The sequence below is a fragment of the Sciurus carolinensis genome, chromosome 17 (genome assembly GCF_902686445.1).
Source record: "Sciurus carolinensis chromosome 17, mSciCar1.2, whole genome shotgun sequence".
NCBI lineage: Eukaryota > Metazoa > Chordata > Mammalia > Rodentia > Sciuridae > Sciurus > Sciurus carolinensis.
In genome coordinates, this window is record NC_062229.1 from 17,766 (window position 1) to 139,661 (window position 121,896).

Genomic DNA, 121,896 nt, shown 5'->3' on the forward strand with positions numbered 1-121,896 from the left:
TGACCCTTGCTGTGCACACCAGTCCCTGAGGACCCATGGGGGATGCTGACCCCTGCTGTGCACACCAGTCCCTGAGGACCCATGGGGGATGCTGACCCCTGCTGTGCACACCAGTCCCTGAGGACCCATGGGGGATGCTGACCCTGCTGTGCACACCAGTCCCTGAGGACCCATGGGGGATGCTGACCCCTGCTGTGCACACCAGTCCCTGAGGACCCATGGGGGATGCTGACCCTGCTGTGCACACCAGTCCCTGAGGACCCATGGGGGATGCTGACCCCTGCTGTGCACACCAGTCCCTGAGGACTCATGGGGGATGCTGACCCTGCTGTGCACACCAGTCCCTGAGGACCCATGGGGGATGCTGACCCTGCTGTGCACACCAGTCCCTGAGGACTCATGGGGGATGCTGACCCTGCTGTGCACACAGTCCCTGAGGACCCATGGGGGATGCTGACCCCTGCTGTGCACACAGTCCCTGAGGACCCGTGAGGGGGACGCTGACCCTTGCTGTGCACACCAGTCCCTGAGGACCCATGGGGGATGCTGACCCTGCTGTGCACACCAGTCCCTGAGGACCCGTGAGGGGGATGCTGACCTTCCTGTGCACACCAGTCCCTGAGGACCCGTGAGGGGGACGCTGACCCCTGCTGTGCACACCAGTCCCTGAGGACCCATGGGGGATGCTGACCCCTGCTGTGCTCACAGTCCCTGAGGACCCATGGGGGATGCTGACCCTGCTGTGCACACAGTCCCTGAGGACTCATGGGGGATGCTGACCCCTGCTTGCACACCAGTCCCTGAGGACTCATGGGGGATGCTGACCCCTGCTGTGCACACAGTCCCTGAGGACCCATGGGGGACGCTGACCCCTGCTGTGCACACAGTCCCTGAGGACCCGTGAGGGGGATGCTCACCTTCCTGTGCACACCAGTCCCTGAGGACTCATGGGGGATGCTGACCCCTGCTGTGCTCACAGTCCCTGAGGACCCGTGAGGGGGATGCTGACCTTGCTGTGCACACCAGTCCCTGAGGACCCATGGGGGATGCTGACCCTGCTGTGCTCACCAGTCCCTGAGGACCCATGGGGGATGCTGACCCTGCTGTGCACACCAGTCCCTGAGGACCCATGGGGGATGCTGACCCTGCTGTGCACACCAGTCCCTGAGGACCCATGGGGGATGTTGACCCCTGCTGTGCACACCAGTCCCTGAGGACCCGTGAGGGGGACGCTGACCCCTGCTGTGCACACCAGTCCCTGAGGACCCATGGGGGATGCTGACCCCTGCTGTGCTCACAGTCCCTGAGGACCCATGGGGGATGCTGACCCTGCTGTGCACACAGTCCCTGAGGACCCATGGGGGATGCTGACCCTGCTGTGCACACCAGTCCCTGAGGACCCGTGAGGGGGATGCTGACCTTCCTGTGCACACCAGTCCCTGAGGACTCATGGGGGATGCTGACCCCTGCTGTGCTCACAGTCCCTGAGGACCCGTGAGGGGGATGCTGACCTTGCTGTGCACACCAGTCCCTGAGGACCCATGGGGGATGCTGACCCTGCTGTGCTCACCAGTCCCTGAGGACCCATGGGGGATGCTGACCCTGCTGTGCACACCAGTCCCTGAGGACCCATGGGGGATGCTGACCCTGCTGTGCACACCAGTCCCTGAGGACCCATGGGGGATGCTGACCCTGCTGTGCACACAGTCCCTGAGGACCCATGGGGGATGCTGACCCCTGCTGTGCACACAGTCCGTGAGGACCCATGGGGGATGCTGACCCTGCTGTGCACACCAGTCCCTGAGGACTCATGGGGGATGCTGACCCCTGCTGTGCACACCAGTCACTGATGACCCATGGGGGATGCTGACCCCTGCTGTGCACACCAGTCCCTGAGGACCCATGGGGGACGCTGACCCTTGCTGTGCACACAGTCCCTGAGGACCCATGGGGGATGCTGACCCTGCTGTGCTCACCAGTCCCTGAGGACCCATGGGGGACGCTGACCCTTGCTGTGCACACAGTCCCTGAGGACCCATGGGGGATGCTGACCCCTGCTGTGCTCACAGTCCCTGAGGACCCATGGGGTATGCTGACCCTGCTGTGCACACCAGTCCCTGAGGACCCATGGGGGATGCTGACCCCTGCTGTGCACACAGTCCCTGAGGACCCATGGGGGATGCTGACCCTGCTGTGCACACAGTCCCTGAGGACCCATGGGGCATGCTGACCCTGCTGTGCACACCAGTCCCTGAGGACCCATGGGGGATGCTGACCCTGCTGTGCACACAGTCCCTGAGGACCCATGGGGGATGCTGACCCCTGCTGTGCTCACAGTCCCTGAGGACCCATGGGGCATGCTGACCCTGCTGTGCACACCAGTCCCTGAGGACCCATGGGGGATGCTGACCCCTGCTGTCCTCACAGTCCCTGAGGACCCATGGGGGATGCTGACCCCTGCTGTGCACACAGTCCCTGAGGACCCATGGGGGATGCTGACCCCTGCTGTGCTCACAGTCCCTGAGGACCCATGGGGGATGCTGACCCCTGCTGTGCACACAGTCCCTGAGGACCCATGGGGGATGCTGACCCCTGCTGTGCTCACAGTCCCTGAGGACCCATGGGGGATGCTGACCCCTGCTGTGCACACAGTCCCTGAGGACCCGTGAGGGGGATGCTGACCCCTGCTGTGCACACCAGTCACTGAGGACCCATGGGGGATGCTGACCCCTGCTGTGCACACAGTCCCTGAGGACCCGTGAGGGGGATGCTGACCCTGCTGTGCACACCAGTCACTGAGGACCCATGGGGGATGCTGACCCCTGCTGTGCTCACAGTCCCTGAGGACCCATGGGGGATGCTGACCCTGCTGTGCACACCAGTCCCTGAGGACCCATGGGGGATGCTGACCCCTTCTGTCTACACCAGTCCCCGAGGATCCATGGGGGACGCTGACCCCTGCTGTGCACACAGTCCCTGAGGACCCATGGGGGATGCTGACCCCTGCTGTGCACACAGTCCCTGAGGACCCATGGGGGATGCTGACCCCTGCTGTGCTCACAGTCCCTGAGGACCCATGGGGGATGCTGACCCCTGCTGTGCACACAGTCCCTGAGGACCCATGGGGGATGCTGACCCCTGCTGTGCTCACAGTCCCTGAGGACCCATGGGGGATGCTGACCCCTGCTGTGCACACAGTCCCTGAGGACCCATGGGGCATGCTGACCCTGCTGTGCACACCAGTCCCTGAGGACCCATGGGGGATGCTGACCCCTGCTGTGCACACCAGTCCCTGAGGACCCATGGGGGATGCTGACCCCTTCTGTCTACACCAGTCCCCGAGGATCCATGGGGGACGCTGACCCCTGCTGTGCACACAGTCCCTGAGGACCCATGGGGGATGCTGACCCCTGCTGTGCACACAGTCCCTGAGGACCCATGGGGGATGCTGACCCCTGCTGTGCTCACAGTCCCTGAGGACCCATGGGGGATGCTGACCCCTGCTGTGCACACAGTCCCTGAGGACCCATGGGGGATGCTGACCCCTGCTGTGCTCACAGTCCCTGAGGACCCATGGGGGATGCTGACCCTGCTGTGCACACCAGTCCCTGAGGACCCATGGGGGATGCTGACCCCTGCTGTGCACACCAGTCCCTGAGGACCCATGGGGGATGCTGACCCCTGCTGTGCTCACAGTCCCTGAGGACCCATGGGGGATGCTGACCCTGCTGTGCACACCAGTCCCTGAGGACCCATGGGGGATGCTGACCCCTGCTGTGCACACCAGTCACTGAGGACCCATGGGGGATGCTGACCCCTGCTGTGCACACAGTCCCTGAGGACTCGTGAGGGGGATGCTGACCCCTGCTGTGCACACCAGTCACTGAGGACCCATGGGGGATGCTGACCCCTGCTGTGCACACAGTCCCTGAGGACCCGTGAGGGGGATGCTGACCCTGCTGTGCACACCAGTCCCTGAGGACCCATGGGGGATGCTGACCCCTGCTGTGCACACAGTCCCTGAGGACCCATGGGGGATGCTGACCCCTGCTGTGCTCACAGTCCCTGAGGACCCATGGGGGATGCTGACCCCTGCTGTGCACACAGTCCCTGAGGACCCGTGAGGGGGATGCTGACCCCTGCTGTGCACACCAGTCACTGAGGACCCATGGGGGATGCTGACTCCTGCTGTGCACACAGTCCCTGAGGACCCGTGAGGGGGATGCTGACCCTGCTGTGCACACCAGTCACTGAGGACCCATGGGGGATGCTGACCCCTGCTGTGCACACAGTCCCTGAGGACCCGTGAGGGGGATGCTGACCCTGCTGTGCACACCAGTCCCTGAGGACCCATGGGGGATGCTGACCCCTGCTGTGCACACAGTCCCTGAGGACCCATGGGGGATGCTGACCCCTGCTGTGCTCACAGTCCCTGAGGACCCATGGGGGATGCTGACCCCTGCTGTGCACACAGTCCCTGAGGACCCGTGAGGGGGATGCTGACCCTGCTGTGCACACCAGTCCCTGAGGACCCATGGGGGATGCTGACCCCTGCTGTGCACACAGTCCCTGAGGACCCATGGGGGATGCTGACCCTGCTGTGCACACCAGTCCCCGAGGATCCATGGGGGACGCTGACCCCTGCTGTGCTCACAGTCCCTGAGGACCCATGGGGGATGCTGACCCTGCTGTGCACACCAGTCCCTGAGGACCCATGGGGGATGCTGACCCCTGCTGTGCACACCAGTCCCTGAGGACCCATGGGGGATGCTGACCCCTTCTGTCTACACCAGTCCCCGAGGACCCATGGGGGACGCTGACCCCTGCTGTGCACACAGTCCCTGAGGACCCATGGGGGATGCTGACCCCTGCTGTGCACACCAGTCCCTGAGGACCCATGGGGGATGCTGACCCCTGCTGTGCACACAGTCCCTGAGGACCCATGGGGGATGCTGACCCTGCTGTGCACACCAGTCCCTGAGGACCCATGGGGGATGCTGACCCCTGCTGTGCTCACCAGTCCCTGAGGACCCATGGGGGATGCTGACCCCTGCTGTGCTCACCAGTTCCTGAGGACTCATGGGGGATGCTGACCCCTGCTGTGCACACCAGTCCCTGAGGACCCATGGGGGATGCTGACCCCTGCTGTGCACCAGTCCCTGAGGACCCATGGGGGATGCTGACACTGCTGTGCACACAGTCCCTGAGGACCCATGGGGGATGCTGACCCTGCTGTGCACCAGTCCCTGAGGACCCATGGGGGATGCTGACACTGCTGTGCACACAGTCCCTGAGGACACATGGGGGATGCTGACCCCTGCTGTGCTCACAGTCCCTGAGGACCCATGGGGGATGCTGACCCTGCTGTGCACACCAGTCCCTGAGGACCCATGGGGGATGCTGACCCTGCTGTGCACCAGTCCCTGAGGACCCATGGGGGATGCTGACCCTGCTGTGCACCAGTCCCTGAGGACCCATGGGGGATGCTGACCCTGCTGTGCACCAGTCCCTGAGGACCCATGGGGGATGCTGACCCTGCTGTGCTCACAGTCCCTGAGGACCCATGGGGGATGCTGACCCTGCTGTGCACCAGTCCCTGAGGACCCATGGGGGATGCTGACCCTGCTGTGCACCAGTCCCTGAGGACCCATGGGGGATGCTGACCCTGCTGTGCACCAGTCCCTGAGGACCCATGGGGGATGCTGACCCTGCTGTGCTCACAGTCCCTGAGGACCCATGGGGGATGCTGACACTGCTGTGCACACAGTCCCTGAGGACCCATGGGGATGCTGACCCTGCTGTGCACACCAGTCCCTGAGGACCCATGGGGGATGCTGACCCTGCTGTGCACCAGTCCCTGAGGACCCATGGGGGATGCTGACCCTGCTGTGCACCAGTCCCTGAGGACCCATGGGGGATGCTGACCCTGCTGTGCACCAGTCCCTGAGGACCCATGGGGGATGCTGACCCTGCTGTGCTCACAGTCCCTGAGGACCCATGGGGGATGCTGACACTGCTGTGCACACAGTCCCTGAGGACCCATGGGGGATGCTGACCCTGCTGTGCACACCAGTCCCTGAGGACCCATGGGGGATGCTGACCCTGCTGTGCACCAGTCCCTGAGGACCCATGGGGGATGCTGACCCTGCTGTGCACCAGTCCCTGAGGACCCATGGGGGATGCTGACCCTGCTGTGCACCAGTCCCTGAGGACCCATGGGGGATGCTGACCCTGCTGTGCACACAGTCCCTGAGGACCCATGGGGGATGCTGACCCCTGCTGTGCTCACAGTCCCTGAGGACCCATGGGGGATGCTGACCCTGCTGTGCACACCAGTCCCTGAGGACCCATGGGGGATGCTGACCCCTTCTGTGCACACCAGTCCCTGAGGACCCATGGGGGATGCTGACCCTGCTGTGCACACAGTCCCTGAGGACCCATGGGGGATGCTGACCCCTGCTGTGCTCACAGTCCCTGAGGACCCATGGGGGATGCTGACCCCTGCTGTGCACACCAGTCCCTGAGGACTCATGGGGGATGCTGACCCCTGCTGTGCACACCAGTCCCTGAGGACCCATGGGGGATGCTGACCCTGCTGTGCACACCAGTCCCTGAGGACTCATGGGGGATGCTGACCCCTGCTGTGCACACCAGTCCCTGAGGACCCATGGGGGATGCTGACCCTGCTGTGCACACAGTCCCTGAGGACCCATGGGGGATGCTGACCCCTGCTGTGCTCACAGTCCCTGAGGACCCATGGGGGATGCTGACCCCTGCTGTGCACACCAGTCCCTGAGGACTCATGGGGGATGCTGACCCCTGCTGTGCACACCAGTCCCTGAGGACCCATGGGGGATGCTGACCCTGCTGTGCACACCAGTCCCTGAGGACTCATGGGGGATGCTGACCCTGCTGTGCACACAGTCCCTGAGGACCCATGGGGGATGCTGACCCCTGCTGTGCACACCAGTCCCTGAGGACCCATGGGGGATGCTGACCCTGCTGTGCTCACCAGTCCCTGAGGACCCATGGGGGATGCTGACCCCTGCTGTGCTCACAGTCCCTGAGGACCCATGGGGGATGCTGACCCCTGCTGTGCACACAGTCCCTGAGGACCCATGGGGGATGCTGACCCTGCTGTGCACACCAGTCCCTGAGGACCCATGGGGCATGCTGACCTTGCTGTGCACACAGTCCCTGAGGACCCATGGGGGATGCTGACCCTGCTGTGCACACAGTCCCTGAGGACCCATGGGGGATGTTGACCCCTGCTGTGCACACAGTCCCTGAGGACTCATGGGGGATGCTGACCCTGCTGTGCACACAGTCCCTGAGGACCCATGGGGGATGCTGACCCTGCTGTGCTCACCAGTCCCTGAGGACCCATGGGGGATGCTGACCCCTGCTGTGCACACCAGTCCCTGAGGACCCATGGGGGATGCTGACCCCTGCTGTGCTCACAGTCCCTGAGGACCCATGGGGGATGCTGACCCCTGCTGTGCACACAGTCCCTGAGGACCCATGGGGGATGCTGACCCTGCTGTGCACACCAGTCCCTGAGGACCCGTGAGGGGGACGCTGACCCTTGCTGTGCTCCTTTTGAAGTGGACAGATCAGATCTTGGTCATGCCTGCTTCTTTTCTATCAGAAATTGGCTGTCTTGGGAGTGAGTCCTGGTTGGTTGTGGGCAGGGGCAGAAGCATGCTGAACAGGTCCCTGACCTCTATCTGAGAAGTCCAGGGCTCCAGGGCCTCGGAACCTCGGCATCCAGCCCAGGCAGGGCACGCAGGAGGCACTTATTCCTAGCCTGAAGTGGGGCATGCAGCAGGTGCTCAGTAGGTGCATGGCCTGTTCCCCGCAGCGAGAGCAGCAGTGAGGGGACAAGGGGCACAGACTCTCCCCAGACACAGCCCTGGAGGCCAGCCCTGGAGGCCAGTCCCCCGCACAGCCCCCCGCACAGCCCCAGCACAGCCCCCCCCCCGCACAGCCCCCCGCACAGCCCCCGCTCAGCCCCCCGCACAGCCCCCGCACAGCTCCCCGCACAGCCCCCGCTCGCCCCCCGCACAGCTCCCCGCACAGCCCCCGCACAGCCCCCGCACAGCTCCCCGCACAGCCCCCGCTCAGCCCCCGCTCAGCCCCCCGCACAGCCCCCGCTCAGCCCCCCGCACAGCCCCCGCACAGCTCCCCGCACAGCCCCCGCTCGCCCCCCGCACAGCTCCCCGCCTAGCCCCCGCACAGCCCCCGCACAGCTCCCCGCACAGCTCCCCGCACAGCCCCCGCTCAGCCCCCGCACAGCCCCCGCTCAGCCCCCGCTCAGCCCCCCGCACAGCCCCCAGCACAGCCCCCGCACAGCCCCGCACAGCTCCCCGCACAGCCCCCGCACAGCCCCCCGCACAGCCCCCGCACAGCCCCCCGCACAGCCCCCTCACAGCCCCCGCACAGCCCCCCGCACAGCCCCCCGCACAGCCCCCTCACAGCCCCCCGCACAGCCCCCCGCACAGCCTCCGCACAGCCCCCCCCTCACAGCCCCCGCACAGCCCCCGCACAGCCCCCCCCCCCGCACAGCCTCCGCACAGCCCCCAGCACAGCCCGCTCTGCGCCCTCCTGTCCCCACGTGGTCTGTAAGGACAGCTGGGCGGGGCGTCAGGCGGGCGCTGGACGGGCGCCCCACGTGCTTCCGCAGCCCTTGCCCAGGCCCACTGCAGCCGGGCCTCCTTCTGAAGACAGGAGGCAGCCAACCCGCCCACCAGCCCCGGGCGCCCACTCCTGGCTGGCGGAGGGCCCGGGGCTCCACGGCCCTCGGGCACACCTTTCCCAACGCCTGGAAGAGAGCCAGGAGAGGGACGGACAGGGAGCCCTGCACACTGGAGAGCTGGCCGTCCACCTGTAGCTGGAGAGGCACCATCCTTCCTGCGGAGCCATCACAGTCGCAGGGAGCATTTATTGAGCACCTACTGTGTGCAACCCAGTACACACTTTCCTTCCCTGAGGAAGGAGCTGTGGAGGAGGCCAACCCTTGCCCCCGTGCACTGCAGCGCTGTCCATGGATGGGCGAAGGGCCTCCGCGTGCGCCGCAGAGCTCTGTCCAGCCTGGTTCTCACAGGGCTCGCGAGTCCTCCATCAGGCAGGCCAGGCCCAGGAGGACAAGCGCTGCACTGCTGCAGGGCAGGTCTCAAAGTAGCGGGCGAGAAGAGTGGTCAGCAGAGGGCAGCAGGGGCGGGCTGTGGCCTGCTCCCGGGCAGCAGGCCTACTGGCTCTGTCCCCACCCTTCCTCCTCCTCTCCTGGAGCTGGGGAGAACCAGATTCACTCAGGGACAGGGAGGTGGAGGTCAGGTGAGCCCTGGAGTCCACGGGTCCAGAGGGTGTCCCCAGCATCGAGCTGGGGCAGGGGATGATGGCCAGGGCCCTGGGGACAGTGGATCCTGGGGGCGAGCAGGCAGCAAGGAGAGGGTTGGAGCCAGCACCCCTGGGGCCAGGGGGTCCCTTGGGAGTGACAGGGAGGTGGTGGAAGTGGACGGCAGATGCTCCCCGGGGATGGGGGTTGGCACACACCAGCTCTCCGGCCGGCTACCCCAGCGTGCCACTCTGGACTCTGGATGCTGCCCACTCGCCCTGCCCGCCCGCCTTCCGGAGCCTCCAGGGAGGTACACTGGGGCCTGGTTTGCGGACCTGGTGTTCTCCCCTGGGCTCCTCCAGGTGGGACCCCAGGAGGCTTACGGCTGGTGGAGAGGGGGTGCTGCCAGCCACCCTTCTGCTGCGGCCCTTGCCTTCTGTTGTTGTTTGGGTTGTTTCTGTCTGTGTGTGTGTTTGCAGTACTGTGGATCGAACCCAGGGCCTCACGTGTTCCAGGCAAGCGCTCTACCACTGAGCCACAACCCCAGTCCAACACTGCAGCCCTTTTAATTTTGTTTTTGAGACAAGGTCTCCCTAAGTTGCTGAGGCTGGCCTTGAACTTGCCATCCTCCTGCCTCAGCCTCCTGCATTTCTGGGATTACAAGCCTGAGCCACTGCACACCTGGCCTTCCCTCATGTTGTTGCTGTTGTTTTTAACTGCACCTACAGCCTTTAAACCTTCTGTCTCCTCAGTTAGGAGGCAAAAAATAAATTAAAAAACTGCTGTCTCTACAAAAATAGGACTTTTGAGATCCTGGGCTAACAATGCCTCGCACACAGTAGGTACTTGATAAATCACTTTGGCCTGAAAGGACACAGAGGCTCAGGAATACTGAAGAAACTACTCAAAGGTCACTTTGAGTGCCTAGTGCAGGGATCATCAGACTGTCAGCCTCAAGTCAAATCTGCCCATTTTTTTGTAAATAAAGTTTTACTGACACCCAGCCACACCTGTACATTTACCTATCACCTCTGGTTACTTTCAAGTGGTAAAGGCAGAGCAGAGTCCTTGCCTCAGAGGTGTCTGTCCCACAACGTTGAAAATATTTACTATCTGGGTCTTTACAGCAAGCCTGCCAACCCCGAGCGAGTGTATGCGACCATGTTCCGAGCTCTTTGAGTCTATTCTGTTAGTCCTCCCCAAGCTCCAGGAGATGGCAGAGTAAAGTCAGGCAGGTTAGGAAAGATCCAGGGTCACAGCTCAGAGGGAGGAAAGCTGAGCCCCATTTCTTTATTTGTTAATCCATCTGTCTTCAATGCTAAAATGAAAGTGTGCTCATCGTAAAAGTGGGAACACAAAGGTCTGTAAAGGGGAAGACCTCATTAGTGGCCCTTCCCAGGCTGGGCAGCTCATCCGTCCAACCATCTTCCTTCAAACATGCACCCGCTTATCCGGCACCAGCAAGCAGGAAAACAACGGGCCTCTGGAAGCTCTCCAGGCCTGCCGCCCCAGGTCCCCGAGGGTGGGCACGTGGGCGGCCCTGCAGCGTCCTTACAGACCCTGGGAAGACAGGTCTCTCTCTCCCGCTATGGCCAGGAAGCCGGCCCCCTGGCCTCCTGCACCCGCCCCCTCAGTCACTCTGGAAAGCGCACTGAGATTCGTTAGCCCAGGTCCAGCCCTTCGGCCCAGGCTGGGCCTCCAGCCTGCCCGGATTGCTGCTGTCCTTCCTGGCCTGGTTCCCCCGCTCTGGCCTCTGCGCCTGCAGCAGGGTCGCCAGCCTCTCCTCGCAGAGGTTCCCACCGCGGGCCGCTGGGACCTCCGGGGCTCCTTCTCCCGGTGCACAGGTCAGTTTGACCCCGTGCGCCCGGCTCCTCGGGGAAGGCGCTGACTCTGGCTCTGTGACCCGGGCGGCGAGGGCGGGACTGTCTGGGAACCGCCGGCCAGAGCCTCCGACTGCTGGGCCTGCGCGCCGGCCTGCAGGAGGCGCAGCGCGGGCGCGCAGGGGAGCGCGGCGCGCGCACGAGCCCACCCGGCCGCGCCCGGACAATACCCGCCGCGCGCGGCGATGCCCGCGCCGGTGCCGCCCCCGCGCCGCGCAGCCCCGGCCGCCAGGCCCTAGCCGCCCGCCAGCGCCGTCCCTGCCGCGGCACCGCGGACCCGACCTCGCGCGGAGATGGAGTGAGTAGGCGCGCGCCGGCCGCCGCCCGAGGCCCCACGCCCGCCTCCGGTGGGGGCGTCGCGGCCCCCGCGCGGACACGGCGGAGCCGAGGGGCTCCCGGCTCAACCAGCTTCCGAGGGGCCGGCCCTGGGGCCTCCCCCTGCAGACCCCGGCGGCCACGGGCCGGGGTTGGGGGCGCGGGCTGGGGGCTTCCGGGACCTGGGCAGGCCCACGCCCGCCCGCGTCCCTCGGGCGAGCCTCGGCCACCTGTGGGTGGCGGCCTCGGGGAGCGACGACCCCTCCCCAGTGGCACTTGCCGGCCTGGGCCACGCACCCCTCCCCCGCCCCGGCCGGAGCTCGCGGCCGCTGGCGCCCTGGGGCGCACTCGGCCAGCCCTGCTCCGCCCTGGCTCCCAGGGCCTGCGTGCTGTCCGCAGCCCCTGCCCGGGCCCAGCTCTGGCGCCAGGTGCTGTCCGAGTTGCACTGTGGGAGGGGGCCTCGCTGGCCTTTCGTCCTTGGGCGGAGAAGCACTAGGCGTTTCCCAGAGGGAAGCTCGGGTTTGACTCCCGCCCCTCTGGGAGTCTGATACCCTTGCCCCAAGAAGGGGACCCAGCGGTGTGTCTGAAAGGGCCGGGGAGGGGGCTGCGCTGGAATCCTGGAGCTGTGCGCAGGAGGGGCAGCCGAGTGCCTTGGCCGGAGCAGCTGGGCAGATGAGCGACTGTACACAGGTTCCCACGGAGTGTGCCTGACCAGGCAGGGCTCAGGCCCCTCTTCCCGGCTGAGGGTGCCCTCCAGGCCCCTCACTCCCACAGGTGGGCCCGAGGTTGTCGGCAGTGGATTGGGACGAGTCTTCTGTGGTCACCCATCTGACACTTTGGGAAAGGTCCAGCGGTGCCCACTCTGGGACCATCCCACCCAGCACGCTGGCTTGAGGGCTCTCCAGGCCGGAGGTCCCGTCCCTGCCCTTCCCTCTGGCTGTGTTTTCTAAGTGGTAACTTTCCCTGGGGATTACCCGGGACCATGACCCGCCACACCCCGGCCTGGGTGGGAGCACCTCCTCCCTCGCTGCCTGGGAAAGGAGAGACACCCAGTGTCCTCTGCTTTTGAAAACCAGACAAAGGCCTGGCCTGCTCCCCACCCCGCCCTGGGAGCCCAGCCCGGCTCAGGGGAGCCAGGGCCTGGGCTTGCCTGTGCCCTGCCCCTGGCTTGGTTTTCTGCTCCCCTCTCCTGGCCCAGGGGAGTCTCAGAGCCTCCTGACAGCAGGGCCTGGGCAGGGTGTGGCCATGGGAGGGGGCTGCCCAGGGGCAGGAAGCAGGGAGCACACCTACCCAGAGGAGCAGCCTGAGGGAATTTGCTGGTTGGGCCCTACTGTTCCCCTTCCCGCTGCCCTTTTCTTTCCCTTCTGGAGATCCCAAGAATCAGAGAGGGATAGTGGCTGCCCCAGGGTCACACAGTACACCAAGAACCCCCTCCCACACTGGCCCTGTAGCTTCTTGGGCATGGGTCAGCTATGACCCATGGGGCCCTCACTGGGCCATCAGTCGCTGTGTACGGGTGCAACCAGGGCTGGGCATCTGCAGCTGTGGACAGCAGGGGAGAAAGCCTCTTTCCGGTTCCCTGGTGACAGAGGGTAGGAGAGGTTTCATCAGAGACTGGCCCGTCTTGGGCGTCTGGGCCTTCTCCTCTGGGCCAAAGTGGACTGCAGGCACGGAGGGAGGCAGCGCAGCCAGAACGTGACAGCTCACCTCTCCGTCATGATTTCACAGCCCACCACGCTGGGGACAGGCGCTGGGTGCTGTGGCGCCAGCAGTCGTGGGAAGTTTAAAAATTGCATTTGCGGATCGAAGGAAGCCAAAATGTTGACTTAAGTCGTAATTTTCATTAGCAATGTGAGGATGTAACAGCGACCGGGGAGTAGCCAGGGAGCATGCCGGATGCAGGGAGCAGGTTCTTGGCGGGACCTGTGCCCGGGAGGCGTGTGGCCTGCGCTGCCCCTTCCTCCTCCGCCCTCAGCTGGGCCCTCTCCAGAGGGAGAGTGTGCTGGGTGCTCTGCACCGGCAGCTCCCCCTGGGGAGAAGTGGGTGGGTTAAGGCAGGAATTCAGTGCTGACTGGGTGCAGTGACCAGCTTCCACTTCCGCCGCGACTGTCCTGTGCTCGGCTTTTTGGCTCTTACGTTTGGGGCAACGACTTCTGGTTTTCTCCGTCTTGGGAACAAGGTAGCGTTCTACCCCAGAGGGGTAGCCCTCGGCTGCTGCGGATGGAGCCACTGCTGGCTGGGAGGAGGCAGGTGTGGCCTGTTTGCTCAGTTCCTGGACACTTGCATCTCCCTGGCCCAGCCCTGAGTGGCCCTGAGCACCTCACGCTGGTGCTTGGTCCCTACAGCAATCTGAAGTGGGACACAGGCCCAGAAAGGTCAGGAGGTGCCAGGAGGCAGGGCCGGAGCCCTGGGGTGGGGTTTGCATCTGAGCTGTCAGGGTGGGGGCTGGGGTGCTTTTTGGTGCCTTCCTGCATCCCAGGGGCTGTGGCCGGGGTGGGGGATCCAGGGTATCAGATGCAGTGGCACCTGCTTTTAGTTTTCGAGCCAGATGGAAGGGATCCTTGGCAGGGGTCTTGGCCCCGGGCACACATGCAGCCTTCTCCCCATCACTTCTGTGACTGGTTTGGAAGCAGGGGCTCCCCTGAGGGTCTTTGGGCATGTTGCTTCCCTGTGGCTGATTTCCTCCTGCAGAGTGAGGTTGGGTGCTGGCAGGTGGGGACCTGAGTATCTTCCGTACCACCCAGCGCCAGAGTTTCTGCCTCAGCCCATGGCCAGGTCCATCCTTGGCGGGGGTGGGAGGGGATGGGGAAGTCTCGGATCTTAAAGCTGCGAAATGGGCTGATGTTCTTAGAAAACATGACCTTTCCTTATATCCTGCCTCAGTCCAGACCATCATCTGCTCACATGACAGGTGCTGCCTGTTGACCTTCCCATCCACGCAGGGTGAGAAGTGTAGGGGAAGCTGGGTACAGGGGCCACGCTGGTAACCCCAGTGTCTTGGGAGGCTGAGGCAGGAGGATCTCAAGTTCCAGGCCAGCCTGGGAAACTTAGTGAGGCCCTAAGCAACTTAGCAAGACCCTGACTCAAAATTTAAAAATTGAAGAAATAAAAAAAGTGTTGGAGATGTGGCTCAATCCCCAGTACCAGAAAAAAGAAGTGTGGGAAAGGTCTCCCGACTTCTTCCACCAGGGTCCTTTTCTATGAAGGATGGTCAAGGGTTTACCCAGCAGGCAGAAGTGTGCATCTGGTGGCAAGAGTGGCATTTGCCAAGACCCAGAGGTGGGAAGCATCCAAAGATGGGAACATTCTCTGGTTTGCGCCAGGCCCGGACCACCTGCTGGAGAGCTGTGGGCAGTGTCTGAGCAGCAGAGGAGCCAGGGCCATGTAGGCACCAGGGGTGGGACCAGGGAGGAGCAAGTTGGGGCTCAGCTCTGACAAGCCATCTCCACCGGAGCCGGGGGAGGCCCTCATCCAGGCAGGTGAACCCTGCCTGCAGGACTTCTCCTTCCCTCCCACCTCTCCTCTGCACTCTCTCCCGCAGTGCTGGGGACGGACCCAGCCCGTGCCTGCTGCCAGGTGCTCCACCGCTGAGCTGTACCATATCTTGTTTTGGGATGAGGTCTCACTGGGTTGCTCAGGCCGCCCTTGCTTGGGATCCTCCTGCCTCAGCCTCCTGAGTCACCGGGACGACAGGTGTGGCTGCTGCGCCTGGCTTTGTGGTGGTCAGAGCTGCCCCAGGGGTGGGCAGTCTGCTCAGGAGCCTGTCCAGGGTCCTGCTGTCCTGGATGGTGACTCTGTGGAGGTCTCTGTGTCAGGAGCGTCAGCAGGTGGCTGTCTCCTGCCGGAGGTTTCCAGCAGGAATTCAGGGACCGTCAGAGCCGGTCACTGGTCATGGGGACAGAACCTGAACTGGGCCCGGGCTGGGGAGCAGGGTAGCCAGGCCTGGTGGTGGGCGAAGCTTAGCGAGGACCAGAGCGAGGGCAGCCAGGTGGGGGCACTGCAGGGCAGAGGAGTCGGGTGGGACGGGCCAGCCCTGGAACCTCCTGGGTACGGATGGAGTGGCCTGGGCAGGGCCTGAGACCCCGTCACAGATGGAGGAGGGGTGCCCTTCGCCAGCATGTGCTTACTGACCCAGAGGCCCAGGCGGGGCCTCACACTGCCCATGCAGGTGGCAGGCCCACAGCCCAGCCGCGCCTGGCCAGCGGAAAGGTCAGCTTGGATGGGTCAACCCACTGAGCTCCTCAGCCTTGCTGAGGCTCCAGTTCAGGCCTCCTGACTCCTGTCCAGTGTCCAGCTCATGTTCTTAGTTCAGGATGAGCAGCCCTGACCTCACGCTCCAAAATCCGAAGCCTTCTGAGCGCCATCCCTGGGTGGGGACGAGGACAGGACCGTGGGAGGTCCCCTCCCCTCAGAGGCCGGCCTGGCCCTGGCTTCTCCCCAGCTCCACAGAGGAGAAGCGTGGTCACCTTCAGGCATGAGTCCGAGGTGTCCCTGCGGCTCAGGGGACTTCGTGGCGGTCCGGGTCCCTGGCCCAGGAGGCCTTGAGGGTGGGCTGGTGTCCACACTCCACGGCCTCTCCCCGCCCAGAGCACTCGCCCCCCACAAGCAGCCCTGTCCCCACAAGCAGCCCATCCCCCCTCGGGTCCACGTCCGTCTCTGGACTCCTGCCCTGGACCCTCCTGTCCCTGGGTCACACCTGTGCCCTGTGTGTCTGGCTCTCGCTGAGCACCAGGACCTCAGGTCCGTCCACACTGCAGCGGTCACCTCGCTCCTGCTCTGGCTGAGGACGCTCCAGGTAGACTGACCACAGTGTGTACCCTTTTGTCCACCCGTGGACACCTGGTGTTTGTGTGCTCACTGGCCAGCACTCCTGGTGCTGGGTAGGTGAGGACCCGCCTTAGCTCAGTGTAAGCCTGACAGCACCTGGACAGGGGGACAGGGAGACACGATGACGGGTAGATGTGCAGGGCAGGGGCGGAGGCCAGGGGCCTTGGGTTGGGGGCCTCCTCTGAGATTGCTCCCTGTCCAGCTGACAGTAGGCACCTGCTGTGTGCCAGGGACAGCATAGCCCTGTCCTCTTGGGGAGACCGGGAAAAAGCAAGATGACCGAGCTTGTCTTGGTGCTCTTGGTTGGACTGGGGACTTGGAGGTGCTAGAGTAACACTCAGGTGGTCAGAGGAGGTGGCCTCTGAGAAGGAGCCCAGGACAGGTCTGGAGACAGCAGACCTGAGTGTCCAGGAGTGAAGAGAGAGGGCTGGTCTCAGCTGGGTCCACCCCCGACTGCCCCTTCCTGCTGTGAGGTGCAGGGCAGGGTCCACTGCTGCCCCTCCCGTCCCAGGCTAGTGACCTGCCCTGGCGCCCTCTGCCCCTGGGGTTCTCCACTGTCCCCAGGGATGTGGGGCCTGGGAGCCCCCCAGCTGAGCGCTGAGGGGCTGGACACCTGGAGGGCTTCCTGGGAGGAGGTGAAGGAGGGTCCAGGAGGGCTCGTGGACGGGCGAGGGGCAAGACCATGCCGTGAAAGAGCTGGTGCCGTGGGAGGGCACGCTGGACAGGGCTCTGGGCGTCCAGGGGGACCAGACAGGTGAGGTCAGGCCTGCCCTCTCCAGCCCACAGTGGGGAAGGGGCGCCTGGCTCCCTCACCCCCCTCAGGCCCTCATGACTCTCACAGGGCTTGACCAAGGTCACCGTCAGCTGTTTCCTTTCAGTTAGCTCAGGAATGTTCTGGACACTGGGCCCAGCGCCAGCCCTGGGATGGGACCCTCATGTTCCTGCCAGTCCAGCAGTAGCTTCCAGGGCAAGGCCTGTGGGGAGACCCGCTACACCCCCACACCTCCAGACAGGACTGCCCTGCCCTGCCTGCTGGGTGACCTTGGGCCTGTTGCATAACCTCTCTGGTCCTTTAAAAAACAAACGCCCAGCTATGCGAGGCCCCTGCAGGCTGTCATTGGGCTGGGCCGTTAGCTCCTCTCCTGGAGCCTGGATTGTCTCGCCCTCGCGGGTCCTGAGCCGCCCACCACCACGCTGGAGCCCAGATTTTGCTCCAAGCGCCGTTAAAATAAGCGCGGACAGGACGCCTGCCTACGCGGATGGTGGGCGCCCAGGCGCGGCGTCCTCCAGCAGCAGCTCAGAGCTGCTGCCCACTGCCAGCGGAGGCAGGCGAGGCTGAGAGGCCGGGAGAGGTTGCGTGGGGTCACAGGGCCCGCGGGCCGCTGCCACTCGGTTCTGAACACTGCGCCGCCTTCAGCCCCAACAGCTTCCCACCGGCAGGCGCCTTGGTGACCGCCCGCCCCGCCGCTCCGCCCGGGCGGGGTGCCGGCGGCAGGACCATCCGCGCCCCCCGGCCTGGCGCTGTCCCGCGAGTGTTCACAGCATCTCCTTATTTCGCGGCCGTGGCGATGAGCCTTCCCCCGCAGCCTCCGCCGGCTCCATCCTCCCCTGCCCGGTGGGTGCCGGGCGGGAGGGGCCCCACCGCGGCGGCCGCGGGACCACCCCTCTCCCGAGAGCAGCCCCCAGCCCGGGCGGGAGCGGCCGGGGGCGGGAGGTGCTCAGCGCGGGCCCCGCCCCCGCGTGCCGGGCCTCCCTGTTGCCATGGGGACAGCGCGGTTGCCAGGGCGACCGCCTCCCGCGGGCCCGCCATCCATCACCCGCCGCTGCGGCGCCCGGGGGCGGGGCGGGGCGGGGCGGCTCTGGCGCCCCCAGGCTGGGGAGGGAGGGAGAGGGGCGCAGGCTGTCTGGGTGGGACTGGACGGCGGGTGAAATGCGCTTCCTGGGCCTCTCCGGGACACTGTCCTGGCGCCTCTCGCTGCCCGCCTGACCTTCCCCTGCCCTGGCTCAGGGGACAGACCGCCCAAGCAAGGACACTACCCGCCTTGTCTCCAGCCTGGCAGGCTGGCCATACAGCCGTCCCTGTGACGGGTCTCAATGGCCACCTGACTACCGGGGTGGGGACAGGGCACTGGACTGCCAGCCTACCACCCTGTGGGCGCCGGGGTCTTGGAGGCTGTGTGGACCCCCTGCCGCAGCTCTGCCCACTCCCAGAAGCTAGGTCGGAGCTGGGAAGGGCGGCTTCGGTGTGGCTCTCGGGCAGTGGCTGCTGGGCTCCCACTCTCCACCCCTGGCCTTGCCCTGGGGACCTGGTTTCCAGCCATGGGGAAGTTCACCACAGGGGGCCCAGCAAGTAGGAGGCCCTGCACAGACATGAGGCTGCTAGGACCTGTGGAGCCAGGGCGGAGAGGCCACCGGCTGGGCCGTGCGCTTCCATCCTGGTTCCACCCTAGCGTGATGGGGACAGGGAGACTTTAGGCAGGGGAGTCACAGGGTCTAGTCTCATTTGAGAAGCTGACTTGTCTGAGGCAGCAGGAGATGGTAGAGGCCTGGGCTGGCACAGGGAGTTGTAGGGCCAGCAGGAAGGGGCAGACGTCTGTGGGCAGCAGAGTGCAGACACTGAGCCTGCATCACACGGCAGCAGGGCAGGCCCACAGCTCCAGCTGCTCTGGCCTTCAGGAAGGGCCTTAAGCAGAAAGCTGGATCAGACCTTTCCTGAGCCTCACCCAGCCAAACCTAGCATCCTAGCAGAGGGAGATGGGAAGCCACAGAAGGCATGGCCAGCTGCACTGCACCCCTGGGATCACTGGAAGGGGCAGGCGCTTCCTGCCAGGAAGGGAGGGGCTGGGCGGGGTCACCTGTTGGGCTGAGCTGGGGTGAGGCCAGGAAACTGAACCAGGGGGTCCGGCAAGGTGCAGCAGGGCTGTCTGCACCCTGAGCAGCCTCCCAAGCTGGGGCTGAGGTGGAGCCAGTGTGGTGTGGGATTTGGGAACTGCTTCCCTGCCACACTCTTGGATGTGATGGGAAGGTACCTGTCACCCCTGGGCAGATGGGGAAACTGAGGCCCGGGGAGGTGCAGGGGCCTTGGGAGGATCTGGGCGACTCCAGGACTGACAGGTCAAGGGGCGTTGAGGGTGGTGGGAGACCCAGAGGCCGGCCGGCCTGTGCTCTCAGCCCCTGGGAGGAGGAGGGTGGGAGGGGAGGACCTGGGGTCTGGTTCCCTCTGCTCACAGGGGGCCGCCGGGCCCTGCCCTCTGCTGCCCAGGCCAGCAGCTCGTCTTGGGGGCAGACAGTGGGAGCCCCTACCACAGGCCCCAGACCCCCAGCTCCTCTCTGACTTTGCAGCAGCCGGAGGCATGAGGTCATTAGCACACCCAGCGGACAGGTCTAGGGTCCTGCTCCCAGCGTCCACTAAGCTCCTGCTACGGGTGGTTCCTGGCCAGGCAGAGCAGAGGCTGGGCGGAGTCAGGGCGGAGTTCTCCAAGTGTCCGCCAGACAGCAGGAAACCCTGCTCCCAGGTGCATCTGGCAGTGCTCATGTTTATTGAGCACCTACTGCATACCAGCCCTGGAGACTAATGTGAAAACCCTGGTGGGAGGCTCCCAGATGAGAAAGAGAACTGAGTGGAGCCCTGGTCTTGCTGCTGCTTTGCTGTGTGTGCCTGGAAAGCTCGTGCCCTCTCTGAGCCTTTGGGCTCCTGTGGACTCCATTGGAGGCTGGTGTGGGAAGCACTAGAAGACCAGGTTTGGGAGGTGGGGCTGGTGCTTCCTGTGCCCTCCTGGTTTCCCTCTCTGGGTGGGTGAGAGGCTGTGGGGCGTCCACCCTGCTCCCTGCAGTACCCTTCTGGTGAACTCCTGTGCATCCATCCTGGCCCAGCCTCGCTGCCCCCTCCCCAAGCCCGTCTGCAGGCAGAGGCTGCCCCCTCCTGTTCGGCTCCCTGGGACTGTTCCTCCCTTGGCCTGCCCTTGGGGTGCTGCTGGAGGGTTTGCTGAGTGAGTTGAGGAGGTCGCGAGGCGGGTAGAGTGCCTGGAGCGGGCAGGGAGGCCCCTTTACAGAGGGGAAGAGGGTCAGTGGCGAGCGTGGGGTCCACGCACGAGGGCAGAATCCAGAGACTGGCTGGATTTGGGGTCTGGCTGGCCGTGGAGTGGATCAGCTGGCCGTCTCCTCTCCAGGGTCCTCGAGGCAGACCGCTCGTCCCAGCAGGAGCGGATCCAGGCTATCGCAGTGAGTCCTGGCCACCGGGACGGGGGCGGGGGGACGGGGGAAGGGGTCTTGGGTGGGCGGCGGGCCGAGTGCCATCCTCACTTCCGGAGGACCTAGGCCTGGGGGTCTTGCTGGAGCCGTGGGGCCCCGGCGGCCTGGCCCCGCCGACCTGCATCCTCCCTCCCACCAGGAGAAGCGGAAGAGGCAGGCGGAGATCGAGGGCAAGCGCAGGCAGCTGGAGGAGGACCGGAGGCAGCTGCAGCACCTCAAGGTCAGCAGCCCGACCCCGACCCAGTCCCACTCCTGGCCCTCAGCTGCAGCGTGGCCCCGGTCCTGACCCGGACCTGACCCGAATCCCTGCTTTGCAGTCCAAGGCCCTGCGGGAACGCTGGCTGCTGGAGGGCACGCCGTCCTCAGCCTCCCAAGGGGAGGACATGAGGAGGCAGATGCAGGAGGAGGAGCAGAAGGTCCGGCTCCTGGAGGGCTCCATCTCCAGGTGGGTGCCGGGGTCCAGCTTCCAGGCGGGTGCTGGGGCTCCGCCTCTGGATGGGGCGGTCAGGTGGCAGAACATCAGGACTACTGGGCTCTGGAACCTGGGTGGGCCTGGGTGCAGCCGCTGTAAAAGCCACCTTGCCCCCCCAGGAGTGGACAGGGAACAGCCCCGAGGGGCTCTCCTCAAAAAGAAGGGGGATCTGTGGTGCTGGAGCACAGGATGGAGTTGCCTCCGTGGCTTCAGGCAGCTGGGCCTGCAGGAAGTTCAGGGGCGGGGGCAGGATGGGGACAGGGGCCTTCCCTGCGGGGGTGGGAGAAAACGAGCTTCCAGGCAGGCCAGGGTGACTGGGCAGGGCAGAGGGAAATGACCCTCCACCAGGGGAGGGGCCTGAGAGGCAAGAGCCTGCCCAGCCACGCGGCACGGGGCCCCTGCACTGGACCTAGGCTGGCCAGGGTCCTGACCGACTGACTTGAGAGGGGGCGCACGTTCTCTGGTGTGGGTGGTGGAGACAGGGGCGTGGGGTCCCAGCATGGGTGAGCTGAGGATTCCTTCTCCCTGGGGTGGCGTCTCCACCGTGGGCTGGGGGCGCGGGAATCCCTCCTGGCGGGTAGGGCACTGGGCAGGTGGGGCTGAGGCAGCCTGGCCTGGGAGGGGAGACCACTGTGAGGGGGGTGTCGGCAGCAGGGGCACAGCGGAGGAAGGCACTGGAAGCTGTTTTCATCTCGGCCCCGCCGGGCGGCCCTGGGGGAGCAGGTTTCCTGGGGTGGTGTCCAGCGGGTGGCTGGCCTGAGTGGAGCCCAGCCAAGCTGGGTTATTTGTACCTTTATCTCCTGACACTTTTTTTCCATTGTCCCTGGAGAGAGAATGTTTCCTGTTGAAATAAATGAATTTGAGTGGAAAAGGGGGGAGTTTGAACCACCTGTGAAGGGATTTGGCAGAGCCCGCCCTGGTGGGAATCCCGATCTGCTCCTTGTGGCTGCGTGACTCTGCTGTGCCTCGGTTTCCCCTGCTGTAAAGTGGGGGGGACTGGGGAGATGCTCAGTTGGTAGAGTGCTTGCCTTGCATGCACAAGGGCCTGGGTTCAATCCCAGCACCACCCCCCAAAAAAAGAAAAGAAAGAGAGAGAGAGAGAGAGAGAGAGAGAGAGGAGAGAACCTTACAGGGCCGTTAGGAAAAGTCAAGTCAGTGAGTCACCTCTCACCTGCCCGCCTCAGGCTGGAGAAGGAAATCGACGTGCTGGAGAACGGGGAATCGGCCCCCGCCACTTCAGGGGAGAACAAGGCGGCTCCCGGTCCAGCCCGGGCCCTGGCCCCAAGCCCAGCCAAGGAGGAGCCCCAACCAGAGGTGGTGTGTGACTCACAGCAGGTGAGATGTGGGGTGGGCGGGTCCCTGGCCCTGACCCCGTTCTTTAGCAGGGTGCCCAGGGGCCCGGGCACAGAGAGCAGGTGCTGGGTTTGAGGCCTGGGACACGTGGCTTGGCCTCTCCAAGCCTCAGTTTCCCCATCCATGAGGTGCAGGAGCAACTAGAGCCCTAGCTAGGGATGTCATGAGGGTTCAGTGAGTGGGAGCATTAAGCCCTTCACACCAGGCCCACAGGGAGGGAGGTTTTCATGAGTGCCACCTACTTATTGCCATTGCTGATGCTGTTCTTGTGCACCTGCTGTGCACCTGGCCCTGTGCTGAGCACTTTACGTGTTTGTTTGACCCCCACTTCTAGGTGGGAGCAGTATTCTGATTTGATGCCAGATAAACCCCAGGCCAGGGAGGTCGAGCACCTGGCCCCAGGCCAGACAACCGGGCATGTTCCCTGGTGGGCTTGGCCCTTGCTTCTGGGGTCTGCCCTGCAGCAGACATGTTAAGACCAGTCTCTAGACTCAGGGTTGGCACGTGTGAGGCGTCTAACGCCTCTACCCAGTGGGCTCAGCAGACCCGAGGGCTTGCCTCCTTGCCTGCACCGTGGCCTTGCTGGAGTCAGCTTGGTCCCTGCCCAGGGAGCTGCAGCTGGAAAGACAGCCCCACTGTGTCCTTTCGAGACTGCTCCTCTGGGGCTGCCGGTCTGGAACCCTCTCTGCTGATTGTGCCTGGTTTGGGAGGCCAGGAAGATGGAGACTGTGGGACCTCAAGGAAGCATCTGATTCACAAGAGGCTGGGCAGGCTTCTTGGAGGGTGTGGGTCTTGAAGGTTGAGTAGGAGTTCTCCAGGCAGTCTGCAGATGAGCCGGTGGGGGTCACTGGAGGGGAACGAACACTCTGAGCTGCCTGTACTGCCCACGGGCATCCTGGGGAGAGGCAGACCCTGACCAGGACAGCAACCTCAGGGGCAGTGAGCATGCAAAGAGCTGCTCACTGTGGGGGACTTGGTTGGAGGGCCAGGGACTCAGCGAGGAGCCACCATGGGAAAAGCTAAACAGAGCCTTCAAGGTGGACGGGACATCATACACAAAGGCAGGACACCGAGACAGAAGGCGTTAAGGGGCAGTAAGAAGACTGCCGGCTGGGCAGGGCAGACCACCAGAGAACTGGTCTTGGGAGTGGACAGCGCCTAGGAGTGTTGGGGTCACCAGAGACCGCCCCACATTCCAGCGGGAACACCAGGGGAGAGGGGACAGGAAGCAGGTGCACCGCGTCGTCGGCCGCCCGCGCCCTCCCGGGCGCCGGACTCGCAGCCGGCAGGGCGGCGGCTGACCCTCTGCCTCTCTCTTGCAGACCCCGCCGGGCACGCCCACAGGTAGGCGCGGACGCGGCGTGGGGCCGCGCGCCCCCTGGCGGCCGAGCGGGGAGCCGGGTGGGGCGCGCCGTCCTCTGCCGAGCGGCTTGGCCTGTCCGTCATCCCTGCGCTCAGTTTCACAACGCCGGCGAGAGGCCCGCAGCACCCGCTGCGCGCGCAGAGACCGGCCGCCCGCCCGCTCGCTCAGGTCCCTGCGGGTGGGTCGGCCTCCGTTTTTGCGTCTGTACAGTGGGGCGAGAAATCCAGATGGCGGCGTTAGCGATCAAGGGCCGGAGGGACTGACCGGGGCAGCGGCAGACAGGCCCTGCTCGCTGATGCGGTGCAGGAAAGGACAGAAGACCCAGCATCCCAGCCCCAGGCTGGCAGCTGGACAAGGGGCGTTTGCAACGTCACTCCCGTCGTGGCGTTGAATGCAGTGTAGATTGAGCAGGGTGCTCCCCAGCCCAAGGAGGCGACGGTGAATCTGCTCGATACGAGCCACGTTTTCGAACGTGTCTTAAGTGGGCCTGTCTCCCTGCAAAGCACGAGAGCCGCCAGTGGAACACAGCGGCCGACAGATCTTAGGTCTGATTCATGGTGTGTTGATTATTCACAAGACGAGGGACCTTGTGTCACCGTGTCCCTGCAGAATTAAAAGTTAATCATTTAAAGTGCATCTGTGCAGCCTCTCGTGGACGTTGTGAAAGTCTTTTGAGCTGAAATGAGAACCCAACTTGACCTTTCCTTTTGGGGGAGGGGCTCCATGTGTGTTGGGGGCCTGGTGCATGTAAGGGGCCCAGGCATTGGGGGTCTGGGTGCATGTAAGGGGCCCAGGCATTGGGGGTCTGGGTGCACTGGGTGCCTGGATGCATGTAAGGGGCCCAGGCATTGGGGGTCTGGGTGCACTGGGGTCTGGGTGCACGTATGCGTGGGGGGTCGGGTCTGGGTGCACGTATGCGTGGGGGGTCGGCTCTGGGTGCACGTATGCGTGGGGGGTCGGCTCTGGGTGCACGTATGCGTGGGGGGTCGGCTCTGGGTGCACGTATGCGTGGGGGGTCGGCTCTGGGTGCACGTATGCGTGGGGGGTCGGCTCTGGGTGCACGTATGCGTGGGGGGTCGGGCTCTGGGTGCACGTATGCGTGGGGGGTCGGCTCTGGGTGCACGTATGCGTGGGGGGTCGGGTCTGGGTGCACGTATGCGTGGGGGGTCGGGCTCTGGGTGCACGTATGCGTGGGGGGTCGGGCTCTGGGTGCACGTATGCGTGGGGGGTCGGGCTCTGGGTGCACGTATGCGTGGGGGGTCGGGTCTGGGTGCACGTATGCGTGGGGGGTCGGGTCTGGGTGCACGTGTGTGTGGGTACCTGGACCTGTGATGAGGTGGCGTAACCTCTCTCCTGCCCTCTCTCCACCCCTGCCTGCCCAGCAGAGAAGCAAGTCTCCAACACTCCTGTGCGGACGGTCAGAGGCTCGCCCATGATGAAGGCAGGTGGGTGGCCCCCAGGCTCCAGCCCTGTGTCCAGCCACTGCCCGGGCCACAGCTCAGTCCTGAGGGCCTGGTGGGGTGGGGGGACCCAGGCCTGCCGTGGCAGGGTCGGTCGGGCGATGCTCATGGGGGTGGTGGCTGGGCCGAGGCCGGGCTGTGGACTGGGGGCAGGCCTCTGCGTCCCTCTGCTTTAGCACTTGGTCACACGCTGGCCAGGCTTCCCCAGGAAGGCGGGCCCTGCGCATGGCGACTTTAACCCAGTGCCCCACGCTTCCATACTCTAACCTCCACGCTGGCCCCTGGGTGGGGGTGGCCACAGGCCTGCACCTGCCCCGTTGCTGAAGACGCTGGCTGCACATCCCACCTGCTCCTGGGGCCGCAGCAGGACCGCTAGGGCAAGGCAGCTGGGTGGGGCTCGTGTGCAGCAGCCAAGCGCCCAGGTCAGCTGAGTCCTGTCCTGTCAGCACCGGCAGCCGTTCCCTGTCTGTCCTCCCGCCGGAGCGGGCTATTCTGCCCCTGCACCCAGGGCCCGGCACCACACAGGGCCGGGCGGGGACGAGTTCTGAGGAACCATGGAGGTGTTGTTATTTGAGTTGGAGAGGGAAGGGAAGACGGAGTAGGGGAGTAGGGTGTGACCATGTTCTGAGGGAGGGAGGGTCTCAGGGACGCCCAGGGTCCCCTGCATGGTGGCAGAAGCCCAGGGGAGCGATTCCTAGCGTGAGGGGTACCTTTAGGGCCTGTGCCAGTTAGGGCCCTGACTGGCATCCGGGTCTGGTACCCCCTACTTTTTCCTTGGCCAGAGACTATATGCAGTGTGTAACCTGCTCAACTGTGTGGGAGGCCTTAGAAGTTGATGTCCAGAGACAGGAATATGAGGCCACTCAGGGACAAGAGATTAAATAGCAGTCATTCACTGGACATTATTGAGCACCTGCCCTGTGCCAGGCGTGAGGGACACAGACTGGGGAGCCTGTATTCTGGTGGGCGCAACTCACTCTACAAATTAAGAATACAAAGCAAAGAATGTGGAATCCCAGGGTTCTGGGCACAGGGAGGACTTGAGCTGGATCCTGAGCTGGGGCGCCGTGGAGGGCTGAGGACCTCTGGTGCCTGTGCGGAGAACAGACGGGCAGAGCTGGGAGTCCAGGGGTGGATGGTGGGGACTAACGGTGAGGAAGGAGGCTGGGAGGGAGGCTGCAGTGGGGTGCGAGGGAGAGGCTGGGGAGGACAGAGCTGCCCTGACTGGGATGGGAAGGCCCAGGGGCAGGGGCAGGGCGGGTCTCAGGGACCTGGCTCTGGGGGGCGAGGGAGTAGAGTTGAGGGCAGTGTCCTGCTGCAGATCAGTGGTGGGCCTGGACAAGGTCCCAGAGCAGAGTGGAGCCCCGGGCCGAGCTGGGCCTGAGCACCAGAGACCGGGCAGGAGGAGACCCAGATGACCACCTGGGTTGAGGGGCTTCCCAGGTACCCAGGAGCGAGCCACGCTGATGGGATGGACCGCAGGCTCGAAGGGTCCTGGACCTTGGCTCTGCTGTCCCTTCGGGTGGGGTCTGCAGGAGCTGCTCCATGGCCCAGCCCTGGACCCCTTTCTTCCTTCCCCGGGCCGGCTTGGGCTGCGGTTGGGGCCCGGAGCCGAGGGCCATCCTTCAGCAGGTGCAGAGAATCCCTGGGGTGAGTCTCACAGAGCAGCAGTGAGCCGGTCCTGGAGCTGTGGCCCCAGGGGTTCTGGGGCCCTGCAGCCTGGGACTCCATGGGCTGCAAGGTGCTCAGAGGGTCAGGGTGGACAGAGGTCAGGCTGGGCTGGGCGCTGGGTGGACTGGGCCTCTCCCACCCACTCTGCTTCAGGTGATAGGATGGAACCTGGATGTGGAGATGAGCCTGGTAGCCAAGCAGGGCTTGGTGTGCAGAGAGGGAGGGACAAGGGCCCTGGGGCAGAAGGCAGATGGGCCTCGAATGCCCGCAGAGGAGCTGGGCACTGGACCCTGGGAGGCAGGATGGGCCTCCGATGCCCACAGAGGAGCTGGGCCCTGGGCCCTAGGAGGCAGGATGGGCCTTGAATGCCCGCAGAGGAGCTGGGCACTGGACACTGGGCCCTGGGAGGCAGGATGGGCCTTGAATGCCTGCAGAGGAGCTGGGCACTGGACACTGGACACTGGGAGGCAGGATGGGCCTTGAATGCCCGCAGAGGAGCTGGGCACTGGACCCTGGGAGGCAGAATGGGCCTTGAATGCCTGCAGAGGAGCTGGGCACTGGACACTGGGAGGCAGGATGGGCCTTGAATGCCTGCAGAGGAGCTGGGCACTGGACCCTGGGAGGCAGGATGGGCCTTGAATGCCTGCAGAGGAGCTGGGCACTGGACACTGGGCCCTGGGAGGCAGGATGGGCCTTGAATGCCTGCAGAGGAGCTGGGCACTGGACACTGGACACTGGGAGGCAGGATGGGCCTTGAATGCCCGCAGAGGAACTGGGCACTGGACACTGGGCCCTGGGAAGCAGGATGGGCCTTGAATGCCTGCAGAGGAGCTGGGCACTGGACACTGGACACTGGGAGGCAGGATGGGCCTTGAATGCCCGCAGAGGAGCTGGGCACTGGACACTGGGCCCTGGGAGGCAGGATGGGTCTTGAATGCCTGCAGAGGAGCTGGGCACTGGACTCTGGGAGGCAGGATGGGCCTCCGATGCCCACAGAGGAGCTTGGCCCTGGGCCCTGGGAGCAGGATGGGCCTTGAATGCCTGCAGAGGAGCTGGGCACTGGACACTGGGAGGCAGGATGGGCCTTGAATGCCTGCAGAGGAGGTGGGCACTGGACCCTGGGAGTCAGGATGGGCCTTGAATGCCTACAGAGGAGCTGGGCACTGGACCCTGGGAGGCAGGATGGGCCTTGAATGCCTACAGAGGAGCTGGGCACTGGACCCTGGGAGGCAGGATGGGCCTTGAATGCCCACAGAGGAGCTTGGCCCTGGGCCCTGGGAGCAGGATGGGCCTTGAATGCCTGCAGAGGAACTGGGCACTGGACCCTGGGAGGCAGGATGGGCCTTGAATGCCTGCAGAGGAGCTGGGCACTGGACCCTGGGAGGCAGGATGGGCCTTGAATGCCCGCAGAGGAGCTGGGCACTGGACCCTGGGAGGCAGGATGGGCCTTGAATGCCCGCAGAGGAGCTGGGCACTGGACCCTGGGAGGCAGGATGGGCCTTGAATGCCTGCAGAGGAGCTGGGCACTGGACACTGGGCCCTGGGAGGCAGGATGGGCCTTGAATGCCTGCAGAGGAGCTGGGCACTGGACCCTGGGAGGCAGGATGGGCCTCCGATGCCCACAGAGGAGCTTGGCCCTGGGCCCTGGGAGCAGGATGGGCCTTGAATGCCTGCAGAGGAGCTGGGCACTGGACCCTGGGAGGCAGGATGGGCCTTGAATGCCTGCAGAGGAGCTGGGCACTGGACCCTGGGAGGCAGGATGGGCCTTGAATGCCTGCAGAGGAGCTGGGCACTGGACACTGGGCCCTGGGAGGCAGGATGGGCCTTGAATGCCTGCAGAGGAACTGGGCACTGGACCCTGGGAGGCAGGATGGGCCTTGAATGCCTGCAGAGGAACTGGGCACTGGACCCTGGGAGGCAGGATGGGCCTTGAATGCCTGCAGAGGAGCTGGGCACTGGACCCTGGGAGGCAGGATGGGCCTTGAATGCCTGCAGAGGAGCTGGGCACTGGACACTGGGCCCTGGGAGGCAGGATGGGCCTTGAATGCCTGCAGAGGAACTGGGCACTGGACCCTGGGAGGCAGGATGGGCCTTGAATGCCTGCAGAGGAACTGGGCACTGGACCCTGGGAGGCAGGATGGGCCTTGAATGCCTGCAGAGGAGCTGGGCACTGGACACTGGGCCCTGGGAGGCAGGATGGGCCTTGAATGCCTGCAGAGGAGCTGGGCACTGGACACTGGACACTGGGAGGCAGGATGGGCCTTGAATGCCCGCAGAGGAACTGGGCACTGGACACTGGGCCCTGGGAAGCAGGATGGGCCTTGAATGCCTGCAGAGGAGCTGGGCACTGGACACTGGACACTGGGAGGCAGGATGGGCCTTGAATGCCCGCAGAGGAGCTGGGCACTGGACACTGGGCCCTGGGAGGCAGGATGGGTCTTGAATGCCTGCAGAGGAGCTGGGCACTGGACTCTGGGAGGCAGGATGGGCCTCCGATGCCCACAGAGGAGCTTGGCCCTGGGCCCTGGGAGCAGGATGGGCCTTGAATGCCTGCAGAGGAGCTGGGCACTGGACACTGGGAGGCAGGATGGGCCTTGAATGCCTGCAGAGGAGGTGGGCACTGGACCCTGGGAGTCAGGATGGGCCTTGAATGCCTACAGAGGAGCTGGGCACTGGACCCTGGGAGGCAGGATGGGCCTTGAATGCCTACAGAGGAGCTGGGCACTGGACCCTGGGAGGCAGGATGGGCCTTGAATGCCCACAGAGGAGCTTGGCCCTGGGCCCTGGGAGCAGGATGGGCCTTGAATGCCTGCAGAGGAACTGGGCACTGGACCCTGGGAGGCAGGATGGGCCTTGAATGCCTGCAGAGGAGCTGGGCACTGGACCCTGGGAGGCAGGATGGGCCTTGAATGCCCGCAGAGGAGCTGGGCACTGGACCCTGGGAGGCAGGATGGGCCTTGAATGCCCGCAGAGGAGCTGGGCACTGGACCCTGGGAGGCAGGATGGGCCTTGAATGCCTGCAGAGGAGCTGGGCACTGGACACTGGGCCCTGGGAGGCAGGATGGGCCTTGAATGCCTGCAGAGGAGCTGGGCACTGGACCCTGGGAGGCAGGATGGGCCTCCGATGCCCACAGAGGAGCTTGGCCCTGGGCCCTGGGAGCAGGATGGGCCTTGAATGCCTGCAGAGGAGCTGGGCACTGGACCCTGGGAGGCAGGATGGGCCTTGAATGCCTGCAGAGGAGCTGGGCACTGGACCCTGGGAGGCAGGATGGGCCCTTGAATGCCTGCAGAGGAGCTGGGCACTGGACACTGGGCCCTGGGAGGCAGGATGGGCCTGAATGCCTGCAGAGGAACTGGGCACTGGACCATGGGAGGCAGGATGGGCCTTGAATGCCTGCAGAGGAACTGGGCACTGGACCCTGGGAGGCAGGATGGGCCTTGAATGCCTGCAGAGGAGCTGGGCACTGGACCCTGGGAGGCAGGATGGGCCTTGAATGCCTGCAGAGGAGCTGGGCACTGGACACTGGGCCCTGGGAGGCAGGATGGGCCTTGAATGCCTGCAGAGGAACTGGGCACTGGACCCTGGGAGGCAGGATGGGCCTTGAATGCCTGCAGAGGAACTGGGCACTGGACCCTGGGAGGCAGGATGGGCCTTGAATGCCTGCAGAGGAGCTGGGCACTGGACACTGGGCCCTGGGAGGCAGGATGGGCCTTGAATGCCTGCAGAGGAGCTGGGCCCTGGGCAGGGGAGCCATGTCCACACTGCGTGTCTCTGCTTGCTCTGCGCTGCCCCCTCCTGGCTTGGCTGCCGCCGCAGGGCACACGGGGGTGGACGGCGCGTAACCGGTGCTCTCCTGGCAGCCACGTACTCAGTTGAGATCACAGTGGAGAAGGACAAGGTGACAGGGCAGACCAGGGTGCTGTCCAGCACCACACTGCTCCCCCGGGAGCCACCTCCTCGGGGCATCAAGGTCTACGAGGACGAGACGAAAGGTAGGCCCCCGCCCGCTGCCCTGGCAGAGCCTGGTGCAGGGTGCAGACCCCGCAGGGTTGGATGCAGAGCAGAGCAGGGCTCCCCCAGCCACGCGCCGGCTCAGCGGTCCTCGACCTGACCACGGCCCAGCTGGTCACTCACTCAGAACTGCCATGGCTGGACCTGTTGCAGACACAGGGCTGGAGTAGGAGTCCTCATGGGATTCAGCTTCCACACTCACTGGGCGGTGGGCCCAGCCCCTCTGAGGTCATTCACGGCTTGTGTTTTTACCTTATTTTATTTTATTTTTTAAATATTTTTTACCTGTCAGTGGACTTTATTTTATATTTGTATGTGGTGTGGAGATTCGAACCCAGGGCCTCACACAGGTGAGGCAAGCGCTCACCACTGAGAAGCGCTCACCACTGAGCCACAACCCCGCCCCTATTTTCTTCTTTTTTTTTTTTTGGGTGCTGGGCTATTTTATTCTTTAAAGAACTCTTTTTGGTACTGGGGATTGAACCCAGGGGTACTCTATCACACATCTACGGGCAGGGTCTCCCAAAGTTGTTGAGGCTGGTCTCAAACTTAGAATCCTCCTGCCTCAGTCTCCAGAACCTCTGGGATTAAGGTGTGCACCACTGTGCCCGGCTTCACTTGTTTATAATTGACTAGTTAATGTGTTTATTTTGCAGTTCTGGGGGTTGAACCCAGGGCTGCTCTACCACAGATCTACACTCCCAGCCCTTTCTATTTTTATTTTGAGGCAGGGCCTCACCACATTGACCAGGCCAGCTTTGAATTTGTGATCCTCCTCCCTTGGCCTCCGGAGTAGCTGGGATGACAGGCGTGTGCCGCCTGCCTGGTTATCATTTAAGCGATTATATTGTGATGAAAGCTACTGGAAGAGCCAGGGATGTACAGGGGCCTCGGGAGTCTCCAGCTGGGGTGGGGCGGGGGCTTCTCAGAGGAGGTGGGGAGGAAGCCGACCACGGCAGGGCCCAGCGTGGTCAACGCCTGAGGTGGGGTGCGGTTGCTGGGACAGAGGGACTAGGCAGAGCGCCAGGTGCCACGGGGCGGGTCTGAGCGGGGCCTTGCAGGCTGAAATCTGATTTCGTTTTCAAGACGCCTTATGGGGGTGCTGCCCAGTGGTTAGCGCTTGCCTCACATGCAGGAGGGCCTGGTTCCATTCCCGGCACCACAAAAAACAAAGTACGTGCACAAATAAAGGGTGCTTCCAGGGGCCGGAGGGTCTAGCGTCAGGGACGCCGCCAGGAGGTGGGGTCCCAGGAGGGTTGGCAGCCTGGAAAGCCTGCCTCTGGACGTGATCCCAGGTCACGGAGTCCTGTCTTAAAGTGCGACTCACCAGGTGCGCTACAGTCACAGCACGCAGAGCTTTGTCACCCGTGGGGAGGCCCGTCCCACGAGCAGCCGCGTCCCTCCCACACCCACAAGTCCGCCTCCGCCTCTGGACCCCTGTCCTGGACCCTCCTGTCCCTGGTCACACACTGTGTCCTGTGTGTCTGACTCTCAGCATGAGGTCCCCAGGCCTGTCCACGCTGCAGCTGTCACCTCGCTCCTGCCCTGGCCGAGGGCGCTGCGGGTGGGTGGGCCACACCACGTGTCCTCCGTCCACCTGCAAGCCTGGACGCCTTGCCTACTGGCTTTGAGTGCTCAGGAGTCTCCGTGCAGGTGTGGCAGCAGGTGTCCATTTCTCAGCTCTGGTGTGCTGACCAGGTGGGGCCCCTGCTGCCTCGGGCTGCTGGCCCCACGGCCTCAGCACCGCGGTGCCCCCCACAGTGGCGCGGAGGCTCCCGTCACTGCCTCACTGGGCTCTGTTCTGGGGCAAGTGCTCCTGGTCTGCCAGACCTGCCCCGCCCCTGCCCGCTGGGAGGCGAGCTGTCCACCCTATGGACGTGATGGGGGGATGCCCAGTGGCCCCCAGGACTCACGTTCCTGTCCTGGGCCCCGCCCTCTGGGACCCCTGCCCCGTGCGCGAGACGAGTGGAGGGCTCTCCTGGCATCCAGGCGCAGGACCCCCGCCCGGGTCGGGACCAGTGCCGCCCTGGGCAGCCGGCTGCTGGGAGGGGTGGCTCAAGCCCTGGGGGCTGGAGCTGGTGCACGGGGAGCACAGCCAGCTCAGCCGGCCAGCGGCAGGGCCCAGCACACACGGCCTTCAGGGCATCCTAGGGAGGCCCGAGCGCACCCAGAGTGCGAGAAGCCAGCGCCCCTGTGGGCCTCACCTCCCGCCCCGCGATGGCAGACCCCTGCGCGGAGGACCTAGTTTCGAGAAGCAGCTGGGTCCAGCCCTGGCCAGCTGGGCCGCTTGGTCCAGATACTCCCCTCTTGTGAATCCTCTTTTTTGCTCCATTTACCATGGAAAGAAACACCCAGACCTACTGTGGTAGACCTGTTGCTGTGACGATGTGCCTGAGGACAGCGGCCTAGAGGAGAAGGGGTTCGTTGTGGCTTGTGGTGCCCCGGTCAGCAGCTCCACGGCTCTGGGCCTGAGTGAGGCGGGGCATGGTGCCGGAAGGCCACAGCAAGGGAAAGAACAGGAAGCAGAGACGGGGAGAGGACCGGGACGGACCCAGGACGTCCTCCCCCGCTTCCCGCCGCCTCCGCGGTGCCTCCGGCTGAGGACCGTCCAGGGACCACCCCGTGAGGAGGTCCAGCCCTCAGGCTCCACCCACTTCCCAGAGGCCCCACCTCCGCACGCTGCTCACTGGGGACCAAGCCCCTCAGCACAGGAGCCTTTGGGGACAGTCTAGATGAAACCGTGTCCCCTGCTTTGCCAGGTAGCTGCACAGGAGTGGGCTGGTCCAAGACTACGGAACAGCCTCAAAATGCAAGATGATGAAGCCCAGTGCGCCCGAGTTTCCCCTGCCGGCCACTCTGGCCACGCCCACTGACCTGAGGGGCCGTAGGTGTCCGTCAGGGGCTCTGCCTCTGTCAGGGGCCTGCTCACACCTCTGTCTCTCCCTGTGCAGTTGTCCACGCCCTGGACGGCACAGCCGAGGACGGCATCCACCCACTGAGCTCCTCCGAGGTGGACGAGCTCATCCACAAAGCAGACGAGGCTGCTCTGAGCGAGGTGGGGTCCACCACGGGGGCAGCGGAGACCCGGGGGCCCGTGGAGGCCGCCCAGACCACACCCTCCCGGCGGGAGATCCCAGGCGTGCAGGCGCAGCCGGGAGAAGCCACGGCGGGCCCGCCGGGCATCCAGCCCGGCCAGGAGCCCCCGGTCACCATGATCTTCATGGGCTACCAGGACGTGGAGGATGAGGCTGAGACCAAGAAGGTGCTGGGGCTGCAGGACGCCATCACGGCCGAGCTGGTGGTCATCGAGGACGCCGCAGAGGCCAAGGAGCCTGCGCCCCCCAACGGCAGCGCCAAGGAGCCGCCCGGCCCGGCGGTCTCCAGGGAGGAGGACCAGGTGGGGCCCCAGGCGGCCACCAGCGACCCCCAGGACCTGGAGGTGAAGAAGCAGCGCTGCAAGTGCTGCTCCATCATGTGAGCCAGCCCGGCCCCCAGACCCCGGCCCCCACTCCACACCAGATCCCGCCAGCCCGGCCCCTCCCGGCGCCTGCCCACCCGCACCCAGACCTCTCGGCCCTGGACACGCGAGTTGCTTCACGTCCCTTGAGTTTCCTTTCACTGGAAAGAGGGACGGGGCCCCACCTGGCAGCACACCCCGCACCAGCTGGACCCCGAGCCGGGCTCTGGTGGGAGAGAGACGGGCTGGCCTGCTTTTCCCGAGCAAGGACCCCCATGCCGCAGCCGCTGCAGGGGTGCGGCTCCCACCCACCAGGCCGTGGCTGGTGCGCCCGCGGCCTCGGCCAGCCTGCCCGTGCCTTCCTGCCACTCCACGTCTCTGAGGGGCCTGGGGTCCGCGAGTGGGGCTCTGGCTTCCCTGCCAAAGGCGCTGGCCTCCGACCGTGGGCAGTTGGGGTGAGTCCACGCTTCTTCAGGGGCTTGAGGTCTTAGAATGGAGCATGGGCTCCTCTGGACGCCCCCAGCCTGGCCGGCACCCCACCAGGCCCAGCCAGTGGGCAGCGGCACCTGGGGAGGCGGTGGGGGACGTGGCCCCCTCGGGTCTGTGACCTCTGGGCTGTCTTCTCAGCAGGGCAGGCGGGGCCAGAGCTGCCCCTTCCCCCACTGGGACCTCCTTCCTCCTGGTGCTAATTCGGGGACCCCCGGGGCCACGCTGGGCCTCCTGTCCGGCCTGCTTGGACCAGGGTCCTGGGTTCCCGCGACCGTACCCCAGAGGTCCGCCCACCTGCCAGCTCTGCTGGGCTTGGGGCGTTTCTGGGCAGGGAGGTCCCCTGGCTGGAGAGGAGACCCGCCCCGTGCCGCCAGCCCAACGGGAGCCCAATGCACCTCGGCACTCTCACGGACGCCCGCTCCTCGCCTGCTGGCTTTGACGGCCAGGCCCACCTGGCCCCTCCTGGGGCCTCCAGCCCAGGGCCCAGAACTCCAGCCTCCTCCTGGTCCAGCAGCCGGCTGCCTCAGGGCGGCGGCAGGGGCCATGCTGGCTGGGAGCCTGGGCCCTGGCTTCAGTTAGCCCCTCCAGCGGCGGGAGGGGTCCTCTCAGGGGGCCAGGCCAGTGGCCACGGGACCCCCTCCTGCTCCCTCAGTCTGCTCAAGTGCCCTTGCTGCCCCTCTGCTTTGATGTGTGATGAGGCCCTGATGTTCGTGACTTTCCCAGAGAAGCAAATAAACAGCGTGACCAGCCCAGTTCCTGCAGTTCTTGGGTTTCTCTGGGCGGTGAGGGTGTGGCCAGCCAGGGGTGGGGCCTGGCCAGCGGGGGTGCAGAAGGAGCCGGGCAGGGCCCGGGCGAGCCCATTCCACTCGCTGGCACTGGCACGCGTGACCCCCAGGCTCACCCTGGCCGCTTGGGTGGGAGGTGGTGGATCCCAGCGTCCTGTACACCGGTCAGCAGCACCTGGGCAGGTGAGACCTGGAGATAAAGGGGCGGCTGCTGGGCGGCTGGAATCACTTGTTTCCTGTGGGGCCCTTGAGACCCACATACACCCTGCCCTGTCCCCTGGCTGGCCTTGCCGCCCTCAGAGATGGGGATCCCCAGATGTCCCGACCCCTGGGGCACGGCAGCTGGCACGGGGCACGGCAGCTGGCACAGGGCACTTAGAGGAGGCCTTCGTGCCCAGACCCTGGTTCTGTCCCACCGTGATTGTGGAGAAGGTTCTGCTCCTCTGGGCTCTGGAACCTGGGGGTGAGGCCAGCCCTGGTCTGGAAGCAGGACAGTGGGTCTGCAGTCCAGTGTGGCCAGCACCCTGGGTGTCCAGTCTTGGCCCTTCAGGCCTGTTTCCCCGTATGGTATGCAGAGGAGCACCACGGGGGTGCCCATGGACGGGCTGGGCACTCTGGGCCTCCACGTCCTCACCTGCCCGACGGGGAGGAAGGGCCCGCAGGCACCGGGAGGCCAGGCCAAGCCTGCGCCCTGGTGGGACCTCCAGCAGCTGTCCGTGCTGGGCTGGGCCCTTCATCCACCTCTGTCTAAGTCCCCAAGGCCAGCTGGGGCCCAGGAACGGAAGGAAAGAGGAGATTCAAAGGGGCCCGGCTGCTCAGAGTGGAGCCAGCCTGGGGCCTGATGCCCAGCGCCCTCCACTGTGTCCCCAGCGGGGAGGCAGCGCTGGCCGGGGGCCAGCCCATCCCCCATGGACACGGGGCCCTGTGGGTCCTCTGGCTTCCACCCAGCATCCAGCCTCACTGTGCCCTGCTGGCAAGAGGGGTGTTCCAGGGCCTCAAGCCTCCGTCCCGTGCTTTGCATGGACAGGACCTGGGGGCTCTCCCAGGAGTCCTGCCTGCCCCACTTCCTGGAGGACAGCAGAGCCAAGGTCCCATCAGGGGTGTGGCCCCAAGAGCCGGGCCAGGGAGTCCCTGACTCTCCACCCCACAGGGGTCGGTGCTGGGCAGAGTGGAGTGGGCGGGGACCTGGGCAGGGGCAGCTCTGTGGCTGGAGGCCCCGGGCCAAAGGGGCCATTTCAGCGGGCACTGGGCCCGCCCTTGGCCGGCCAGGTGTCGTCTTTCCCCTCCTCCTCTGGACTTTGTTTCCCGCTCCCAGGCGGGGCTGGGGGGGTGCACCTGCTTCCCTGGGTGGGGCCTCTGTCCCTGGCAACCTGGCGGAGGGCGGAGTCCGGAGCTGGAGGCCTCCCAGCCGCTGCCGGTGGACGGCCACAGCTGAGGCTGGGAGGCAGCCGGGCTGACAGGTAAGGCTGGGGCCCTGGGTGGGTGGGATGGGGGTCCTGCCCGGGTGCGGTCTGGGTGAGGAGGGTTCTGGTTTGGGGCCCCCTCTGCAGTCAGCTCACCTGTGGGCACGCTGGCCCAGCCGGGGTGTCCGGCCAGCTGGGCCTCCTCTCATGCATGGACTCACTCTGAGGCCTGAGCTTTGTTCCCCGGCCCCACATGGGGCTTCTGGGATTCTAAAATCCCGGAGTCCTAAACCTTGACCAAGGGAGGAACCTGGTCAACGACACCCCGTGGCCAGAAGCCGGCGAGCCCCACTGGTCCTGGGCATTCTGAGGCTCCAGCATCCAGGCCCTGCTGGGGACGTGGGGCGGGGTGGGCGGAGCCCAGGTGGGAGCAGCCTGGGCCTGGGGTCCTGGGCTATGCCCTTGGGCAGGGCCTGGCCTGGGTGTGCGGTCAGGGCTCAGCCCAGGTTGAGGGACAGGGTGGGGCTTGACTGGAATTCCACAGGCTGGGGAGGGCCTGGCCAGGAGCCCGGGGACAGTCGTCCTAAGGGAGGAGACAGGAATTCCGAGGCCCTCCCTTCTGATGACCTGCGGCCCCCGGAAGCCGGTCGGCGGGCAGCCGTGGTGGAGGGCAGGTGCAGCACCAGGGATCATAAACCCCGGCAGCTGGCCTCAGAGCTGCGGGCGGGGCTGAGCAGTGGCCAGGCCCCCGCAGGAGGCGAGGAGGGGGCCCCGGGGTCGGTAGCCCTTGTCCTGTCTTTGAGGCGTGGCTGTGGGGCAGCAGCTTCCCTCTCTGGGTTTCTGTCCCCCCCACAGAAAAATAGGGACAAACATGTCCCCCGACAAGGGCTCTGTGGGGAACCAAAGAGATGTTGGCGCAGGGGCCTGGCTCTGAGGGGGAAGGGGAGCGGGGGCTGAGCGGCGGCCAGCGCCCAGGCCTGGAGGGCCAGCTCTCCTCAGGCCCCTTTGGCCCCTCCCCAGGCCCGGGGCTCCGGGCTCTGCAGGGGGACCAGGGCTTAATCAGCAAGGGCTCCTGGGCACTGAGCAGTTGACCAGCCTGCACAGTGGCCTTCAGGGTGGTCCAGGTGGGGACACTGAGGGCAGGGGACACAGCAGCCTGCCTGGGCCATGGCTGGGTGGGCCCAGCAACCTTGAACACAGACCCTGGACCCCACCTGCTGGCCTCAGTGAGTCAGGAGGTCAGCACCCCACCCTGCCCCACCCAAGGGGAGGCCACACTCAGGGTGGGTGGTGGCTTCCTGTCCCTGGAGCTGATGTCCCGGGGGGTTATAAATCCTGCCAGGTGAACGTCTGTCCACTCGCTGGCGTACACTCCCGGGTGGGGACAGGAGCTGTGTCCCCGGGCCCAGCTCTGGGCCAGCGTGGGCTGGGGGCCTGGAGGGGCAGTCAGCTCCACTCTGAAGGGCGCCGGACCACCTGAGCCCCGAGTCCTTGCTGAGCACCTGCTGTGTGGACCCGGCGCCGCGGAGGGGAGGACAAGCCCTCGGCCAGGCGGCGGCCTCGCTGGGGCACAGGCGCCACCCCAGGCCAGTCCGAGGCTCCCTCTGGCAGCGCTGGTGTCCCAGGTGCTACACTGGGGAGGGACGGCCTCCCCTGGGGACACTCTGGCCTCCAGCAGCAAGACAGCAGCAGCTTGGAGGCCCGGGGTGTGGCCCCTGGGGCAGGACACAGGCCGCAGCGTGTCCCTGGGGAGCCTCCTCTGCTCACACGAGGACAGCCCAGCACTCCACCGCCTGCTCCCAGGGCCGCTCAGCGAGGGACACGCAGGGACCCTGAGGAGGTGTCCGGGGGCCACTGCAGAGGAAGCTGCAGAGAACAGGAGCCAAGGTCCAGGGGCGCAGGCTCAGGGGAGAGGGGCGTGCCCGCTGAGGCAGATGGTGGCCCTGAGTGCCGGGGACATGCAAGTGAGGGCAGAGCTGTGACCTCGAGGACACTGGGTCAGGGGGTCACCCGGAGGCTGTGTGGCCCCACCCGGACAGGCCGGGACTGCAGGCCACCCTGGCGTCCTAGCACCAAGGCAGGGCTGTCTGCCCTGGGTGTCCCGCCGCGGAGCAGGGAGAGGCGGCCGGGGGGCCGGACCCCAGCTGCTGCCTCTCGGGGCCTGGGTGGCGAGGTCCACGTCAGCTGGGCAGCGAGGCAGGTTCTCACCAGGAAAGGAAGGCCGTGGGGCTCAGGGTGGGCCCCGGGCCAGCCCAGCCCAGGCGAGATCGCAGGGTCTCGGGGAAAGTGCGGCCTCGGGGACAGACCAACAGGGGACACACTGGACATGGGTGTGTCACACCCATGGCAGCTGTGGGGTCAGTAAGGGGATGGGCAGAGGTTCAGGCATGTTGGACTCGAGCTGAACCTGGGTGCCAATGAGGGGGTCACTCAAAAGAAGTCGGGGAGGCTGGGGAAGCAGGTCCAATCTGCCATGTGAACCTCCAAGTCCTAGGTCTCATGTCATTGTCCTGCTGAGTCACTGGCCACCGCTGGGGCAATCACACGCCAGTAGGTGGGACACTGGGATTGGCAGGACTGACTCAAGGGGGACACTCATGGGGCTCCGTGGGGTATGCGAGTCTCTCCAAAATCAAAGGGGTCACTTGCCTGGGACTGTGCCCTGGGGGTCGATGACCTGGGACTCTGACCTGGGACTCTGACCAGGGGCTCTGACCTGGGGCTCTGACCTGGGGCTCTGACCTGGGACTCTCACCAGGGACTCTGACCTGGGACTCTCACCAGGGGCTCTGACCTGGGGTCTGACCTGGGAATCTCACCAGGGGCTCTGACTGGGGCTCTGACCTGGGACTCTGACCTGGGACTCTGACCTGGGGCTCTGACCTGGGACTCTCACCAGGGGCTCTGACCTGGGACTCTCACCTGGGACTCTGACCTGGGGCTCTGACCTGGGACTCTCACCTGGGGCTCTGACCTGGGACTCTCACCTGGGGCTCTGACCTGGGACTCTCACCTGGGGCTCTGACCTGGGACTCTCACCAGGGGCTCTGACCTGGGACTCTCACCTGGGGCTCTGACCTGGGACTCTGACCTGGGACTCTGACCTGGGACTCTCACCTGGGACTCTGACCTGGGACTCTGACCTGGGACTCTGACCTGGAACTCTCACCTGGGGCTCTGACCAGGGGCTCTGACCTGGGACTCTGACCTGGGACTCTGACCTGGGACTCTGACCTGGGACTCTGACCAGGGGATCTGACCTGGGGCTCTGACCAGGGGCTCTGACCTGGGACTCTGACCTGGGGCTCTGACCTGGGGCTCTGACCTGGAACTCTCACCTGGGGCTCTGACCAGGGGCTCTCACCTGGGGCTCTGACCTGGGACTCTCACCTGGGGCTCTGACCTGGGGCTCTGACCTGGGACTCTCACCTGGGGCTCTGACCTGGGACTCTCACCTGGGGCTCTGACCTGGGACTCTGACCTGGGACTCTCACCTGGGGCTCTGACCTGGGACTCTGACCTGGGACTCTGACCTGGGACTCTGACCTGGGACTCTCACCTGGGACTCTGACCAGGGGCTCTGACCTGGGACTCTCACCAGGGGCTCTGACCAGGGGCTCTGACCTGGGACTCTGACCAGGGGCTCTGACCAGTGACTCTCACCAGGGACTCTGACCTGGGACTCTCACCAGGGGCTCTGAACTGGGACTCTGACCTGGGACTCTCACCTGGGGCTCGGACCTGGGGCTCTGACCTGGGACTCTGACCTGGGGCTCTGACCTGGCACTCTCACCTGGGGCTCTGACCTGGGGCTCTGACCTGGCACTCTCACCTGGGGCTCTGACCTGGCACTCTCACCTGGGGCTCTGACCTGGGACTCTCACCAGAGGCTCTGACCAGTGACTCTCACCAGGGACTCTGACCAGGGGCTCTGACCTGGGGCTCTGACCTGGGACTCTCACCTGGGGCTCTGACCTGGGACTCTGACCTGGGACTCTCACCTGGGGCTCTGACCTGGCACTCTCACCTGGGGCTCTGACCTGGGACTCTCACCAGGGGCTCTGACCAGTGACTCTCACCAGGGACTCTGACCTGGGACTCTCACCAGGGGCTCTGACCTGGGACTCTGACCTGGGGCTCTCACCTGGGGCTCTGACCTGGCACTCTCACCTGGGGCTCTGACCTGGGACTCTCACCAGGGGCTCTGACCAGTGACTCTCACCAGGGACTCTGACCTGGGACTCTGACCAGGGGCTCTGACGTGGGACTCTGACCTGGGACTCTCACCTGGGGCTCTGACCTGGCACTCTCACCTGGGGCTCTGACCTGGGACTCTCACCAGAGGCTCTGACCAGTGACTCTCACCAGGGACTCTGACCTGGGGCTCTCACCAGGGGCTCTGACCAGTGACTCTCACCAGGGACTCTGACCAGTGACTCTCACCAGGGACTCTGACCAGGGGCTCTGACCTGGGACTCTCACCAGGGGCTCTGACCAGTGACTCTCACCAGGGGCTCTGACCTGGGACTCTCACCAGGGGCTCTGACCAGGGGCTCTGACCTGGGACTCTCACCAGAGGCTCTGACCAGGGGCTCTGACCTGGGACTCTCACCTGGGGCTCGGACCTGGGGCTCTGACCTGGCACTCTCACCTGGGGCTCTGACCTGGGTCTCTCACCTGGGACTCTGACCTGGGACTCTGACCTGGGACTCTCACCAGAGGCTCTGACCAGGGGCTCTGACCTGGGACTCTCACCAGGGGCTCTGACCAGTGACTCTCACCAGGGGCTCTGACCAGTGACTCTCACCAGGGACTCTGACCAGGGGCTCTGACCTGGGACTCTCACCAGGGGCTCTGACCAGTGACTCTCACCAGGGGCTCTGACCTGGGACTCTCACCAGTGACTCTCACCAGGGGCTCTGACCTGGGACTCTCACCAGGGGCTCTGACCTGGGACTCTGACCTGGGACTCTCACCAGGGACTCTGACCTGGGGCTCTGACCAGGGACTCTGACCTGGGGCTCTGACCTGGGACTCTGACCTGGGACTCTGACCTGGGGCTCTGACCAGGGGCTCTGACCTGGGACTCTGACCTGGGGCTCTGACCAGGGACTCTGACCTGGGGCTCTGACCAGGGGCTCTGACCTGGGACTCTCACCTGGGGCTCTGACCTGGGACTCTGACCTGGGGCTCTGACCTGGGACTCTGACCTGGGACTCTGACCTGGGACTCTGACCTCGGACTCTGACCTGGGGCTCTGACCTGGGGCTCTGACCAGGGACTCTGACCTGGGGCTCTGACCTGGGACTCTGACCTGGGGCTCTGACCAGGGACTCTGACCTGGGGCTCTGACCAGGGACTCTGACCTGGGGCTCTGACCTGGGACTCTGACCTGGGGCTCTGACCTGGGACTCTGACCTGGGGCTCTGACCTGGGGCTCTGACCTGGGACTCTGACCTGGGGCTCTGACCTGGGACTCTCACCTGGGACTCTCACCTGGGACTCTGACCTGGGCTCTGACCTGGGGCTCTGACCTGGGACTCTGACCTGGGGCTCTGACCAGGGACTCTGACCTGGGACTCTCACCAGGGACTCTGACCTGGGACTCTGACCTGGGGCTCTGACCAGGGACTCTGACCTGGGACTCTGACCTGGGACTCTGACCTGGTGCTCTGACCTGGGGCTCTGACCTGGGACTCTGACCTGGGACTCTGACCTGGGACTCTGACCTGGGGCTCTGACCTGGGACTCTGACCTGGGGCTCTGACCAGGGGCTCTGACCTGGGACTCTGACCTGGGACTCTGACCTGGGACTCTGACCTGGAACTCTGACCTGGGACTCTGACCTGGGACTCTCACCAGGGGCTCTGACCTGGGGCTCTGACCTGGGACTATGACCTGGGGCTCTGACCTGGGACTCTGACCTGGGGCTCTGACCAGGGGCTCTGACCTGGGACTCTGACCTGGGACTCTCACCTGGGGCTCTGACCTGGGACTCTGACCTGGGACTCTGACCTGGGACTCTGACCTGGAACTCTGACCAGGGACTCTGACCTGGGACTCTGACCTGGGACTCTGACCTGGGACTCTGTCCTGGAACTCTGACCAGGGACTCTGACCTGGGGCTCTGACCTGGGACTCTGACCTGGGGCTCTGACCTGGGACTCTGACCTGGGGCTCTGACCTGGGGCTCTGACCTGGGACTCTGACCTGGGGCTCTGACCTGGGACTCTCACCAGGGGCTCTGACCTGGGACTCTGACCTGGGACTCTGACCTGGGACTCTCACCAGGGACTCTGACCTGGGACTCTGACCTGGGACTCTGACCTGGGGCTCTGACCTGGGACTCTGACCTGGGACTCTCACCAGGGGCTCTGACCTGGGACTCTGACCTGGGACTCTGACCAGGGACTCTGACCTGGGACTCTGACCTGGGACTCTGACCTGGGACTCTGACCTGGGACTCTCACCAGGGACTCTGACCTGGGACTCTGACCTGGGACTCTCACCAGGGGCTCTGACCTGGGACTCTGACCTGGGGCTCTGACCTGGGACTCTGACCTGGGACTCTGACCTGGGACTCTGACCTGGGGCTCTGACCTGGGACTCTGACCTGGGACTCTGACCTGGGACTCTCACCAGGGGCTCTGACCTGGGACTCTGACCTGGGGCTCTGACCTGGGACTCTGACCTGGGACTCTGACCTGGGGCTCTGACCTGGGACTCTGACCTGGGACTCTGACCTGAGGCTCTGACCTGGGACTCTGACCTGGGACTCTGACCTGGGACTCTGACCTGGGGCTCTGACCTGGGACTCTGACCTGGGACTCTGACCAGGGGCTCTGACCTGGGACTCTGACCTGGGACTCTGACCTGGGACTCTGACCTGGGACTCTCACCTGGGACTCTCACCAGGGACTCTCACCAGGGGCTCTGACCTGGGACTCTGACCTGGGACTCTCACCAGGGGCTCTGACCTGGGACTCTGACCTGGGGCTCTGACCTGGGACTCTGACCTGGGACTCTGACCTGGGACTCTCACCTGGGACTCTCACCAGGGACTCTCACCAGGGGCTCTGACCTGGGACTCTGACCTGGGACTCTCACCAGGGGCTCTGACCTGGGACTCTGACCAGGGGCTCTGACCTGGGGCTCTGACCTGGGACTCTGACCTGGGACTCTCACCTGGGACTCTCACCAGGGACTCTCACCAGGGGCTCTGACCTGGGACTCTGACCTGGGACTCTGACCTGGGGCTCTGACCTGGGGCTCTGACCTGGGGCTCTGACCTGGGACTCTGACCTGGGGCTCTGACCTGGGACTCTGACCTGGGACTCTGACCTGGGGCTCTGACCTGGGACTCTGACCTGGGGCTCTGACCTGGGGCTCTGACCTGGGACTCTGACCTGGGACTCTGACCTGGGGCTCTGACCTGGGACTCTGACCTGGGGCTCTAACCAGGGACTCTGACCTGGGACTCTCACCAGGGGCTCTGACCTGGGACTCTGACCTGGGACTCTGACCTGGGGCTCTGACCTGGGACTCTGACCTGGGACTCTGACCTGGGACTCTCACCAGGGGCTCTGACCTGGGACTCTGACCTGGGACTCTGACCAGGGGCTCTGACCTGGGACTCTGACCTGGGACTCTGACCAGGGGCTCTGACCTGGGACTCTGACCTGGGACTCTGACCAGGGGCTCTGACCTGGGACTCTGACCTGGGACTCTGACCAGGGGCTCTGACCTGGGACTCTGACCTGGGACTCTGACCAGGGGCTCTGACCTGGGACTCTGACCTGGGACTCTGACCAGGGGCTCTGACCTGGGACTCTGACCTGGGACTCTCACCAGGGGCTCTGACCTGGGACTCTGACCAGGGGCTCTGACCTGGGACTCTCACCTGGGGCTCTGACCTGGGACTCTGACCTGGGGCTCTGACCAGGGGCTCTGACCTGGGACTCTGACCTGGGACTCTGACCTGGGACTCTGACCTGGGACTCTGACCTGGGGCTCTGACCTGGGACTCTGACCAGGGACTCTGACCTGGGACTCTGACCAGGGGCTCTGACCTGGGACTCTGACCTGGGGCTCTGACCTGGGACTCTCACCTGGGACTCTGACCTGGGGCTCTGACCTGGGACTCTCACCTGGGACTCTGACCTGGGACTCTGACCTGGGACTCTGACCAGGGGCTCTGACCTGGGACTCTGACCTGGGACTCTGACCTGGGACTCTGACCTGGGACTCTGACCTGGGGCTCTGACCTGGGACTCTCACCTGGGACTCTGACCTGGGACTCTCACCAGGGGCTCTGACCTGGGGCTCTGACCTGGGACTCTGACCTGGACTCTGACCTGGGGTCTGACCAGGGGCTCTGACCTGGGGTCTGACCAGGGGCTCTGACCTGGGGCTCCTAACATGTGGTCTCTGACTGGTGTCTCTCATTTTCTTCTCCCTCAGTGAGTCCAGTTGTCTTCATTCCGCGGGAAGAAGTTCCAGTGCAGCCGCCCCAGAGAATGGACCGGGTGACCAGACTCCCCATCCTCAGGCATCGGCACTCAGGCCGCATTGCTGGCATGGTCCTGGACGGGGTAGCCCACCACACCATTGAGCTGGTGGGTGTGGGGCCCGAGGACACCGCCTGTAGCCAGGACGGCCCACACACCTGGTCCACTGACCCGGATGCCCTGACGGGCATGGTGGGCACAGGGGCCACCTACAGCAGGTGGGCCTTCCCTGGCCAGCCGTCCCCAAGGCCACTTTGTCTGGAGGATGAGGGGGAGATGGAGGCTCACCACTTGCTCCCCAGTCAGCGGCAGGGCCTGGAGCAGGAGCACTGGGTGGTCCTCCAGGGCCAGACGGTCAGGAAGGGTGGCACAGTGACCACACGCGGGGGCACCTCTGACCACGTGGACCCCAGGCCCCTGGGTCACCCTCTGTCCACACCCCCGGAGGAGAACGGGATCGACAGGGAGCAGATAGACTTCCTGGCCGCCAGACAGCAGTTCATGAGCCTGGAGCAGGCGAGCACCAGGGTGCCCTGGAAGCCCCCGGCCAGGGCCGCCCCCACACGTGTGCCCCGCTGAGGGCCAGCCCGGCCCCCAAGGCCTCCAGCCCTCCTCCCCTGGACAAGGGGCCTGTTGTCCCCAGTGAGCCCCACGTGAAGGAGCCCGTCAGGGAGAGGAGGGTCCATGGTTTGCCTGTGGGGTCCAGCATCCCCGCGGGGAACGATCCCGACCTCCGGTTGAGAGGGGAGTCTCCAGAGGCCCCCAGGGAGACGCCCATCGAGCGGGAGATCCGGCTAGCCCAGGAGCGGGAGGCCGACCTGCGGGAGCAGAGGGGCCTTGGGAGGGCGGCTGGTCTCCAGGAACTGGTGGAGATCCCCACCAGGCCGCTGCTGACCAGGCTGAGCCTGGCCGAGGTCCCGCGGCGGGACAGGGGGCGCCCGTCACTCTACGTGCAGCGGGACCTGGTCCAGGAGACCCAGCGCGAGGAGGACCACCGCAGAGAAGGCCTGCAGCTGGCTCGGGCGTCCACGCCCGACTGGGTCTCTGAGGATCCCCAGCCTGGACTCAGGAGAAGCGTGAGCTCCGACTGCGTCCTCCGCCCCACCCCGGACGCCCGGGCCGCAGACCCGGCTCCAGCTGCGAGGAAGGTGAACCGCATCCCGCCCGACGCCTACCAGCCCTACCTGGGCCCCCAGCACCCCCGGCCGGAGTCCTCAGCCCTCAGAGCGCATGGCAAGCCCACCGAAGAGGAGGTCGAAGCCGCGGCCTCTCCCAGGGCCACGGGGCCTCAGAGGCAGCTCCCAGAACCCTCTGCAAGGCCCTGGAGCACAAAGCAGGAGCCCGCCAAGCCTCCGGGGGGACCCCCGCAGGCCAGTGGGGGCACGGTGTGGCGGGCGCACTTCCGCCTGCGTCCTCCGCGGTTCGGGGTCCCAGATGCACCTCAGCAGGCTGAGCCCCCCAGAGTCTGGGGCTGGGAGGCAGCCGGGACCCCAGTGCTGAGGCTGCAGAAGTCCCATTCGTCGGACCTACTGGAGAGGGAGGTGGAGAGTGTCCTGCGCCGGGAGCGGGAGGTGGCAGAGGAGCGGAGGGACGCTCTCTTCCCGGAGGTCTTCTCCTCGCCGCCGCCGGAGGGCTGGGAGCCGGACCCCAGGAGCTCCTCCGGGCCGTCGGGTGAGTGGGGACCCTGGAATGTGGGTGGCCTGGGAGCAGGACTGGAGGGAGGTGGGGTTGGGGCTGCCCGGGAGAGGCACATCCCTCGCCCCCAGCTGGCAGCCTCAGGGGCAGAGTTTGCAGAAATGTCAAGCTTGCCTTAGGATTTTCACCTTACGGATCTGGATGCTCTGTTATGAGGTGCGTAGGGGTTTGCAGGTGTCCGTTGCCTTGGTTGTTCCTCTTTGTCAATGTGAAATATCCCCCGTCACCTCACGCTCTTCGCCTTGCTCACCTGGCCCAACTGTCTAACTAGCTGCTGCTCTGTCTGTCCACCCGCCTGCTGTTGGCTGTTCCAGCCCCTCAGCCAGAGACCCTGTGTCCCCAGAGCCCAGGCCTGAGGGCGCTCGGCCGCTCAGGCCCCTCCCCCACTCCCAACCCCCAGGCATCATGGGCAGCTGCTCAGAGGCCGCGTCCCCGGTGTTCAGCCCCCTCCACCTGCACTCGGGCCTGGTGTGGAAGGCAGAGGCTCCGGCCAACGGTGCGGCTGGGCAGAGGAAGAAGGAGCTGTGGGTGAGTGGACCTGCGGCCCAGGCAGGCTGAGGTCCTGGGGTCTCAGGGGACTCCAGCCTTACCTGGGCCCCTTCCCTGGGGGAGGCTGCACGGGCAGCCCGAGGAGGCAGTGTGGAGGTGATGGGGGGCGGGGGGCGCAGAGGCCTCTGGGCAGGCCGCCCGGCCGGGAGGGGCAGCTGTGGCTGACTGGCATCCCTCTCCGCAGTACGCAGGCATCAACCCCGCGGACCAGGTCAACTCGGAGGTGAGGGCAGCTGAGTGCAGGCCCCGCCCCCGGGGTCTGGCTCCAGGGTGGGGCCCAGCCGGCTTGGGGGTCTGTCGGGTGAGGCGGAGGCTGCTGGGCTCTGCGGGGACGGCTGGGAGCAGACCGGGGACTTGCAAGTCGCCTGGACTGCGGGGGGCCTCCCCCGTGCTCCAGGCCCCGCCCCGTCTCCTAGCTGGGGTGACAGGTGTGTGCCACCACACCGGCAAGGGTACTTCTTTGAGTAGCGGTAGAGTTCAGCTACCTCCGGCTGCAATCCACACCCTCCCTGAGCTGAGTTCAAAATGCTGGGCCCAGACGTTTTCAGCAGGAGTCGGCAGGTTCCTTGGTCACACTACTAGGAGTAGAGGACCAGAAATAGAGGAGGGGATGATCCTACTCACACCTGCTCTCGGCCTCTCCTGGGACGTGGCAGGGGGTGGTGCCTGTGGGGCCCTAAGGGGACTCTGCCTTTGTTGGTGCAGATCCTGGGAGCCACTCGGGTGACCCGACACAGGAACGCCATGGCAGAACGCTGGGAGGCCGGCATCCATGCCATCGAGGGCGAGGACTGAGCCTGGGCAGAGGAGCCCCTGGCCCTGGCCTTATGAGCTGCCAGGACCAGTGCGGCCCCCCGCAGAAAACAGGCCCGCGTGAACCCGGGTTGGACTAGGAACCTCCCGACGACCCCGCGGTGCCTGGACGCTTGAGGACTGGGCGTCTTCCTGTCCGACTTTGTTTTCCTGGAGAGAATTTCCGCTCTGGAGCCCACAGCTGCCTCAAGCGAGGTCCCCGCCGATTCTTTCTGCCTCCAGCGAAGACTGCCCAACGCTCCGGGGCCAGGCACACCTGCCTGGGGACACCCGCCTCCGCCCGAGAGGGCCGGGTCCTGCCCTGACACACAGGAGACCCTGCAGCCAGAGGGAGGCCAGCCCGGCCTCTGCAGCCTCCCCGCTCCAGGGCAGCAGAGGGCATCCCACCCGGGAGCGGCCTGTGACGTCTCCTGAGAAACACGGCCGGCGGCCCGCCTGGCGCCCCGAGCTGGCCTCCCGTCCGCCGCCTTTCTTGGTGAGGCTGGGTCCTGCCCCTGGACCCTGAGTCCCGCCAGGCCCTCGTGGGGCTGCGTCCCCGGGCAGGGGTGGCGTCCTGCCCAGCCCGCTGAGTATCCCTGTCTCCCAGCAGCACCGGGGAGGCTTAGCAAGCTCCTGAGTCCCTGGCCCACCTGGGGCCGGGGCGACGGCCGGGGTCCTTAACCCAGGCTCACAGCGGGGACGGCGGACCCCACTGGCCAGGGACATGGAGCTGGACCCAGGCCCCGCGGTGCTTCGGGGCTGTGCCCTGGGGACCCTCTGGCGGCCAGGCCGCGGGTCCCCTCTGTGCGACCTGTCCTCAGGGCAGTGCATGTGCAGGTCCCCGACCCGCCGCCCGGACCTGGCGATGGCTACTGTGAGAGCTCTGTATTTAAGGCGGCCCAGGAGATGAGAGAGCCGGCTGGCCAGACCTTCAGCTGCCCCTGCAGGGCCCAGGGGCGGAGGCCTGCGCCCTGGGAGATGCCCCTGAGGGAGGAGGCCGGCTCCCCTCCCAGGGAGCCTCCGTGCTGAGGCTGGCTGCCTCCCTTGCACCTGGACGATTCTGTCTCAGTCCAGGAACCAAGAGCTGGCAGCCCAGGGTGGGCCTCAGGGGCTTCTCTATGGTCTCCCAGCACTGACGGCAAGTCCCTGTCCCTGCCTGAGGACGTGGGTCTCCACCAGCTGCTGGAATCCCCAGGAACTTGCTAAAGGCACAGACACGTCCCGTCTGGAGGGCAGAAGGCCAAAGTCCAACCGCAGCAGGCTGGCCCCTCCGGAGGCCGGAGGCCCGGGGGAGGCTGCGCCCTCCAGGTCCAGAACCAGCAGCGCGTGTCTTCCGGGCTCTCTCTGATTCTGGCCCTCCTGCCTCCTCTCATGAGGACCCTGTGCCCCAGATGACCAGGTGACCCAGCTCAGGGTCCTTCACTGATCCCAACTGCAGAGGAGGTGACATGTCCATAGGCCTCAGAATTTAGTACGTGGACATCTTTGGGGTATTTTCTACCCACCACAGAGGGTCTTGACATCTCCTTTCTCCATTAATCTTCTGCCACCTCTGCTCAAGATCACCTGGGACTGTTGCCCAGGTTGCTCCCTGCACAAGGCCTGAGGCCAAGGCCACAGGACCAGGCTGCACCGAGGCTGGGTTCCTTCAATGCAGCAGCCGGGACCCTCTGTCCCCACCGGGTCACGAAGGAACAGGTTCACGGGTCACCTCACTGGCCTCGCTGTCCTAGCACGGATCCCAGCAACTCCAAGCCCAGCTTTCCGGGCCTCAGTAGCCCTCCCCTGGCCCCGCAGCACCAGGCTGTGAGAGTCCAGCTCCACAGCAGGGTGACCACCCCCAGCCCAGGCTGTGGCTCGGCCCACCCCGAGGCCACGGCACCTCCAGCCCCCGAGCTTGCTGCCGGGAGCCTCCCCGTCACCCTCCCCTCCCCTCAGTCTGGGGCGGGGGCCTCGGGTCCCAGGAATGGCCTGGTGGGCACTTTCCCCAGGACTGCCCACCCTGGGAGGAGGAGGACCCCAGTGTGCCCTCTATGCGCATCTGTCCCCAAGGACAAGGGGACTCAACCACTCAGTGGGAGCCCAGGGGACAGTGGGACAAGGGGTGCGGACCCCTGGCAGGGCCAGGGCCGAATGCTTTCCCATCAAGTGCTGGTCAGCAAGCCTGGGTGGGGCGCGGGGAGATCCCCCTGGGCTTTCGAGCAGCTGTTTCTACTGAGATAAAATCCACGTATCATAAATCGTGCGTGACGTGAAACTGTACCTTTGAAGGTGTGGTACTCTAGCCGGGCGCGGTGGTCATGCCTGTCATCCCAGGAGGCTGGGAGGCTGAGGCAGGAGGATCCCAAGGTCAAGGCCAGCCTCAGCACCTTAGCAAGGCGCTGTGTAACTGTGCGGCTCTGCCTCCAGGATGTGGTTCCGTGGCAAAGCGCCTGGGTTTGATCCCTGGTACCAAAACAAAGAAGGGGTGCTGTACTGGGGGGGCATGGTGGGTCCGGGGCAGCCAGCGACCGTGGACACCGACATGCCAGGCGCTCTCATGGCCCGATGGAGGGCCCCGCCTGTTGATGCCTGTGGGCCTAGGCAAAGACCCCAGTGGCAACCGCGGGGACTCACGCAGAGCTGGGTTTGGTGGTGGCCAAGGTCTCCTGATGGCAAGGAGATACGGCTGCGCCCAGGATGAGCCGCAGCAGGTCCAGGGACTGCGGCAGGCCCGTCCCTTCTCCCAGCCTGTTTCCTCACCTGTGAGTAGAGGGAGCCGCAGGGCCACCCGGATGTCAGGAGGTCACCAGCACCTGGCGCCCTTGCTCGTACTCCGGATTAAGAAATCCTACCAGAAAACCGGGACTTCCATGCTACTTCCTGGTTTGAGGCCGCCAGCAGTCAACGCGGCCGGCACCAGAGGGCGGCAGAGCACCAAGGACGCAGCACTAACACCCGGCCGGAGGCCCGCCCGCGAGGCCGGCCACCTCGGGTTCCTATCGCTCCTGCCGGACCCCCGGAGGGCGGGGCAGAGTCCAGCCCTCCCCCTTGGCTGCTGGGAGCCACGCGAGTCTCCTGGACACAGAGCCCCCTCCCTCCCTCCAGTTTTCATGTACTTTTAGATTTTTGATACATTTTAATGGATTTCCCCCAGAACATCCAAGTAGTAGAACACTGGTGGTCGCCGGGTGTGTGTGGGGTCCTGGGACCGAGCTGAGAGTGTCACTGAGCCACATCCCAGCCCTTCTTGGTCTAAGACCCTTAGTGACAGGGCCTCAGGAAGTTGCCCAGGCTGACCTGGGGCTTGTGATCCTCCTGCCTCAGCCTCCTGAGCCACTGGAACCACAGGCATGTGCCCCTGCATCCAGGTAGCTTTAAAATGTTCTTAAGGGGCTAGGGAGATAGCTCAGTCGGTAGAGTGCTTGCCTTGTAAGCACAAGACCCTGGGTTCAATCCCCAGCACCCAAAAAAAAAAAAAAAAAAAAAAAAGTAAGTAAAATGTTCTTAAAATTTCAAAATTTGGGGGCTGGGCTGGGGCTCAGTGAGCACTTGCCTGGCATGTGTGAGGCCCTGGGTTCGATCCTCAGCACCACAGGTGAATAAATAAATACAACAAAGGCATTGTGTCCACCTACAACTAAAAGCGCATTTTAAAACACTCGAAACCCGTACCCCAGAGTCCGTTGCTGTCTTGTCATGGTCCTAGGTCACTTCACAATATTCTGGAGAATTCTGGAGATGGCACAGTGACATTTGGGGACACTGGTGGCAGGATGTCAACCTGGGGATGTTGCCCTGAGAGATTTGGAGGGAGGCAGAGGGGTGGGCCAGGGGAAGGTCTCCTGCCCTCCTCTGGACCTTCCAGGCGCCCCAGGGCCTGAGCCCAAGCCCATGAGCAGCACAGCGGGCAGCGCATACGTGGTTCCCTTTATGTCTTCATGTCTGTCTCTGGTTTTGTCCTCTGACGGAACCCAGCAGCTGGCCCGGGCAGACGAGCCTCTACCTCTGAGTCACACAGCCCAGCCCGCAGCTCACCTTTGCTGCGTGACTCGCTTGCTCCACCATCGTGGTATAGAGCCCTTGGAAACAACTTCCCCTGCTGACCCCATGACATCTGCCTGGCCAGGCACAGCCATCCTTCCCCAGCCTCCCTCCCAGCCTCCTTCCCCAGCCTCCCTCCCAGCCTCCTTCCCCAGCCTCCCTCCCAGCCTCCTTCCCCAGCATCTGTTCCTACCATCTGCATCTGGATTTCTGTAGCGGCCCCTCCACCCTCTCTGGGCACTGCCAGTTCTCCCTGCAGGCGTTAGAGGGCGCTTTCAGCACCCAGACAGGCAGGTCCCTGCTGTGCACAGACCTCTGTGGCTCCCAGCTCCCTGCTCAAAACCTCCATCCTCCCCATGGCCCCCAGGCCTGCACAACTCCCTCCTCCACCTGCTTTCCACTCCAGGATGGGCCGACCCCTTGAGAGCTACCCAGGCCCCCGCTGGGCTCCCCCTCCTCATTTGGTGGCAGCTCGGCAAGCACAGGTGAATAAATAACCAAGTAACCGTGGGGCTGGGGTTGGCAGAGTGGCAGAAGGTCCCCAAGCACAGGCGAGGCCCTGGGCCGAAGGAAGAGAGGACCGGCCCCACGGACCCCCAAGGCGGGCGTCTGACTCTGATCTCGGAGACCCAGATCCCCGTCCTGCGGCCCTGAGAGCACTCGGAACCCTTGGCTCCAGCTCCCAGCGGCCAGCCCAGCCTGGGGAGCGGAGGAGCTGGCAGTGGCCGCAGGTGTCCACATCCCGGGCCTGGTGTCACCTGGGGAAAGAAGCTGAGCTGGCCTGGGGACTGCCCCACTGGGAGGACGTGCTGACCTTAGTGCCCGGCAGGCAGCAGGGGGGCAGGATGTGGAGTGTCAGCAGAACTGCCTGCCCACCGGCCAGGCCTGCCGGGCGCTCCCCGAGCCCAGCTGTCCGCACACACCTTCCCTGTCTGCATTCCAGCAGCGGAGGCCCGGTGAGGCTCCGCAGTGGACAGTGCCCGGCATGTGCAAGGTCCTGGGTTCTATCCCAGCACGTGAAGCCAAGCGCCGGCCACCGAAGTGCTTCTGGAACATTCCTTGACTTGCTCACCTCCATCTAGTTCCAGAACATTCCATCTCCGAGCAGAGCCCAGTGCCATTCCCGCACTGCGGCCACTTCCCCTCTGGGTCCACTGCTCCGGGTCGCCGCTGCGAGAGGCTGCACACACAAGCTCGCGGCCGCCACAGGCACGCGCGGCACCGTCCAGCCTCCTGGGGCGTCCTCGGCCAGAGCAGCAGCGAGGGGACCCAGCCACAGTGTGTGACCCGGGGACAGCAGCGTCCAGGACAGGGGTGTCCAGAGGCGTGCAGCACGGTGCGGGCTGGGCCCCCACGGGTGCGGATGTTCTGGACCTCGCCAGGGTGGCCGTTCGCCTCTGCTGCTCTGAGAGCTGCTGGGCTGCCCTGGTGTCCCTCCCTGAGTGACCTTGAGGCGTGGGGTCAGCTGGGGACCCGCTGGTGCCCCCTTGATGGGGGAGCATCAGCACCCAGCTCCGGGGCGCTTGCCACACGCCATGTTGCCCGCGCTCTGAAAGCCGCAGGCCCGGGGCCACCTCCGCACTCGGCCTTCAGTCTCACTTCCCCGCGGGCTGGTGCTGGACGATGTCACACTGGCCATCCGGGGCTGGCAGGGCCTGCCTGGAGCCCACCCAGCCCCCAGGCGTCCAGGCAGCCGGGCTGCTCCTCCTGCAGGCCCCACCGTGCCTGCTGTCTGGGGCTCCACTGCCCCAGAGAGAGCGGGGCACGTTCCAGACTGAGTCCTGCCGGACCCCGTGCTGCGCCCTCCTCCCTGTCCGTGGTTTGCCTTCTGAGTCTTTCTGGTGCATTTGGACAGACCAGCTTGCTTCAGATAAAACACTGAACTTTTCATTAGAAATAAATTACATGGGCTGGGGGCGCTGTGCCTCGGTCGCCCAGGATCTGCCAGGGCGCTGTGCCTCGGTCGCCCAGGATCTGCCAGGGCGCTATGCCTCACCTGCCAGCAGGAGCACTGGCTTTCCCACGTGGAGGGCAAAGGAGTGAGCCTGGCTTCACCCACAGAAAGAGAGACTGAGGTTCCCAGAAGCACCCTGACTTGACTTGGTCTTACATCAGAGTTGGAATTCCAGCTCTGAACCCTGGCTCAAGTACAAGCCTGGGAGGGATGTTTCCGGAAGGCACACCCCAGCCCATATTAGGATATTTCTGAACAAATCTGTAGGTTTGGCATGAAACCCTCAATTTGAGGTTGCAAAATTCCATTTCCTGCCAAGCCAAATAGGAAAGGCAGGAGCCCAGGCGGTCATTGCTCATGTTTGGTCCACTCTGGCTGGTGACCTTGGTAGGTCAGTTGTTTGTGTAGCTCTGCAGGTTGGAAGGAGTACCCTGTAGTCATGGGGGCTTCCCCAGGTCAGCACCCCCTGGGTGCTGGACAGGTCACAGTGGACGGCTTGACCTCAGTGTCCACACTGGGCAGCCAGCGCCCAGCCTTCTAAGCATTAAATACGTAGGGTTTCATACAATGACAATGAATTTTAAAAGACAATTACAAATATTCAGGGTCTCAAAATTCTATTCCAGGGCTGAGGCGTGGCTCAGTGGTTAGTGCCTGCCCAGCAAGCCGGAGGCCCTGGGTCCATCCCAGCGCCACAGAAAGAAGACCAGCCAGCCCGCCCACTCAGAGGGTCTGTCCCCCCCTCTGGTTTGCCTTCTGAGGCTCTTTCTGGTGCACTTGGCTTCTCTGGCCCCACAGGGGCGGGAGGGCCGGACGCTCGTGGCGCTGTGGCCCGGTGGCCCTAACCCGGGGGCTGCCCTGGGGCTGCTGATTTGTCCTGTCTTCCTCCTTCTCTGCTGCATTCTTGCACCTTTGTTTATGCAGTTTCATTGACATGCTGCTGGCTCCTGCCTTGGCCTCCGGAGTCACCGGGATGGCGGGCGTGGAGGCTCCTGGCCTCCCGCGGTTCCGCTCACTCCAGGTTCACTCGACTTTTAAGATCTTGTGGTGCCTCACCTGGGCTGCCATCCTGCCTTCCCGGGGTGCCCTCGGGGAGACTGAGGCAGGAGGCTGCCGGAGGGAGAGGGGCCTGAGACACTGGTGTGCTCACCCCTGGGGAGGCCTCTGGGGCTGAGGCACAGCCGCATTTGACAGAGGGGGAGACAGACTTGGTGAGCAGAGGGGCAGCCTTACAGATCCACCCAGCCGTCGAGTTGCTGTGAAACAAAGTCATTTTGTCCCTATTTTCAAAGGGAACTGAAACCGTGTGTGTATCAAGGAAGAATGTCCAGTTACAGGCCGCTGAGAACTCTCCAGACATCCAGAGAGGGCAAGAGGTGGGCCGAGGTCACACAGCAGGCAGGGTCCTCGGCTGACGCGAACCCAGGGTCCAAACCCCAGCTGGGTGAGGGCAAGCAGTGGAACACCCTGCAGCCAGTTCCCTCAGGGGCAGGACAGAAAAGGCCCAGCGAGTCCTGACCCTATTCCTGGACCCTGGGAAGCCAGCGGCAGGGTCTGTAAGCTTCGGGCACCTTCTGTTGCTTCCTCCCACCCCGAAGGGACAGGGAGACAGGCCGCCCTGGCCACCGGCTGCCTTGGGCCGCCGGCCTCGCTGCAGCCCCGGTCCTGGCAGAAGGCCCCTGGAGCTGCCCACCCTCCAGATCCTGCTCCTGACCCCTCGGCCCTGCTGTGCCTCCCTGAGGCTGGGCCCAGGTCCCCGACAGCCCCCCGGGAAAGGCACGCACGCGGGCAGGGGAGGCTTCTGCTGGGACCTCCCCTGGAGTGAGGCCCCTCGCCCCCAGCCACCAGGGGAACCCTGAGGCCAAAGGGCAGTGGCGACCCCTGGGCAGCTCCTGGTCCTGGCCTACGGAACGGCCAGCTGGACCTGTGCCCTGGGCTTGGGCTCTGCTGCACTGAGGCCGGTGGATGGGCGAGGACCTCCTCCCCAGCTCCTGCCCACGGCTGGAGCGTCCTCCATGAGAGGACGGGGCCCGGCTGTGGTTGTCTGTGCGAGGACCTCCTCCCCAGCTCCTGCCCACGGCTGGAGCGTCCTCCATGAGAGGACGGGGCCCGGCTGTGGTTGTCTGTGCGAGGACCTCCTCCCCAGCTCCTGCCCACGGCTGGAGCGTCCTCCATGAGAGGACGGGACCCGGCTGTGGTTGTCTGTGCGAGGACCTCCTCCCCAGCTCCTGCCCACGGCTGGAGCGTCCTCCATGAGAGGACGGGACCCGGCTGTGGTTGTCTGCGCTGAGACTCCATCAGCTGCTGTGAGAAGTTCTGGGAGCCACAGAGAACGGCTGCCTGCGTCTGGCCCTTGGGACCCAAGGCCGGGGTCCAGCCACCATGCAGAGTGTGGGTGGGGGCCAGGTCAGGGTGGACCCCCGGGAGCCCAGGACCCGCTGGGAGGCGAGCAGGGCTCTTGCAGGGCAGGCGGCGGGCGCGGGGCTGGCAGTGGATTCCCGGCAGGCGACTTCCAGGCACCTGGACCCCAACTGCACTTAGGCGGCTGGAAGGGGCTGGAACTGGAGTGTCAGCCGGAGCCCGGGAGCCCAGACCTGGCCGCCTGGCAGCTGGACACTGTCACGCAGCCCCACTGGGGACCACGGGAAGTTCTCCAGGTGCTACCGAGCGGCCCTGGTCAGCAAGTCCCGGCAGGATGAAGGATCCCACAGGGAACAGCAGAGGCGGACACCTCCCCTCCTGCGATGTGGCCAGCAGACGGTGAAGGGCTGGCCCTGTGGGTAAAAGCCACCTGAAGTGGCCATGTGGCCGCACCTCCCCTCCTGGGCTGCTCAGGAGTCCCACCTGTGCTTCCTCAGCAGCAGGGAGCCGGGCAGAGGGTGGAGCCGGTGCCCCCCGGGGTGCAGGGCTGCCGGCCATGGACAGCCACCTAGGGCAGCCACCCGACGCCGCTGCCTGGGGCTCGTCCATGCCGGGAGAGCCCAGCACTGGGCCTCACCAGCACCCCTTTCTTGGAGGCTTTATTTTTTGAGCAGTTTTAAATTTACAGAAAAGTAGGGCGGAGTAGGAGGCGTCCCTGTGCCCGGCCTTCCGGGCTGAGTTCTGTGGACACAGTCTTCCGCCCACTCGTGAGCATACTCCAGGGTCTCTCCCGGCACGCACGCTGCCGGGTCTGGTAACCCGACGACACCTGTCCCCACACAGACCAGGCATTCCAGGGCCCTAGAAGTCCTCCAGGCCCCGCCTGCCCGCCCCCGGCCCCCGCCTGCAGCCCTGCTCCTCCCTCTCGGCAGCCTGCCTGTGAGGTCCTGGGTCTCCGGGCTCCGAGCTCCTTCTTTCCAGCCGAGTGAAGCCTGCCGTCTGGCTGGACCCGGTGGCCTCTCCTGCCAGGAATCTAGACTACCCAGGTCTGGGCTGCCGTGATGAGGCCGGCACTCCTGCCCGGCTCCCACCACCCGACCCCCAGAGACTGATCCCAACCTCAGTCCCCAGCTGCAGGAAGGCCTGGAGGGGTGAGCGAGCACCGGGGCAGGAGCAGGCAGGGACCTCCCGTCCCTCTCTCGCGCCACGGGCGGCCCCGGTGGACGCTCACCAACCTGGGGAGTCTTCGCTTCTCAGGAACAGGAACCTCCAGACTCAGAGTTGGGGCAAAACAACCCAGCAGGTTTTTCCAGGGCAGCCGCTCGCCGTGGGCTTGCCTGGACTTGCTGAAATTTCTCAATTTCCCTGCTGGGCACGAGACGGAAAGGTGCTTCGCCATCAGACATGCGGCTTCAAGGCCATCCCTGACTGCTCCAGGAGGGGCTGGCGGGGCCACGGGAACCCGGGTGGCAGGTGGGGCCTTGGGCTAGAGCCCCGGCTCAGGACTGTCCTCAGGGTGCGGACAGGGCTCCTGGGGGGCCAGGCGAGCTGTGCAGCCTCCTTGCTCCTGGGGTGCACCCCAGATGCCTGAAAACACATCCACAAAAAGCCCACACACAGAGGAGGGGAAGCCCAGGTGGAGAGACACCGGCCAGCCCCTGTAGCGTCCCTTGGCCACCAGCAGGAAGGTGACCGCTGCAGCGTGGAGGGACCTGAGGGCCTTGTGCTCAGTGAGAGCCAGACACACAGGACACAGTGTACGACCCAGGGACGGGGGGTCCAGGACAGGGGAGTCCACAGACAGGGTGTGTACTGGTGGATGCGGGGCCGGGAGGGACAGGGGCCTGCTCAGGGGCAGGGTCTGGCCTTTAGGGTGAGGAGGATGCTCTAGAGTTGGGCAGAGGGGATTTCTGCACACCTCTGGATGTGCCAGCTTCATCTACTAAGATCGAGTAGCTTCACTCAGATGGACCCTGAATTCAGGGGCTTGTTTGTTCACTGTTCGTTTCCATCGCTGTGAGAAATACACGTGAGGAAATCAGCTTAGAAACAAAAAAGAGAAACAGGAAACAAAAACGAAAGCCAACTTAGAGGAAGAAAGGTTTGCTTTGGCTCTTGGTCTCAGAGGTCAGGTCTGGGGCCACTTGACCCACTGATCCCGGAGCAGAGAGCAGAGAGGCCGCAGGGTACAGGGGCCTCAGGTCTGTGCTGGCCATCCTGGGGCAGCCGAGGGGCTGAGGCCCGGCAAGTGTCCCCCCGTGGGTGATGAGCCCAGGGACTGATGCACTGGGGACATGGAACTAGCCACCAGGGGAGGCTGCAGTTTGGTCCTCCGTCCCCAGAGTTCTGAGGACAGTCGCCTGCTCTTCTTCTGTCTTCCGGCAGGGCTGGGGATAGACCTCGGGCTGCGGCATGCTGGGGACATGTCCTCCCACCCCACAACAGCCCAGCCCGCCCCAGGACAAGGACAGGCCGCTGTCCAGTGCTCTGGCTAAGCTCTGGCTCCAGGCTGAGGCCTAACCCTTAACTTCCCATTAACCTTATTTTCCTATGCGAGGGGTCCAAGCCACGCAGGAAGGGCGTCCACCCCTTGCCCCTCAGGGCCACAGCAGGCCCCTCAGTCTCCTAGGGGCAGCCCAGGCCCCCACACGCAGGGGCTCCAGCAGGAGCAGGGCCGACTGGGTGTGGGCATCACAGGGGGCCTGCTTCTACCACAGCCCACCATCCCGGGGTCCACAAGCCAGCTCCTCGGGTGGCTCCCACCACTGGCCACCCGCTGGGATTCTCCAGGGCAGTCTTAGGTCCAAGCACAGGCTCTGGGGACGGGCTGGGCCGACCCCAGTGAGTGCTTTGGGGAGTGACAGATGTGGGCCTCAGTGGAGCCCGCTGCCCCGGGGTCTGCCTCCCTGCCCCTCCTGAGGTCCAGACCTCAGGGTCCATAGAGACCCAACCTGACGTGTGGGCAGCAGTAATCTCATCTTCCCATCCTGGTCTCCCTCTGTCACAAAGTGGGGCAGGACAGGGGCGGGAGCCGGCTGCACAGCTGGGTGTCCTCGAGCCTGGGAGGGCAGGTCTGCCCGGAGCCACAGGGGCCGCGGGGGGAGGCTGGGAGGCCTGGGGACTGGGGGACTGGATGCACAGACCAAAACCAAACAGGGTCACGGAGCTCAGTGGTCAGCATAGCCCAGCACGCGCAAGGCCCACGGCCCAGCCCCAGCACCAAGAAACAGAAGGGCGAGAAGCCACCAAGTGTGTACCTGGAGTGGGCACCACCCAGGGGTGCCACGGGGAGACCGAGGGCACCCAGTGTCCGGTGCCAGGCAGGGCTCAGGCTGGGGAAGCCAAACACCAAGTCCAGACAGGGAGAGGAATTCCTGGCAGAGTCTAGTTTAAACAGACAAACAAACAGTGTGAGAAGGAGCCTGGACGGAGGAATGCACGGTGCTGCTCCGCCCAGGACCGCGGACCCTCAGCCGCGGGACACACAGGCCAGGGACCCGGAGGAGGGACGCTAAGTGCCAGGAGCCCGTGTGGACGGCCGGCCAGGCCCTTCTCCCTCGCCGTCTCTGCTTTATCACCTCATTCCTCAGCTGGGAGGTAAAATATCAAAGACGCACTTCAGAGATCCAGAGGCATTTGGGGTTCTTGACGGGGTCAGCTTCTCCTCCAGGGGACTTGGGGCTATTGGCTTTAAATTCTCCAGGGTCAGGGGAACAGGGAACCCCAGGGAGGGTCTCAGACAGAAGAATTGCAGGGCGATGTGGCCAGGAACTTTGCAGGAGGCTGGAAAAGTACTGGATTTTAGCAACTGAGGCATGTCCCCCGCTGCCTGGGTGCCTGGCCGGAATCCCCCACAATATCTGGAAGTGACAAAGGACATTCCAGAGGCCCTGCTTTGGAGATAAATACGAACTTCTCAGAGTGTTTGTTTTTATTGTTGGGACCTATTTTATCTTGAGAAGAAGAGGAAGTTGCCTGGAAAACAGGGAGGGGCCGTGGTGAGGGAGGCTGGTGAGGCCTGCCGCCGTCGTCCGGGTGATCCCACAGCCTCCCTCCAGGGACGTCCAGGAGTTCAGACCCTGTCAGCTCCACAGAGCGGCCTGGGAGGAAAGGGCTCAGTGTCGCTTGACTTTTATTTAAAAACTTAAAATGAGGGGGTCAGATTCTTTGGCCGGGCCTGTTATCCTAGCTGCGGGGGAGGCTGAGGCAGGAGGATACAAGTTCAAGGCCAGCCTCAGCAACTTATCAAGACCCCAGTCTCAAAATAAACAGGGTTGGGGGTGTAGCTCAGTGGTAGAGCATCTCTGTTTAAATTCGCAGCACAAAAAGAAAAGAAGGAACATGCCTTATTTGGGTGAAAGAGAATAAGCTAAAGCTACAAAATAAAAATTTGAAAACTTACACAATGTATCAATGCCCACAGTATCAACAGTGGTTGCCTTTGGGTCACTGGGGTGTTTGTCTTCTCCTTTGTAGCTCATTCTAATTTTAAATGTTTTTCTAGCAGCTGGGAGACTTGGAATTTGTTTTCAAATGTATCAAGGAGACAAATGGACACAAAGCTGTGCAGACTCTGGCTCACCCTGCAGATCCAGCTGCGAAGGAGGTGGGAGAGGCTGGAAGGAGGATCCTCCTCCGGGAGTGACTGGGGCCACTGTAAGACTGCGTCAGCACAGTTCCCCGCAGCGTGCACGTGTGCACACGCACATGCATGCACATGCTATTTTTGGATATGAACTTATTTTCCATAGGAAGCATTTGGAAGGAGGAGATCTGCCATTGAAGGTGGCTGTTTACAGACGCAGGTCAGCTCTCTTCCACTGGGTCCTGGGGTTGCATACAGGGAGCGCAGGCATGATCTCTAGGATCCATAGGCAACACATTCATGAACGCCTCGGAACAGGCACAGCCCGTCCTCTGGCCTGCTGTGGTGGGTCCCGTCCCGCCTCTGGATCCCCCGTTCTGGACGTCCCTGTCCCCGGTCAGGCACTGTGGCCCATGCATCTGGCTCTCACTGAGTGTGAGGTCCTCAGGTCCAGCCACGCTGCAGCTGTCACTGCACTCCTGCCCTGGCCAAGGACGCTGCAGGTGTGCGTGGCCAGGCTGTGGGTCCGTCCTGCAGTGGTTGGCCCTTCGGGTTGCCTCTGTGTTCTGATGCCTGTGACGAGCGTGGCTGTCGGCTTCTGCGTGCCACTTCTGAGTTGGGTGTGTGTTCTAGACCCGGGCGTCTGCCTGGGATTGGGCTTGCTGGACCTGTGCAGACTGCGTCACACCTTTGTTGGAGCCGCCAGCCAGTGTCCAGCAGCGGTGCCCGTGAGGCTTGCGACCCCTGCATGCTGCTGCCGGCTCTCCCCAGGGACACCTTTGGCTCACAGTCACCCCAGTGCACGTGAGTGTCTCCCTGTGGCTTTGGTGCTGGGGACTGAGCAAGAGGGCTCTTCCCCTGGACTGTAGCTCAGTCCTGTGCACTGTGGCTGGGGGTACCTTCTTGCTGTGTTGTCCAGGGTGGCAGGCTGGCCCCTACATGTGGTCTACAGAAATGGCTGGCTCTGCCACACTCCTTCCCTTCTCTCTCCCTCTGTCCCCACCTCTGGGGTAGCTATGAGCAGAGGCCTCAGCCCTGGCCAGTGCAGGAAGGGCCTCAGGACCCCCTTCAGCTGAGACCTGACAGCCCCCAGGCCTCGTCCTTCGGAAACTGTGCTGCTGGCCTCTGGGCCTGTGGGCAGGAGCTCCCTGCCCCTCCTGCTCTGACACAGCCCCAGGTGGGCAGCCACACTGTGGCCACCTGAGCCGGGGCCTGAGGCCCAGGCCGAGTGTCCATTACCTGCTTTAACTATTGATGATGGCAGCAGTCACCACTGAGAGCCACTGTCTTCGGTTTCCTGTATCACCTGTGACGAAACTGGGAGGTGTCCACTCATCCTGCCCTGGACCCCATGGATCGGCTGGGGCCTCCTGGGGCTGCATACCTTCTACACCAGACTCCTCCAGAATTTGCTTAATCGGGCCCCAAACCAGGGGCACAATTTCAGGGGATGCTGGGGCTTTTAATGGGACTCCCCTGGACACCATGGACGTGGGACGGGGTCATTCTGCAGTGGTGTCTTGGGCTGCAGGGAGCTAGGGCAGCATCCCTGGCCTCTACCCACCTATGCCAGGAGCTCCCCCAGTCCAGACAGCCACCACTGTCTCCAGCATGACCAGGGGCCCAGGCAGCCGCTGCGTGGAGAGGTCTCCAATTTCCCCTGTGGCTCGCTCTCCTACCCAGGGCCTCGTTCCTGTCCATCATAAAGTCAAGGTCTGCAGCTGAGCGGACAGAGTCCAGTCAGGGCCAGGAGGGCTTTCCATGGACGGGCCAGGTGGGTCTCCTTGTGCAGCTGGGGCTGTTGTGGCAGCATCTCCCTCCCCAATAGCCCCGGCAGATGACCCTGGGGACGCACAGCAAGCAGATGGCCACAGATCACTTACACAGGCTCACGTTCCCTGCCCACACGGGGACACCTCCCTTTAATAAATTTTGCAGGGCCGCGGAGGCAAGCTGGCAGGCGGGCTCCCGTCTTCCCGCCCTGCTCCACTGGCCTGGCCTGGGAGCCCCATGCCCTGGGTTCTTGCCCGCCGCACTAGCCAGCTTCCACAGCAACAGCTTCACTGTCCTGGAGGGCAGGGGACAGAGGCAGGCTGTGCCAGCCCAGGCTTCAGGAGGCTCCGTGCCCCTGGAGGGAGCCACGTTCCAGGCTCAACTCCCTGGGGTCTGCCCGCGACCCCTTGCTGGGGCACAGTCTCACGTGGCCACCTAGCACCTGGCCAACCTGCCTACGTTGCAGACGTGAGTCCAAAAGTTGGGTCCCTCTTGCACCTGGCCTGGCTCCCGAAGTGACCAATCCTCTTTCTTGTTCACTCCTTCCTCCTGGGGGACTTGATGGTGTCCCAGCCCTTCCTGAGGTCTGTGTCCTGTGCGGCTGCCTGTGGAGGCCCCCCCTGCGTGTTTTCATCATCTGGCCTCCTGAGAGGCCCAGGCATCCTGCACTGCCCGCAGGCCCAGCACACCCCTTGAAAACCATGGCAGGTGGACACTTGAGACAAAGATTCTTGCATTCCGGGGCCCTCCAGTGTGGGAGGGGACCGAGGCCAGGGCAGCAGCCAGGGCCTGCTGACAGCACAGACCCTGGACGGGCGGGAGGACGGGGCAGGAGGACGGGGCCGCCCAGAGGCGCTGTGCCCTGTCCCCCTCAGGCGCAGGGAGAACCTGACCGTCCCAGCGAGGGGCGTGCCCCGGAGCCCCGAGGGCTGTGCTGACAGGGTCACCAGGGTCCTGGGGGGCCCCGGGCAGGTGAAGGGCACTAAGGGGAGCGGCAATGTGGTCACAAGCGTTGGCAGGACGCAGAGGGACTGGAACCCCTTTTGGGCTGCAGGTCACGTCTGGCATTTCCTCCAAGGGCCACACCTGGAATTAACACAGGGCCCAGCAGGTCCGTCCCCAGGGCTCTTGGTAACATCAGCTCCACCCGGGAGTGAGGCCTCGTTTGGAAACAGTCTTTACAGAGTCCATCAAGGCCAGCGCGGGCCCGGGTCCACTACGACGCGTGTCCTTACTGAAGGAGGGAAGCAGGATGCAGACCAAGCTCCGCAGAGGGGAGAAGCATCCAGACCGCGAAGCTGCCAGGTCCCAGCCGGACCCCTCGGCCCCGAGCGCCGGCCCTTCACAGCCTGGCCTTGGGCCTCTGGCTCCAGAGCCGAGGGAGAATGGGCATCGGGTCTTTAGGCCAATGAGTCCCTTCTTCCTTTTTAGTGCTGGGGATTGACCCCAGGGGTGCGCCATCCCTGAGCCACACCCCAGCAAGGTCTCCCCAAGGCGCTGAGGCTGGCCTCGAATTTGCTGTCTGCCTGCCTCCCAACTCCCAGGTTGCTGGGGTGACAGGCGTGGCCCCCATGCCCGCCGCAGGGAGACGCTGGTGACCGCCGCCCTGGCAGAGCTGCGACCTCAGCCCGGCAGGAGCGAGGTGATGCAGCTGGGGACCCCATGCCAGTGAGAGGCAGACACAAGGCCACAGTGTGACCAGTGTCGGAGACGTCCAGGACGGCAGAGTCCAGAGAGGGACGTGGACCTGTGGGTGCAGGGCTTGAGGCGGGCTGCCCGGGGACAGGCTCCTCCTGGAGGCTCGGACTTTGCTTGAACGGGCCGTGCTGACGGCAGCGAGCGTGGAGAGCCAGCAACCTGTCAGGCTGCAGTCCCTCGCTGACAGCTGCAGTCAGGGCGCCTGGCGTGGGCTCGGCACCGGGCCGGGTGGTTCTGGGGCGTCCCTCTGGCTGCTTGGACTCTGCAGACGCCTGAGCAGATGGTGCCAGGCGCCGCCCCCGCAGTCTCCCCTCCTGCGCCTCCTTCTGGGTGCCTGCACTCCCCAGGTGTGCCCACCGTGCCTCCGCGGGCGGCTCTGCAGATGCACACGCCAGGCTTCTCCTGCTGGGGCCGTGCTCAGGGTCCTCCCTGCCCTGCCCATGCAGCCTCCACGCCCCCGACCAGGTGCTGCCGGCCCAGGACAGGTCCTGGGAGCTCCCCAGATGCAAGGTGCCGGCCGGGACTGTTCGGGTGCATGGGGGGGCTCAAGAAATCACGAGGGTGGGGCTGGGGCTGGGGCTCAGTGGTGGCCGCTGGCCTAGCACATGGGAGGGCCCGGGTCCAACCCTCAGCACCACATAAAAATAAATAGATAAAAGTATCGCGTCCACCTATATGTATATTTTTAAAAAAGAAATCGCAAGGAGCATTTGACAAGTGCATCTAGACCATGGGTACCACAAAGAAGTAAAGTGGAAAAAACACACAAGAGGAGATGTCCTCTCGGAGACTGCCCCACAGAGCAGGGCCGGAGGCCCCCCGGCTGGCGGGAGGCTCAGCCCCCCACTGGCTGAGGGAGGGAGTCTTGAGGGCCTGTGTGGGGCAGCTTTCGTCGCTGTGACGAGACGCTCAGAACTGACTGCGAGGAGAAGGGCTTAATTGCTCCTGGTTACAGAGGTTCCGGCCACGGTCAGTGACACATCACTCCAGGCCTGGGTGAGGCAGGGCGCCATGGCGGAGGGCGAGGCAGAGGGAAGCAGAGCCCAGGAGAGGAGGAAGGAGCTGGGCAGAGGTGCCCTCCAGGCAGCCCTGGGCCGTCCCTCCCTCTGGGTCCCACTCCTGCCATCTCCACCTCCCAGTCAGCCCTAGGCAGCTTGTCCATCGCTGTGACCAAAAGACACAAGGACAATTTAGAAGAGGACAGGGTCATCGGGGCCCGGGTGCGCTGGACGCCATGGGGAGGAAGGTGGAGGACGGCGGCAGCTCAGGACTGGCCATCAGGGGCCGTCCACAGAGCCACCACAGACGCGGTGCCGCCCCGCCAGCCGCAGGGTGCAGAGCCTGGGCCATCGCCACCTCTGCTCGTCCTTCCTTGCTCTGGCCTCGCCTGCAGTGAGCTGTGGGGGACCCCTTGTATCCAAACAGCAACAGCCGGTCAGCAGTCCACCCAGCCACGAGCCCCGGGTCCACACCCTTCCCCAGAGCCCCTCCCCGCACTGCTCCCTGGCCCGAGCCTGGGCACAGGAGCCTTGGGGGCACTCCAGACCGGCGGACAGCACCTTCCCAGGGCCTCCCCAGCAACGCCGTCTGCCCTTTGAATTTCATCTTCAGGTGGAGTCCGGCTAAGCCACCCAGGCTGCCCTTGAACTTGACATCCTGATGCCTCGGCTCCAGGTTGCTGGGAAGACAGATGCGGCCACCGTGCCCGGGGCTAGGTCTTATGCTAACTCCACACAACCCTCCAAGGACAGCCAGACAGCAAAGCCTGTCAGCCTGGGGCTGAGCCCCTGTGCCTCTCCCAGGGACCCCAAGGAGGGCGGGAGTGGCCTACTCAGAGGACGAGAGGGCCTTGGGGCAGGAAGCCCTCTGGGAGGTGCCTGGCTGGCTGGCCTCCCACCGGGTGCAGCCCAGGCTGGGGTGGGGAGGACACTCCCTGCAGGTGGGGGGGGCTTGGCATCTTCAGGGGCACCTGGGCCTGAGAAGGGGAAAGGGTGGTGCGGGAAGACTGCAGAGGTGGCCTTGGCCTGCGTGACAAGGGCCTGGAGCTCTCCAGGAAGTCCATCATCCTCACCTCCTGCACCAAACTGGAGGCCTGAAGGTCAGTTGTTTGCAGACCACCTGGTCGGGACACTGGAGGCCGCCCAGGCCCAGATGTGCTCAGGCCACTGAGCTCCCTTCACCTCAGGCCCCAGCTCGGAGGGTTTAGGCGTGGGCTTGCCCATCCTTACCCTAAGCTCAGTCCAACAGAAATTTCAGAAATGGGTCGAGGAGGCTGGGAGGTCCCCTGGGGCCCCGCCCTGGATCCCTGCCCTTTGGATTTTGTAATCAAGGCAGTAAACACACAACACCAAAAATGGTTTTTGTTTTTGTTTTTTTTGGTGGTACTGTGGGGGAATAAACTCAGGGTGGCTTTACCACGGAACCACATCCCCAGCCCTTTTGATTTTGAGACAGGGTCTCACCAAGTTGCCGAGGCTGGCCTGGAACCTGTGATCCTCCTGCCTCAGCCTCCTGGGTAGCTGGGATGGCAGGCATAGGCCCCACGCTGGGCAACAAGCGAACATTCTCCAAACACGAAGCCACTGCAGAAAGAGAAATGTTGGAAAGCCCATGGGAACGGCCGGTCTTGCCCTGCCCCTCTTTTTGAGGAAGGGGTAAACTGAGGTGTGGTCCTTCCCTCTCCATGCAAGGCCTGCATGGCTCCCCGTGGGGTCGGGTGCACCCTCCCTGTGGCAGAGGACAGTATCATCTTCCGTGGTGACAAGCAGGCGGTGTGCTCTCACAGGCAGGGCGGCCCTGAATCATTCATGAAGGGGCAGCTGGCCAGGCGGGGCCTGCTCACACAGTGCACCAGGTGCAGACAGCAGCCCTCCAATCTGCTGCCACACTCTGTGCAAAGAACGGACCCACTCTTGTCCTGTCCAGGCCCGTCCAGTGGGCTTCAGGCCCTGGGTCAGGCCCCATTGCAATGATGAAGGGCCCGCTGTGGCCCCTTCTCAGTTTGAAGCTTGGGATGATGAACAGTGCTGAGGTGGCCTCCAAACAGCTACCTCCAGCCCCACAGCGTGGATGCACTGGGAAAGGTCTTTGCAGGTCCAACTCAAGGTCTCATGGTGAGGCCACCCGGGATCATCCAGGTGGGCCCTTACTCCAATGCCAGGAGTCCCAAAGAAACACAAGGAGCCAGGCACAATGGCCATGCCTGTCACCTTGGTGAGGCAGGAAGCTGAGGCAGGAGGATCACAGCTTCCAGGACAGCCCAGGCAACTTGGAAAGGCCTTGTCTCAAAATGATACTGAGGATGTAACTCAGAAGGAAAAGAATCTTGGTACTTTGGTCTGAATCCTGCTGCACCCAGCCTGTCGGAGTCCAGGCCCTGCCTGGCCCTCCATGCCCTGTCCCCAGCCAGTGAAGCCTCCTGTGTGGCAGGGCTCCACTCCCTGGCCTTGGTGAGGGCAATTATCAGGAGTTCTGATCAGCTGGGCTAGCGACCCCCTCCCTGCAGAGTTGAGTGGCAGGATCCAGGGCTTGCTGGAAACAAAAGGTGACCCTTGGCTGAGCTGGCTGAGGCTCCCGTCCTGAGCGCTAGGGTCCCTTCCCAGACTTCGCTCCAGCAGAGCAGGGGAGGGAAAGCCCTCGCCTGGCTCGGGGAGGGGCCGCAGGAGGCTGTTTCGCCGCGGGGAGCTTTGTGTGAAGGCCGGAGGCCAGGGCTGGGCGGGCAGGGCGTGAGGGGGGCGCTGGGCCAGTTTCAGTAAGACCCTGCCTGAGGGATGCTTTGCCTGGGAGGCCCGTGTGAAAAGGCCTCCAGAACTTGGAGGGCCGCTGAAGGTGGACGTGGGCTTTCAGTGTGCGCAACACAGCGCCCCGGGAGGGCCAGAAGTGGGTTTCAACGCGCTTCTGACGGTTGAGACCTGGGCTGGGCGCTTGATGGTCTCCACCCACGTTGGCTGCCACCTGGGCTCCCTCCCAGGCCTGTCTGAGAGGGTGGGGCCCTCCCTGGCACCAGCCTCGCCGGGAACAAAGACGAGCAGCTGGCCCTGGTGGCCCCTGCCAGGAGCCGGACGGGCGTCCTGCGGCGCGCAAATCCACGGGCGTGCACTGCGGCTTCTCCTAAATCCACCGGGACGTTCCTGATTAGCGACTCCGGGGTCCGGGCGGCTGCCGGGCGCGGGGGCCTCCGTGGAAATCGGCAGCCGCCCCTAATCCTGGCTGGAATCCTCTGGCAGCGGGCCCGCGGGAGCTGCAGGGCGGCTGGGCCGCGGCCAGGCCCCAGCAGGGCAGCAGCGCCGGGGCAGGCGGGCTCCCGCGGGGCCCGGGCCAGGCTCAGGGCGTTCCGGGGCGGGGGCGCGGAGGGCGGGATTCCGCTCCTCTGCCGACAGTGCGTGCAGGCCTCAGTTTCCCCACCTGTAGGGCGGGCAGCCGCCCACCCTGCGACCCAGGCCTCAGTTTCCCCGCCCCTGCATTAGCCGTCGGACTTAGTTGCTCTGGGGCGGGCCAAGGACGGTCAGCGGTGATCCCAGGGTCACGCTGCGCCCGCAGGTTCCTCGGCCCCTACGCCAGTATCCGAGCAAAAGTTCGGTTTGAATCCGACGTTTTGGCTATGTGCCCACAAGCAAGATGGAGCGCTGCAGGTTTCCTGCCCGACTCCAAGATGGAGACACCCTCCCTTTGCCCTCACGCAGCGGGCGTACAGCCCCTGCCCACTTGCAAGATGGCAGCAGCGCGGGGCAAGCACGCTTCTTGCCGCCTGACACGCCACGTACCCACTCTCAAGATGGCTTCTCCCGCAAAGCCGCTCGCCGGGTGGCAGTTCGCCCATTGGCTCAAAAGTCATCACGTGCTCCCACCCTTCTCGTCCTATCCCTACTCCACAGGTCGTTTCCGCCTTCTTCCGTAAAGGACGGCCATTTCCTCCAATAGCCACCTGTTCCCTCTCTCAGCCCCACCCCCCGAGCGACTTTCTGGCCATTGAGAGGCACTAGCTAAGGCCAGAAGGGCTGTCCCCGCCCCTTGCCGCGGCGGGAGCCAATGAGCAACACGCGCGGGGGACGTGTGCGGGCGTCTCCGCCATCTTGTGAGTCTATAACTCGGAGCCGTTGGGTCGGTTCCTGCTATTCCGGCGCCTCCACTCCGTCCCCTGCGGGTCTGCTCTGTGTGCCATGGACGGGTGAGTCGCGCCGCGCCCCGCGCCCGCCATTCTCTTCGCGCTCCCACCCTTCCTTCGTCCCCACCCGGACTTTCCCCGCTGCCACCCGGGCCGGTGCGCGCGCGGGGCCTCTGGTCCGCGTGGCACGCGCGGGACCTGGGCTGCGGGGAAGGATGGGCTGCGCCCTTGCCCCGCGGCCTGTCTCCGGATCATCCCGGTGCACTTCCGGCTCTTGCGCGCCGGGTTCCGAGCGCACGCTGCCTCGCGCCCCCTCCTCGCCCTCCCATGCGCGCGGCCCGGACGTTCCGCGTCTTTTCCGCCACGGCGTCGCGCGGCCGTACTCGCTTTCCGTTCTCCTTGCACGCATGCGCTGCCTCCGGGCGCGCGGATGTCCCTCCTCACGCCCCGTCTGGCGCCGCGCGCGCGTGCGCCGTGTGCCGAGTGCCGCGGGCCCCGCTGCGCGTGCGCGGTCCTCGGCGGGGGCGCGCGCCTTTCCCGCCGCGCGGGCTCAGCCCGGGGCCGGGCGGGGTCCCGGGACCGGGGGCGCGCGTGGCCAGGGTCTCGCACCCGCGGGCGAGCTGCCGGTGGGCGGCTGCACGGCGTCGGAGCCCGGAGGTGCTTGGCGCCCCCGGCGTGTCTGCGAGGCGGTTCCTCGCTGCGTCGCGCGGAGTGTGTGCAAGCGGGCCTCGGCGTTCCTTCCGGTGGGCAGGCCGGGACCCTCCCGGGGCCGTGGCGGAGGCGAGGGCCCGGCACTCCTGCCTTCCCGAGCGAGGGAGAAAGTCCAGTCACGCGGAGCCGGGGTTGATGAGTAACTGGGATTGTATTCTGGCACGCCTGTTAAATTTGTTAATTTTAACCAACCGTTTGAACTGCCAGCTGCCGCGGCCTCTGCAGGGCTCCCCTGCCCCCACCGGGGCGGAAGCCTGTGGCCTTTCCGAGCGCTTCCATTTTTATAGAAAGCAAACAGCAGTCCTGAACTTTAAAGGCAAACCCCAGCTTTTGAGGGAGTGTCTTTTGTCTCTACCTCTAGGCACCGTCCAGAGGCGGGGCCTGGGGTCCTGCTGGGAGGGAGGGGCGCTGGAGGACAATGGTGGCCCCTTTCAAGTTGAGAGTAAGTGACGGCTCACTTCTCAGCCCCTCGGAGCTTCCTGGCTGGCCCTGCCGGTCTCTGCCCCTGGCTGCACACCTTGCTGACATCTCTCCTCTTCTCTCCACAGCATCGTCCCAGACATAGCAGTTGGCACGAAGGTAGGCACAGTTTACTTTGCTTCTTGGGTGTACTGCCCTGTACTCTGTTGGCTTAGAGTGGAGGACTGTGTTTGTTTTTAAAGCAGCACTCCTGCTTGTTTGCAACTTGGATTGGCTGGTAGGGTGTTTAGGGCAGGAGTTCTTGAGCCCTGTCCGCTTCAGATTGTAGGATTGCCCGCCATGGCATGAGTTCTGAACCAGCAGGTTTGGTGGTCTGTGCAGTGTGGCTCCAAGTTCCGTGCAACACCATGAGGACTCCTTACCTCTTTGCTAGGAATCTCTATCTCCAGACTCAGGAAAGCTCCCTGGGCTGTGGAGGGGAGCTGTTGACCGAGTCCTGAGCACTGGGGAGAGGAGCCAGGTTCAGTGCATGGAGTTTCTGTATTTGACATGAGAGTGTCTCTTGGTGGCATTGTGGTTCAGGAGGACCTGTTGTCAGTTACCAGGTTATTTTTGCTCTTAGACTTTCCTAGCATGTTCTAGGTCAAAAGTAGTGGAGGAGTTCATCCTCATCAGCATCAGACCCTGTGGTTTTGGGTGGTTGGTTTTTTGAAATAGGGTCTCATTTATTTGCCCAAGCTGGCCTCAAACTCACAATCCTCTTGCCTCAGCCTCCCAAGTAGCTAGGATGGCAGGTGTGGACCTTCTTGCCCAAATGATAGATGTTTAGTCAGCCAGCAGTTGCTCAGGTGCAGAGCTGCAGGACGCGGGGAAGGCTGAGCACCATACTACCTGAGAACCAGCCTGTGCCTTGAAGGAAAGGCCTGGCCTTGGTGTGCAGACGCAGGCAGCTGTGGCACCTTCCTGTGTGTGATGAACAGCTGGGGGCTGGGGGACGTCCTGTCCCTGGCTCGTTCCTGGAGAGGCTCCTGTGGCTTGTGCCCACTGGGGCATCCTGAGCAGCTGATAGCTGGTTTGTGGTCAGCCTGGTGACTCCTGGACTGGGTTTCCCTTTCTCACGTGGGTTGTTGTCTACATGCTGGATCTTCCTGCAGATAAACCTGCTCTTTCAGTGCCAGGAGAGGGAGTGGGGTTTTGATGGGAAGCCCTTGCTTGGGTACTGTCTGGCTGGAAGGATCCCTGGCTGCTTTGGGAGCCACTGTCCACCTGAGGCTCTTTGCTCTAGGTTTTTCCTGGGGGCCACGCCTCCTGCTCAAGAGGTCAGACGGCCTCAAAGCCAGCCTGGGCAGGACAGAGGCGGGTCTCTGTGTGTTGCCTCTGCAGCCAGTGGAAAGGCTGGGCTTGGGTGCTGGTGCAGAAGGTCCTACGTGGAGACCCTGAGCCCAGCCTAAGTTCTGGGATGCCTGGGTCACACTTCTGTGGAGTGTGTCGGACTGAGCCTGTGGCCCCGAGTGGGCGTGGAGTTGTCTGCCCCAGACAGTTGTGGGTGCGCCTACCCTGCCTGTGGGAAGGCGGTTAAGCTCAGGCAGGCAGCCAAGAGGCCAGTACTAGGAAGTGCAGCTCCACCCACCACTGCTGTCCAGGTGGAAGAGGGCCCTTTAAGGTTAATACACACTCATGAGCGTGCGGGCCCCCCCCCCCCATGGGCCAAGTCCTTGAGGAGGGTGTGCTGTGGGCAGGAAGTGACTCCTGTGGTCAGTGTCTGTGGGGGTGGGGTGAAGCTTCATGTTTTAGGTGTGCCTGCCCAAGGGAGGTACTCCTGTGTTCTCTAGTCATCTGGTTTCCCCTACTGCCGTCAGTGCCCAGCAGGCACAACAATAGTCCTAAAGCCTCCTGTGATTCCCGGTTTGCTTATTGGCAGGGCCAGGCTGAAGCCCCAGGATGGGCCCAGGTTTGTCTAACATACACTTCATTTATGCAAACCTGACCTTTGCTGCCCTGGATTCTGCAGCATTCCTTGGCCCTAAGGCTTCCTTGGGGATGAACAGGCCTTCTCGGTAGGCATAGGGCCGAGGGTCTGAGTGATTACCTCGGCTGCTACCTTGGTAGTGATGCATGGTGCTGGCAGGGTCCGCGGTGGCTGTTCCTGAGCCTCCTCCCACTGCTGTTTGGGAGCCCCTGAGTGTCTCCCGCCTTGTCTCCGTACCTGATGCTCAGAGTGGACCTGGGGAGGAGGCACTGGGCCAGTGCAGGACCCAGCGCTTGTGTGGACAGCAGTGAGGGTGTCCTTCAGAGTGGCACCTCCATAGGCAGCAGGAGGAGGGGGAATCCTGTGTGGGACAGGAGGTGGGGGTTGCTCCTCCACCCTGAGGGCCCCACAGATGGTCCAGGGCTTAGTGGGTGGCAGCTTTGAAGAGAGAAGAGCAGGGGCAGAGGTTTGCAGGTAGAGTTTGTGCTTCACGGTTCTCGGGCCTGTTTTTGTTTCCCTGGTAACGAGTCTAAGGATTGTCCCCAAATCATCTCCAGTTTCACCTTTTGAATCTGAGCCCCACATCAGAAGGATGTTTGCTTTTCTAACCCAGGATCAGTCTCCTGGTGATTCCTGAGGGTTGATCGGTTACCCCACTCCCTGCCACGGGGTAGCACGGCCTGCCTGGTGCATAAAGGGGCAGTGTCTCTACTGCTGTAAAAGTGTGCCGAGGCTGAGGGTTGGATTTCCTCAGGCAGCTGGGAAATAGGACAGGCTTGGGGGCTGGAGAGCAGTGGGCAGCAAGGCTTTGTTTATGCGGAAGCCACCAGCAGCTCAGCTGGGAGTGAGGTGCGCGCCGCGCTCGTACTGAAGGGCTGCAGCTGTGCTCTCATGGGCAGACACGTGGGGGCTGCGCGGCTAGCCCGCTCCATGTGGCTGCTGGCATGTGCCCAGGCCACCAGTGAGGGTGGCTAGTGGGGCAGCCTAGGCCTGTAGCTGAAACTCTGCAAAGCCCCAGGCTTCCAGAGGTGTACACTAGGGACCTGAGACGGCGTCTGCTCTTGGGTGGGGCTGGGGGTGGTGTGAGTAAGGGTCTCTGGTAGTGAGTGCAGCTCGGTGTTGCTCTTGTCTTCCAGCGGGGATCTGACGAGCTCTTCTCTACGTGTGTCACTAACGGACCCTTTATCATGAGCAGCAACTCTGCCTCTGCAGGTAACCCCATGTTCAGAGCCCCCACCTGCACCCTGCCGGCTGTGTGTGTGGGTCTTGGATAGAGTCGCATGTGGCTGTCCTTGCTGGACTCGAGCTCGCTCCTTCCACAGTTCATACCCCGTGGCCTGTGGCCACACTGCAGGTCCAGGGCTGATTGCGGCCCAGAATTCCTAGGGCCATGCTTAACTGCCAGGCCTGCTTTTGGATGTATGGAGGCAAAGGTGTGTAAAGCTGGATCCTGGCAGTCTTGACCTTGAGCCTCCTGGTTGGTCACTCAGCTTTCCTGGGAGCTGGAGGGCAGGACCCTCCAGGACAGGGCAAGGGAGCTCTGGCCTTGGTCAGAGAGAGAGAAGGCCTCTGGGAGGACAGACCCTGCTGCAACCCGAAGCCCACCCCACCTCTTTCAGCCAACGGAAATGACAGCAAGAAGTTCAAAGGTGACAGCAGGAGTGCGGGTGTCCCCTCCCGTGTGATCCACATCCGCAAGCTGCCCAGTGACGTCACTGAGGGCGAGGTCATCTCCCTGGGGCTGCCCTTTGGGAAGGTCACCAACCTCCTGATGCTGAAGGGCAAGAACCAGGCCTTCATCGAGATGAACACAGAGGAGGCGGCCAACACCATGGTCAACTACTACACCTCGGTGACGCCGGTGCTGCGGGGCCAGCCCATCTACATCCAGTTCTCCAACCACAAGGAGCTCAAGACCGACAGCTCCCCAAACCAGGCGGTGCGTCCTGCGTGCGGGACGGGGGGTGGCGTCCTGGGGGTGCCCACCACGGGGCTCACGGTGCTGCCTCCACAGCGAGCCCAGGCGGCGCTGCAGGCCGTGAACTCGGTCCAGTCAGGGAACCTGGCCTTGGCCGCCTCTGCCGCAGCCGTGGACGCAGGGATGGCGATGGCTGGGCAGAGCCCCGTGCTCAGAATCATCGTGGAGAACCTGTTCTACCCCGTGACGCTGGACGTGCTGCACCAGGTGAGGCTGTGGGCACCCAGGCAGGGGCCGCCTCCGGGGGGGCACAGAGGCTCATGGCGTCCCGCCCTGCAGATCTTCTCCAAGTTCGGCACGGTTCTGAAGATCATCACCTTCACCAAGAACAACCAGTTCCAGGCTCTGCTGCAGTACGCCGACCCCGTGAGCGCCCAGCACGCCAAGCTGGTGAGTGGGGGCCCGGGGAGGCGTGGCCTGGGGCCTGGCCGCAGCTCACCTGCCCCTCCCTGCAGTCGCTGGACGGGCAGAACATCTACAACGCCTGCTGCACGCTGCGCATCGATTTCTCAAAGCTGACCAGCCTGAACGTCAAGTACAACAACGACAAGAGCCGCGACTACACGCGCCCAGACCTGCCTTCCGGGGACAGCCAGCCCTCGCTGGACCAGACCATGGCCGCAGCCTTCGGTGAGACGCCGCCCCAGCCAGCCCAGCGTGCGCAGCGTTGGCTCTGAGCCAGGCCCGGCCCCTAGCTGGGTGGGATGCGTAGTTCAGTCAGGCCCTCAGGCCCAGGGAGTAGCTCCGCCCGCTCGCCAGCCCTGAGAGCAAGGACCTGCCCGCGAGGCCCGGCCCTGCTGGCGGTGCAGGTTGTGGGTGCGGTGATTAGTGTCTCTTTGTTTCTAGGTGCACCTGGTATAATCTCAGCCTCTCCGTATGCAGGAGCTGGGTTCCCTCCCACCTTTGCCATTCCTCAAGCCACAGGTACTCACCTCGGCCCCAGCGACTGCATGCCTCACCCTTTCCACGTAACTCTGCCTCCACGGCAGCCAGCGTGGCCGACTGGTCCCTGGCGAGTGCCGGGGAGAGGGGAAGGGAGCCGCAGGGGCAGCTGCGTCCACAGAGGCGGCTCGATACGGCAGTGGAGAGGCAGGGCAGGGCAGCGGGCCCGCAAGTCGGGTGTTGGCGTTGGCGAAAGCCGCTAACTGCGCAGTCTTGTGGTCTGGTTCCCTTCAAGCACTCGGGCGCGGACGAGGACGCAGTGGAGGGATGTGTCCCTAGTAGTTGAATTTGAGTGGCCTGGTAAGCGAGTGGCCTCCGCTGAGGAGCATGAGCCGGCGGCCGGCACACGTGTGCATCGTTCCGGCCGCTGCGGCCGTGGGCGAGCAGTGCGTGCTGCGTCTGCATGGAGGACGGCGCGACTTGCACGCACGCCGCGTCCTGTCGGGCCCTGCCTGCGAGGCCCGTGTCTGCGTTTTCGGACCCAGGCTTCCGTGCTGTGTGGCGCATGCAGAGGGTCCACCGCCCAGACCTCAGTGCTGCGAGGAGTCGGGTGCACTGGTGGAGCCGCCGGGGCCGTGTGGCTGCACCGGGGTCCAGAGGAGCCCACAGGCGCCCCTCACAGGGCCCGAGCCTGGCGCCGCCTCCCGTGGCTCCTTGTGCATGAGGAGGGGCGTCTGCGCCCCCTTGTGGCAGGCGGAGGCTGCTCACGTCCTGACCGCCTCTTCCCTTCCAGGTCTCTCCGTTCCTAACGTGCATGGAGCCCTGGCCCCGTTGGCCATCCCATCAGCCGCAGCTGCAGCAGCCGCCGCAGGCCGCATCGCCATCCCAGGCCTGGCAGGGGCCGGGAACTCCGTCCTTCTGGTCAGCAACCTCAACCCCGAGGTATGTGGGTCCCTCTGGGGCCGCTTCTCCTAAAGCACAAGCAGGGCGTGCGGGGCACATGGGGGGCCTGGGTCTCCGGCTCTGGAGCCCCCGCAGCAACCTCAGGCTCGCAGCGTGGCCGCCTCACTGTTGGAGTCTGCTCCACCCCGCGACGTCCCCTGCTTACTGCCTTTCCCAGGGTCCTCTGAGTTTCCTGTCTTCTGACGTCTCGTTTGGCATTTTCAATTCCGTGACGTTGAGTTGAAATTCCTCCTGTCACTTAACCAAGGCGAGCTAGGCTGGCTGTGGGCCCAGTGGGCACAGCCTACAGGCCCGGCTGCTGGAGGCTGGGGTGCTGGGGGCTCAGGGTGTTCACCTCGTGAGTGGGCCCTGCTCGTGACTGGCGTCACAGACGGCTCCGTGTCTGTGGTGCTCGTGTGGCTCTCCGGGGCCGGAGGTGGGGCAGGACGGCGTGCCAGCAGCAGTCCTGGGTCCTGAGCCAGGGCACTCGGTGGACCAGCAGCCGCCTCCGCTCGCTGCGCAGCTGTGCTGCTGGTGGCCGCGCCGTCCCCTCCCGGGCCGCGCCCAGGTGCCTCTCCCTGCGTCTCCCCAGGTGGAGCGCTGCGTGTGCGCGTGTGACGGGGACACTCCCTGGTCTTCTTACGTATTTACTGACCTGTTTTTGCTACTTTTTTTCTTTTCTCCCCTTCCCCTTTCCCTATTTTTTTTCTTGCCCTGATCCGGAATTTCTTTGCCAACTGACTGCACGGTTCTTCTGCTTCCTGTTGTTGCTTGAAACAAACAAAACATAAATAAATAAAAACAATCCCCCCCAAACCCTGCTCTCCGGAACAACCCGCCCTTGAATATTAACATCCTGGCAACTCATCACATCAACCTGCTCGCCTGCGGGACTGTCTTCCTCCTGGTGGACGATGGCAACTCGCCCCCCTGACCTCTCCCTCCCCCCTGTCCCTTCGCTGCCTTGCTCTGCTGTCCTCTAAAGAGAGTCACACCCCAAAGCCTCTTTATTCTTTTCGGTATGTTATTCCCACTTTTATTACCTTGTTTTCGTTTAGTTGGTGGTTTTACGCCCTGAGATGTGCCCTGAGTTTGTGTCGGCATTCTGCCTCCCTACGTGGTTTGCTTCCGGTTTGCAACCGTCTCGCGTAGACGCGCATGGTTACCGCCCTGCATGCTTCTCCAAGAGTTAAGCGTGTCAGTAGCATGTGAACGTGGTCGTTCTCGACAGCCGGCCTGTCCCGGACGTTAGGACCTGGCTGGACGTGGGCGCTCCTGTTAGCGGGCCCTGGGCTGCTAGGCACAGGCTCCCCGGCGGGCTGAGAGCCCCTTGAGGGGTGCGCAGGGGCTCGGGCTGGCACTTGGTGGGGCCAGGCGCTCACGGCCTTGTCCCTGGCTCCCAAAGGCGTCTACGGGGACGTGCAGCGGGTGAAGATCTTGTTCAACAAGAAGGAGAATGCGCTGGTGCAGATGGCAGACGGCAGCCAGGCCCAGCTGGGTAAGAGGCGCCCCGGCCCCGGGGCAGGCACAGGGGGTGCCCACCAGGCCCCTGGTCACATGTCCCCCCTCACCCCCAGCCATGAGCCACCTGAACGGGCACAAGCTGCACGGGAAGCCCATCCGCATCACACTGTCCAAGCACCAGAACGTCCAGCTGCCGCGTGAGGGCCAGGAGGACCAGGGTCTCACCAAGGACTACGGCAACTCCCCGCTGCACCGCTTCAAGAAGCCGGGCTCCAAGAACTTCCAGAACATCTTCCCGCCCTCCGCCACCCTGCACCTCTCCAACATCCCGTGAGTTCAGGCGCCCACTGCACGGTGGGCACGGTGGGCCCCGTGGGCCGAGCCTCGGAGCCCCTGAGCACAGCCACCCGCCGGCCATGGCGGCCGTGCTCTGTCCCCTTGCCTGGCTCTGCCTGGCCTTACAGCCCTTCCCCGCAGGCCTTCCATCACGGAGGAAGACCTCAAGGCCCTGTTCTCCAGCAGCGGGGGCGTGGTCAAGGGCTTCAAGTTCTTCCAGTGAGTAGGGCTGCCTCCCACCCGCCCGCCTGCCCACCTGCCCGCCTGCCCACCTACCCGCCTGCCCGCCCGCCCGCCCTGCCTGCCCGTGCCCACCGCCGGCCGCCCCGCTCTGTTGCAGGAAGGACCGCAAGATGGCGCTGATCCAGATGGGCTCCGTGGAGGAGGCGGTGCAGGCGCTCATCGACCTGCACAACCACGACCTGGGCGAGAACCACCACCTGCGGGTCTCCTTCTCCAAGTCCACCATCTAGGGGCAGAGCCCCCAGCCAGGCTCCCGGAGCCGCTTCCGTCATTCCAGAGAAAAGCCACTTTAAGAAGCAGCTGAAGTGACCTTAACAGACCAGAGATTTTATTTTTTTAAAGAGAAATCAGTTTACCTGTTTTTAAAAAAATTAAATCTAGCTCACCTTGCTGACCTTGCGGTGACTGACGGCTCGGGCGCTCGGGGACTGCGGCAGGGGTCCTCCGCCTGCCCGGGGCCAGGCCAGGCCAGAGCCAGCGCCGTGCCTTTGCAGGGCATGTCCGGGGCACCCCAACCACGACTTGGCTTCCTCGTGCCTTAAACCTGCCTGCCTTGCGGCCTTGCACCAACCCAGGGGGCCGGGGGCCGGGGGCCTGTTCCAGGCAGATGCAAAGTGGCCTCCTGCTCCCGAGGATCATGTGCCCAGTGCTGGGCGGGAGTAGAGACCACAAGGTGTCAGCGGGGCTGGCCGGCACCCCACACACCACGTAATCAAGTGACGTGATTCTCCCCATGTCCTCCAGCCAGGCCCAGAGGGTCCCAGCCCGGCCTCCTCCAGCTTAGCCTTTCATTATAATCTTTGTATCGTGTTCTGATGCGGTCGCGACATCTGTGCCTAGCAATATTTCCAGTTGACCAAATATCCTAATCTTTTCTTCATTTATATGCAAAAGAAATAGTTTTAAGTAACTTTTTATAGCAAGAGGATCCAGCGGTATGAGTGAGCTTTCTCGGTGTTACTTTGTATGCTGTACTTTCTATTTTATTCTTTGTAATCAATTCACTCGCAGGCAGGACCGTCTCCACGCGGTGGGGCCTCGCCAGCCCCGCCTGCGCAGTGGCCTTACCCAGCCTCCCGAGATCTGCCTAGGAAGACCAGCTCTAGAACTTTCAGGGGTTTTTTCCTTCAAATTTTGGACCAAAGTCGTGTTTCTGTTCCTGTCTGCTCTGATGCTGGACCCCAGGCGGTGGGAACCCCCAGGTCCTGACCACCCTCCTCCCTGGGGGACACCTGGTCCCATCGCCCCAGCAGCAGGGCCGGTCTCCTCGGACCCCCATTCCGTAGCGGAGTGTGACAAGGGTGTAAATATTTATAATTTTTTATACCTGTTGAGACATGGAGGGGCGCATCGCGGTTTTTTACAGTGACGTGTATATTTTGGTAGCAGCGACTCGGGCTCAGTGTTTGGCGCGCGGGGCCACGAGCATTCCAGTGCCCGCCCAGGGCTTGTACGGAGAACTCCATTAAAGCAGTTTTATAACACCTCTGCTCCCTGTAGCCGTCTTCTTTGCTGTCGCTGTGGAGGGCAGCTGGCCGGTCTGTACTGGATGTGAATAAACTTCTTCTTACCCTGCGCTTCTGATTCCCCTCTTTTTTGGGCCTGTCGTCTTGCTGCTGTTTCCTCTCTGAATCCAGCCACTTGCTTCCCTCCTCCGCCCTGGGTGGCCCTGGCTGGGGGCTGCTGGCCACGTCCCCTGGGCAAGGCCTGAGGCCTTCCTGCCCAGAGTGGCAGGGGCCAGGGTTGGGGCTCACCCTGCCCTTGGGCCCACACAGACCAGAGGACTCTGGACCCTGATGTCAGCAGTCACTTTATTGTTGATCACGAGGTGCCCCAGCCCCCCACCCCTTCCACCCACCCCGGCCCTTGGCGGCCTGGACAGCGGGAGCTTCAGTCCTGGAGCCGGCGGGCCTGCATCCTCCGGAAGTAGTTCTCGGCCTCGGCCTCACCGGCCTCCCGCTCGCCCAGCGCCAGGCCGCCCGCCTGCCGCCGCAGCGTGGATTCTCGGCTGGCCGGCCCCAGCACCCCATCGGCCGCGCCCTGTGGGGGCAGCCCCTCTCCCGTGGCCAGGTTAACGGTGGCCACAGCCCCGAAGCGCGGCTCCTCCTGGTCCACGTCGCTGACGGACGAGCCGGGGGACACGCCCGGTGGCTTGGAGCCACCCCGGAAGCCGCGCGCCAGGTCTCCCAGCTCGTACGCCGCCTCCCCCTCTGACCCCCGGGGACCGCTGCCCGCCACCTTCCACTCCCAGGGCGCGTTACCCGCGGACAGGTGGACCACGGGATGGTGGGGCGCGTGCGCGTCGATGGTGACAATGCTGGCTGAGTCGCGGTCCGAGGGCGAGCGGTACTGCGAGGAGTCGGAGCTGGCGCTGGAGGACGAGGCCGTCTCGGCCGCCTTGGGGCCCGGCCCGCCCGGGGCCTTGGACATGGCTATGACCTGCAGCAGCCGCGGGGGGTTGGCCACGCGGGGCTGCGTGGGGGCCACGGGGGCCCCACCCTTCTCGGCCATCATGAGCCACTTGGCTCGCACGGCGGCACTGCTCTTGGGGGACAGGCCCGCACCCGCCTGCACCCCCTCCTCGGGGATGTGCACCAGCGGCTGGGGTCCCGGCCGAGGCGGAAGCATGACCCGCGGCCCCAGCCCCGGCCGTGCCTGCACCGTGGGGTACAGCGAGGGTGGGATGGGGCCCTCCTCCTCCCCGTCCTCCTCCTCCTCCTCCTCCTCCTCCTCCTCGTCCTCCTCCTCGTCCTCCTCCTCCTCTGCCATGGGCTCCGCGGGTGCTCGCAGGTGGGCAGGGCTGGCCTCGTCGGGCAGCCCCAGGCCGCGGCCCTCCAGGGACTTCTGCTTCCACTCACTGATGAGCTGCTTGGAGCGCGAGGCGTCCAGCGGCACGTGGATGGTCATGTGGCGGCGGGCGGGGTCGTCCAGCGAGGGCGTGCTGACCCGGGGCAGCGTGTTGCTGAAGGTCACCAAGTGCTCCTTGCCCATGGGGCTGCGGGGGGCCAGCAGGTCCACGTCCACGCTGGCCCGCTTCAGACTGCCCAGGGACGTCTTCTCTCGGGCCACAGGCCGGGGCACGCCCTCCAGGCGGCCTGGTGGGCCCAGCTCGTCCGTGCTCACAGACTTGTTCTGCTGGTAGACCGAGTCGTGGCCCCGCTGGGTCAGCGCCCGCAGCGCGTCCTTGGCAGGTGGGGGAGCCATGGGTTTCTCTGCGGGTGGGGCCTGGAAGTTGCCCACCGCGTGGCAGGCCTAGGGGGACACAGGCCAGCGTGAGCCCCTGCCGGCGACAGCCCTGCCGGCAGGGGACCTGCCCTGGAACCTGAGGGGCAGCTGGGATCTCCCTGGTGGGCGCTGAGGTCTGAGTCACGAGGTCACTTCGGAGTCCCCAGGACAGGGCCGGCCTCCCACTGCCCACCACGGCCAGCCTCCCTCCTCGGCGCCTCACCAGGTAGGCCGCGATGCCCGCCCCGATGAGGAAGCCTGCGTAGACGTCCACGGGGTGGCTGCGGTACTGGGTGATCTGGGTGAGCCCGCAGATGCCCGCGGCGATGGCGAAGGCGAACACCAGGATGGGCTTCAGCAGCTTGGTGGCGTCCGAGATGACGGAGTTGAAGTACATCTGGGGGGGGCGCTGGGTCAGGCCAGGCTGGTGCCCGGTGGGCGGGGCGGGGGCGGGCACTCACCGACACGTAGACGGCGGCGAAGGCGGACAGGGTGGCGTGCTGGGACGGGAAGGTCTTCCTGCAAGAGCGGGGCGTGAGCCGGGCCCGGGGCCCAGGGCCTGCGGGCGGGAGGGGGACGGGGCTCACCGTGCAGACAGGATGGCGTGGGCGTCGGGGCCAGCGCAGATGTCCTGCGTGATGTAGGGGTTGGCCTCGCAGGACGTGCCCAGCAGGGTGTAGTTGGGCTTGCAGACGGTCAGGAAGAAGGGCGCGTGGTAGCCGGTGGCCAGCTGGATGACGTCCGTCACCAGAGCCGTGGCACACAGGCCAAACACGTGGACGCCTGCGTGGGAGCGGCATCAGGGCCGGAGGGCAGAGCTGCCCGCCCTGTGCTGGACCTCCGGGCAGCAGGGGGACACCAGCACTCACCCACGAAGCGCACGGTGCGCCGCAGGAAGGAGTTGAAGTTGCAGCCGCCGGCGCTGATGCTGCCCTCGGCCCCGCCGGCGCCCCCGCCGCGGCCCCAGAGCCGGGACTGCAGGCAGTACAGCAGCCCCTCGCCGACCATGATCTGCCGACAGGGAGGGGTCAGGCAGGCCGCCGCCGCCCCTGGGCGGGCGGGCGCACGCGCACTCACCGAGGCAGCAGGGGCCGCGAAGGCCAGGCTGAGCAGCATCAGCAGGGGCACCAGCTCCTCCCTGCTGTCCACGTAGGGCATGGACAGCCTGCGGTCATGGCACTGGAAGCCCACCTGGGCCGGCCTGAAGAGGTCAGTCAGCTCCAGGAAGTACAGGGACACAACGGAGCAGGCCACGATGGGCAGCTGCAGGCAGACGACGCTGGCCGGGTCACCGTCCACCTGCCACTGGTGCTCACTCAGCCGAGTGACCACCCTTGGTCCAGCTGGCACGCCATTCCAGCACCAGAAACCTGCTCCTCCAGTCGTGATCTCCACCTGCCACCCCCCACTCACCCTCCTGCCTGTCCACCTTTGCCCACCATCCACACACCCATGGTCCACCCACCTGTCCACCCACAGACCTCCCAGCACCCATCCACCCGCCGACCGTTTCCTCAGCAAGGAGCCTCAGACTCTCCTCCCACTGGGCTTCCCCTCCCCTGCCCACCCAGGATGTGCCTCCCTTAGACCCACTGCTGACCAGGCACCCTGGACAGCCTCCCTGGACATCCCTGTGCTGCCCCCTTCTGCCAGGCCCCTCCCCCAGGAGCTGCCCACCCCACACAGCCCTGAGAAGGTCCCAGGGGATGCGCGTGGCAGCCCCTGTAGGGGAGGCCACGTGTCTGAGGGGCCAGAGTGAAGCCCCCAGGGAACCGAGGTCCACACCCACCTGCAGCCCCGGCCTGGCCCCAGCCCTGCGGAAGGTTCGAGGCAGGACAGACTCCCAGGCCCAGGTCAGGGCCAGGAGGGCCACGCTGGAACTAAATGTCCTGGGGCACGCGGGGATCCAGGCGCCGGGCCTCTGACCCGGGCATGCAGGTGTGAGGCCCAGGCAGGACAGCCATGGGCAGCCCCTGCCTGGGTGGGTTCCTGGCCCGAGCATGCCTCGGTTTCCCCCACTGTAACTTGGGGATGCTAAAGTAGCCACGTCCTCGGGCTCCGGTGCAAGGGCTGGGTGGGTGCAGATTCACAGTGCGTGGCCCAGGCCCTGCGTGGCCCTGCGTGGCCCTGCGTGGCCCTGCGGTTACTCTTCTCTTACTATTTCCACGTGGTTGGCCGCAGAGGAACTTAGAGCGACACAGGCAGAGTTCGTAGTGGGGCCTGAGCACAGCCTAACAAACATCAAGTCCTTCAGCGAGAAGGTTGTCCTAGGGGCTGGGCTGCAGCTCAAGGATAAGAGTGCCTGCCTGGTCGTGAGAGGCTCTGCTTCAAGCCTCAGGGCTGCAGAAATGAAGTCTGCTTTGAAGTTCTCTGTGGATCCACCCCTGACACTGGGTCTCGGGCAGGTGTGACTTCAGGGCCCTCCTCACCTGCTTGCTAACAGAGGGCAGGCAAGGGGGCACTGGGGAGCCGCAGCAGGATCTGGGGCTGGAGAGAGGCCAATTCTGAAATGGGCTGCTAAGCAGGGGGAGGGGAGAGGGGAAACCAGGGCAGGACGGAGGCAGAACCTCAGCTGGGCCACAGGTGGGTGCAGCGGTGGTGAGGTGCACGTCCAGACTCCGTGGGCCAGGTGGGGTCCCAGGTCACAGCCTGCCACCCAGGAAGGTCCTTAAACCCCCACCCCTCACTCCCTCCAGAGACCCTCAGCTGAACAGCACACTGGCCCCGAGGACGGCTGCCCGAATCAAGGGCGTCCTGCCCGTGTGCTGCTACGACAGACAGGAACAGCGCCCGGCCTCGCCCGTCACCCCAGCGACTCCGAGGCTGAGGCACGGGAGGGCGAGGTCCCAGCCAGCCTGCGCTCAACCCTGTCTCAAGAAAAGCACCGAGGGCCAGGGCGCAGCTGGGTGGTGGGTCCCTGCCTCCTGTCAGGAAGCCCCGGGCTCCATCCCCAGCGCTGCGGAGTAAGAATAAAGGGGGAATAAGAAGTGTGAGGAGAAAGGAGGGTCTCAGAGGGTTTCCCCAGGGTGAGACCGGGAGAGGGGAGGAGCAGAGGGAGCAGGGGCCTGCAGGGCGCCCGGGGCTCCGGGCAAGACCCTCCCTGGGACTGGGTGTTCTGGGAAGGCCATCCAAGGACAGCCGGCACCAGCCTGAGCACCGCTTCCACTTTTAAAGAACTGTGTCCGGCTGGCTCTGCCTTTGTAGATATTAATTCCCACCAGCTCCAATCTAGGGATGGGGGATACCTGCCGGAGACAGGGGCCCCTGCACCTCTGCACCTGCCAAATGATTAGCAGGGGAGGGCTTGACCTTCGACCTCGGGCTCCACAGCCCAGGAGGTGGGGGCTGCACAGCACCCAGCCCCGCCTCCTGTCCTGTGGTCTCCCCCACCAGCCCCTCCAGGCCAGCTACTGACCTGTACCCCTGACTGAGTCCCACCTCCCAGCATGTGCCCCACTGTCCTCTTCGGTGCCTCTGGAACTCCTACTCGACCTGCAGAGCCCAACTCGTCTGACCCACTTCCCAGGCCCCACCCCGGCCCCAGATACCCGCGTTCTGCCCCACCGACGAAGGCCCGAGGCAGCAGGGCCCGCTCCTGCCCCCCCAAATGGGGTGTCTGAAAGTAGGCGGAACGGTGGCCCCACCAGCGCGCCCCCCACGCACCTCCACGAAGTAGAAGCAGGGCAGAAGCGTCATGCTGTCCTTGGGGGTTTTATTCTTCTCCTTGGCGTTGATCATGGTGTCGCGGGCGCTGTAGGCCGTGGTAGGAGAGGAACAAAGCCGCGCTAGAGGGTGGGCGTCAGACTGCGCCCCGGGGTACCCGGGGGCCGGCGGGGAGGGCCGGGCAAGGATGCGCAGGAGCCGGAGGAGAGGGCGACGGGGCCTGCCTAGCAATCAGGCTTCGGGCACCCCGCGGCCGGCGGGTCGGGAAGGGCCGGCGCGGCGCAGCCCGGGCTCGGGGTCGCGGGCGCGGCGGGTGGGGTCGGCCGGCGGCCGCAGCCCCCTCACCTGGCGGCCGGCGCGGAGCCGCGGAGCTGGCGGCGGCAGGGCTGCGGCGTCGCGAGCACAAAGCGCGGCCCCTCCCCGCGGGGCGGGGCGGAGGGGAGGGTCCGCGGAGCCGCGGCGGCCGGGGCGCGGCGCGCGGCGCGGGCTCTTTGTCTGCGCGCGTCGGGGGCGCAGCGCGCGTCCACCGCGGGCCGCCGGCCCCGCCCTCGCCCGGGCCGCCCCCTCCGGGCCTGTGGGTCCCGCCCCGCGGCCGGGGCCGCGCTGGCTCCCCACCTGGCCTCCTGGGAGGCCCCGGGACGCACGGTGGGCGCGCGGTCTGCGTCTGCCTGCGCCTCTCGCGGCCTCTCTGGCGCCCGCCCTGCCCCGTTCGCGGCCCCGGGTGCGGGATACCCGCCCTCGCCGCCGCCGGTTTCCATGGCGAGCTCCGCGGGCGCCCGAGCGACCCGCGACAAAGATGCCTGGCCGGAGCGGCGGGGCTCGCCCTCGTACGCCCGCGGGGGTCTCTCGGCCACCGCGGCCGGGGCGCAGGGCCTGGAGGTGCGGTGCACCTGGGCCTGTGGGGCGAGCACGGCCCACCCCGTGCTCCACTCGGGGAACCTGAGACCCCGGAGCCCAGCTCAGGGCGCAGGGCCGTCCGGCCTCCCGGCAGGGGTCCCTGCGCGCCTGTGTTTCAGCCCCTCTACACCCACCGCACGCCGGGCCTGAACAGCTGCTGGCAGCGGCGACATAACCTGGCAGCCCCGCAGTCGCCTCGCCAGCTTAAGGCCTGCGCCCACCGGCCCTCCGCTGTGCGCCTCCGCCTTCTCCCTCCACCCTGCCCGCCCTCGCCCTTCTCCGGTCTGTCCTGTTAGTCACGATATTTTCCCGAAATTGACTTCTGTCTTCAGTCCCAACTGCATGTTTTCAAAGAGCTTCCTTGTGGCAATGTAGGGAGCAGACAGATGTGGATGGTGGGAACATGGGGTTGGGGGAACCGTCCTGTAAGTGGACGCACAGCGCTGACCCCACGAAATTTCTTTCCCAAGAAGAAATTTGCCTGCTTTGCTCCCTAGCCTCAGTGGGCCGGACGTGTCACTCCTCACCTGTTCACTGCAGGCCCAAGATAATGGCGATGGGAGGAACCCAGGAGACTTGTGCCCAGATCCTAAAACTCTGGGAGATAAGGATAGTTCCTCCTAACGATATTATCTGTAAGAATATACAATTAAGAATCCAATTAGAGCCTATAATCCTGCAGCTCGGGAGACTGAGGCAGGAGGATCTCGAGTTCAAAGCCAGTTCAGCAAAAGCAAGAGGCTAAGCAACTGAGTGAGACCCTTTCTCTAGATAAAATACAAAATAGGGCTGGGGATGTGGCTCAGTAGTCGAGTGCCCCAGAGTTCAATCCCCAGTACCCACTCCCCTGAAAAGAATCCCAGTTCGAAGCTGGGTCTGGTGGCACAGGCCTGTAATCCCAGTGACTTGGGAGGCCGAGGCAGGAGGATTGCAAGTTCAAAGCCAGCTTCGGCAATTTGGCAACAAGACCCTAAGCAACTTAGTGAGACTCTATTAAAATAAAAAAATAAAAAGGGCTGGGACATAGGTCAGTGGTTAAGCACTCCTGGGCTCAATCCCTGGTACAAAGAAAAAAATCCAGTTAGAACCAGTCAGCGTGGGTCAAGGTGGCCTAGAGTTGCCTTGGCCGTGGGATTTGAAAGTCTGCTATCACCTGCTGTTAAAAGTCAAGTCATGGACCTGGGTGGGCCTCCCTGGAACCTCTGGTCTGAGTGGACACTCTCCTTGGGGGCGTCCCATCGTCCCCTTCCTCTCCTTTCAGCAGATGCTTTCCTGGCACTCCGAGCGACGTGCCTGAAATCTTTCTGACTCGATCACAAGAACGGGGGTTTGAAGAGGGGTCTTCCTGATGCCTCAGTTTCTCCGAAGGCCCAGCTCTGTAGCAGTAAGAGTGCATCTGACGGTTGGCATTGGCCTCCGACCTCAGTTTCCTGGCCTGTAAGTGGGCACAGGAGGGCCCCTGCGGTAGCCGGCATGCCAGCCCGCTGCCCACACGGACAACGGCATGGTGATAGATGGAAGCACCTGCGGGCAGACGGGGAGGGGGCACGGCACACCCGTCCACAGGGCTGTCTGCCCTCCCCCCTGGCTAGGGCTGAGCCTCAGTTTCCCCAGCCACCAGCAGGAGAGGAGCCTGGGAGGCTGTTGGGAATCCTGGTGATGAAAGGTGGCCACAAACCGCCCTCGGGGCAGGAGGAAGGGGAAGGTGTGGCAACCCTCTCTGATGCCTGGGGAGGAGCAAGGCGGGAGACCCGTCCTGCGGCCTCCTGGGAGGACCAGGAGTAGGTGGGAGCTTTCCTCCTGTCCACCCCTGTGGTGGAGAGGGAGCAGCCTGCCCCAGGAGACGCGCTGCTGCTGAGGGATCTGTAGTCAGTCTGGGCACTAGGGAGTGAGTCCCTGTCTCTAATGAAACACAAAACAGGGCTGGGGCTGGGGCTCAGTGGTGGAGCGCCCCCGAGTGCAATCCCCAGTGCCAAAACCAAACCCAAACAAAGCAAGTTCAGAGCAGAACAGTGGGTGGATCGCACCAGACAAGCCTGCTTGGTGCTCAGCACAGCTCTTTGGGGCAGGGCCAGCTCATGTCCCCATTGCAGAGAGGGGAGCTACCCAGAGGTCACTCAACTGGGAAGGAATGAATCCTTGGGCCCCAAGTCCACAGGGAGCACTGTGCTCTGGGCAAGCTGATCTGCAGGGAGGAAACGGGGCCCTGGGAGAGATGAGGCCTGAGCTTGCCCAGGAATGTGGTGGACAGCAGGTGGGCCTCAGGGGAGAGGATGGGCAGGTGGGATCCAGGGAGGACACAGGCAGAGCAGAGTCAGGGCTGAGCCTGGGGCTGTGCGGTGGATGCTGCTAGGAGGCTGGGCCTGGAGGCTCAGCAGAGCCCAGATGGAGCTCAGGACCCCAATGCCAGGGCCGGACAGAGGACCCCAAAATCTACCTGATCGCCTCTGGGAGATGAACCGCCCTGGGGAGTCCCCACAGCCCCAGACATGAGCCAGTGTCCCCAAGGACAGGGAGCCACGGCATCCCCTCCTCCCACCTTGCCTCAGCTAGGCACCTTTTAAAAATAAGATGGGATGGTGACAGGCACGCTGCCCAGGAGCCTGCACAGGAGGGTGGCACATGGAGGCCAGCCTCAGCACCTGTGCGTGCCACCCCCCCATCCCCCGGCTCTGCAGGTGCCTTCCAGGAAGCAGCCAGGCCGCTCCCACCGCTGCAGGGTCTCCATTCCTGCCCACGGAGAGGAGGCCAGCCTCTCAGGTCCTGCCCAGCACGGCCTCAGGGTTGTCCCAGGGGTGTGAAGGGCACCTCACTGGGGCTTTGATTTGCGTTTCCATGACGACTAAGGAAGTCACCGTCTTTTTGTATTCTCCTCCCAGAAGTGTCTATTCAACCCTTCGCCCTTGTTTTAATCTGGTTTTTGCTTTTGAAGTACGAGAGTCTTTGCATTTGGGAGACTCACTGCCGATCTGACCTCCCCGTCTGACCTCCCGGTCCCCGTCTCTGGGGCCTGGGCCCTCTGCAGACGGGGGTGTAGGGAGCGCCTCTGGGATCCTCCACTGACCGAGGGCCTCCACAGGTGCTCAGAGAACCAGACACAAAGGGCCGCACGGCGGGCGGCTTCACTGGGAGGAAACGCCACCTGGACAGGGGCGTCCAGAGACCGGGCACCAACCTGTGGACGTGTGGGTGTGGGCTGGGGACAGCACTGCTCATGTGCACGGGGCTCTCGGGATGATGAGAATATCCGGAAAGTGTGATGGCCACATAACTGACTGCAGCAAAGTCCACGGCACCGGACCCGAGGGGGGAGCCGTCTCAACAAGTAAAACGATGTTTAAACAGTAACGTGAAGCCCCCCTCCCCCTAATCCCAGTGACTTAGGCGCAGAGGCAGAGACGCAAGTTCAAGGCCAGGCTAAGTACTTAGTGAGACCCTCTCAAGATAAAGAGGGCTGGGTACCAGTGGTAGAGCACGCCTAGATTCAATCCCCAGTCCTGCAAAAAGAAAAAAAGTCTGAAACACGCACGGTGGCTCACACCTGCAATCCCAGCGGCTCGGGAGGCTGAGGCAGGAGGACTGTGAGTTCCAAGCCAGCCTCAGCAAAAGTGAGGCACTAAGCAACTCAGTGAGTCCCTGTCTCTAACACAAAATAGGCCTGGGGATGTGGCTCAGCGGTGGAGCGCCCCCGAGTGCAATCCCCAGTGCCAAAACAAAACAAAAAACAAAAAAGACCCTCAAAATGAACAATACAGGCACCTGCCACCTGCCAGGCCTGCATTCCAGGCCTGCGATTTTGGGCCCCAGGCCCTGCCAGGAGTTCGGTGGTCTCAGCCAGTGGCGGGGGCTCTGGCCCTGGGGTAACTGGCTGATGTCCCGCCCGGGCCCGGAGCGTCGGAGGCTGGACAGTGGGAACAGCCGGGGCACGTGGGGTCGGGAGCAGTTTGATGGAGACTTGGGCAACTTCCCGTGTTCTGACCGGGGACGCAGTCACCAGGGCTGCCGGGCGAGCCCAGTGCCTGCAGCGCCCCCGGGGCTGCGGTGCCCACCCGCCTGGCTTCCCCAGCTGGGCCGAGGTCCCGCCGAGGAGGGAGGACAGCGAGGTGTGGGGCTCACAGCCACCCAGCGCTGCAGGGACTGTGCCGGGGGTGTTGGGGCCCTGTCCTCTCAGGGCGCAGCAGGATGGGGAGGCTGGGGGTCTCCCCAGGCTGACGGCCGGGGCCCTGAAGGCAGAGGAGCAGGCTTTGGGGAGCAGAGCCGCCCCCCTCCAGCAGGGTGGTGGCGGGAGTCTGGACCCGAGTCCTGTGGCCTCCAGCCAGAGCCAGTGCAGCCCCTTCTGGGACACCCTGTGTGTGCTGGCCAGAGCTAGCTGCCTCTGCAGCTGACCTTTGGGGTCCAGGGAAAGGGGGCTTGCAGGGAGCCCAGAGAGGGGCGCTGGGAGAGGAGAGGGTGCTCGCTGGAGGGGGACAGGGGACTCCAGAGTCACCAACCAGCTTGCGGAGGCTCGCAGGGGAGCAGAGGGGCCTGGGTGAGAGCCAGGTGAGTCTGTGCTTTGGGCTGGGGTCAAGGGGTCAAAGGGTCAGGGTTAGAGGCATGGCTTAGGCTGGGGTTAGGGACAAGTTCAGGGCTAGTTTTCGTCTTGGGTGTTTGGCATTAGACTTAGTTTAGGCTCAGGGTCAAGTCCGGGCTCCTCTTGGGGCACAGAGGGGTCTGTCCCTGAGCTTGACCCCAGCCTGGGTCGTTTTAGAATAGAGGCGGGTGTGGAGGTGCACACCATTGGGAGCTGGAGGCCAGCCTGGGGAAGTCAGCCGGACCTTCTCAAAATAAAAGCCAAGGACTGGGGTCTGGCTCTGTGGGAGAGACCCTGGGTTTACTCCCCAGCACCGCAAAAACAAGCAGATAAGCAAGTAGTGAGATCAACAAGCAAGGCCGCGGTGCACCCGTCTCCCGGAGGCAGCCGGCCTGCGGGCGGGTGCCCGGGCTGTCGGGGAGGAGCGCAGGGGCCTCTTGACCCAGGTTCTTGCCTGTCCTCCCCAGGGCCGCCGAGACAAGCTGACCCTGCCCTCGCCCGTGGCCCGACACTGGCCACGCGGTCTCGGTGAGTTTGCTGGTGCGTTGGGCAGTGGCTCTGTTCTGGTTCTGGCTCTGTGACACGTTAGGGTCCAACTCAGGGCCTTCCCGGGCAGCCCTGTGCCTTCAGGGTCCTGCTGGACCCTCCCAATCACATTTGTGGCGAGAATTACTGTTCCTTTTCTGCAGGGCGGGGGCCAGGGACCTGGAGAGGCAAGCAACTCTGCCAGGGCCCCACAGCAGGTTCGTGCCCAGGACTGGCATCCACGCCTCGCAGAGAAGAGTTCACCTTGGTGTCATTCATGAGAGACAGACCGCAGCCCAGCCCTGGGCCTCCTGTGTCCTGCTGCCCATCCCTCAGCCTACTGACCGTGCCACCTGCAGCCCCGCAGCCCCAGGTCCTGCCCTGCACCCACCCTCGGCCCTTTCTGCCTAGCGCCTGCTGCTTACCAGGCTCACCTGTGACCTCACCAGGAACCTGCGTGTCCCCTCTGGAGAGAGGTGGGCAGGGGATGCAAAGCTGGGGCTGCCCCCGCCCGCCCGGCCCCTCGTCTGGTCTGGCTGGCCCGTTCTTTGTCTTCCATCTTTAACAGCTTTATTGAGATATGCCACACACCACGCAATCTGCCCACTTAGCAGCTCAGCAGAATTGTGTGACACCCCTGTCCGGTTCCAGAACATTCCACCATTCTGCAGGGAAGTCCGTCCCCACAAGCACCCGTCTCCCTAGCCCTGCTCCCACAGGTCTACGTCCCTCTCTGGAGGCCCCTGTCCTGGACCCTCCTGTCCTGGTCACACACTGTGGCCCGTATGTCTGGCTCTCAGGGCCTCAGGTCCATCCACACTGCAGCCGTCCCCTTGCTCCTGCCCTGGCCAAGGACGCTGCAGGTGGACGGTGGGTATGTCCCTTCACCCGTGGGCCAGCGCCTGCCTGCTCACTTCTTTCTTGTACCCTTGTGTTTTGTTTTGTCGGCGCTGGGGACTGAATCAGGGTGCTCTGGCCTGGAACGTAGGCGCTGCAGGGTGGCTGGGTCATCCCCGAGTGGCCAGGGTGACAGACTCCTTGCACTTCTGTGAGCCTGAGATGCTTAAAAGTGAAATATTAAAGCCAGGCACCACGGTGCCTGCCTGTCATTCCAGCAACTCAGGAGGCTGAGGCAGGAGGACGGTCAGTTCAAGGCCAGCCTCGGCAACTTAGCATGGCCCCTTGTAACTTAGCAAGACCCTGCCTCAAAAACAACAAAATAATAGTAATAGTAACGGCTGGGGATGTGGCTCAGTGGTGAGGCACCCCTGGGTTAAAGACCCAGCATCCAAAAGAAAGAAAGAAAAGCTGTGTTGGCAGAGGACAGGCCCCGCACCCTCTGGGGCTGGAGCTCGAGACACCACTGCTCTCCACCTGGGCTTCTCCCTGCAGCAGGGCTCACGATCGGGACTCCGGATTTTCCCTTGTGGGGTGTCCTGGGCACTGCAGAGCACTGGGCAGTGTCCCGGACCCCCATCCACTGTGGTCAGCACTCTCCAGTTGTGACCATCACCAGTGTCCCCATTCGACACCCAGCGTCCCTGGGGGCAGCGCTGCCCCTGGCTGAGAACCCTGTCTTAGGGGAGAACCCCTGGACCAAGGCTGGACAGGAAGACGCTGGGGTCGGGGTAGCCAGGGGGCCCCTTCCTGTCGGGGGACATGCAGCCCCGTCCACGCTGGTGGGGCCGCAGGAACCTTGTGGGTGAGGAGTCTCCTGGAGGTGTGGCAGGATGGGCATCCTCCGAGGCTGTGGCCGCTGCCCGCAGGGTCCCTGGCATGGCCGGGGGCACACCCAGCCTCCCTACCTCCACGGCGACCCAGGCCTGAGCCCAGAGACCTGGGGCTTCCCTGGGGTGTGGCTGTGGGCCCCCAGCCCCTGCGGCCTCCGGGAGAGGAGGAAGCAGGGCCCCACCCGCTGTGGAGCCACCCCAGTGGCCATGGCCGCGGCCATAAGAGCCCCACCATGTCCCTCGCCACTGTCCACCCAGGCCTGCACGCTCTGACGTGCTGCTGGCCTTCTGGGAGGTGAGCAGGCCACATTCCCGTCCATCCCTGTGTCTGCCCGCGGGGCCCAGTGCCCTGCCCTGCCGGCCCTGCCGGGGAGACTGAGGCAGGGCTGCCCGGCTGGATGCCAGGGTGAGGGTGCCCGGGCAGGTTCTCGGTGCCCCCGGCCTGGCTGCTTGTCCGTCTGGGCGGTGGGTTCCCTCCAAGCCCCTTCCCAGGGCAGAGGTGCAGCTCAGGTGAGGCTCTGGGAGCCGGCAGGGCAGGGCTGCGGGGTCGGGTTGGGGGCCAGTGGGCACAGGTTCGGAGACTGAGCCCAGGCCTGGTGAGCCGGTGCCCGGGGCCTGCGGAGCCCGGAGCCCAGCAGCACAGGTCCCGCGTCAGCAGGTCTCCCAGGACGTGCGGCTCCTGCAGGTGGGCAGCTGGTCAGGCAGCATGCGTCCATCGAGACCTGCTGTGTGCTGGCCTGGCTCTGCGGGGCGACGGCGGGCGGGAACATGCCCAGTGCCTGCTCCTGTGCTTGGGGACACGCAGGCCCCTCCCCTGGCTCCACCCAGGGTCGGCGTGCTGCCCCCCTGCGGCCACTCAGCAAGCGCAGCCAGATCAGTCCATGGGAGTCCATCCCTCCTGGAGCCCCGGGACTCAAAACAACAGGTGGGCATACAACTGGTGCTCAAGATGTGCTCTGCACAGAATGGACACCATAGTGACAGACCCTACAGAGGGGCCCAGGCAGGGGAAACAGCCTCGACAGGGAGGCCGGCCAGCCGTGTGGTGAGGACAGGGCCGCCTGCGTCCCCACAGCTGGACGGACCCACCCCTCTGGGCGCCGAGGTGGCCGTGGTGCACCTGCCCGGCAGGACCAGCTGCTGCCCTGGGGCGCCCAGTGCCTGGCCATGGGCACCCTGCGTCCTGCAGGAGCTCACGGTGACCGTGGTCGCCTTCCTGTGCCGCCTCACTGGCATCTGCCTCGGACCTGCGGCCCCGTCCTGCCGCCCGTCCTGAGGCTAGCGGGGCATTGGCCTCCTGCCGCACCCACTCTCGGCCACCCATCGCCTCGGGTCTGGCCGAGGGCTGTTCCTCCCAGGAGGCTGGGGCGGCCCTGGTCTGCGCAGTCCTGCGGGGCGTGGACTCCTTCCCGTGCCCAACTTCTTGGCCGGCGCGTCCCTGTGTGTGGGCTGGCTGCACACGGTGCTGCGCAGCCAGGGGCCTCCCTTGGCTGGCAGCTGGCCCTGAAGAGGCCGAGGCAGGCGCCCCCAAGCCCCCTCCCCAGGACCCTGTCCTGGCAGCCACCCACCTTCCCAGCCCCGGGGCTCTGGGGACCAGGCCACCCTGCTCCCAGCTCCTGCGACAGCAGTCGAACCCCCACCTCCTGCCTGTCCTTTCCCCTGGGGAGTGGGCACCGTCCAGAACCGGTGTCCGAGGCTCTGGGCCACACTTAGGTGGTTGGGGACCGAGTGATCAGAGGTCTCACGCTTGACCCCACCGAGCTGGGCCGGGTGCAGCCCCTCCTGTGTGGCTCCGGGAAGGTCAGTTCTCATCTCTGGGCTGTTTTCCTCATCTGGAAAATGGGGTCACCTCAGACAGCCTGGCCATGGGGCGTGGCCTTGTGTCGGAGCCCGGCTGTCAGTATGCGGGGGGCGGCGCTGCCAGGGGAGCCGGCCTGGGGTGCTGCTGGTCCAGCTGGGCAGGCAGGAAGGCTCCCAGGGAGGGCAGTCTCTGAGCCAGTCAGAGCGAACGGGAGCCGGGCTGGGGCGCGGAGGCCCTGGGGCGTGAGGCACGGGCTCCTGCGCGGCTGGCGTGGAGCAGGCAGGGACAGGGAAGAGTGCCAAGCCTCGCTCAGAGGGCAGGGAGTGAGCGGGAGCCGCCCGCCCGCACCGGGCACCTTCCTCAGGGCGCGCTCTGCCGCCACCTGGCGGGAGCACGCCAGTCCAAGCAGGACGGAGAGCCAGACCCGTCCCTTCCGGGCTCCTTGAAACCTCAAGTGACCGCCCAGCACCAGAACCAAGCCTGGGCAGAGATGTGCTGGCTTCTGGGGTTGCTGGTGCTCTCAGGGGCTGCAGCGGCTCCTGCGGAAGATGCAGAGGGACTTCTTGGTGCCCAGCATCAGGGTCACCCAGGGTAGCCGGAGGGAGCCTGGCAGTAAGCCGCTGGACGGGAAAGCCCAGAAGCAGCTTCTGTGGGCTCCCACGTGAACAGTGACTCAGGAATGTTCTGGAAGGAAGTGCAGCTCAGCCCAGACGGGGAGGGGAGTTGCGGCCGGGGGTCCAGCCCCATCTGCCGGAGGCCTGCCAAGGCCGTAGAGACTGGGGAAGGAGGAGCCCGCGCAGAGGAAACAGGAGGCTTGGGGCCTCGCAGTGAGCGGCCCTGGCCCCCAACCGGGCGGAGGGACAGCGGGGCTCTCGCGGCAAGTGACTCGCTCTCCCCATAGGCCCTGCCTCCTCCCTCCTGGACTTACCTCCAGCCTCCAGGAGCCCCACCTGCGACAGGCGGCGGTCAGCAAGCCCTCATGGCGGGGTCACAGGCGGGCTGTGCCTGTGTGGACGCTCACCAAGCGCGCTCGAGGGCCTGGGTTCCAGGCCAGCGCCGCCCGCCCGTGGGGCGAGGAGAAAGTCTCACAGGCAGCACTGTGTCAGGCAGGAGCTTCCCACACGCCGCCGATTCATTGAAATGTGGCAACAGTTCCACCAGACCACTGTCATGGCTCCCACTTTACAGAGGAGAAAACTGAGTCGCAGGGAGGTCAGCTGGGTGGCCGGATGCTTCCTGAGCCCAGCACTGACGCACGTACGCACCATCGCATATGTGGACACAGTATACAGGAGGTGCTCAATAAGCAGACTGTGCTTGTCTGGTCTCCGTGCCTCGAGGGGCAGTGACACTGGAGGGCTCAGCCACGTTCACGAGGCCCTGAGTTCTATCCCACCAACCCAAACCCTGCAGCCTCCTTCACGGTCCCCAGCCTCCAGCAAGATACAGGGCTCTGCATACAGTAGGTGCTCCCCACACTCTGCAGAGTCATATCAAGGCAGCAGGGTGGGGACGGTCAGAAGGGAGGGGCAGGACAGGCAGTGTGCCTGACCAAGCCAGGGGCACTGACCGAGCGCTGGCTGTGTGCAGGGTCAGGGGAGGGCTGCAGCCCTGGTGAAGGCTCCTCCTGGGAAGTCCTCCCACGCAGGCGGGCACAGGGCAGCGTGGCCCCGTGGGAGGGCCAGACCGGCCAGCGCAGGCCCAGGCCAGCCTCTGCTGTGACCGGGGAGGCCGGGACTGCACCGCTCACCCCTCCCTGGGCCACCAGCAGTGCTGGGCCCCACGGACGCTCCTGCAGAGCCCTGGGCACGGGAGGTGGCCACGCAGCCCTGTCTCCAGGGCCAAGCGAGCAGGCAGGAGGGCCTGGCAGTCTCCACGGCCACTCCCTTGTGGACAAGCGTGTCCCCTGCAGTGTGGAGGGCCTGGCGGTCTCCACGGCCACTCCCTTGTGGACAAGCGTGTCCCCTGCAGTGTTTGGGACACACATGTAAAAAAAAAAGGATCATGTGTGGCCTTCGAAAAGCGCATGTGGTGCTGGGTGCTGGACCCAGGGGCTCCACACTGAGCCGCACCCCGCCGTCCCGTCCACCGCGAGACGGGTCTGGCTGTCACCCAGGCTGGCCTCGGCTTGCTCTCCTGAGCGCCTGCCGCAGCCTCCACGCCCAGCACCCAGCCCCTCCTCAGCCCGCTGCCCAGGACAGGAGGCCGGCAACACAACTGCCTCCCCCTGGGGGGTCCAGGGGGCGCGTGGGCCGGGCCCACCATGACCTGCAGCCGCAGAGCCCCCAGCCTCACCCTCTCCTCAGTCCTGCTGGCCACGCTGCTGGGTGGCGAGTGGCCGTCTGACCCTGGATGTCCTTTCCCACCTCCTCACTGGGCACCAACCTGGGGCGCCCCCATCTGCAGGCGGTGGTAGAAGCTGGGACTGCGATGACAGAAAGGGACAGTTCCCAGTGGAGAGGCCACCACCTGGTGCCCGGACCTGACTGTATCCTGGCCCCACAGCGCCCCTCTGCCTCAGTTTCCTCATTTGCCCTGTGGGTTTCTGCTGGGGTCCAAGGGGGCTGAGTGGCCAGGTGGAAGGGGTTCCACGGCCACTCAGTGCTCCCACCCCATGTGTCCCCAGGCCCTGTGCTGGCCTCGGAGACTGTGGGTGGCCGGCCAGCCCGGCCTCACGCGTGGCCCTTCACGGTGTCTCTGCAGAGGGGAGGCCACCCTGGTGGCCAGCAACTTCCTCATGTCTGCGGTGCACTGCGTGAACGGCCGGTGGGTCTCCAGACCCTCCTTCCCTCCCGGGCCAGGGTTGCCACCCTCGCGGCTGACCTGGGCACACCCACCGTGCTGCTGGCTCTGGGCCTCGGGCCACGGGCAGGGCAGTCCGTCTCGGGAGTGTGGGCAGGCGGCAGAGGGAGCCAGTGCCCAGCTGGCCGAGCTCCGGTTTTCCCTGGGGAGCTTTGGAGGAGGGTCTGTTGTCATTGTGGTGCACAACTTGCTTTACTGAGCGCCTGCTGTTTTCCATGGTGGAGCCACATCCGGGGACAGCCCCAACCATGCCTGGAGCCACGCAGTCACTCCCACTGAAAGCTGGGGAAACTGAGGCGCAGGGCAGGGCACAGCGTGCTGGGCGGCGCCCGGCTCTGTGAGGCCCTGGAGCATGGTGTGGCGGGCGGGCACACGAGGTGGGCCGCTGCCTGGCCCACCTGACAGCCCGTGCCTCCCCTGCGGCAGCTCAACGGGTCTGCTGTCAACGCCAACATGCAGGTGGCTCGGCTGCCAGCCCAGGGTCGCGGTGTGGGCAACGGGACACAATGCCTGGCCATGGGCTGGGGCAGGCTGGGCACAAACGAGCGGGTACCCAGCATCCTGCAGGAACTCAACGTGACCGTGGTGACCTCCCTCTGCCGCCGCTGTGTCAACATGTGCACGCTCGTGCCAGGCCGGCAGTTGGCATCTGCTTTGTATGTACCCCACACTGCCTGTGCTACAGCAGCAGGCCTGTGGCCAGACCCCAGGAAGGACTTCCCAGCCCTGTAGGGCAGTGGGAGGGCAAGAGGCCTCCAAGTCCAGCCTCCTGACTTCAGTCTCCCTCCCCAGGGGGACTCCGGTGGCCCGCTGGTCTGCAACGGGCTCGTGCAAGGCACGACTCCTCCATCCGGGAGGCTGCGGCTCTGGCTTCCACCCGGGTGCCTCTGCCCTGCAGCAGAGATCCCGGACGGGATCCACTCCACCATCCGCAGACCCAGGGACCTCCCTCCCCCAGCCCAGGGACCCCGTGAGCAGGGCCTGCTCAGAGGGCCACCCCCAGCACATGCCCTCGCTGTGTGTGGAATGCGTCTGGCGTCTGCCGGCCGTGCAGGGTGCAGCGTGGGGGTGTGCGCGCTGCCTCCAGGCTGGGCTCCGCTCTCCCCATAGGAGGCCCACCTCTGTGAGGGCAGCAGGCCTCTCTCCAGCTCCCAGGCCGAGTCACGAGGTCTTCCCGTGTCCCCATGGGCGGCCGCTCCGCCTCCTGGCCACCCTGGGTGGAGGCAGAGGCCAGGCCAGAGCCTGGGTTGTGCTGTTCTGACTTGGAGCACGTGTCACGGCCATCTGAGTCCCTGTTTGCCTGTGCCGAGGCTGGTGGTGTCAGGGAGGGGTGGCCAGGCTGACTGGCCACTCCCATGGTGCAGCGGGTGGCACGGGGCTTCCCGGCACCGTGCAGCGCCCACCACTGGGGAGTCTACGAAGCAGCCCTGTGCGTCCAGGGCTGGGCACCATGGCTCCAGTGACAGCTGGCAGCCCAGGAGCAAGGACACCCACCTGGCAGGCAAAGAAAATGCCCAGCAGGTGGGACAGCTTCCTTCCCTCAGCCTAGTCCCAGAGCCCTCTGCTGGGAACTCACCCACCTTTCCTTCTCCTGGGTGCTGGGCATGTGGCCGCGAGCGTCCCCCGGCCACCCCTGCAGGCCCAGGGCCAGCAGGCAGCTGGGCCCACTCCACCCTTCCTCTGGGCTGGCCGTGCCCAGCTGCAGTTCCCGCACACCCAGGCCTTCCGCTCAGGCCCCAGGCACGAAACAGCCCGTGGACCTGGGGGGCAGGCAGGGTCCCCCTGGGGACGTCACAGGCCTCCCCAGCAGCACCCCGGCCTCCACCCAGAGCCAACCACAGCCCTGCCCAGAGGGCTGCCGCTCAGGATCTGCTCGGCAGAATCTGCCCACAGACGTTGTCCGGGAGGGAGCTCAGGATCCAGGCTCGGTCAACCAGAGGCAGCCCTGAGGTTTTGGCTGTCCTGATGACGACTTCATAAGGGTCCGGGGGCACTGCTGGAGCAAGTCTGGGGATCCTGGGTCCCCAACAGGGGAGTCTGGTGAGGAGAGAGGCCATCAAAGAAGAGAGGAAAAGCCAGAGCTGACGTCTGGTGTTGGCCAGGCCCCGGGTCAAGACCCGTCCGGAGGAAGACCCTGGACTCTCCGTCTTGCTTTTCTAGTGGACCTGTGCCCAGCCGACTTGGTTTCTCTGTCACTCATATCCGAAGGCCTTTCCATCTTCCTCCTACGTGCCACCTTGTTGGGGTTTCTGGCCCCAAGGCCACAGGGATGGGAACAGGACAGTTGGGTGACCTTCACCCCCACCACCCGACCTTCTATTCAAGTTGGAGGAGGAAGAAAGGGGAGGCCAGAAATGGTTGTTTACAAACCAAGGCCTCCAGATGCTATTGTGAAATCTAGCACTGGAAGGACACTGGTCAGGGGTCAAGGGAGTCGGGGCTGAGGGTCCATCGCTCCCCTCCTCCTCCTGCCAACTCCAGGGGCTGTCCCAGCAGAGTCAGCAAGGCTATGTGCTCTGGGTGTGCGTCTGGAAGGTGACCCCTCTGGTGAGGGTAAAGGTTGGGAGGGCGAGTTCCCCTTTCCCCAGCTGGGCCTCCGCCCAGCTGGCAGATGGCCGGCTCCCGCCCCTCTGCCCTCATAAAAGGGCCCAGGGGCCCCTGCCTAGGTCAGTGTCCAGGCCACAGCCGTGTCACCATGGCCGGATCTCCACAGTTGGCAGCTCTGGTCTTCCTGGGCGCGGCCATATGTGGTGAGTGGACATGGCAGGCGGCTGGGGGTGGGGGTCAAGCCTGGCCGCCTGTAGGGGGGCCCACCAGGCCTGGGGCAGAATCCTGGAGTGGACTCCCCAAGCACTGGGTGAATCTGAGCCTCCTCCACAGTAGGCCTGAAATTCTGCAGCTAAAACCGGCCCTTGGGGCATTAAGGTTGGTGGGCTCACCGTCCTCAGGTTCAATTCGAAGACTTTAGGCTCAGGGTGCGAGGCCGGAGTTGGCCGCAGACCCCCCTATGGTTCTGTCCCGGGCATTCTCTGCTCCACCAGGACCCGACACGGCAGCGGCGGGATTCGGGTCGGGAAGGCCCGGGGGCGGGAGCGTCGGCGGCTGGGCCTCTCAGGGCGCTGTCCTCCCCGCGGTCCTCACGTCCTCCTCCTGGCCCACAGCCGCTCAGCCCCGCGGTCGGATCCTGGGCGGCCGGGAGGCCGAGGCGCATGCGCGGCCCTACATGGCGTCTGTGCAAGTGAACGGTCAACACCTGTGCGGCGGCGTCCTGATCAGCGCGCAGTGGGTGCTGAGCGCCGCGCACTGCCTGGAGGACGCGTGAGAGGCCACCGCCCGCCCGCCGGCCCCGGGGCGGGTTTGCGGGCGGGTCCCGGGGAGGGCGGGGCCGCGGCCGCCGCACTGAGGACCCCGCCCCGCCCCCAGGGCCGACGGGAAGGTGCAGGTGCTCCTAGGCGCGCACTCCCTGTCCCGGGCCGAACCCTCCCAGCGCCGGTACGACGTGCGCCGAGCAGTGCCGCACCCGGACAGCCGCCCGGACACCATCGACCACGACCTCCTCCTGCTGCAGGTCGGCGGAGGCCAGCCACATTCCCTCTTGCTGCGCCGGGACGACCTCCCGCCCCACTGACCCGCGCCCCCATCCCGACTCTAGTCACCTTCCCTCCGGTCGCGCTAAGGCCTCGCCTCGCCCCGCCCCGGCGCGCGCCCCCATCGCGGCTTAGCGGCAGCCTCTCGCTTCACGCCGCGCGCCACCTGACGCCCACCTCTGCCCCATCCCAGCTGTCCGAGAAGGCGGCGTTGGGCCCGGCCGTACGTCCCCAACCCCTGCAGCGCGAGGACCGCGACGTGGCGCCGGGCACACTCTGCGACGTGGCCGGCTGGGGCGTGGTCAGCCACGCGGGCCGCCGGCCTGACCGCCTGCAGCACGTGCTCTTGCCGGTGTTGGACCGTGCCACCTGCAACCTGCGCACGTACCACGATGGTGCCATCACCCAGCGTATGATGTGCGCGGAGAGCAACCGCCGCGACAGCTGCAGGGTGCGCGCGGAGGGGCGGGACGAGCTCTGCGGGAGGGTCGTTAGGAGAGGTGGGATCCGGGACAAATCGAGGGAGACGAGAGACCCAGGATTGGAGGGCGCACAGGGAGGGAGGGAGGGAGGGAGGAGCGGGCCGAGACAGGGCAGGGGTGCGGCCTGCCAGCGGGGAGAGCGGAGGAAAGGCGAGCTCACAGCACTCACGGCTCCGCCCGCCCCGCAGGGCGACTCCGGTGGCCCGCTGGTGTGCGGGGGAGTGGTTGAAGGTGTGGTCACCTCGGGCGCGCGCGTGTGCGGCAACCGCAAGAAGCCGGGTATCTACACGCGCGTGGCGAGCTACGTGGCCTGGATCGACGGCGTGCTGGCCGAGGACGCGGAGATCTGAGTGGGACCTGCGGCGCAGGGCACGAGGAGCTGGTAATAAAGGCGATCGTTCCTGTGTCCGGCATCTTTATTGAGCACTGACTGAATGCGAGACCCCAAGGGGCATCTCTAAATGCTGAAGGCCCTTGCAGCACGGAAGCTGCCGGGTGTTGATCTGGCACCGGCCACACGGCAGCGCCCTCGCCCCTCTCCATCCAGCTCATATCCCACCCGCCCTCTGCTTTCCAGTGAAACGTGCAGGCCTGCTGTGTGCTGGGCCCTGCTTTGGACTGAGGGCCGTTACCCAGAGACCTAGACAGTCGTGTCCATATGGCCTGCGTCCCAAACGGGAAACGGGCCCACAGTGGCCCCAGGACACTCAAAGTCCAGGACAAGGCCTGGATTTGAAACCAGAGCCAGATGCTGCAGGGCCACAAGAGGAGGAAGTTAGGGTGCCCAGAGCAACCCCACCTGTTCATGGTCTGTGAGCTGGCAGCTCTATGCAGCCCGCACCCCCAGACGACAGGGAGGGGACAGGACAACCCTGGCCCAGGCCCTCTCTACTTGGAGAGGTCAGTGAGGCAGCTGAGCGTAATATACAAACAGAAGATTATATCATCTCCCCTTCGTTCAAGAGGAGATCAAGGGTCTGAGCGGGGCAGTCCCAGGCTGCACTGGGAATGGGGAGAAAGTACTGGAACCCGTGTCTGGGCTTACTGATTCTATGGCATGTTCATCCCGGAATCATATCCATACACAAGTATTGTTGAGCACCTACTGTGTGCCAGGCCCTTGGCTGTGGGCCACAGACACAACTGAGGTCCAGCCCTGCTCCTCCTGAGGAGCCTGGCAAACCTTCCACCATATGGCATGCCATTCACGGCAGGCATGAGGCTGTTCAGCACCGATGACCCAGAGTTAGACCCCCACAGGAGGCTGCCCAGCCTAAGCAGCCTGCAGCCTGCAAGCCCCTCCTGGACACAAGCTACTGGGGTCATGGTCTGAAATTCACATCCCTGGACTCCCACATCATGCCTGGTGCCTGAGCTGATCAGTGGACACTGGGGAGACTGGAGTGGGGTGTGGGGGATCCAACAGAAAGGGGGCTTCCAGTGGGCACACGGCCCTGGCACAGTGCGTAGGGCCTTCAATCCACTGCTCATCCCTCCTGGTGGAGGCTCCTGGGATCAGAACTCACTCTGGAGCCCAGCAACCGAGACCCCTTTGACTGACCGCAGCTGTTCCGAGCAGCCACCGCAGACACCGGGTCTCAGTGGCACCCTGGCCTGTGGCCTGACCAGACCAGAAGGGCAGAGCCAGCTGCCTGCGGCCCTGGAGACCGGCTGTGCCCCAGGGCTGCGTCGCCCCACAGGCCCTTGGCCGCAGCCCTGAACCACAGTCCAGACAGGGCTAGAGTGGGGGCTGGCCTGTCCAGCTCCAGACTTCCCAGCGCCTCAGTCCCACAGCCCTCAGTGAGCCACAGAGGGCTCTGGAGGGCAGGAGAGTGAGCCTGAGACTCAGCTTATGGAACATTCCAGAAAGGGCCCACAGGGGCCCTGCCCCACAGTGCCCAGGAGTCTGGCCTGTCACAGTGACTTATGAAATGGTGTAGTTGTTCATCCAGGGACATCAACTCCCTTGGGCTTAGGGCTCCTGACTGTGGGTCAGAGAGGAGCCAAGAGTGGCCAGTGGCCCACCCCAGCCTCATCTGCAGCATCCAGGCCTCTGCAGGTGTCTTCCCTGTGGCCCAGGCGTCCAGACTCCCCACATAGCAGCCCAGGCTAGGGAGGACGCCTGACAGGAGGGAGGGACCAGACCCCGCCTCTCCTGGAGGCTCTGCGGAAGGGCCATGCAGGCGCAAGGCCTCTCATGGGCTCTGGTCATTGGGCAGAGACCCCTGCCCTGCCGCCTGTCCCAGGCTGCATCTTGACCCAGAGAGGCTGTCTACTTCACTCTGGGTGAAGGCAGGAGTGGGACGGAGCCTGCTGCCCACCTACCCAGCACAGCGCAGGGACAGTGTGCCTGTCCTGCAGCTGTGAGCTGCCTAGCACGCCGGGCCCCTCAGGAGCCCAGCCAGATGATGGGCAGGCCATGATGAAGTGCAGACAGCCATGCTGAGCTGGCCTCTGTGGGGCGGCTGCCCGTCCCACCCTCCCTGGAGCCTTCCAGAAAGAACACCAGCACACCAATTACCACTCAGCAGGCAGGCTGCCTCTGGAAGCCTCTCCCGCCTGAGGCAGCAGGAGCCACTAATGGGCAGAAGGCGGACCCCTGGGGCACAAGGCAGGGCTGCAGAACCAGGGCCTTGGGCTGAGCAGTGCTGTGGGGGAGGGGCCGGGCAGGGGCGGGCGGAGGGGGGCAGAGTGGAGGGCACAGGACCCACAGGCAGAGAGTCTCCAGGCCTTCCCTCTGTGCTCTGCCTCCTCTGCCTAAGTGTGCATACACTTGGTGGCCCATAAGTGCTGGCTAACCTCAGAACAAAGTAACTGAGATGGCCCGGTGTGGCATGGGGGCCCTCAGTGACAACCCAGGCCCAGGCCTGGGGACACAAGGCCCAGCCGAGCCCTGTCCCCAACCCTGCTCCGAAGGGACTCTGAGGAACAGGAAAGAAACCAATGCAACAGTGTGGCCTGCAGTCCACCAGACCCTCTGCAGCAGCCAAGGCCTGAGGCCCAAGAGGCCCGCTGACCAAGGTCCCTGCAGAGCCTCCAACAGCCCCCAAGACAGACAGGGAAGGGCACCTGGCCCTAGGGCCCTGCAGAGTCAGCAGCACCAGGTCCACCCAGGTCTCTTTCCCGCCCAGCTGCAGCACTGTCAGGAGCAGCTGAGGGGCATCCGCCGCCACAGCCCCCCACACAGGCAGGTCTTGATCCAGCGCTGCTCCCACTGCTTGACCGCTGTGGTCTCGTTGGGCGACCTGAGCATCGTGACGCAGCCGCACCTGGGGCCGAGCACAGGGTGGGCTCACGGGGCTCCGCCACGGGCCCTCCCAGGATCCCTCAGCCTGGCTCTGCGCCAGGGGTGACCTCGAGGGTCCCAGAGCCACCCTGGCCTGCGCTCTGGTCATGGGGTGGTATGGCCATGCCGAGGGCTGTGCCTTACCACCCGCAGCCAGGCAGGACCTCAGAGGCCACTGGCCCTCAGTAGCCCAGGAGGGGAAGCCCGGAGCCCACACGCACCTGGTACAGGCCTTGCACTCTTCCGTGGGGTAGGCACCCAAGTGCAGCCGCCGCAGGTGGTCCATCTTGGGTTGGCCTGGTGCCCTGTGGACGGGAGGTGTGGCTTGAGGCTGGGGCGCAGGGCCAGGTCAGAAGGTCCGTCCACAGTGGACAGTGGGGCCTCCTACCCGTTGACATCAACCCTGGGACACAAGCTCCGCCAGGGGCTGAGTGCCCTGAGCACAGGAGACAGGCCAGCCGCCTGTGGCCTCTCCCTGAGTGGGTGGCCTTGCCCCCGGCCAGGCATGCAGATGGGCGGGGCAGAGCCAGTCCCTTGAGAACGAGGACGGGGGGCCACGGCTGCCACCAGAAGCTGCACCCACAGGCCGCAGAGCAGCCACTGCTGGCCCCAGCCTTCCCCTCTCTGTGCCAGGGGTTGAACCGGGCCTGGGGCTTGTGACCCTCCTGCCTCAGTGTCCCCGGGTGACAACACCACGGAAGTCTCTCATCCTTCTTGTGGGGAGACTGAGGCAGGGGCATGGGACGCTGTGTGCTTCCGCCTGCTGGGCCTCGGTGGTGGGCATCCTCCCTGTGACAGGCCTCGGCCCTGGTGCCCCTTGCAGATCCAGGCTGTGAGGACCGCTGTGTGGACACTCAGCACAGACCACCTATGCTGGCAAGGGCGATGGGAGCCGCTGGGACAGGCAGAGCGGAGGGCACCAGGCCTGAGGGGTTGGACGGGTGGCGCCGCTGAGCAGGTGCTGGCAACGCCCACGTGAGGCAGCACGGCCCTGCAGCGCTGCCCGCAGCCTCGTCCAAGCACCCAGGCCAGAGGCGCCAGGACCCTGGATGCCATCGAAGTCGGAACAGTGGCTGCCCGATGGGCAGGGCGGCTGTTCAAGCCACTCCTACTGAACTAAACTCGGTAAAACCGTCCAGAGCAGATTGTGAGGCCGCCGCCCGCTCCGCTCGCCCCCACCTTTCGTGAGACCCAAAGCCAGGCTCCAGGCTCAAGGGGCAGCTCCCGCATGCGGGCACCAGAGCAGGCGCCAGGAGGTCCAGCCAAGCCGGGCAGCTCCCCGTGCTGCGCTCTGGCTTTGCTTTTTCTTTTTTTTTGGTGCTGGGGATGGAACCTGGGGCCGGGGCCATGCGCGTGAGAGGCACGCGCTCTACCAACCGAGCTATAACCCCAGCCCTGGTTTTTTTTTGCCCCAAGCAGAAAAAAAATGGCCAGTTTTATTTCTATCAAAGGGAAAAGTGGATCAATCTCGAAGTGAGATAAATGAATCAACACCACCGTCAATCTGCTTTGCTTCTCGGCCGCGGTGCTAGGGTGCATCTGTCCCTTGCCATGCTTGGCCAGCGGGCAGCAGGAGCCACACTGTCCACCTCCATGCTGCTCACCTCCCAGCACTTAGCGCTTAGGGTGCCCTCACGGCTTCCTCGGTGGTCAAGACTCGAGTGGGCATCAGAGGGTCCTGGTCCCCACCCAGTGACCTCAGAGGCTCAGTTCCCTCACCAGCCCCCTTGGTGCCTGTGTGCAGGGCAGGGCTGGCTCAGCACCTGAACTGGACTCCAAGGGTGGCGCCCCAACGCAGCGCCACATAAGCCAGGAAGGGACATGAGGGTGTGATGGGCTGGACACACTCCTCGGAGGTGGTGGGCAGGCTGGGCACTCACCTGACGAGGCTGTCTAGCTGCAAGGCGGTAGCACTGCCCGGCAGTGTGGGTGCCCTGCCAAAGTGCAGGCGCAGGGGTTGCTTGGGCTGCAGGCGGCTGACCAGGCCATCGCTGACGGGCAGCCAGTCCAGGCTGGGAACCAGCAGCTGGCTGGGCAGTAGGCAGCACTCGTCCACCAGGGCCTCATCCGGCTCACTCGTGGGGCCCTCGTCGCGGCCTGTGGGGAAGTGGGCTCAGCAGCCAGGCGGCACGTGGCAGCCTGCTCAGGCTCCATCCCGGGGACCTGCAGGGTGACCTGGAAAGCGCCTTCCTGTTCCTGGCCCCACTCACCTTGGTGGGCAGGGACGTGCTGAGCACCTCTTAAGAACTACCTGCCAGCGCCAGTGCCCCTCCCAGACACCGGGGGCAGGAGCAAGAAGCAGAGTGGGCACCTAACAGCTGGCACCAAGGACACCCAACCTGCCTGGACCTGGGCTGGGCTGGGCTGGCCACTGTGGGGGCGGGGCGTCTTCCTGCCTACGGGTGCTTATGTTCTGGCACAGTCTCAGCTAGAGCCTGTACTGTGGTGGGAGACGGGGTAGTAGGCGGGGTGCCTCACAACAGATCCAGAGCTTGGTGAGCAGGCGGAAGAGCAGGGACATGCTGTCCTGGGTGTCCGAGGTGGCCGTGTACACAGGCAGGCAGCTGGGCTTCAGCAGGCCCCAGATGCGGATGACGACCATCAGCTCCCGCAGCATGCCCAGCGAGGTGCCGTCCCGCAGGAAGCTGTGGCCCGGCCGCAGTGGGGAGCCCTGCTCAACAGAGGCACTGGGTGACCACCAGACCTGGGCAGCCCCAGGAGGCCACGGGACAGAGGGTCAGTAGTATCGAGGGGTCAGCAGAACCTGAGGACCCTGAGCAGCATGGCTGTCGTGCTGGAGCAGGTGAGGCTGCTCGGTGCCCTGCAGGACCAGGACACCAACCCTGAGCGTGACCAGCCCAGTGCCCACTGTGTTGAGCAGGACCCCAGGAGGCAGACCCCATGGAGGAGCCAGGCCTGGGTTCCCGCGGAGCCTGAAGCCTGCTGAAGGGAAAGGAGGCGCCCCAACCTGCGGGCAGCTACAGCGCCCGAGGGGCGGTGGAGGGCTCCCGCCACCCTCCCCTGAGGTAAGGGCAGAGGCACCAGCAAGCGACCAGGGAGCGGCAAATACATGCGACTAGCTGGGCCTGGACCAACTTCAAAGCCCAGAAGGTCCCAGGAGTTAGTCAAGATCGGGGTGAGGGAAGGTGAGGAGACTGGGGAGGAGCAAGCAAAGAGAACACATCACAGCGGGAGGACAAGTGGGGACAGAGGCGGGGCTCCGAGGAGGGAGGCGGGGCTCGGGGGTGGTGGTGGAGTTTGGAGGAGAGGGGCGGGGCTCGGAGGAGGGGAGGCGGGGCCCAGAGGAGAGGGGCGGGGCTCGGAGGAGGGGAGGCGGGGCCCAGAGGAGAGGGGCGGGGCTCGGTGGGGAGGCGGGGCCCAGAGGAGAGGGGCGGGGCCCGGAGGAGGGGAGGCGGGGCCCAGAGGAGAGGGGCGGGGCCCGGAGGAGGGGAGGCGGGGCCCGGAGGAGAGGGGCGGGGCCCGGAGGAGGGGAGGCGGGGCCCGGAGGAGAGGGGCGGGGCCCGGAGGAGGGGAGGCGGGGCCCGGAGGAGAGGGGCGGGGCCCGGAGGAGGGGAGGCGGGGCCCGGAGGGCAAAGCCCGGGCCTGGGTGGGCACAGGCCTCACATACCTGGTTGGGCAGGCTAGCCAGGAGGTAAAGAACGAAGTCGCCCACCCACTGCAGAAGCTGCTGCAGGGCCTGCAGCGTGTTCATGTCCAGGACAAACTCCTCTGTTTTGAGGTTGATCATGACCTTGTCGATATCTGAAAAAGGGGATGGTCAGGACAGCCAGGTCCTCACGTGTGCATGCTTTGCCTGCTGCCCCACCATTGTACCCCAGGCTCTGCATCCTGCACAGACTGGGCACCCTGCTGTCTGGCCTGGTAGAGCCCATGCCTGCTGCCTGCCCACTTGACTTCTCTTGGCCTCCATGCCTCCACATCCCTTGGGACACTGTGACTACAGACCTGACCCCCATGAGGAACATATGTCCTGGCTCAAAGGTGAAGGCCACCAGTGAGGATGGCGTCCACCTCACCACCAGTGGCCAACCCACACTAGCCAGGCACCTATTTACACCCATAGATGTTTCTCAGGTGGATTCAAGGATGGTCCTACACAAGAATCACACACACACACGACCCCCTTCTGTTAGGAAGGCCTGTGAGCGTGAGCAGATGGGCCCGAAGACTGTGGCTGAACAACTGCCTCTGTAGAGGAGCTGCTGAGCAGTCACCAAAGGCACCTTAAAAGTAGCACTGGCGCTGGGGACGTGGCTCAGTGGTAGAGCACTTGCCGCGCAGGCATAAGGCCCTGGGTCAAACCCCAGCACCACCACCACAACAAAGGTGACCCCGCCAGCCGGGAATGGTGGCCACACCTGCCATCCCAGTGGCTCAGGAGGCTGAGGCAAGAGGATTACAAGCTTAAGGCTCGTCTCGGCAATTTAGCAAGCCCGTGTCTCGAAATATAAAATAAACAGGGCTGGCGATGTGGCTTGGTGGCTCAGCACCCTGGGTTCGATCCCTGCCACCAATTAAGAGGACAAGCCTCCCTTCCACTTCCTGCCTCGTGGGTTTCCTGTGTCATGCGCTGGCACCTGGGAGCTGGTGTGTGCCGGGGGCACTGGAGTGCCACTCACACAGAAAAAGGCCTGAAGGGAGGGGCCGGGGCCAGGAGATGGTGTGTCCGTCCCCTCTGGGGGTCAGTGAGACAGAGGCTACTGGGGCCACCTCATTATGACAGCGGCCACTTTCTCGCTGGATAGTGATGGGGAACTTTCTTCTAGGTAGTTCCAATTTCCTCTGAGGGTCACATGGCCACAAATGGACTGTGTACTCAGCAGTAATTAGAAATGATTGTTTCTGGCAGTCCTGGGCATGGAATCCAGGGTCTCGTGTGTGCCAGGACCTATTGCTGAGCCCCACTGAGCCACAGCCCTAGCCTGAGAAACATGGAGTCTTAAAAGTAAGGGTCAGTTGGGCATGGTGGAGAGGAACTGTCATTCCAGCAACTCAGGAGGCTGAGGCAGGAGGATCTCAAGTTCAAGGCCAGCCCCAGCAACTTCGCAAGACTCTCAAAAAGAAAAATACAACATAAAAAAGTTTGGGAGTGTAGCTCAGTGGTGGAGTCCCCTGGGTTCAATCCCTGGTACCTTGCATGTGCACAGCTCACACGCGCACACACGCACATTGTGATCTGTGAGGCTCGGCTGTTCCTCTGTAAGTACCCATCACTGGGTTTGGTCCAGATTTCCCACCAAGAACCTGGATTACTTTACCGATGGAAAGAAAACAAACCACAGGCCCTGGCCACAGGGCCTCACCCACCAACGTCAGTGATCTTGGCACAGATCTCAGCCAGCCGGTCGCCAGGGCTCTTGTCGGGCGTGTTGAGGAAATGGGGGCGAAGCAGGGACTTGAGCGTGGAGCTGATGGCCATCAGGAAGAGCTTCGTGTGGTAGTCACACACGCGTGTCACCGTGCAGGGGGAGAGTCTGCAGAGTGAGGCCTTCATGGCCAGGATCCGGGTGGAGAGCACCTGGGGACGTGTGTGGGAGGCCAGGTGGGCTGGGGACCTCACCTGGGCCTGGGGTGGACGCTCCCCAGAATAAGCCAGCTGGCAGGACATAGCACCTTGGCTTACACACTTGCTGGGCAAGCTTAGGCAAGCTGCTTACCCTCTCTGGGTCTCATTCTCCTCATGGCCAACATGGACAGTAAGAGAACCTGCCTTGGGCTGAGGAGGCAGCTCAGTTGGTAGAGTGCTTGCCTTGCAAGCACAAAGCCCTGGGTTCAATCCCCAGCACCACAAAAAAAAAAAGAGAAGAACCTGCCTCACAGGGTCGGTGGTGGGGTGGGTGGTGGGGTCGCAGCAGGGTCGGCCTGGGGCAGTTCTGCCCCCCAGGGGGCACTCAGGGATGCCTGGGGACATTTGTGGTCACAATAGGGTGTAGTTCTGGCGATAAATGGGTGAAGCCAGGGCTACTGCTCAACAGGACAGACCCAGTGGCAAGGAAGAAACCCTGTGAGTGGGAAGACAGTTCTTCGACTAGGGTGCGCTTGCAGGACTGGCCAGCACAGGAGAGGGAGAGGTCTATCGCTGGCCAGTCTCCAGTTCCAGCCCCCAGCCCGGTGCTACGGCCCCAGCACTCTCCGCTCTGTTTCGTGGTGCTGGGGATGGAACCCAGGGCCTGGGCATGCGAGGCTGGACTCCAGTCCAGCTCCAGTCCAGCCTCCATGAGAAGCTGACTCTCCCGCCAGGTTCCTGCTAAGAGTGGGAAGCCCCACCTTGTCCTCTGGGAACCGTTAGACTACAAGATGGGCACGGTGCTTTTCTTGGTGCTGGGGATGGAACGCAGGCCTCCCGCACAGCAGAGCTGACAGGTCTCACTGGCCCCCGCGGGGCTGTGGAGAGACCAGGGGCCTCCTGCCCCTCTCGTTGCCACAGCTGAGGCTGCAACGGCAGGCCTTGGGCCTGGTGTGCTCCGGGAGAAGTCCGGAAGACCCGCAGCTGGCAGCAGCGTCAAGAGGAAGGTCAAGAAGGAACAAGTCCTACCTGCAGGGTTTCACTTCACACAGGAAACGGGAAGGGCCAGGGTGTGGCTCAAAGGTAGAGACACGGCCCTGGATCCAACCACTGGACCCACACCAGGGAAAGCCCCCAAATGAAGGCGAGCAAAAGAGCTTTTCCAAAGTGCAAGGCCCCAATATGCCACCAAAGCACCTCACCTACCCCACGTCACCTGCCTTGAACAGCAGGCGTAGCCTCACTGCCCAGGTGAGGCCCATCTCTCCTGCCCAGGTGAGGCCCCCCACCTCACTGCCCAGGTGAGGCCCATCTCTCCTGCCCAGGTGAGGCCCCCCCCACCTCACTGCCCAGGTGAGGCCCATCTCTCCTGCCCAGGTGAGGCCCCCACCTCACTGCCCAGGTGAGGCCCATCTCTCCTGCCCAGGTGAGGCCCCCACCTCACTGCCCAGGTGAGGCCCCCACCTCACTGCCCAGGTGAGCCCCATCTCTCCTGCCCAGGTGAGGCCCCCCCACCTCACTGCCCAGGTGAGCCCCATCTCTCCTGCCCAGGTGGGCTCACCTGCTGCAGCGCTGCGCTCTGGCGCATGTACTCCTCGTGCAGCTTCTCCACCAGGCTCTGCACCATGCTGGGCTGCACGTGCAGCAGGATGTCCCACCAGTCGTAGCCCGTCACCATGCAGTACTCCAGCAGGAAGAGCAGGTGCCGCAGGGCCAGGTTCACCTCCAGCGCGTGGCCCATGGAGGGCGAGATACGCAGCATGCTCAGCTGCCGGGAGGGGACAGGGGCACAGGCAGGTCAGCCCGGCCCCCCCAGGTGGGGGCTGTGGGCGGAGGCGAGTGGCCTGTCCTGGTCACCCCACGGAGCAGCTGTGGACAGAGCCCCTCCAGGCCCGGTGGGCGGGCCTCGAGGGCTCCCAGGAGGCTGCTGAAGCCCCAAGCACAGCCAGACGTCCAGGAGGCTCCAAGGGCTCCTTGGGCATGTGCTCCCTGGGCTGGGGGCACGGACGCAGCCTCAGACCCCAGAGCCCCATAGGGCTCCTGGATGACACCCCTGGACGCAGGCTTTGGGACGGGAGGTCTGGAGGTCTGCTCCCTGGCACCTGCCACACGCCCGCACCAGGCCAGAGGCCTCACGGCTGGCTGCTGACAGCGAGGAGGCGGCGAGGGCACCCAGACCTGCCCTCCCTGAGGGCATCAGGACCCCAGCTCTGCAGGCGGGCTGAGGGCACGCACCTTCCCGTGGTTGTCGATGCCCACGAGGGCCAGGGAGGTCCAGGACAGCTGCATGGCCTTGAAGTGCACGGCAGGGCCTGTGGCGCGCGGGCGCTTCAGGGCTGGCTCGTCCACGGAGCGCGGGGCCGCGGAGCTGTAGAAGACCACCATGGTCTGCAGCGAGAGGCGATGCACGATGTGGACGCTGCCGTCGTGGAAGGCCAAGGCCAGGCCTGGGATGGGAGGTCAGGCGCGCAGGTTGGGAGCCAGGCTCTGGAGAGCCGCCCCCTGAGTGCAGCCTGCCACGGCTGCTCTCGCCCGCCGCACTACCGAGCGCCCCAAGGCGTGCACCAGGTTGCCAGGGGCCAGCACAGGCCGCCAGCACCTTCCAGGGGACGGGACTGGGAGCCCCTGGACCTGCAATCACCAGGCACGGTGGGGCAGGCTGGCTGCCCATCAGTGCCCCGCGCCAGCAGCGGTCTCAGGAAAACCGACTGTTTGCCACAGCCAGTCCTGGCCCTGCCTGTCAGGAGGGCAGGCGGCTCCACACCCTGGGCTCACAGGCAGAGCCGAGCAGGGGGACGCGGTGGGAAACAGACTGCATTTGCACCTCCGTTCCAAATAAAAGGCCTGGAGACGAGGAGAAGTGCTTGGTGGAACCGGGGCCTGAACTGGGGCCTGAACCGGGGCCTGCGTGCCATCCGCTCTTCGTTTTGAGACAGGGCCTGGCGAAACTGCACAGGCTGGCTTCGACCCACCATTCTGCCTGACCTCCCCAGGCGCTGGATCGCACGCCCAGCAACCAGTGCGAATCCTGACGAGTGTTCTCTCCAGTGAACTGGAGGACAGTGGGAGCTAGGGAAGAGGCTGGAGCTGGAGGGCAGGTCTGCGCCTCAGGACCGAGCACACGGCTCGCGGGAGTGAGCTGACCGCCTCCTGTGTGCTGGTGCTGAGGCTGGGGGGACCTGCCCCACATCCCCTGCGGGACCTCTGCAGCACCCTAACTGGCAGCCTTGGCTGCAAGTGCTCGGACCTGCCGACCCACCGTGCCAGGCCAGGAGCCCTCGGCCCCCCACTCAGCGTACCGAGGCCGGGGTAGAACTGTGTGTCGCTGGCCACCTTGAGGTCCGTGTTGGTGAGCGAGATGGGCAGCTTGGGCAGTGCCACGGCCGACAGGCGATCCAGGTCGTTGGTGGCCGACAGGATCCGCCACTTGAGGATCATGGGTTGCTTGTCACCGACTGGAGCGTTTGGGGTGGGAAAGTGGAAGAGGCAAGATGAGACAGGAGGAGGCAGTGTCCAGGGGCTGGCTGTGGGCGCCGTCCCCACTGGGGTCCCGCCCAGAACAGGACTCGGTGCTGGGACTGCACACGCGGAGCGTGCAGCCAGCAGCAGGACCCTGTCCTGTCCCCAGATGGGGGAGACACAGCGGAGAAGCGGAACACCACCCAGAGCCAGGTGCAGGCCGGCCCCAGCTGGGTCTTCTGGACCAGGGCTGCGGGACCAGGCCACACCGTGGAGGCCCACCACCCTCCAGGGGTGGCCCCCAGGGTCAGGAGGCCCTGGGCCTGGGTCTGGGACGTGGCCACGGCTTGGAGAGAACAGGAGCCCTGTGACAGATGGCCGCTGCCACAGACGGGGAGACAGCAGGAGGCTGTGGAGGCTGCCACTGCGCAGGACTCCAGTGCCCTCGGCCCTGAGCTCACCCGGCTGCACAGCTACCCTGACCTCTGGGAGTTCAGGCCAGACTGTTCCCGGGGAGGGGGCCAGGCCCAGAGTGGCTGAGGTGGCCAGAGGTCAGGCAGCTGTCCACCTGTGGACCGTCACCTCACACGCTGGGAGACCTGCCTGCTCCCCCAGCGCCACCTATGCTTGCCAGGCTGGACCACCAGGGAGAGAGGCTGCGAGGGGCCGGGCCGCCTGTCCCCCCAGTCCACTTGCTGGTCTGCCCTGAGCCGGGCTACCCTTGGCCATCGGCTGGACTTCAGCAGGAGCTGAGGGCAGAAGAGGGCCTGAGGGTCCTGCTGGGAATGGTCTCAGAGACACAGGAAGGAGGGACAAGGACAGCAGGCAGGACCCACTGGGGGCAGGCACCTCGGTGTGGGGGCGGCAGGTCTGCCTGGCCTGGCCGACAAGCCCCCAGGGCTGCTCGGAGAACAATGGCTAGAAAGGGCCAGGCCAGCTGAGCTTGGGCAGAAGCCCCAGTGCAGCCTGGCAGCTGTGCCACCACCCAAGCACCCAGGCTGCCTGCGCCCGGGGTGCCCAGCCACAGCGAGCAGTCACGTGACCACCCGGCTGGCCAGCAGGAGCCACAGGGGCCTCCTGACGTGGTTTCATTAGCAGGTTCTGATCAGCAAGCTCAATGACAGACCACTCCAGGGTCCACTTGTGCCAACGGAAAAACACCTTCCTCCAGGTCAGGCCAGCCTGGAACCCGGGGCTGCCGGGGTGGTGTGGACACAGATGGTGCCCAGGCTGAGCTGGGAGGGCTCCAGAGGGCCTAGGCCCGTGGGCCAGGGTGAGTGTCCTGGACAGATGATGAGCCCAGGCCGTGGTCAACCAGCGTCCCTGGAAGACTCCACAATGTGTGGGACAGTCTCCCGTGGCCTGCGGCCTGCATGCTGCAGACAGGCCTGGCGCCTCGCCTGCCCACACACCCCTGCCCAGGACTTTCTCCCTGCTCCTCCGTGGGCGACCGGGTGGGAAACTGCCTCTCTCGGCTTGCGTCCTTCCCCAGAGCGGGGATGAAAGCCCCACCACAGGTGGCGGGGGCTGGAGACTCACCGGCGGGAGCGATCTGCTGGAAGATGTTGTTCACGGGCAGCCCCTCCTTACGCAAGGACCAGCACTCCACGAGGCTGCTTGTCGGGCTGGACGCACACAGGAGCACCTGGGGTGTGGCTGGGTCAGGCACGAGGACGGGACCTTCCCAGGGTCCCTCCCAGCCCCAGCCCCTGCAGTGAGGTCCCCACGGCACAGGACTTCCCTGGGGAGGGCTTGAGGGAACCACACGGGCTTGCAGACATTCAAGGCCCACAACTCATGAGCACACAGGGAATCTAGGTGACCTGGGGGATCCAAGACACGGCGACAGCGTCCCTGGGGCCACGTCACCTCCCATGGCAGAAGGGATGCTGAGGTGGGACCAAGGGAGGACCTGAGCTGGGGACACCCAGGGTCAGCACACGGTCCTCGTGAGAGGAGGCAGGAGGGCCAGAGCAGAGAGCCTGGAAGACATGTGCTACTGACTGGAGCTGGAGGAGCGGGCGCGGACCCTCCCTGGGGCCCGGGAGGCCTGGTCTGCTGCACCCGGTCTGGCTCCCGGCTCCCCCTGGGGCAAGGTTCGTAGTGTCTAATCCTCTGAGCCGAGGACGGCGCCTCACCTGCTCGGACATGTCGCGGGCCAGGAACCTGAGGTGGGTGATGGCAGGGAACCTGTCCTTGCGGCTGAGGTCCGTGGTGCAGCGCATGAAGAGCGAGGGCAGGATCTCCGTGTCGATGCGGCACTTCTCGCTGACCACGCTCACGCACACCTTGTAGAACTGCACTGGAGAGGCGCTGCTGCCGTCCGCCGTGGCCACCACGATGTTGCCGCCCCCGGTGAAGGCGATGTCAGCCAGTGCCACACGGCCACGCAGCCGGCACAGGCTCTCAGTGGACGTCAGCACCTGCCCACTGGGCTTGAGCAGGGACACAGTGACCAGGCCACTGACGGTCACTGCAATCCAGCCCTCCATGGGCTTGCCACCAAACAGCGTGAGCGAGGGCGAGAACTTGACCCGGGAGAATTTCTCACCAAAGCTGGAGGCACCTGACTGTGGGGGAGGGAGCAAGGGGCCCGCTCAGTCTTTGGGGTCCGCCTCTCAGGACCCGACAAGCCCCCTTTGGGGAGCTGCACCCACAGAAACACCAGCACATTGGAAGTGCAGAAGCGACCCTGGGCCTGAGCTCAGATGCTGCTTTGCCACCGGAGTACTGTGTGCTATGGGCCTCTCTGACCCTCAGCCTCCGCTTCTGCTGGTGGAAGCAGTAGCATTCCTGCTTTGGAGAACCACTGTAAGGATTAGACAGAAGTCATGACCTTTCTCAGTAAAAGGCCAGAAATGGTATTTTCAGTCTGGGGCCAGGCAGCCCTGCTGCAGCCCCCTGCCTGTTTCTGCCTGTGTAGGGTACAAGCAGCCACAGTAGCAGACACTGTCAGACAATCAGCAAAGCCTCATTTAGAAAGCCCAGCACAGAGGCACTTCCCACCACCCAGCCTCTCAGGAGGCCAAGGCAGGAGGATCCCAAGTCCAAGGCCAGCCTGGGCAACCACGTAAGACCTTGTCTCAAAACAAAATAAGACTTTTTTGAAAAGGGCTGGTGATGTGACTCAGTGGTAGAGTGCTTGTCTTTGTGTAAGGCCCTGGGTTCAATTTCCAGTACTACAGGAAAAAAACAAAAAAGAGAGAGTTCACAGGTCATCAGGCAGAACCAGTCCCTGTGGTCCACAGCCCTGGGACCTGTAAGGCTTCCCATCCGCATTAGTACAAAGCCTGCCTTCTGGCCCCCGGGGGTGTGCTCCAGGCGCCTGGGGGTGCTGGGTGTAGCGGGGCTCTAGGTCAGGGGCTAATCAGCCCTACGGACACACTAAGGCAGAGCAATTGTGTGAGGAGGGCCCCAGGTAGCAGCGTGGACAGACCTGAGGAACTTGTGCTCAGTGAGAGCCAGACACATAGGTCACGGTGTGTGACCATGGAGGGTCCAGAGCAGGGGTCCAGAGACGAATGTGGGTGCAGGGACTCATGGGTGCAGGGCTGGGGAGGGACAGGGCTGCTCGAGGGGGTGAGGTTCTCTTGTGGGGGTAATAGAATGTTCTGGAATGAGAAGGGAAGCATTTTGTGAAAATACTAAAACCCCTTGAACTTTAATAGGTGAGTTATGTACTGTGAGAATTGTCTCAACCAAACTTCTCCAAACAGGCAAAAGGAGTCTCAGAAGCCCAGCTGAGGCTGCCACGCAGGCAGAGCACAGGCCCTGGCCAGGCCTCCTCACCAGACTCCCAGGCAGGACACCGGCACAGATACAAGGAGTCAGGGAATGACCAGGATGTCCCCCAAACTGGTGGCCCCCACTCCTAACTGGCTGAAGCGCGGAACACAGTTCAGAATATTGCTGATCAAAGGTCAAAGGGTAGGCTGGGTTGTAAGGACATGGTCATCAGGAAAGTGGGCGGCTGAAGACCGAGGCCATCGGCTGACAGGCAGCATGCTAAACAAGCGCTGGTGCGTGGCTGCAGGCTCAGAAAGCACCAGGGGCGGACAGACAGGCTGGGACGTCTGCCTGTCCTGCGCACTCGGCCCGACACGCACCTTCTCCACGTGCAGAGCCAGCTTCACCCCGTTGTGCAGCCAGGACAGCGCCACGATGGGGTCCCCCTCCACCAGGCTGCCCACACAGCTCTCCCAGCTGTTGGCCAGGTGACCCGCCATGCTCCAGCACTTGATCTGCCCGTCCGCGTCGGCCGAAAGGAGTCGGGAGCCTGAGGGACAGAGGTGTCAGGCGGGGGCTCAGGAGGAGCTGCCACCATAGAGGTCGGGCTGGGCAGGCCCAGCAGTGGGGCACCGGCACCCTGGGAATGACCTGGACCCGCAGCAGGAGCAGCACGGGCCTGCAGGACGAGCCGTGACTGCAGAGCTGGTCCTGGGGGGAAAGGCCAGCCTGCGGCAGAACCTCCTGCCTGGCCCCGCGCCCTGCTCACCTGACTGGTCCCACTCCAGGCAGGTGATGGCCTCGCTGTGCCCGGAGCTGACGGAGTGCACGTCCCAGGGGTGTTCTGTGTCCAGGATATGGATCATGCGGGTCAGGTCTGAAGACGAGAGCATGGTCAGCCTCCAGCCAGTGGCCAGTCCACGGTGACCCGTGACCCATGGGAAGTCCTGGAGCTGCTGCCAACTGTCTGGCCAGTGTTGGTGACAGCTCAGGAACTGGGTCAATGGTGTGACACACAGAAAAGAAATGGGAAGAAAAGGACCCCAAGAGCTAACGGTGGGCGCCTCACTGCAGAAGGTGGCAGGTGGCTCTTTCCCAGTGCCCTGACCCCCGTGTTTCTGTGACTCCTCCCAGAACAACAGACAGTGGGGCACAGTCACCGTGCACCTCCGAGGCTGTCCACAGCTATGTCTGGACACTCAGCGCAGAAAACCAGGGCCTGAGTGTCCTATGAGCCTTCAGCAACCCCACCCCAAGGCCCAGTCCTTCCGCTCATGGGCCAAGGCAGCCCCCATGCCAGGCTCAGTGCCAAGAATCCTCTGGACCCCAAGTGGAGAAGACAGTGGGGCAGGGGAGGGGCTCCCCACCAGGCCTGAGCAGCAGAGAGCCCCGAAGCAACATGCCCAGCGCTGGGAGTAGGGGTGATGCCGAGCGGGTGGGCGGGCAGGCAGGGGCGCACCCTGGTCATCGCTGCGGAGGTCCGTGGTGAAGGCGATGAGGTTGCGGCAGGACCAAGCACAGGCCAGGGGCACCGATGGGCAGTGGGTGCTCTTGGGCCACTTCTCCCACTCGCACACGTAAGCCAGGTCCATTGTGCCCAGTGCGCAGGGACAGTCACCGGTCCTGCAGAAAGGGGGTCTGGCTTGCCATGGATGTCAACTGAACTGGTGCTGGGAATGAGATGGCCTGAGTCCCTGACCCTGGCTTCAGGAAGGCGCTGGGGGACTGAGACCCTGCTTCAGGAAGGTGCTGGGGGACTGAGACCCTGCTTCAGGAAGGCGCTGGGGGACTGAGACCCTGCTTCAGGGAAGGCGCTGGGGGACTGAGACCCTGGCTTCAGGGAAGGCGTTGGGGTACTATGATTCTTGTTTTTTTTTTCAGACAGGACCTCTGTGCTGCCCAGGCCAGTCTCAAAGACCTGGTCTCTAGTGATCCTTCTGCCTCTGCTCCCCTCCCACCCAGTAGTGACAAGTGTGCAACCTGCCTGGCTTAGGTTTCAACACCAAGGCAGGCCTCCTAGGGAAGCAGTACCTGAGTAAGGCACACCAGAGGGAGGACGGTTCAGCTGGCGGGAGCAGCCAGGGCAAAGCCCAGGTGCTGGACCAAGCCTGAGGGGTGAGGGCAGGAGAGCAGGGGGCTGCTCCTGGGCCTTGCAGGTGCCAGGAGGCCTGTGATCTATGTAGGTTTCAACAGGCCCACAGGCTGTGCTGTCCAGGGACAGGCTGGAGGCCCAAGGTGCAGTCCTGGATGGGTCAGGTAACTGGGCTGGTCCCCATATGCAAGGAAGGGGGTGCAGAAACTGAGAAGTGAGGGGCTGGGCTGGGGCTCCGCGGTGCGCGCTTGCCCAGCGTGTGGGAGGCAGCGGGTTCGATCCTCAGCACCGCATAAAACAAGCGAATGAAACGAAGGTCCACCGACGCCTAGAAATACACATGAAGACATTCACAGAAAGAAAAGGAAAGTGCACCCTGTGTCTACAGAGGCCGCACCAGGGACAGCGCGGGCGGGGCCTGCCTGCGGACGGACCCGGGGTCCGGCGGCCGGCCGCGCAGACCCTCTCCCCACAGGCCGCAGCCCGGAGGGCGGAACTGCACCACCCCGTGGTCCTCAAGCCGCGCCCCGGGGTCCCGCACACCCTGCTCGGCCACCGAGCCGCACCACACCCGCTACCACCGCCTCGGCCCGGGCCCTCGCCGCCAGACCCCGATCCCGGCCTGCCCCGCACACGCCGGGCGCGCCAGGGACCGCGCTCCGGCACTCCCGCGGCAACCGGGGTTCCCCCGCCCGCGCCGGTACCCAGCAGCCTTTGCCTCCAGCCTGCCCTCTGACCCCGCAGGCCGCGCCCCCGACCCCCAGGCCTCGCGGGCCCGCGCGACCCGCGCCCACCTGCTCCCGCGCCCGCCGCCGGCTCTCCGCAGCCAGGAGCGCTCCGCGGAGACTTCTGGGACGCGGCGGCCCCGTCTCCGCCCCGCTTCCGGCTTATTTGCATACAGCAATTCCTAGCAGGCCCTGTGCTGAATTTAGTCGGAAAACTACCATGTTTAGGTCGAAAAAGCAAATACTTTTGCCAGATATGACCAATAATTTCACTTTATTTAGCCGTGTTTCATGTAACGTACTAAAAGAATGGAGTAATTGTTCAAGTTTCATAAGATGAATTCACCTTCAGTGTAAGGTGTTTCGGTTTCTGCACTTCAAATATCGAGGTGGACAGAACGTGTTCCGTGCTCGCTTCGGCAGCACATATACTAAAATTGGAACGATACAGAGAAGATTAGCATGGCCCCTGCGCAAGGATGACACGCAAATTCGTGAAGCGTTCCATATTTTTGACTCCCCGGTGTTCAGGGGCAGGGAAGCTGAGGCTCCGACAAACCCTGGCGGTCTTCAGCTACGTCCCAGTCGTTCTGAAGCCGGGTCTGTTCCTGCAGGACCACCGTGCGTGGGCAAGCCCAGAGCGCATCGAGAGATACACTGGAGGCCTGCGTCCAGGCCGCCCTGGGCTTCGTTCCCCGGCGCTGCCCGAACTTTTAGAGGAGCCTTGCAACGCAACCTGCA

The 121,896-nt window shown here is 64.5% G+C and overlaps 7 protein-coding genes, 1 long non-coding RNA gene and 1 other non-coding gene across 26 annotated transcripts; 6 read left to right on the forward strand and 3 right to left on the reverse strand.

Moving 5' to 3' along the window:
- Window positions 1–11,341: 11,341 nt before the first annotated feature.
- On the forward strand, window positions 11,342–35,631 carry Palm (paralemmin). Of its 4 annotated transcripts, none has more exons than XM_047531296.1 (9): window positions 11,343–11,512; window positions 20,526–20,577; window positions 20,747–20,827; window positions 20,925–21,052; window positions 22,264–22,414; window positions 23,755–23,776; window positions 25,178–25,240; window positions 30,788–30,919; window positions 33,890–35,631. In XM_047531296.1, exons 1-9 carry the CDS (start codon window positions 11,508–11,510, stop codon window positions 34,414–34,416), a joined length of 1,161 nt encoding a protein of 386 aa, XP_047387252.1. In that variant the 5' UTR covers window positions 11,343–11,507; the 3' UTR covers window positions 34,417–35,631. The 4 variants fall into 4 exon arrangements, with proteins under 4 accessions (XP_047387254.1, XP_047387255.1, XP_047387252.1 ...); XM_047531297.1 differs by having other exon boundaries at window positions 11,344–11,512; window positions 25,181–25,240; XM_047531298.1 differs by lacking the exon at window positions 30,788–30,919 and having other exon boundaries at window positions 11,342–11,512.
- A 78-nt stretch (window positions 35,632–35,709) lies between these two features.
- On the forward strand, window positions 35,710–49,435 carry Misp (mitotic spindle positioning). Its single transcript, XM_047531295.1, is given in 6 exon segments — window positions 35,710–35,852; window positions 45,533–46,141; window positions 46,144–47,250; window positions 47,675–47,802; window positions 48,008–48,046; window positions 48,529–49,435. Coding segments are annotated over 5 exon segments (1,917 nt in total). The 5' UTR covers window positions 35,710–35,852; window positions 45,533–45,588; the 3' UTR covers window positions 48,619–49,435.
- A 7,373-nt stretch (window positions 49,436–56,808) lies between these two features.
- On the reverse strand, window positions 56,809–60,333 carry LOC124969541 (uncharacterized). The gene is made up of 3 exons (XR_007105985.1): window positions 60,211–60,333; window positions 58,872–58,967; window positions 56,809–58,321 (listed from the first exon to the last, which is right to left on the reverse strand). It is a non-coding gene; the product is annotated as an uncharacterized LOC124969541 (long non-coding RNA).
- A 4-nt stretch (window positions 60,334–60,337) lies between these two features.
- LOC124969539 (uncharacterized) lies at window positions 60,338–65,569 on the forward strand. 11 transcript variants are annotated; one of them, XR_007105983.1, is made up of 5 exons: window positions 60,339–60,550; window positions 61,458–61,559; window positions 61,705–61,758; window positions 62,172–64,019; window positions 64,366–65,569. XR_007105983.1 is itself a non-coding variant. In XM_047532513.1 (4 exons), the coding sequence occupies exons 2-3, from the start codon at window positions 61,487–61,489 to the stop codon at window positions 62,612–62,614; spliced, it is 918 nt and encodes a 305-aa protein (XP_047388469.1). In that variant the 5' UTR covers window positions 60,338–60,550; window positions 61,461–61,486; the 3' UTR covers window positions 62,615–64,019; window positions 64,366–65,569. The 11 variants fall into 11 exon arrangements, 6 of the variants coding, with proteins under 6 accessions (XP_047388469.1, XP_047388466.1, XP_047388465.1 ...); XR_007105981.1 differs by having other exon boundaries at window positions 61,461–62,342; window positions 63,222–63,312; window positions 63,885–64,019; XR_007105984.1 differs by having other exon boundaries at window positions 61,461–61,609.
- Window positions 65,570–70,050: 4,481 nt separating this feature from the next.
- Ptbp1 (polypyrimidine tract binding protein 1) lies at window positions 70,051–80,542 on the forward strand. Of its 3 annotated transcripts, none has more exons than XM_047531214.1 (14): window positions 70,051–70,176; window positions 71,373–71,403; window positions 74,350–74,425; window positions 74,833–75,152; window positions 75,228–75,398; window positions 75,471–75,581; window positions 75,647–75,821; window positions 76,038–76,115; window positions 76,867–77,015; window positions 78,001–78,034; window positions 78,421–78,513; window positions 78,593–78,809; window positions 78,957–79,034; window positions 79,156–80,542. In XM_047531214.1, exons 1-14 carry the CDS (start codon window positions 70,169–70,171, stop codon window positions 79,286–79,288), a joined length of 1,674 nt encoding a protein of 557 aa, XP_047387170.1. In that variant the 5' UTR covers window positions 70,051–70,168; the 3' UTR covers window positions 79,289–80,542. The 3 variants fall into 3 exon arrangements, with proteins under 3 accessions (XP_047387170.1, XP_047387171.1, XP_047387172.1); XM_047531216.1 differs by lacking the exon at window positions 70,051–70,176 and adding an exon at window positions 71,247–71,266; XM_047531215.1 differs by lacking the exon at window positions 76,038–76,115.
- A 380-nt stretch (window positions 80,543–80,922) lies between these two features.
- On the reverse strand, window positions 80,923–87,341 carry Plppr3 (phospholipid phosphatase related 3). Of its 3 annotated transcripts, none has more exons than XM_047531210.1 (8): window positions 86,292–87,341; window positions 85,947–86,034; window positions 83,361–83,546; window positions 83,153–83,294; window positions 82,871–83,066; window positions 82,745–82,802; window positions 82,507–82,680; window positions 80,923–82,310 (listed from the first exon to the last, which is right to left on the reverse strand). In XM_047531210.1, exons 1-8 carry the CDS (start codon window positions 86,702–86,704, stop codon window positions 80,949–80,951), a joined length of 2,619 nt encoding a protein of 872 aa, XP_047387166.1. In that variant the 5' UTR covers window positions 86,705–87,341; the 3' UTR covers window positions 80,923–80,948. The 3 variants fall into 3 exon arrangements, with proteins under 3 accessions (XP_047387166.1, XP_047387168.1, XP_047387167.1); XM_047531212.1 differs by lacking the exons at window positions 85,947–86,034; window positions 86,292–87,341 and adding exons at window positions 84,073–85,561; window positions 85,699–85,906; XM_047531211.1 differs by lacking the exons at window positions 85,947–86,034; window positions 86,292–87,341 and adding an exon at window positions 84,073–85,906.
- A 13,523-nt stretch (window positions 87,342–100,864) lies between these two features.
- On the forward strand, window positions 100,865–102,753 carry Cfd (complement factor D). Its single transcript, XM_047531217.1, has 5 exons — window positions 100,865–101,021; window positions 101,433–101,589; window positions 101,695–101,839; window positions 102,052–102,309; window positions 102,529–102,753. The coding sequence occupies exons 1-5, from the start codon at window positions 100,883–100,885 to the stop codon at window positions 102,688–102,690; spliced, it is 861 nt and encodes a 286-aa protein (XP_047387173.1). The 5' UTR covers window positions 100,865–100,882; the 3' UTR covers window positions 102,691–102,753.
- On the reverse strand, window positions 102,745–121,302 carry Med16 (mediator complex subunit 16). Its single transcript, XM_047531213.1, has 16 exons — window positions 121,225–121,302; window positions 120,370–120,758; window positions 119,798–119,961; window positions 119,108–119,215; window positions 118,719–118,888; window positions 116,751–117,182; window positions 116,152–116,257; window positions 114,453–114,608; window positions 113,389–113,600; window positions 112,715–112,921; window positions 110,955–111,165; window positions 109,255–109,388; window positions 108,105–108,297; window positions 107,507–107,723; window positions 105,848–105,931; window positions 102,745–105,609 (listed from the first exon to the last, which is right to left on the reverse strand). Exons 3-16 carry the CDS (start codon window positions 119,928–119,930, stop codon window positions 105,483–105,485), a joined length of 2,490 nt encoding a protein of 829 aa, XP_047387169.1. The 5' UTR covers window positions 119,931–119,961; window positions 120,370–120,758; window positions 121,225–121,302; the 3' UTR covers window positions 102,745–105,482.
- Window positions 121,303–121,562: 260 nt separating this feature from the next.
- On the forward strand, window positions 121,563–121,669 carry LOC124969622 (U6 spliceosomal RNA). Its single transcript, XR_007105996.1, has one exon. It is a non-coding gene; the product is annotated as a U6 spliceosomal RNA (small nuclear RNA).
- Window positions 121,670–121,896: the final 227 nt, after the last annotated feature.

What these genes read in the sequence shown, in the direction of transcription:
- Palm (XM_047531296.1), top strand. An exon ending in AGCGGATCCAGGCTATCGCA is followed by an intron (nt 20,578 to 20,746) that starts GTGAGTCCTGGC and finishes CCCTCCCACCAG; the next exon opens with GAGAAGCGGAAGAGGCAGGC. An exon ending in CTCGCCCATGATGAAGGCAG is followed by an intron (nt 25,241 to 30,787) that starts GTGGGTGGCCCC and finishes CTCTCCTGGCAG; the next exon opens with CCACGTACTCAGTTGAGATC.
- LOC124969539 (XM_047532509.1), top strand. Translation starts at nt 61,487, where the DNA reads ATGTATCAAGGAGACAAATGGACACAAAGCTGTGCAGACTCTGGCTCA.
- Ptbp1 (XM_047531214.1), top strand. An exon ending in ACAGCTCCCCAAACCAGGCG is followed by an intron (nt 75,153 to 75,227) that starts GTGCGTCCTGCG and finishes CTGCCTCCACAG; the next exon opens with CGAGCCCAGGCGGCGCTGCA. An exon ending in AAGCCTCTTTATTCTTTTCG is followed by an intron (nt 78,035 to 78,420) that starts GTATGTTATTCC and finishes TGGCTCCCAAAG; the next exon opens with GCGTCTACGGGGACGTGCAG.
- Plppr3 (XM_047531210.1), bottom strand. Translation starts at nt 86,704, where the DNA reads ATGGAAACCGGCGGCGGCGAGGGCGGGTATCCCGCACCCGGGGCCGCG. An exon ending in GCGCACCGTGCGCTTCGTGG is followed by an intron (nt 83,067 to 83,152) that starts GTGAGTGCTGGT and finishes GCTCCCACGCAG; the next exon opens with GCGTCCACGTGTTTGGCCTG. An exon ending in CGGGCATCGCGGCCTACCTG is followed by an intron (nt 82,311 to 82,506) that starts GTGAGGCGCCGA and finishes GTGTCCCCCTAG; the next exon opens with GCCTGCCACGCGGTGGGCAA.
- Cfd (XM_047531217.1), top strand. Translation starts at nt 100,883, where the DNA reads ATGGCCGGCTCCCGCCCCTCTGCCCTCATAAAAGGGCCCAGGGGCCCC. An exon ending in ACGACCTCCTCCTGCTGCAG is followed by an intron (nt 101,840 to 102,051) that starts GTCGGCGGAGGC and finishes GCCCCATCCCAG; the next exon opens with CTGTCCGAGAAGGCGGCGTT. An exon ending in ACCGCCGCGACAGCTGCAGG is followed by an intron (nt 102,310 to 102,528) that starts GTGCGCGCGGAG and finishes CCCGCCCCGCAG; the next exon opens with GGCGACTCCGGTGGCCCGCT.
- Med16 (XM_047531213.1), bottom strand. Translation starts at nt 119,930, where the DNA reads ATGGACCTGGCTTACGTGTGCGAGTGGGAGAAGTGGCCCAAGAGCACC. An exon ending in CCAGCAGATCGCTCCCGCCG is followed by an intron (nt 114,609 to 116,151) that starts GTGAGTCTCCAG and finishes CAAACGCTCCAG; the next exon opens with TCGGTGACAAGCAACCCATG. An exon ending in TGCCAAGATCACTGACGTTG is followed by an intron (nt 109,389 to 110,954) that starts GTGGGTGAGGCC and finishes CCCCTTTTTCAG; the next exon opens with ATATCGACAAGGTCATGATC.